A 144179-nucleotide genomic window follows, 5' to 3' on the forward strand; every position below is an offset into this window, starting at 1 on the left:
TTTTAAAATACATCACATCTGTATTCTATTCTATGGCTTCTTTATTTTGAACAGTTGGGGTTTTTTCGGAGGGGGTGAATAGTGTTTATAAACAATTCTTGACTACTGGTGGCTCTTGGGACTAATAATGGCGTGAAAACATGAAGTCCACAGGATGATGTTCCCCAGTGATTCCAACCAACAGAACCTGTTATAAGCATCATTCTCACTTGCAAGCGCTCTGCCCTGTCCCAGCCGCTGACGAAGGTGCGGGGAGGCTGAGCATTGGCCACTGTTCCAGGCAGGGGGCTGGGCAGCAAGAGAGCGGGAAGCAGTCTGCCCTGGGGGTTGGTGATGAGTTTACAGTTGCCACTGAAGCCTAGGTGCCTCTTCAGCCTTTCACATGAAAATCAATCAGAATTTCAAATACGGGGGGGGGGGGGGTGTTGGGGGAATTGTTGTATTGGAGATATAGCAAATAGTTACTTGGGAATTATAAAAAGCAAATATCTAGTATAAATAGGAGGCCTATGTTACTTTATAAATTATCTAGAGAGCTTCTCAAAACCAATCAAAATAATGCTGAAATCTTAGTCACTGTCACCCAAAGATTTCCTCCCCCTACTGCAAGAAAGTTCCTGCCTCAAGTCAGGAACGCCTGCTAACAGACTAAAAAGGATAATGCACAGTTGTTTATGCTCTGAATAATAAAAGTAGTACACAGCCCTCTTTTTTTTTTTTTTTTTTTTTTTGTAGCCTCTACGGCATTTCCCCGCTAATGCTACTCCAGCTGCAGCGTCCCTCTGTTTCAGTAATGTTGCAACTCTCAGCACTTCTGAGTGCTGGGTTCTCCGGAGAGATAGAAACAGCTCCCGCAAGCAATGGCTGACTACAGCAGGAGGACCTCAGGCTCTGTTCGGAACCTTCTGTTGGTTATGGTAGCTGACACCACCAATGCCCTCCAGGATATTCATGGGCAGAGGAAACACGATGGTGGAATTCTTCTCCGTGGCCACGGTGGTTAGGGTTTGCAGGTAACGCAGCTGCAGGGCTATGGGAGACTCGGCCAGCACCATGGAGGCTGACTTCAGAGATTTGGAAGCATTCATTTCTCCTTCCGCTGCAAGGACCTGAAACGGCAGAAATAAAAGAGCTCAGAAAGAAAAGCTTACAACGGTGACTAAGGATCTCTTTTTTCTGGCTGCGTCCCGATGCCTGCCTGCCTGTGGGTTTCATGGAGTTACTGCGTTGACGAGGGTGAGAGTTTCACATCCTAATGTGATTAGGGGAATTTGAGGAAGTTGAAGGAGGCGGGGAGATATTTTTACAAATTACGAGTCCCTAGATTTCCTTTGCAAACAAAATAAAAGCACCGTCTTTAACCCCAACAAATCCTGGGCGGTCTGTGCCCTAGTGATGCTGGCTGATCACCCCGGAACCTCCCCATCCCCTGAGTTAGCTTTCACAGAAGTTTGAAATTCAAGGCCTCCGCTTGGCTTCTCTCTGTTGTCCTTACTTATCCTAGGAGATGTTTTTTTCCTTTTATTCTGTTGCCAGTTTAGCCTCATCCTTACAATGTAAGGACTATTTCAAGTTCTCTCTGCTCTTGATTACCAGGAGCAGCAAGTGCGGGTCTGAGAACACCCATTGGAAGGCTCTCTTAAGTGCTGGCTCCCTGTCTAGTTCTCTCCTGCCCAAGACGGATTTGCACCTCGATTGCCCCAGCCGTGGGCACTCACTGTCTCTGTGCCAAAGTGCCCTCCAAGTCCACTGCCGAGAAGCTGCTGGAGCTTCACAAATAAACCAGAGATGGGGAAGGGAGGAGGGCAGGAAGACTCATCGATTCTTCAGGAAGATCCTGAGTTGGGTACGCAAAAGGCTTCTCATCTTCCTTCGTTTCTGATACTCCAGGAAACCCATCCCCGCAGACATGGCTATAGGTCCTGCAGAAGGCTGTAGGTCCAACAGACTCAAGAACATTCGAGACCAGCGTATGTTTACGGTTTGTCATTCTAACCTGGATTGTGAATCCAGCACACTTAACACATGCAACAGTAATGTTCAAAAGATGGGCACCGTTTGGCTACCGCCGAATCACCAGCTTTCAGAGGGTGACTACACCCACTGTGATGAGTACTGAGCAATGTACAGCACTGAGGAATGTACAGGATTGTCAGAGCAATATTTTGTATACCTGAAACTAACCTAGCATTGTCGGTCAGTTATACTCCAATAATTAAAAAAAAAAAAAAAAGCAGAATTACTAGCTTTATACAAATGTAGATTCCTGAGCCACAAGAGACTCAGCTTCACCGAGTATGAGGTGAGGCCTGAGAATTAGTGTTTGCTATGTTGAGTTATCTCTAGGGGACTGAAATGCAGCCAGACCTGGGATCCACCTTGCTAAGTCACTGGGCATGTTGCTGAGCAGCCCCTGTCCCAAGACCTGTTGCCCTACTTCCTCAAAGTACATTAAGCTGCCCATTGCCTTTTAATTCAGGAGGAAATTCTCAGTAAAAACTGTGAAAAAGAGGGCGCCTGAGTGGCTCAGATGGTTAAGCGTCTGCCTTCGGCTCAGGTCATGATCCCAGGGTCCTGGGATCGAGTCCCGCATCGGGCTCCCTGCTCCTTGGGAGCCTGCTTCTCCCTCTGCTTCTCTCTCTCTCTCTCCCCCTCTGTCTCTCATGAATAAATAAATAAAATCTTTAAAAAAATTTTAAAAAAACTGTGAAAAAGAAACCCTTTTCTTATCAAAATCATTGAGAAGGCCTGATCTTCCATTTAAGGTCTATTTTTGTCTGCTTCAAAGCTAGGCATCTTGCCTTCCAGTGTAGACAGAGTGTTTCTTACCCTAGCCCTGGCTTCCCGGGTGGCCTCAGCCTCCGCTGCCATGGACCGCTGTAGCTGCACCGGAATCCGGACATCTTTGATTTCCACCCGGGCCACCCGGATCCCCCACAGCTCGGTAGCATCATCAAGTAAGGTCTGTTTCCAGATCAAAAGAAAAGGCATCGGTCAGAAGACAGAGGATGTAAGGTTCTGATGTGCTTTATATCTGCAAGATAAATTCCTCTTCCTCTTCTCCTTTTGTATTCACAGCATTTGGAGTGAGACAACTGGAGAAAGGAAAGGGAGTTCTTACTGATCACTCCCAGGAATTGAAGGGAATCCCGGGAAGGATTCAGAAGGAGAACCTGGGGGCGCCTGGGTGGCTCAGTCGTTAAGCGTCTGCCTTCGGCTCGGGTCATGATCCCGGGGTCGTGGGATTGAGCCCCACATCAGGCTCCTTGCTCCTTCGGGGGCCTGCTTCTCCCTCTCCCTCTCCCCCTGCTTGTGTTCCCTCTCTCACTGTGTCTCTCTCTGTCAAATACATAAATAAAATCTTTAAAAAAAAAAAAGAAGGAGAACCTGACAGATCTTTCAGGAGGTATCAGGACTCACCCCCAAACTATTCCTAATGAAGTATATGCCATCCCTCTAGAGTTGAGCAAATACCCCACATTTTCTTGTCATTGACATTAAGCCAGCAGCAATGCATGGGCTTCTCAGATACTCCTGGATTTTGTCCTGGCTCTGCCATTTGCAGCCGTGAATCACTGGGCCAGTTCCTTAACCTCTCTGATTCTTTGTTTTCTCACCTATAAAGGTTTCCTTTCAGGATTTTCATGAGATTTGGAGATAATACACGTAAGAGATCTACCAATGCCTTGCAATAACTCAATAAATATTATCGGGTACTTGTTGAGATACTCTGTGCCTTGCCCTAGTGAACCTCTGTCCTGTGGCCAGTTTTAAACAGGTAGCCAGGCATATTTTTTTTGAGAGCACCATAGCCTAAAATCAAAGATATGCTTGTCCTTTTAAAAACTGAAGACCACTGAGGATGTCCTGTTGGTTATCCTGCAGAGGGAGGGGTGAAAAAGAATGCTTTGCGAAGAGTGAGATCAGACGGCTAGTTCCCTCCGAGGCCTGGGGCAGAGATCCCCACTACCAAATGGCAAGCGATCGCTTGCCTTTCTACGATTTCTAGAGAACTGTGGGAGACGGTGAGACCTCCTGAGAAGCCGGTCACCGGACTGTGGCAGGGGAAACATCTGAGCTGTCAAACTTATGGGGCTCTTACAAATGATATGGAGAGTTACATAGCACCAACACTATCTCAGAAAGCCTTAGGGTCTTTGTGCCACATTAAGCACTGGAAGAGATGCCAAGGACCAAAGCTGAAATTCCCTCCTAACGTACAGCAGGGAGGCTCAGAATCAAAACATTCTTGATTTAGGACCACACAGAAATGTAACTGTCTATAAACTGGGGTGTGCAAGAGTTGAGATGGATGTAACTGTCTATAAACTGGGGTGTGCAAGAGTTGAGATGGATGTAACTGTCTATAAACTGGGGTGTGCAAGAGTTGAGATGGATACCTGCAACATCCTCATCAATATTATGATTACTTTTTTAAAGATTTTATTCATGTATTATGATTACTATCACGATAATTACTGATATAGGTGGCACCATGTCAGATTTTCCAGGGATGGCAGGCCTGCGATGTCTTGGTTGAATCCTGTTCTAATATTCCATTGACATGCAGAAATACACGGGCTGTCTGAGAAATGGTGACCTTTCTTCTCGAGTAACCCGAATTTAAAATGATGCTAACCTCTTCAGAAAAGGCTACTGTGTACAATGCTCACTCATGTGCTGAATTTCAAAGAAAACGGGTGAGCTGTACAATTCCTACAGCTCCCCTTCTCCTGCTCAGATATTTAAATCTATACCTTGTGATTGTAAAGGAATAAAACCACAAACTGAAGCCATGTGTTTATAGCAGCTCTGTGTGTGTGTGTGTGTGTGTGTGTGTGTGTGTGCGCACGCGCGCGCGTGCGTGCATGCACGGGAGAGGGATTCTTTGAACTACTGATATTTGATCATCACCGATAATTAAAATAAATGAACTAAAGACACAGGCTATTTGTTCTCAGCATCTTTACCTGGATGCTATGGGCAATCTCTTCTCGGCCAGCTAAAATTTGGGACAGGGTTTGCGTCCCTAAGACATTTCTTAGAGTAGTCTGAGCCAGCAGAAATGTGGCTTGGTGGACATCGTTGACGTTAGCCACTGCTGAGACAGCGCTATAGATTCTGTAATAGACGACTCCGTCCACTTGAGTAGTCACGGAGTCTCTGGTGAGGATCTGGAGAGCAAAGACAGGGAAAATCGCATGTTTATTATGACTGTCACAGTGACTGACAAAGTGTCAGCCAGCCTAAGAGCCCTCTCCCCAGGAGGAGAGCATTCATGACAGTTCATGCCAGCATCACCCAAACTCTGCCCTGGCTCGAGTATAATGTCATCCTAGGTGGTGACAAAATCCTTATCCAGCCCTGCAACTTCATCTTAGGCAAGTCTTAGACCCCACAGGCAGAGGCTCTTGATATGCCATGGGGAGCATAAGCACTTCTATTTTAAAATGTGGCAAGTAGAAACTTTGTGGAATTCTACCTTCTACACAGAGATAGAACACTTGTTGCCCTGATACCTGAAATCTTTTTGGTTTTCAGTTTTTATCAGATTTGATGAACAGCAGTGCTTCTTAGAAAACATAGATGTCACCAGAGACCGGGCTCTGTATTCACATAAAGAGAAATCTATTTGCTTTCATCGAGGTTTTGCATTAATCATTCTGAATAACGAGACGAGGTGCTTTGCAGCCACTGAGAGCTCTCTGGCAGGACCGTAGGAGCAGAACCTAGAGCTCCCTTCTCCCATCCAGAATGGTGGACTCTGAGGCCAGAAAAGGCCCATGATAGGTCACTAAGCATCTCCAACTCTCTTACGACACAGGCTGACTCCTAAAGTAAGGACTCCGTAATTCCCACCAGTGACATGGCGAGATGATTGTTGGGTCATGACTGAGTTTCCTGGACCAGAGAGAAGAAAATTAACATCGACTCATAATCCTCTCATCACCTCTGCCCTCCCACATTGTAGGCCCTACTCACATTTCCTTTCATTGTTTTGGTTCTTAGTAACTGTTTCTCTTCCCTATTGTCCTGTTATTGGCCTTGGATATTTAGTTACAATACTTTAAGAACTGAAAAGAATTATTTGAAATCCAAAAGCAGGTGGGCTCTTGTGCTCGTTCCTTACACTCACCCACTGTGTTGCATCCAATCACACACAAAAAAGTGAATGATAGAGATTTTACTAAAAAATCTTCTGGAAAGGTGACAGCAAGGATAATATCCTAACCAAACCCTACCCTCCACCAAATTAAATTCAGCTCCTTTATACAACGACTCAGCTGACTCTCCCAAGCATCTTGGCTGCTGCTCTCCATCCCAGCTTCTCTGCCAACTGCGTCTTTTTCTATCTTCTCTGGGACTTTCCCCTCTGAGTCATTCCAAGTCTTACAGCAAGCCAGCCCTTGCCCTTGGCTTCATTCTTAATGGGAAAAGCAAAACTCAGTAGTTTTAGGACCCACCCAGGGCTCCTCGAGCAGGTCCCTTGAAATTTGAAAACACAATGTAAAACATCAACTGTCCGTGAAACAGGGAAGATAACAGGTTTTATTTCTAACGACATATCTTTAACTGGCATTACCTCTTGTGGAGGAATGTTGCAAGGAACAGTTCGGAGATCAACCTTGACAAATACATCTATGCAGGGCAGGACCAGGATCAGACCTATGAGAGAGAAAATATGAATTTTTTTTAAAAGATTTATTTATTTATGTTGAGAGAGTGAGAATGAGAGAGAGAGAGAGTACACAAGAGGGGGGAGGGTTAGAGGGAGAAGCAGGCTCCTCGCCAAGCAGGGAGCCCGATGCGGGACTCGATCCCGGGACTCCAGGATCGTGACCTGAGCTGAAGGCAGTCGCTTAACCGACTGAGCCACCCAGGTGCCCAGAAAATATGAATTTTACCCTACTTTTACCCTATTGAAACTAACTGCAACAAATTGTCTCCTAACTATATGATACATTACTTTCAAGGGACTACAAATGCTTCTCAGAGGATCCTCAATATGAACACCTCTAACTTTGGGGAAAATTAGTTCCTCCTACTAGTCAGTGACTAAAGAAAAGTGGTTCCCTAGAAATTAAAATCTTGTGGTAAAGAGCTTAAGATCCTTGACATTTAATTTTTAGATTTTATTTTTAAAACACTCAACCTACTTCTATCCAAGTGTTGAATTTGACATTAATTTAAAAGGATATTTTGGAAATCGGTGTCCTTATTAAAGATATTCATACAAAAGATGTAAGTAATAGATTTTTACCCTTAAATATCAATGACTGTCAACATTCTCATTCATCTTCAATAGTACCGAAAAAATAGTGGAAGCAAAATCTTCTCAAGATTTCAGAGTCCCTAAAGGCAATGTATTTCAGAATTTGCTGTTTCTCCAGAGCTGTGTCCTAGTTCAAGTATAATGGCATTCCCCAATTATAAACGCTCTTACTTCTTTTTGAATTGTGAAGTATTTGGGTTTGGGGCTGGGTGGGGGAAGGATGGGGATAAGAAAATTCAGTTGAAGACCCCATGCATGAATCCCTGCCATAAGCTTGGTGAATGCTCTCTACAGCAAGAGTCACCAAGATTAGAACCACAAAGCATGTCAGCAAGATGCGGACACCAATCCATTTCCATTCACCAGAAAGATTTTGTGCTGTTGTTTTTGTTTTCAAAGAGGAAACAGGTTTGTAGGTTGCATACCTTACAAAGGGCTGGTAACATCAAAGGAAAACACTGCTAAGGTGCTTTCTTTCTTTTGGTCTCTCAACTTTCCTGAGACTTGTAGTGAGGATGGCTGCTTAATTTACTTCCTTATTTGGTGTCAGGTCACTGGTTGAGGTCCTGGCCCCTAAAACTAGAGGGTTAAGTCCTAGCCCTCGCCCTTACTAGCTTGTGACCTGGGAACACTCTCATAACTTTCCTGAGCTTCAGTTAGTTAATCTCTAGAAGATGGTAGTGAAGATTAAGCATGATTCAACATGATAATGAAATAAAGTACTAAACACAGTGCCAGGTATGTATTACTTGCTCAAGAAGTGGCACCACTTATTATTAATACTTTCATTATTAAAGAATAATTTACAATTTACAAAAGTGGAGAGGTTTTCCATTAGCAATTTGGCTTGTTTCTCTCTAGCTCTTACGGCTTTCTGAGGTAACTCATTAGCCCCAGAGACATGTATGACGAGAGTAGTTATCCTGGGACATTTAGTGGTGAAATCTTCTGGGAAAATTCATTTAAAAGAGATCCACTTTTCTCTAGAGCCCTCCAAGTTATGGCTAGTCTACTTCTCTCAAATCCAGTTTTACTCTAATTTAGAAGCTTGGCCCCACCAGATGCAACATGACCTGGAAGGGGTCAACCTTGGTCTGTTGTACCTCAGTTGGATCAGTCTAACACTTCTATTTGGATGAACTCATAAGAGTATCCATAATAAGTCATTCTTGCACTCTTTCCCCTCAGGTCCTTTATGAAATTAGACAAGTAGGGTTATACTACTTGAAACGACCAAGCCTCTTTAACAAGCTTCTGCTTTTGAAATTTCTCATATATATTTTTTTTTTAATGCAACAGATATCTAAGTGCCTACCATAGTGCATGGCCAAGTGTAGAACACATGCAGGATCACAGTGACTAAGAAAGTCCTTGCCCTGCAGAGAGCTTATAGTCCAGTTGGAGAGAGAATGTGTTTACTCAAATACATCATAATAGAGGGCAGAAAACAAATGTTATTAAAGAACTATTGCAGATAACCATTCTTTCTCATGTATCTTGTAAGATGCTATTTTTGATGGCCTCTGCTTCTAAAATATTAGAATTTATCGTATGAAATTGTCATACTTGCAAATCAAAAAAAATATTAGCAATTTCATATTGTTCAACTACATATACACCAAGAGAAGTTATGAGAATTAAATCAATACCTAACGTCTAGAGTTTTAGTACCTAACACCTTCCCATGTCCACTCCCCACCCCCCAAAATCCCATCCTCTTATAACATGAAGAATTTGGAACAGTCTTCATTCTAAGGTAGAGAAAGCATGGAAAGAAACACTACATTTGACCAAAGGAGTTGTGCGATAGATTCTAGCTCTCTATTTCCATTAGTCTACTTGCCAGGAGAAGAAACTACCTTTTACTTTTCCATTAGCTCTTTTCAAAGGGTGAGAATCAAAAACCAGCTCCCGGAATACTCTCTCTGAGTAACTTAATCGTCTACCTTGGCCATTTACTCCCTCCCTTCATTCTTCAGTCATTCTTCTAGTGGTCTTGATAATAAGGGACGTCCGGCCAATGTAACAGAGCTGCGCTTTGCTCCCATTCACTGACTCTCTCAGGGGGAATGCTAGGAAACAGGGCTGGATTTCCAGCCTCTCAACTAGAGGTCTAGCGGTGACTCCTGTTCACTTGCCTAACAGAACAACATCTTTCTTTCCATTGTACAGACAGGTAAGGGCTCCAGCTTCCTGTGACTTTTCTTTGCTTCTCAAAAGTGGCTGCCGGGGAAAATTTCTCAGCGGCAACAGTTAAGTATTAGGTGGCCATGATCCTTGTCAGGGACAGCTACAGTGTCTTACCTGGCCCTCTGGCTTTGTCAGCTTGGATGCATCCCAGTCGGAATACAACAGCACGTTCATACTCCTTAATGATCTAAGAGATTAAGGGAGAGCATTTAGTCCTAATGGTTCATCAGCTCACAGAGAGAGCCCAATTTATTTCCCAGGGTGTTACCTTCAAGCACATCCATATGGAGATGGGGAAGGTAAGGATCATCAGCAACAAAGAAAGGGAAAAGAGGATCCAGCCACACACACCGAGCCGTTTACTGCTGATGCCTAAGAAATGAGGAGGAAGCAAGCCTGTAACTTACATGGTTCTTAGAAAAGCCATTCAGCTGCATGAGTAGGGGGCTATTACCCAGTGCGCTGGCCACGCCTGATGTCACTGAGGAGGAGATCGAAACCCATGCACACCAGTAAATGCAGTAAACACACACATACACACACACTGTTCGTTCAGGGTTTTAGATTGAAATTGACCTGTCCCTTCCAAGAAAAGTCTCATAGAATCAAAAATAACAAGTACCATTATATTTAGTAAGAATGACATGGTTTATTATCCTCAAAACACATAAAACACTGTTACCCAGTGTATAATTCATGGACTACCTCCATCAGAATCATTAGGGTACCGTTTCAAAAGACAAATTCTTGGGTGCCCAGGTTGAAATTGAAGACAATCTCTGAGGTAGAGAGGTAGGTACTATTATCCCCAAAGGCAGACAAGATGGCAAGAAAAACATTTTGAAGAGCCTGTAGGTAGGAGTTTCTATGAGAGCTCTCTTACCCACCAGTGTTGTGGCTTTGGGTAAGCCACTCAATCTTTCTGAGCCTCCACTTCTCCATCGATAGTATGGGGATAGAAGTCAACCACCTTGAAGGATTTGACAAGGACTAAATGAGATTTTTTTTATATGGCTCTTGGTCCATACATTAATATCTACATTAGTAAATGCATATTACTACTTTATTCCCATTTTACAGAATTTACAGGGACTTGTCAGACACTGATATTTGACAATTCTGACTTTTCAAGGAATTTTATTACATTGGCTCATTACATAGGTAGTCTTTTTGCTAATCACACATTATGATAACAAGGGCATTTTGGCTTAAAGAATATTGCCCTGCAATGTTGAGTTCAAATCATACTTCAGTCCCCTAAAACTTTGTAGCCTTAGACTTAATCACTTCAGTTACACAATTTCTCAAGTCTTAGAACTCCAGTTTGTAGAACACACAAGTGTGGCTGACCCTTTTATTCTTATTTTATTCTTTTATTCACTATTCAACTTCTTTTAAATCCTCATTCCTTCTTGTTCTCTTCTTGACAACCGCCCCCATCCTCACCCCACACTTCCTCCAACAGATTCATATTCTTCACACAAGCACCCGAATTAACTATATGTACTAGATATCTTCACCCAAATAACTCCACAAACACCTTCTGCTATCCTTAGCTTAATTAATGCCTAACCATCCACGTTATTGTCCACGTTAGAGACGCAGGGTTATCACTGCCCCGCCCCTGTCCAACTGCAGAAGTCACTAGGTCAAACTGGTACCACCTCACATCCATCCTCACTTATGCATTTTATTGCCCCTGACTCACCAGTGCCCACGCCATAAGTTTATGAACATTCAGGACGGTTCTAGGATTTTGCTCTTAAAACAGTGCTGTGATGAGTGCTTTTTAATATGTGTTTTTGTACACTCATGTAGGGTAAATGCCAGGCAGGGAAAGTGTTAGGTCAAAGAGATTAGTATTTCCAATTATTTAGATGATTAAGTGCCCTTCAACGAGTTTGTACCAATCCGCACTCTCGTCAATAGCACACTGTGACGCTGCCTACTTCCCCATGCCTGGTGCCAGTACCCACCAGGTACTTTCTCGATTAGTGCAGTCCCATAGATGGGAACTATCTACGTCTTCGTTACATATTTAGTATTAAAAACGTTTTGTGCAGATGTCCTTTAATGGGCTCTAAATACACATAAAGATATACCCGATAGCAATAAGGACTTGCCTGCATACCCAAAGTTCATATTTTTAAAATACCACCTTCCAAAGCCTTGGACCCTGGTGAGGTGGATTGGACTATCATTATGTAGGATAAAAAAAACATTTTGTGCATTCTTATAGAATCTTTGTTGCATTTTGTTTATTAGTGCTTTTTTTAAATTACTGTAATGACACAGCCTGTATATAAACATTCTCATTGTAAAAAAAGAAAAAAGTCAAGGCAATACAAATAAAACTGAAGTCCTCCGATCATCCTCTCCCCAGTCCACTTTTATCTAGAGAGGTCCCATTGTTATTGATTTGGTGTATTTCGTGATTGACCCATTCCTATGTATTTATACACATATGTCTATCCTCAGAAAACACTTGGCTTAGATTTGTAGATTTGGTGAGCTATGGCACCATTCTAACACCTCTACTGTTTTATTTTATTTATTTATTTTTAAGATTTTATTTATTTATTTGAGAGAGAGAGAGTGCGAGAGAGAGTACAAGCAGCGGGAGTGGCAGAGGGAGAAGCAGACTCCTGCTGAGCAGGGAGCCTGACACAGGGCATGGGGCTCCATCCTGAGACCCTGGGATCATGACCTGAGCCGAAGGCAGCCGCTTAACCAACTGAGCCACCCAGGTGCCCCAACACTTCTATTTTTTTAAAAAACTGAATATATCTAAGAGCTATTTCCATGTCAGTACATGCAGGTCTACCTCCTTCTTCTTCATTGTCACACATGGCTCTATCCTGCACCTGTGTCTCAGTTTATGTAGCCATTGGACATTAAGGTCACTTGTACTTCTGCCCCTACCAACAAGGCTGACATCATGGTGCTCGTACACGCCTCTCTGGGACCAGCTGTAATTTCCTGGAATCTCGGTGAATGAGTTGAGAAGGCAGCACGGTTCCGGCCACCCGGGGTGTATTTCCCCGCTGCTGACACTGCAATCATTGGTATTCAGGAGCCTTGGAGTGTCCCGGGGCTGTGACTTTAGCAGGGCAACCCCCACAAACAGCTGGGACTCCACCAAGATCCCAGTTACACTTTATGCCCCGAGCAAGCACTAGACATTTCCAGAGTAGTTACAGCCTGAACACCCAGCTGCATAAGCAAGTGTTTGTGGCACAACCTGAGGCCTGACCCGTAGGCCTTCCTCCGGAGCCCCACCAAGCCCTTGCATTGCATGACGACCTGTGGGTAAGGCTGTTAGGTACTAACCATGCTGAGACAAGAGATGAGGGCATGAGTCATCTTCCAAGATTTACACTTGAGCTTTAGAATCACCCAGGCCACTGCCGCCGGGAGAATTGAGAATTCTGGAGCCTGGGGGTGTCATTAGCTGCAGTTAAAATGGGGCTGTGAGCCCAGGGGTCAGCTTCCCTGCAGGGCTCAGCCGCCAGCCTTGTGAGCCAGCTGCACAGGCTTCGAGTGGAGGGAATCTTTCAGCCTCCCCTCACGGTGAGCCCAGGAAGCCTTGCGGGGAAGGGGACCCGAGGATCCCAATTCTGACTGAAAAGATATGCAGGGATTGTGTTACAAAGGCTCTTCAGAAACCTCCCATACTGCCTTCACTTCAGCCTCCACAAGGGTGCTTCCAGAGCCTTCCCTGGAGGCTAAGGGGATGGTGGAGGGAAAGGGCCCTACGCCACCTCTGCATTAACCCCGCAAGCCCTTACTTAGCACACCTAACCATCTCCAGCTTTCTCCAAATCCATGGATGTGTATTTTCTGTGAGTAATTGCCATAATACCGTATGGCCATCATCGTCTGCTTACTTTGCAGCAGAGAACTGGATTTTGCCACCCCCAACAGATTGCTCCAGATTTCTCATTCATCCATTTGACAGTATTTTGCCGGTTCTATACCAGGCACTATGCTAGAGCTGAGGATTCAAAGGAGAATAGGGATGGAACTTCCCAACAAGGGTTCACGTCTAGCAGGAGAGAAAGGCAGTAGGGGCGGGTGTAATAATAAGGTCCAGTCTCTGCTGTGCCTCCTTCTAGGAAATAAGTGGGGATTCCCTTCTGTATGTGGCTGGGACAAAGAACAGCAGAATGTTTAGTCAACACATTTCCCTCAGCCTGGAAAGAGAAGGGCAGAGCCGTAATGCACAGAACCTGGGGCCCCACGCTGCTGACACTGGAGAGGCAGACCCTGGGGCTTCAGATGGAAGGACTTGAGGGGTAACCAAGGCCAACCCTTCATTCTGCAGCCAGAAAATCTGGTTCGTGTTGTCATCAGCATCTTAATCTCTCTTTAAGTAAAGTGGGACCCACAAGTTCCACAAACTGCCAGACATTCATGTCTGCCTTTAATGATTTACACAGTGAGGCAAGACCAAGCTTCACTTGTAGAGGCTTGCCTCTGGGGCTTTGTTCCCGGTACTTAGCTACAGCCCATAGCCCCGGACGAACCTTAAATGCCCTCTAGGACTAGGGGTAAACGCTTAAAGCAGGATTGGTAACCTGCGCAAGGCCAGGAAGTAGGGGAGATTATTCCAAATCGCTAGCCCCACATACATGGCACTAGTGGTAGAAATGAATTTTAGTAAATAAAACAAGCTAGGCAACTTGGTTGCTTATTTCTTATTTTGGCTTGGTCAACAGTATTTAAATATGAGATCAATACTACATCTAATCCTTGCCCCCAGATCTGTGTTTCTGTAAAATAGCTATTTCTTCTCTAAGCAGAAATAGCTGTTGAGGTATTATGACATTGTTTCAAAACCCCAAAACAGAAAGATGTATATAACTACAATGAGATCATAATACACAGCTTCCAGAATGGCAAACATAAAAGACGGGACAATATCCCATTCTAGCAAGGTTGTGGAGCAACCTGAGCCCTCATGTATGCAAAATGATACAATCATCTTGAGAAACTATTTGAAAGTATCTACTAAAGCTAAACACATACTTACTCTACGACTCAGTATTCCGCTTCGAAGTAATACCTGAGAGAAATGAGTGGTGACTACAATGAAAACCCATTCAAGAATGGTCCTTGCAGAATTCTTAGTCTCAGGAAATAAACTGAGGGTTGCTGGAGTGCTGGGGGGCGGGAGGGATGGGGTGTCTGGGTGATAGACACTGGGGAGGGTATGTGCTATGGTGAGCGCTGTGAATTGTGTAAGACTGTTGAATCACAGACCTGTACCTCTGAAACAAATAATACATTGTATGTTAAAAAAAAGAGAAGATAGTAGAAAGGGGAAAATGAAGGGGAGGGAATCGGACGGGGAGACGAACCATGAGAGACGATGGACTCTGAGAAACAAACTGAGGGTGGGGGATGGGAGGATGGGTTAGCCCGGTGATGGGTATTAAGGAGGGTACGTACTGCATGGAGCACTGGGTGTTACACGCAAACAATGAATCATGGAACACTACATCAAAAACTAATGATGTAATGTACGGTGAATAATATAACATAAAAAAAAAAGGAATGGTCCTTGCAATTTTATTCATAAAATTCCAGAAATGAAGAGCCACCCAAATCCATCAACAGTAAAGTGAATAAATAAAGTTGCGGTATACTCATCCAAAGGAGGACAACCCAGAAAGAAAAAAGACAAGGCTACCGCCATATGCAAAATGTGGATGAATCTCATAAACAAAATATCAGGCAAAATAAGCCAGACCCAAGAGTGCATACTTTTGATTCCATGTATAAGAATACATACTGTATGATCTCACTAATTTTGTATCATTCCATTCAAGGACGAGCAAAACTAATCTATTATGTTTGAAGTCAGAGTAGTAGCTGTTAGTGGGGTTGTTGGTGGTTGCGTATTATCGGGGAAGGGATCAGGAAGCCTTCTAGGGTGCTGTATATTTTCCTTATCTTGATCAGGGTGGTGATTACACAGACATACACGTATCAAGGCTGTGGAAATAAAGACCGACCAAATGAGAAAAGCAAATGCTCTTTATTTAGAATTTGCTATATGGTGGAAGAGTCAGCATCTGTCCTTTGTGTTTTGGCAAAGATTCAAAGGCAGGCAGAGGAGTGGGAGAGCTTTACAGTGGGAAAAGGGGAAGGCTTCCCCTGATTGGGGAAGCTGTAAGTGGGCTAAGTGAAGGCGGGGCATCCTGTGTGATTGCTTCGGGGTGCATATTTGGCTTTCTTTAGTTGGTCCTAAGTTGGAAGCAGGGACAGAAAATAGAGAAGCTGTCGGTTACTTATCAAGTCCTGGGGACTGATAGTTAGAAAAGTTGTTTAGCTTCCTGAATTGTCACTAGAGATAACAATCTGGCTTCTTGTAAGACTGACTTTCCTGGGCTGTTATTTTAGATAAAGGGGTTGTTTTGGGGGGCAGGCTGCCCAAACTCCCCAATTGAGTTCTGTTTTTATATATGGTCCAGCCATTGTCTGTTTGTATATTCAGTCTCTCTCTCTCTCAAGATAAACACTTAAGATTTGTGCACCTATTTGTACATATCTTATACTTCAATACATAACTCAAATAAAGACCAGATGATATGAGGTCAGGCTAGTATTGAGGATGGAAAACTCACTGTTTGCTCTGCTTTCTCAGAGAGAGGACAGAGGGAATAGAAAACCTTCAGCAAAGCCATCCTGTGGACAGACAGAGACAATGCCCAGCCTGGATGAGACATTGTGGCCCTGAGTCATTCCCCGTACATTCTAACTGAGATGACTTCACTTGAAAGCTAGATGACATCCCACTGGTCACTTACCCTACTTACATCTTAGTTTCCTCCTTTATTAACACAATAATAACTAGTCGTGGGGATTAAGTCAATTATATGTAAAGGATATTAGCCATATCAGGAGGCCCTCTAACCAACCAACGCACTGCCTAGGATTGTCTTAGAGGTGTATTTTGGCCAAGACATTCCTAACATTTCCCTCAGACTGACTAAACATTAAATAGATTCTTCCAGATTCTCAGACCCTGTTCTCCCTTTCTTTAGAGTATTTTCTTTAGAACACTTATTGTAAGTTCTTTCTCTTCCCCTTCAAGACGTAAACCTTTTTTAAAAGCCTCTTGTTAGGATCATTTTGTCAAGGACCTGGGAGCCATTCTTTTGAAATACAATCATCAAAGAAGGTAGCACTCCCCATTTTTGTGGGACGGGGGCGCCTGACTTCAGAGGGCACCTTGCTCCAAGTCGTAAATTTACCACCTATCAGAAAGATATGAGAAGGGCATTAATAAACACAAATGGCCTCTGACCACTGCCCAAGGCCATCCAGTTCTTTTCCAGGAACTCACTCCAAGCCTTAAAAACCCTCTACCCCTTTGTTTCAGCGCTGTTCATTCAGATTGAGTTCTGGCCTCCCTCCTCTATTGCAATAGTCTTCACTAAAGTCTTCAACTTCAGTGCAGTTTTTACTTTGACCATTTACGTAATATTTTTTCTTTTTTTAAAATTGGTTTCTTTTACCAGATAGGATTCTAAGTATCCATGGTGGATATTCTGGTCCATCCAGATGATGGCTCCTCTATATGGGCAAGAACTACATTTTCAAGGAGAATAAAGCCCTGCCCTTGAACGTGTCTACCTCCTTAAAGTAACATAGCCCCTGACTGGAAGTTCTTGCAGATAACTTTTAGAACCTTAACGACAGACAGAGAAAGAGAGAGAGCGAGCAGATCTTTAGTGCAAAACTACTAAATCAGAGCTAGATGCTGATCTCACCATTGCTCCTATGACTACAAAAGTTCACGATCGTAAGAGTTCTCTCAGTGTCATAATTGCATCTCAACTACGGAAGGATGATCTGTGCTTGAGAGTTACGTGAACTTTAGGACACGTGTACAGAGTTCCTTTTTACCATTTGATCTTTTATAGAAACATTGAAAATAAATTTTGAAATAGAATGTTCAAATGTTCAAAAAAGTATAAAAGTAAATGCTTTTAATATCTTATGCTCCCCCTTCAGCTTAAGAATTTAAGCACTACCAATCCAGTTAAAGTCCCACGTCATGACCTCCCCGCAGACACAGCTCGCCCTGCTGTTGCCTCAGGAGGAATTCCAATGAGGCTTCATCCCATCAGTCAACTAACTAACTGCCCAGCAACTCCCAAGCATGCCTTGGGAGACCAGGCTTGACACCTGGGCAAGTCTGTAATTCAGTTTTTCGGGAGGCAGGGCTTTGGTCTCTCACCTCCGGGTCTAGCTGCCTAAGTCGTATGCTAACACATAAACACTGCCCGCAGTAGAGAAAGCACCCTGTCCACATCTTTGTGCCTTTGCAGGAGCTTTCATGTCCCCCCGCCTCCCATTCATATCCCACACTTTTCTCTCCCTCATCTAGCCACACAGCTCAGCTCACACTTCCCCTTCTTTTCTAGGAAGATTCTTCTCTCTCACCCCTACCTTTGGGTGCTCCTCTTCTAAGTTTCTAATACACCCTCTATCCTGGCTTTTCACAGGATGCTGTAATTTTCAGTCACCGTGGGTGTCTTCCCTGTAGATCAGTAGTGCTGTGAGAGCAGGCGTTTTATATTTATGTCTCCATCTCCTGACACACAGTAGATGCTAAACTCATTCATTGCGTGAATGCAGTGAATGGCACACCAAATGCACTGAGTTGTCAAAAATGATGCTCAGCCACATAATACAGCTATTGATCTGTTTGAAGTTTCTTGTCTGGAAATAATGGTTCAGCAGAAGAGATTGTGTTTGCTCTCAAGAGAGTCAATTAAACTGGGAACCATATGTCCTCACATTTTCTCCTTCATGCTACTGCTTCACTGGGGATTATGAGAAGAAAATAGAGAAAATGTTTTCCTTGTGAAGGAGTCCAGAACAAGCCTCCCCAAAATGTTCCACGTTGGCACGTGAATTATTCTGAACTGAAGACCTACAAGACCCAAAAGACTCGAGAAGAGCCTTTTACTTCCCACTTAACTGCCTCTAAGAATTTAGATACAGGGCTTGGTGCAGGAAGAGAGCTAGCACCAGAGATAATTACCAAGAATAAGGTAAGCCAGGGGGAGATGGGCAGGAATGATTTGTTTAAATTCCTCTGTGGGTCCCACTGTTTCTGCCTGGTATGACAAACATTTGTTTACCAAACATTCACTCTTCTCATCTTTCTGTGAATTGTCTTCCTCTTTTTTGAAGCCCCAGACCACTGTCCCATTATTCTTAGCTCAGGATGGCACATAAGCCTCAATTGCCTGACTGTCTTAGAGCCTCTCATTTCTGTTTAGTTTCATGTACGCACAAAATTAAATTCGTTTTTCCCTTGTTAATCTTCCTTCTGTCCATGTCATTAGTAGACCAGCTAAAGAATCTAAAAGGGTAGAGAGAAGATTTTTCTCCCCCTATGCGTGCATCATGCTTGTCCCTCCTCCACCTCTCTTTTCTGTATGAAATAACAGCATTACCAATAGCAACAACAAACACTTGTCCTTAAGATGTGTGTCCAAACAGTCTCATGATAGTGTTATTTATGACAGTGGTAAATAAAAAACACTCTGAAAATACAATGGGGAGATAATTAAGCAAACCATGACATACCTACACAATATCATATCATGAGTATATGTTTTTTAATTGACAAAAACCCAGAAGTTATGATGGTATGATGTTAAAAGAAAAAAGCAGGAGAATGCAAAGTTCTGTGGACAATATGATCCCAATTAGCACAAAACACATGCAAAGAAAAAATACTGGAAGAAATTGACCAAAATGTTATCAGTGGTTAATTCTGAGTGGTGGAAGTATGATTTATACTGAAGGGGTCAGAACAAGTGTCCTCAAAAGTGTGTCATTTTGGTAGGTGACTATTTGGAGCAGAAATCAAGACCCAGTGGGCTCACGAGAAATTTTTGCTCCCCCTTTATCCACCTAGAAGAACTTAAACTGGAGGTTAAACTGGGGAGTTCTTGCCAGAGATGAATTTTATCTAACTGACCCATCTAAATGGCAGAGCAAACTTCTAATTACCCAACACCTGCTCTTCTTATTGCTCTGTGAATCGCCCTCCTCCCCTTTGAACCTCAGGCCCCCAGCCCATTCCTTAGCTCAGGATGGCATATATACCTTATTTTACCTTTCTGTCTTTAGAACCTCTTATGTATGTGGAGTTCCTGTTTGTACAAAGTTAAATTTGATTATCTCCTGTTAATCAGTCTCACGTCAATTTAATTCTGAGGCCAACCAGAAGAATCTTTGAAGGGTAAAGGGAAATTTTTCCTTCCCAACAATACTGTTCTAAGTTTTCTTAGTTTTTGATACCTTTATAATATTAGAGGGAGTTTTAAAATAAAAAAAATTAATCACACCAAGTAAAAAAAGAAAAAAGTCCTTTGTATTTCCAGAGCAGGAAAGATTGGAGGCTTCCCAGGGGAAAAATAAAAGGTGTGTGGAATGAGAACAATCACCTTGCCTGGGCCTGGGGATGTAGTGTTAAAAGTTCTTCCCTCTTTCTATTCACTTCCAATCCTGTGGAGGTAAAGTCAGTAAAGTACAGTCTCAGCAACTTCCTGGTTCTTTCTCCACAGAATCAAGGATTTTAAGTGTCAAACATAGACTCTAAAGAGAAACCCTCCTAGTAAATACTATCTTTTCATCACCTGAAAATCATCTTCCCTCCTGCCTAGTTCTCTGAAATGTGCACACAGCTTGCATGGAGGAACATTTTTCAGGGAAAACACAGAACTGCTAAAAAGAAATACTGTGCTACTCAAACTGTGTCCTCAGCCTGGCAACATCACCAGCTTGCAACTTGGATGCAAAATCTTGAGTCCGTCCCGGAACGAAGAGTACCAGGCCTTCCAGGGATGAGAACCCAAAATCTGTATTTTAAAAAACTCCCTGGACTTTTTTTGCATTTTCACATTGAGAAGAAATTCTAAGATTTGGATGATTAAGATTCCAATTGACTTCACTTTAACTCTTAAAGAAAAAAGAGGAAAAAAAAAAAAAGACTGCAAGAGACGTCAAAGGCTAATGAGTAGTGTTGTCCTACTCATTTACATGAGTAAATGTGTAACAACTGGAGGGGGGAGCCCTAATTTATAGCACTCTATAGATCGGATCTACCCTTGTGATGTCACTGAACTTGGAGTTGGGAAGAGAGGCACACTAGTGGTTTCCAAAAGCTTGTACAAGAAGCCAGCGGCACGGTACTGCTGAAGGCTCCTGCTGGAGTTGATAACAAAGACTCAGTTACTCATTTAATTCTCTCAACATGTGTAAGGGGAAATTTCTGCATAACTTGCAGCACTAGGTAATATTGTCTTGTTAATGTATCCAAGATGGAGGAAGGCAAGGGCAAATCATCCCACAAATCTCTAGAGAATGGCTAATCCTATATCTCTCAGAAATTGCTAAAACCACATGAAATCAGAAGTTGTAACATATAAGTTCCATTTCTGTTTGTACTGTGGTGGTGCAGGTTTTTCTCATTATATTAAAAAGTCAAAACCAAGTAACACTATGGACAGTTTATCTCACTGATAAAGCTCCAGTTAAGCCATTTACCCAGCTGATGTCTTCACTTTTTAAATGGAAGCTAAAATGTCTCATGAAACTTCTTGTTCAAAAAGATAATGGAAGGTACTTTGGAGATAGCTTCCACTTAGATTTCTAAGGGATATTTGCTGCTTCCCACATATCAATTTAAGCAAATATTTCTAAATGTATACTTTCTCTTTTACAAACTGATAGCCAAGTGTGTTCTCTATTTCTATGACTTCTTTGGCAACATAAACTATAGAGAGCATGGGTTAAAACACCCCTCCCCCCACAGACACACACATATACACACACATATCATCATCATCATCATCATCACTTTCTGGAACTTCAACAAGTTTTAAACTCTCCAAGACTCAGTTTTCTCCTTCATAAAATGAGATTATGTGAGAATCTTCCTCAGAATTATTGTAGGATTTAAAAACATAATGCAAGCAAAATGCTTCATAATCTAGACATGCCATTCAAGGTAGTAGTTAGTACTTATGGGCTAAGTTTTATTTTCCTCCACTTTTCTCCAGGTATCAAATGTAATGCAGGTCAAATCAACTTTTCTTTTCAATCATAACATCATCAGATGATACTTGAAAATGGACACATTTCAGCCTGTTCAACATGTCTTTGCTATGTAATGCAAAAAAAAAAAAAAAAGAATGTAAAGATAAATGCAAATACAAATTCTATCTAACACTGAAGAAAAGAGCAAGTTATAGACCGCTGTTCAAGAAGGAAATAAAACCACAAAGAGTGATGAATCCAAAATCCTGGGCTCTAACTGAATTGAAGCCAATCCCAATATGTATTAATCCCCCTCGTGGCTACTTTGTAACTCAGAAATGCCACAATTCTCACTTCCCTTAATATACATAAAACATACTTAGGGCGGAAAAGAGGAACTTACCCACTAAATTCTCTTTATCCTGCTTCTCAGGGGAACTCGCCCCCGGATCCATCTCATTCTTGAGAAGTTTTACACTTGGCCAATTTTCATGGGTTTGGAGCCAGGCCTGGGCTCCAGGTGCTTAGGAGAGGGGAAATGGAGAGAGACGGAATGAGCAAGTGAGAGAAGCTCCTTGCCTTTCATGAGCACCCTAAGGAGCAGTTTCCCTGGTGAAGGAAGCCTGTTAACATAAACAAAAGGATTTCTTTCATGAGTTCAGACTGCCTTTGTTCCTAGAGAAAATTCAAAAGAACATGACCTTCTGATGGCATTGGTTCCTGTAAAATATCTCTAGGCCATTCCCTACATCATTTATATTTTATAACCCACTTTTATGCACCTTGTGTGATCTGTTCACCACAATGAACTGTTGATATACAGGGCAAGTATATCTATCCTTATGTTGCAGATGACAGGATTTCATTCAATTCAATCTACACACTGCAATGCACGATCTTTTAAAACTTTTAAAACTTGAATCTGATCGTGAAACCATCCTGCTTAAAATAATCCCATGACTGCCAGTCATTAGCACGGCAAAGACTAAAATCTTAAGTGTCCCCAAAGATCCTGCTAGTCTGTTCCTCTCTGCCTTTCCAGTCTCACTCACATGGTAAACCCCTCACTCACTTGGCAATTGGCCCACTAGCCTTTTATGAATACCACTGCATCCTTCGTGCCACAGGGCCTTTGCACATGTTAATGCCATAGGCATAATTATTTGGTTAATATTTGTTTCTTCCTCTAGAAAAGGGGTTGGCTAACTACCGCCTGTTAGCCCAACTTGGTCTGCCATCTATCTTTGTAAATGAAGTGTCACTGGAACCCAGCCACATCCATTGTTTCTGTGTTCTCCGTGGTCACTTCTATACCACACCCGCATAGTTGAATATTTGCTATAGAAACCATGCAGCCTGCCTAAAATATTTTTTATCTATCCCTGTACAGAAAACGTTTGCTGAGCCCTGACCTACATGACAACTTCCACAAGGGATATGACTAGTTGTGCAATTTTCGCCATGGCACCTGCAGCGTTAGAACGACGTGGGCACATCGCGGATGCCCAACAGATACTTGTTGAATGAACGAATAAGTGATTTGTCAAAGATAACAGCTCAGAAGAGGCAAAGCTCCTTGTCAAATCTAGATCCCCAGGATTCCGTCCCAGGAGTCCTGCTTTCATCAGACCACTTCCAGTCAATGATAATTTCGCTCTTACTCCACTACAGAAAGAACGAATATTCTACTGGAATGATGGTCATCTTTCTCCTATCACTATTCCAAATAATATTTTGTTTTACTTTGTGTGAAAGCAACGCAACACAAAGCCAACTCGGATCTTTCCCTGGTTATCCTGTCTTTGCCAGTCGTTCTTCCCCCGACCGTCTAGTCACTTTCTTCCCAGCAACTTCGTCTTTTAAAACCTCTCAGATTGTGGGTTACTTTTGCCAACTACTGGATACTCTTAATTGCATTCTTGACAAACTCAGATTACAGTAATAACCAAGGCTGTCATCCACAGTTTGTAATTATAAGAATTAATGTGGAATATTAGAACTTTGGGAAAGGAGGCTGAGGACCAGAAACTCAGATTAAAACGGATGTATGTGCATGCACAGAGTCAGGGACTTGTCTGCTTTAGAATACTTTCCTCCGTGTTCTCCTCATACATCCTTTGTTATGGCCTGATGTGGAAACAGTGCCAGAGGCATAGTGGGCAAGAAAGCAGGTCCTGGGCTCATGTTGCCTGTGTAGACAGAAGTCCCAGCTCTACTATGAACCTCCTATGGGACATCATGTAACGTATTTAATTCTTCTTCATGTTCTGTTTTTTCATCTGTGAAATGGGCATGATAACAGTCTCTATCAGCATTGTCTGTGTGAGCAGTATATGAAAAATTACATGTAAAGTACTCAGAAGGGTGACTGGCGTTGATAAATTGTAACCATGATTACTGTGAATGAGAGCTGGGCTGTGTTTCTCAGCTCTCAGTGATCTTCTTTCTAACATGAGAATGTTGGGTTAATTTTCACTCTATGTCTCTTTTCATCCTTGTGTCAAGCACATGTAAGTAAGATGGATTAGTGATTGGTCCAGTATGTCAAAACATTCATCACCTCTCCTTTGTCTAACACCTCTCCTTTGTCTAACACCTCTCCAGTTTCCTGCAAATTTGCAAACTTGAGGGCCATTCCTGGTTCTGCCCTGTAAGTCCATCGATTCTGTTCTGTTTCTTCCTGCACCGTCTCTACTTGATCACCATGTCATCGTAACTTTGGGACTAACCTCACGTGGAAAAGAGCAACAAGAAAACTTCCTATGTCCGTCATTTCTTGAGACTAGGTCATAAACAGTCCTTGCCTGGAACAGGAAACCCCCCTTTCCCTCCGAATTGGATGACCCTCCATGGTCATGCAGCAAAATGTTTTGGAAGTACTGCTTTAGCTCATTTCTAAATATAATTCCCCTTAATATTAGCCGAATACCACTTACGCCAGTCACGGCATAAGGTTCAAAAACAACAGGAACAATAATTGTTCCCTGGTGGTGGCTGGCAAGAGCCTCCGGGGCACTTGCAGCAAATACCTCCCTACGGAAGATGACTAAGCAACTGTTCTTCTTCTTCCTGCACAATGTCCCAAGCATCTCAGCCTAGAAAGCAAGAATGATTTCAACAAGGAAGGAATGCCTGGAACAGCCAGGGGCTTCAGGAGATGAATGAAACACAAGATCATTCTCAATGTTTCCTCCTCCTTTGTCTAAAATAGAAATCATCGTGGGCCACGTTAATGGAATATTCTCCTCTCTGTCATGGGGGAGGGAGGGTGGGGAAATGAAGCAGATCACCAATTGCTGGAATGTGCTCCCAGCGAAGGTTTCTACATTTTCATCCTATCAGGGACTGAACTAGGGCAAAGTCCTGAAATGAGGACAGCTTTTTTGTTTTTGTTTGTTTGTTTTAGGACAACTATGATTTTAGAAGCCCTAATTCCATTCCCGCTCCTGACGTACAGGATGTTGTCCCTAAATATGCCTAGTTGATTTATCCTTGAGTGTTCATCTTAGAGCAAAAATGCCATCATGAAACAATCCGTTCTAGCCTCAGACCTTTCTCCTTTTCTAAGCTTCTGGTTTCAGGAACCCTCTCCCACCACCTGTCATCCACCATCATTTCATTTCTTGCTAAGATGCACACATATGTTCCAGGACATTTGCTACTCCCTCAGGAAAGCGTTCCCTTTACTTTAAATGATGAAGTTCTCTGATTTCATTAAATTTTCACCAATGTATATCATCCATTCTATTTTTTTATTCTCACTTATCCAATTCTTGAATTTCCACCTCCTTAAATAACAAATTAAGTCCACAGATCCTCATCGATATTTATAGTGATAACTCCCCAAACTGCCAATCTGACCTAGACTTCACTCCAGAATAATAAATATTTTCAACTATCAGCTGATGAAATATCTCTACCTAAATGTACCCCCCACCAATGAAATAATCTGTCCATTAGAAAACATTCTATTAAATAGACACATTTATTATGGAAATTATTATTATTATTATATATTTCCATAATTATTATTATGGAAATATATTATTATATATACAATGCATATATGTATATGATGCGTGTTTATTGAATAAAATGAACAATGAATATACGGCCCAACCTCAGAACTAGAATATAACCAACACCATTAAAGCTATTTGAGTATTCTTCATAAGCCTTATTCTCACCTCCCCATAACAACAGTCCATAATTATGCTGATTATTCTCTTGCTTTTTAAACAGTTTTTATTGTATATGTATATATCTTTTAAGAATTATTTTATTTATTTTTAAAGATTTTACATATTTATTTGAGAGAGAGACAGAGCATGAATGGGGGGAGGAGGCAGAGGGAGAGGGAGAAGCAGGCTCTTCACTGAACAAGGAGCCCGACCTGCGGGGCTCCATCCCAGGATCCTGGGATCATGATCTGAGCCAAAGGCAGATGCTTAACCGACTGAGCCCCCCAGGTGCCCCCATCATGTATGTATACATCTTGAAACAATGTATTACTTAGCTTTATTTGCTTTTGACCCGGGTGAAAATACACATGTAGTCTCCTGTGATTGCTTTTGTGGTTCCATATTGTTTTTAAGGTTCATCCACCTTGTTGCTTGCAGCTACTGTTTGCTCATTTTCAGTGTACCTCACTATTGGCAGGCCCCCATTCACTGACTTATTTAGAATATTTAAAAGTCTTTGCTATTACAAATAATGCTACCATGAATATTGTTGTACATGTCTCCTGGTGCATATATATGCAAGAGTTGTTCCAGTACTGAAAATCAAGGTGTGCACATCCAGAAATGGAATTGCTGGAATTTATGTTCAACTTTATAAGATTGTTGTAAACAAGATTTTGATTGTTTTCAAGGGGTTTGTTATCAACTGGATCTTCTACTAGCAGTGTACTGCTCTCAAGAATTCCCTTTGTTCCACATCATTGAAGCCACTTGATATTGTTGGAGCTTAGTTACTATTTGACAACTTAGTGGGTGTAAAATAGTATTTCATTATAATCTGAATTTAGATTTCCCTGAATTTCAATAAGGCTGAACAATTTTCACAGGGCTATTTACAATGCATGTTCTTTTTCCCTGTATTGTACTTAATGTCTTTTCCACTTTTTCATTTTTTCCATTTTCTTACTGATTTGTATAGTCTTTATATATACACTACCATGTTTTTAATATGCATACATACTTTCTATATACATATATATGTATATATATATAGAGAGAGATGCTTAACAGCTACATGAGGGGCAAATATAATTCTCTCTGTTGTGCCTTATCTTTTCACCTTTTTAATGATGCCTTTGATACCAAATATAGGAAGCTTCAATATACTTAGTGTCTGGTATGTCTTGTTTAAAAAAATCCTTCCTTTTCTATGGAAGACAGGATATCCTTAAGACAGGATAGTCGCCTATATTTTCTTTGAAAGCTTTTAGAGTTATTTGCTCTTTTGACTTAAAATCTTAAATCCACCCAGAGTTGCTTTTTGTGCATGGTGTAGTGTAGGAATCCATTTTAATTTTCTTTTATATAAATACCCAATTATCAGAGCACTTTATAACAAATCGTCCAATATCTTAACTCATCTGCCATGCCAGCTGTTATAAATTGGTCTCATCAGAGTGAGCGCTCCTCTCCGCTATCAATTTGGTTATCTCCAATGAATACTTCATTGTTTTAGTTTCTATGGTTTTATTAGTCTTGGTATTTGGTAGAGCAGGTTCCTCATTGTCTTTAGAAGAGTATCTATTATTTGTAACCATGATAGTTGTGTATCCCCCATTTAAATAGGTTTTCTTTAATGACTGTCATAAAGTTAAAAAAAAATTCTCCATAACTCCTAAGTCATATGTCACTGTTTTCTTTCTAAAGACTTAAATTTTTTTAGAGCAGTTATATGTTCACAGCAAAATTGAGAGGAAGGTACAAACACTTCCCATAATATACCTCTTAGTCCCACACGTGCCTAGGCTCCCACATTATCAAAATCCTCCACTAGAGTGGTATATTTGTTGCAATTGATGAGTTTACATTAACACATCATTATCACCCAGAGTCCATAGTTTGGATTAGGATTCACTCTTGGTGTTGTACATGCTATGGGCTTGCACAAATGTATAATGTCATGATAATGTTATGATGATGTCATCCATCACTATATCATAGAATATTTTCACTGCTCTGGAAACTCTCTGTGCTCCACCTATTCATCCTTCTCTGCCCCTCCCCCCAACCCCTAGCAACCACTGATCTTCTATGTCCATGGTTTTACCTTTTCCAGAATGTCATTTAGTTGGAATCATATGGAAACTTTTCCAGATTGGCTTCTTTCACCTAGCAATATGCATTTAAGGTTACACCATGTCTTTTCATAGCTTGGTAGCTCCTTTTTTTAGTGCCAAATAGTATTCCATTGCCTGGTGTTTCCTTTTGTTGAATGAAGTTTTTTGCTGTTGCTCATATTTGAAAATGCAACTGACTTTTGAATATATTCGTAAATCTCACTAAGCTTTACATCTTCCTTTTTAATTATACCTTTTACCGTTTTAGACCTTGCCATTAGCCAGACTGTGTAGTACCATGCTGAACTACATTTTACTTGACCAGCCTGATTTTAAAGGGCTACTTCTTAAAATTCCATAGTTAAGAATAATGTGTGCTATACTTTTATAGATTAACTTTACCTAATAAAGCTTCATTCTTTTCATAGTTTGCTAAATGTGTGTTTTTTAACCATTATGGTGATTGTTATCAACCATTTTTTATGGACTGAGAAGATGGTTTTTCTCCATGTGATGACTGCCCTTTTGGATTTACTTTTATCCTTGCCTTACTATTAATCTATCCTTTACTCCCGACAGAAACCCAACTTGGTTATGGTGTACTGTTTTTTAGAATAATCTTGTCTTGCTAATATTTTGTTTCACTATTTTTCTTGGGTAAGGTTGACTTGCATTTTTTCTCCTACTACGCTTGTCTGAGTTGTGGTATCAAGGTTAAATTGGTCTATAAGAATGAGTTGATGAGTGTTTCCTCCTTCTATTCTCTTGGAAGAGTGTGTGCAGTAGAATGAGCCTGAAAAGACTTCCGAGGCTACTGCTTCCTTTCCATTTACAAGTGTTGTGATACCAACATGCTGGCAAGTAAGACTTCTTACTGTATGCTTATTTCTTCCACTTTTCTGTGCCTTCTCTGTGTTTTTTTCTTATTCCATTTGCCCTCTCCACCAATTAGGAATTAAAAACACTAATGACTTCGAAGATTTATTTATTTGAGAGAGAGAGAGAGAGAGAGAGAGTGCTTGTGGGAGCAGGGGGAGGGGCAGAGGAAGAGGGAGAGAAGCCTCAAGCAGACGCCCCGTTGAGCGTGGAGCAAGAGACAGGGCTCAATCTCATGACCCTGAGATCGGACCTGAGCCGAGATCATGACCTGAGTGGAAATCACGAGTTGGACGCTTAACTGACAGAGCCACCCAGGAGCCCCAAACACCAAAGACTTTGAACTCTTACTGTAAAACTTTTACCAGAAGTAAATTAGGAATTTCGAAATTTAGTATCAAAATGCCCCTCCTGAATACAAGGACCTGGGGATACTTTAATTTTGATCGCCCTTCCCAACTGACTTGCCAGTGTTGCCCAATATTTTATCACTTAACTGACCCAAATGAGACATTGTTTACTAGTGTTGTGTCCCCCTTTAGAAACAACAAAGGCTCACTAAATTTGATTTGGAGTGAAGTCTTTTTTTTAAGTCAATAAATTTATATTTGAGGAATTTCACATGTGATTTCTCCTACTACCAATCACCTTAGTTCCTTCGAAGTCTGTCATAATCTTCCAGGTAGCCCTTTTTAAAAAGAATTTTTGCTCAATTCACAGTTGTCTCTGTCAGTCAGTCCACAATTCTTTCAGTTGGGCTTCTTTTCTTTTTTTGAGTCGGGGGCAGAGGGAGAGAATCTTAAGCAGGATCCACGCCTAAGTGCAGAGCCCGACGCATGGCTCGATCTTGGGACCTGAGCCGAAATCAAGAGTCTGAAGCTTGACCAACTGAGGCACCCAGATTCCCCTCAGCTGGATTTCTTTGATCTCCACTTGGATACGGACATACTTCAAAACTTCCCCACCTATAATCTTTGGAATCCAATTTCTTCAAACAATTGATTTTAGGGCCCTAGAAGTTAAAACTGTAGAAAGTTCACTGATTGCTATTTTGTCAAGTGATTTAAAAATATATTATTCCTTAATTGTTTCTAATACTGAAAAGTCTTGTTCCATCCACTTTTAACAAGAAATGTTACAGGTCTCATTGTCGCCCCTGCAATAACCAAAGCATAACCTGTGTCTCAATGTCACCACATTAACCATCTGTGGACATCACAGACAACCATGCCCATTTTCATCTAGAATGAGGCTTAGAGTAAATGAAGTCCTTTCTAAAATTCTGTGACACTAACTATATTTCATAAGTGAAGACTAAACTCACCTAGCAAATCAATTGGTAAGGCTTAAAATTAAGGTTCATCAATTACATGAATTAACAGTGTTTGCAAATCCTATATAACTATAGGGCTTTATGGGAAGAGAATGCAGAGGTACATTTCTAATCCCTTTCCATAATGCAGATCCTCACCATCTTCATTTTTAGATTTCTGCAAAAACCATCCAGTGTACTACCTCTAATTCAACCTCCATGCTATAGCCTATGTGACTTTTGCAAAGTGCTTTCTATTTCAAACTGCTGACCAGAAACAGACACCCGAGTCCTCCGCATGGCTTACAAGGTCTTTTGCAATCAGGTCCCTTGATTTTAGAGTTCCCCAAACTACAGACTTCATTCAAACCCCACCCAGTTATGGGATTATATTGCTGTGCTGGTCTGTCACACTTGGTGCCTCTCTGAAGGATGTTATTTCTTACTAATCCTAAGACTTTAATGTCACCGAGAAGGCTTTCTGGACTCCCTCAGGCAGAAAGGTACTCACGTTCTGTCTTGCCTATTTTCAAAGCACTATGAAGTAGTAGTAAAAAGTAGTAAAAGTAGCCTGGTATTGGTATTAAATGTTTGGTTTAAATTTACCACTTACTATGTTGTGGGACTTACATCTTGACTTATCTATCTGGTTAATTAAGTTGCTAGTACTTATCTCTAGGGTTATGAGATACATAAAACCCGTCCGCAGTAATTACTGCAAGCACTCCAAAAATGTTCTCATTTTTATATAAACCTTTATGTGCCCGATACACACAAGATGCCAGGAATACAACTAAAAGATGAACAGGACATAGTTCCTTTGCTATGATGACAGGGGCTCATAGAACAGTAAAACTAAACCTTGTAGCAGTATCACTAGAGAAAGATTACTCATTAATTTGTCTTGAGTGAATGGTCAACATATATAAACAACACAATCTTTAAAAGGTTTTATAAGTGTAGACTTAAAAAAGAACAAATGACAACTTCCAGCAACTGGCATTGGATTAACTATGCAGTTACATTCTGTGTTTGCAGATAATTAAAGGCATAAATAGTCTGTTTCAAGTGTTCGTTATAAGTTTCATGTAAGATAATATATAAAGGAATGAGCAATTGAGTTTCAACTGAATTTGGACAAACAAAAATGTTCTATGTATTAGCATATGTGAAAAATTAAAAAGCCTCTCGAAGCACTTAATAAAACACTTGTAAGATATTTGTCATATCCATAAAGTTTATTTTAAAAAATTGTTAAAAACTAACCATACAGGAATATTTATTAATATACTTAAAAAGTTTGTTCCCCGTGTTGAAGGAAAATACATTAGCAACATCTTCCAGACACCATCTTTATAAAAGTAAAACTTCTAGATGCTGAAATGTACTACAGTAGATTCTATAGTTTACACTTTTCATCACAGGATTGAAAATCATTCTCCCTACTCCCCGTCCCCCCGAATGTGGCAGTTCTTAAGACTTAATTAATGACATTCAATCATGTTATATACTACCACAGATCCTTAAATAGAGTACACACTGCATGGTTACTAACGGAGCAAGTCTTCTCTATTTGTTGTCATGTCATTCTTTCAGATAAGCGTTGGGCTTTAAGTACAAATAGAAACACTACATCCCATGATTGTAAACATTCACCAAGAGCTTCCAGAGTACAATGAGTAATAGAGGTGGCCCAAGAGTCAGTCAAATGTTCCTCACCCATTTGGATACTGCTGAGATTAAGAAATGAGTTTTGAAGGCAAATTATCACAAGCCTTACTTTCATTTCTGTAAGAAAGTCATTTTGGATATATTTTTAGTCGAAAACACCTGAAAGTCATCCTAAAGACTATATTAAGCACCATTTTCACTTACCTGAACTATATTAAGTTAAATTCAGCAGTATATGTATGAGCATAAATGTCAGAAATTAGAAAGAACTGTGGGTCTCAAGCTCCCTTCTGTGGATACGTACGGAGTATTGAGTTCCAAGGATACTAATAGGAACCACTCGTGCACACCAAGGGCAGTCATGCCCCCAGGGCCAAATGCAACCCAGAAGTCTGAGGCACAACTACTACTTCGGTCAGTGGATGCTATACAAGTAGATTTAAGGCTGTATTCGGCTATAAAGAGTTCAACCTCCTCTTTAGTATTCTTCCTACAGAGATCACATACACGACTCAAAATTTCATGGGTGGAAGGTGAAAAGTCCCCGAACACCTTTTTAATACTATTCTCCGTACAATTCATTATCAGCCTATTTACACAGGGGGGTGTTCATACTTAAAACCATTACAAATGCAATCGCCATGTTTTAAACTCTTATCCTAATTTCCCCAGGATTATCCTCATTCTCATTTTCTGACTTTTAGCCAACTTCACATTAGTCAGATTGTTCACGGCAGTCCTTAGGCATTTTTGATGTTGCTCCAAAGGAGAATACAAATTAAAATCTATTCACTGCCACCCACTTTGAGACAAGCCTGGTTGCAACGAAAACGGTGTTCCTGGTGTTGAAGGGTAACTAGGAAACCCATCTGGCTGAGCTGAATAGCTTTCCAGAGCCGAAGCTGAGTGGACCTGATAGAAAGAAGAACGTGCAGGTTAGCAGAGGGCCAAATTCAATCAAGTTGGTACTTGTTTTTGCCTGTACCACACTACAGATATTTAGAATAGGAAAGAAAAGAGAAAATGTTGGGGCAAGATAAGTCTGCATAGTCTTCTGAAATTTTTAAGAAACATTCAAAATTCTTCAGATGGTGGAGGCCAAGAGAAAGGCCATTAAAATACTTAATATTCTTTCAAAAAAGGTTAATGGGTTTTCTAGAGAAAACATGACTTAATTAAAGTCCATTATGTTAGCTTAAATTACAAAAAAAACCCAGCTCAAATATAACTGCCATGTGTAAAGATTCCATTTGTAAAATCTCCAAACTAAGATTTGAAAGTCTGTAAGCAGGAAAAGCAATTCATATAGATGAATATATTCCACCACCTTTGTTAGCTTTCTGAAGGAAAACAAGCATAATCTGCAGATTTGGGGAGATTAACCCTAAACTCTCCGGACACTCTTCTCAGAGAAGATTTTTGCCAATGTTGGCATATCATCACTGGCATTACACGGTTGTCAGGACAGAAGCTATGCGTGTATGTTTCCATTTAATTTCTGCCCGACCTTGCCTGCTTACCTGCTGTAACAAGGCCGACTGTGCAGCGGCATTATGCTGTAATTCTTGCAAGGAGGACTGTGAAGGGTTCTGGGAGAACCCTGGAATACCGGGGAGGGACAGAAGGCCTGGAAAAACAGAACTGCCTGCAGCTTGAAGGCCAGATGATAAGCTAAAACAATAGACAGAACAGGTCAAAATGCAAGTAACACAAAACCTACTACCTCTGTATTTGTCAAAAACCACCTTATTGAGATATAAAACAAACTTTAAACTTCCGCATTGGAAGGAACCATAAAAGTCAGCCATTCACCAACATAAAATTTACTTTCTATTATAAAGTATATTATCCTGAAGGTAATAAAGTCTGTTTTGCCTGTAACACTTCCTGCTGCTTTATAATAAGGAGAAATTACCGAATACTAAAATAACCTGAGCAGATATTAGTATTAGATATACTTAACACGGCTGAAGAGCTACACGTGTTTTTTGAGTATTGAAGTTTCAGCCCAGAAAAATATAATTTAGCACCACCCAACGATCAGATTAGACTCACCGGAATGACTTAAGACTAGGGACTACAAGGTAGGTCAGGAATGACCATATCCCATCTCCAAAGTATCCACATACCCGGCTTGTGCAACGAGAGCAGAGTTGAAATTGGAGCTGAAGGCGGACGCGAATCCCGGGAGGACGGGAGCTGGCGACGGGGTCGTGGCCACGACGGGCAGCGCTGGGACCGCCGCCACCGTGGCCGGCGGCTGCAGCCCCGGGAACGAGGGCAGGGCGGGGGCGACGCTGGGGGTGTTGGAGACGGAAAAGCCGGGGTAGGAGGGGTTTGAAGAGGGCAGGGGTCCCTGCGTGACGGAGAAGAGGGAGGGGACGGCGGTGGACAGGTTGAGGGGGAAAGGCGCCGTGGAGCCGGAGACCGGTGCGGAGGCCGAGAGCCCCGAGAGCACGGCCGCGGTGGAACTCGGAGGGGGGACGGGTGCGGACGTGACCGCGGCAGATGAGGTGGCTGCTATTAACGACCCTGGCAGAGCCGCTGACGGGTTAAGAGGCGGGTTGCCGCTTAAAGGGAAATTATTGGTCAAAGACGTGAAAGGAGGCAGAGCAGTGAACACCGGAGTGATGGGGGCGGAGGAAGCGTGCGGCGGCAGGGCGATGGAGGAAAGGGGGTTCGACACATTCAGGGGAGTCGTCAGACTGGAGAGGCCGGACAGCGCAGGATTAAGGCAAGTCGACAAAGTGATGGGCACCGAAGCGGACGTGTACGCGCGGCCCAACGTCCCTGACAGACCTAAAGCGCCAGGAGAGGGATTCGCGGAAGGAGCGGGGCCTTTGAAGGCGGAGGGGGTGGGGCTCGTGGGCTCAGTTTTGATCAGCACAGGGCCGGCTGTGACGGCGGGCGCGGACGCGATGTGCAGCTCCGAGTTAGTCGCGTGGGGGCCGTGCAGGAGGGCGGCGGACGAGCCACAGCTGACCGGCACTGCAGCGGCACACGACGCAGGCGTCACCAGCGGAGAAGGTGCGGGCAAAGTCGATGGGGTGGAAACGGAGTTCGCCACGGTGGAGGGCAGGCTCGGGAACATGGCCAGCCCGGACGTGGAAGATCTCGGCGGGCCGGGAATGGCCGGCAGAGCATAGCACTTGTTAGAGCCCGAGGCCGGCGAATCAGAGCTCTGATTAGTAAGAGAAGACAGTGAAGCCAGCCCGCTTGTAACAGCAGAGGACAGAGCAGATGAGCTGATTAAGCTGGTATCATTTGATGTCAGAAAGCCTTTTAAAGCAGACAGAAGAGGATTATTGACACCGAGTGGACAGGCCACACTGGGAGCGGAGCCCCCGGCAATGACAGAGGGAGCCGGGTTGGTCACACCTTGGGATGACGGCGTTAAGGGCAAGGGCAGACCTGCAAACACTGACGACAGTGAAGCAGAATTGGCATTGTTGGCAGCAGCAGCAGTAGAGGTGGCAGAAAAGGGGAGGCCAGTGAAAGCGGCGGAGGTCGAAGCAAATGTTTCATTGGAAGCAGGAGTAGCCCGAGGTGTGGATGTCGCCTGAGGGGCTGGGACAGGAGGAGCGGAAGGACCTGGCAGGGGAACCAGGCCAGAAAAAACCGACGGGACAGGGGCTGATGTTGTACTGTGGGCAGAAGTAACAGGCGCGGCAGGCAAGGAAGGGGTTCTGATAACCGTTGGATTTGGCGTTGATGGCTGAGGCGTATGTATGGCCGAGGAGACCTGCCCTGGGAAGACCGGAAGGACAGTATTCGCCATGTTCAGCCCGGAAATGGTAGCAGTTACTGATGCAGAGGGATGGTTTACTGCCTTGACTGGGGATGCGGTAGGGACGGGCGTGACAGCAGGTGTTGAAGGATTGGAACCATGAGGAGAGAAGAGCTGACTTGCTGGAGTAGAAAACGCTATGGGGGGGAGGGGTTGGGAGAGAAAGGCAAGAATATCACCACGCTGAAATGTCAAAGTTTAATCCAAAAGGAATGAGTCCACATTTTTGTAACATTTGACAAACATGAAGAAAATCAGCAACAGGTATAATAGGCTACTGCAGTGTACACGTTGCTAGATTCCATGACCCTGATTTTCCCTATGGAGCCTCAGGTAGAGCCAGTTGTCTTCTAGACTCTGCTTAGAAGAGCCCTCCAATGCACAGTGAGGAAGCCTTGAGAAGTTAGCAAACTTTACTTTTGTATTTTCCTAATTCTTAAAAATTAAAAATTTAATTGTGATTAGTGTTGGTGTACCGACTTTAGCTTTCATTCTCTCAAACCACTTCCCTAGAATAATAAAACAAGTCGTTTCCCCCTCTTAAGAGCTTTCAGGACATCACTTTCCTCTTTGGTCACAGTGGGCCTCCCAGGATTCATGCCTATTTCTCCAGTATTACGGCCACTCTGTGAGGTGAACTTGATATTCCAGTTTATAGTCTATAGAGCTTTTTTTCCCATTTTCTCATACTGCCTCAACACAATCTCGACCTCAAATGCTACTTGCCTTGTCCGAGGAGTTCCCTTAGGGGAAAAAGCCATGTCTAATTCCTCTTTAGAGCCTTAGCACCTAGCACTGTGCATGGCACCTGTGTATTTAATGAGTGTTTGCCCCACTGGATGTATCAGCATGACCTCAACTATAGTTACCAAACCCATCCAAGGACTTATTGTCAAGAATTCCACTAGAGTTTGCTACAGTATTTTTTATTCTCATAAACTCTCTGAATAATTACTTTAAGTATTTGGGGGGATGATTTGTGTTTCCTCTGAATCACTTTAGTGCCAATGTTAGCCTTTGATGAAAATCTTGTTGGTGTCAAATGGAAAGCATGACTTAGGTACCTAAAGTCACAATGAAAACTATCATCTGCCGCCATATTCATATCAAAGTATTTCACTTGTAAACAGAGAATGTTCCTTTTGCAGTGATAATCATGTGAAAGTTATTTTCATGGGCTAAGACTTAAGTTTCTAAACTTATGCATAATAAAGACTTTGCATAAGGAAGCTGACACGATCAATGAAGCAATGCACAGTGTTAATCATGGTGGGGAAGGGACCACAGGAAAATGGAAGAAAACAGCATATACATCATCTATTTGTACTAAGAGATGCCCAAAAGGTGCTATACTGGGCTGAACAAATTTTATGGTAGTTTAGAAAAGAAAGATGGCAGAATTGACAAACCGTAATATAGAAATACATGAACTTCAAACTCAAAAGGCCTGAAGTCTAATATTCATGTCATTAGCAGTAATTTAGTTTCAAGAAAATAAAACTAGATTTTTAAATTTAGATAACATATGAAAATGGATTTGTACTTTTGTTTGCATTTGTTTAACAAGAACTAGAAGCACAAGTGATATATACCTAGTTTTGTGTTCGTAAATAATGTACTAAAAATTTATTAGGGTCAACACTGGTTGGGAAATATTTGCGAATTCACTATCTTATGTAACTACATGCTGAAGACCGTGTAGTGAATGACAAGTCACAAGGTCAGACCAGGCTGTCCCATAGCATTCTTTACAAGCAGTCTCTGTTGAAGATCTTCTTATATAATAAAGCAAAAGCCATGCACTGTTAACCATACACAGGGCCTACAGTTAAGATGCAATAAAACAACAACAAATCGAAAAAACCCAAAACATACCATGATAAATATGACTTTCCTGCCATGTAATTTGGTTGATAACCATAAAACATTATCTGTCAGATGCTGGGCTAAGTACTTTATGCCTATCATTTCATTTGTCCCCAGGTAACCCTCTGGGTTAGGTACAAACAACCCCATAAATATTAAATCTAAAACTTAAAAATAATTAACTCTAAAACTAGTATTTGAAATAGCATTTAGGAAAAAGGATCTTATGTGTTTATATGTGGTTAAAGCAACTTGTTAGAAGATCATCCAGCTATTCAGTGGCATTCAAAGGGTATCAAGTTTCAGTTATGCAAGGTAAATAAGTTCCAGAGATCTGCTGTATGACACCATATCTACAGTTAACAATTCTATATTGTGTACTTAAAAATTTAAGAAGGTAGATCTCATTAAGTGAGGTCTTGTCACAGTAATAATTTTAAAAAAGGTCAACCAAAATTTGAACCCTGGTCTGACAGACCCATATCCTTAACCACTATACTAGTTTATCTTTTTGTTTCTTGATATGGTTCAAAAGGAAAATAAAATCTTAATCATGCTAACATAACACAGCATAGGAAAACAAAGTATGCTATTCCTAATGATGGTTCTTATGACACTTAACCTGTTACTCCCTTCAGAAACAGATTAATGAAGCTGAGCATAAAGGCTCAAGCTTCCTCAACCTCCTTTCCATAGAAGTTAAATGACATGGTCACAAAGCTAGGCAGGGTAAGCAAATGATGTCCTGACATCTCAGTGTTTTTTTCCAGCCCATTATACTACGTCCTTTAGAAACCACCAGCAAAAAATCACTGTTAGGCACCCTGCTCAGGGAACAGAATCCCCACTAAGACTCCTAACTATGCACTGTAATGATGTGCTACTTTGCTACACAAGAACTGAGCTCAGGCTTTGTCTCCTATCAGCACACAGCTCCTTCCTGACCACAAAGATCCTCAACTGGAAGAAAAATAAAATGTTGCAGCACTGCTGCCATCTGCAGGCATTAGGAACATCACCTCCTTTCATCTTCCTGTCCTCCCTCCCTCTCTCCCTCCCCCTCCCTTCTTGTTTTTATTTTTTTATTTATTTTTTTTTTTTAAAGATTTTATTTATTTATTTGAGAGAGCGAGAATGAGAGAGAGAGAGAGCACATGAGAGGGGGGAGGGTCAAAGGGAGAAGCAGACTCCCTGCTGAGCAGGGAGCCCCATGTGGGACTCGATCCCGGGACTCCAGGATCATGACCTGAGCCGAAAGCAGTCGCTTAACCAACTGAGCCACCCAGGCGCCCACCCCTTCTTGTTTTTAAAGTAGGCTCCACGCCCAGCATGGAGCCCAGCATGGAGCCCAGCATGGAGCCCAGCACGGGGCTTGAACTCAAGCCCCTAAGATCAAGCCCTGAGGTGAAACTGAGAGACGCTTAACTGACTGAGCCACCCAGGCTCCCCTCATCTTCCTTTTTCAATTCCACTTTCTGCTTAGGCACCCCTTATTTTTTTTTTCTACATTAAGCTATGCTACTCCCAATACTTATGAAAATAATTAACTCTAAAACTAGTACTTGAAACAGCATTTAGGAAAAAGGATCTTACGTGTTTATATCAAAATAAAAATGAGGCTTCTAATATCACATAATGTAAAGTGAATGTGGATGTAATGCCACATAGCACTTGGATTATATTGCAAGTTTTTCATATAAAACACAAAGGCAAATGGCTAATTTTAAATTCAGTTAATATGTGCATTTCATTCTGTGTATACATAATGTACCACTATCAAGCCACTTTTAGCAAGTATTGATTAAATTCTGTAACTAGGAACTTTCCCCAAAGCATAGATTCCAAATACACTCAATTCAAATTGTTCTCAGTGAATAACAGAGCAGACAACCAGGACAGACTTCAGCTATATCTGCAGCAAAGTGGACACTTACTTTGATTCTGTGTAGGTTTTGACTGATTGGAAAGGTCTTCATTTTCTATATGAAAATAAATAAATAAAAGTTTGATTTCAAGTTTTATTCAAATTAATCATCACCATAATAACCAAAGATTGGTGTCAAAAAAAAAAGAAAAACTCAGGATATGTATGCACGCTATGTTAGGGAAAACAGTGTATGCCTATGGAAACAAAAAGGAAATAAATAAAGATACCAGTAGTCACTATATGAAGATTGACAGCATTACAAGCCACTGATTCCCACACCCCCTTCTCTTTAACTTACCAGGTTTTATTTTACTCTATTTTTTTAAAGATTTTATTTACATATTTTAGAGACTGCAAGGCAGGGAAGGGGCAGAGGAAGAGGGAGAAGAAGGAAGCAGATGCTAGCCCTCGACGGGATGGGGCTCGATCCCACGAGTCATGAGATTATGACCTGAGCCAAAACCAAGAGTCAGATGCTCAACCAACTAAGCCACAACTTAGGAGGTTTTAAATAAGCATTGTTATTTTACAGATATATTTAGGAACACTTTCTGGAAAGGATGGCCTGAGTGTGCCACCTAGGACAAAGTGTAGCCTACAGCTGGAATGCAGAGAAGGAGCACCGTTACTGGCTAAACTGACAGTCACTTCAACAGCAGGGAGACTTGGAGGTGGGAGGCGGATGTTGAGTGCAGAATCCACTGCCACCCGAGGAACCAATCTCGCAGGCCATGCGATGATCCAAGCAAACAAAGAAAGGGGCCCTGACTTCCTGTTGCAGTCATTTCTGGAAAAGATCCTTTGCTAGGAGCTGCTGAGAACAACGCCAGTGGAGGCTGACTCGAAGCCTGTGACACCGACACCAAAAGCACACTCCTCCCTACCCTCCATGGAAGGACCTAACTAGACCATCAGGCAAAGATACAAAGGGAAAAAAATTACCTCTCATGCCTTGACAATAACTGCCCAAGAAACCAACAATGGGACAGGTATGAGGTGCATAAAGAATCTACAAGCCCTGACACAGTGAGCAAAGAAAGATCATAGCTTGGGCGCCTGGGTGGCTCAGATGGTTGAGCGTCTGACTTCAGCTCAGGTCATGATCCCGGAGTCCTGAGATCGGGTCCCGCATTGGGCTCCCTGCTCCTTGGGAGCCTGCTTCTCCCTCTGCCTCTCTCTCTCTCTCTCTCTGTCTCTCATGAATAAACAAAAAGTCTTATAAAAGAAAAAAAAAAGAAAGATCATAGCTTGTCTAAGGAATTTGGTGCAAATAAACAACCAAAACATATGGTGTCTATCAACAAAGATTCAATGAAAGAAAAAGAAGTGTAAAACCTTGTAATGCAAATTAAGAACACATACACACATAATATGCAAAAAAATACAAGCAGAGAAGATGAAGACTTCAGATATAAAAACCTGACTCCAAATACATAAATGCAAAGAATGGTAAAGATTAGAGATAATACTATGAAAGCTAAATTACTGAGCTGAAAATAAGAAAAACAATAAAATCACATTTAAAATGGCAAAAATACAAAAAAAAAAAATAGAGGATTCCATACATGAATAGGTAAGAGACTTAGAAGGCAAATATAGTGCAAAATAAGAGTACCAGAGGTAGAAAAAAAGACCAGATAAAAAGCAATAACTGAGTTTTCATATCCAAAGAGCTTACAGAATTTCATGAAAGATTAATGCTAACATCCACATCTGGACATCCTGGTGAAATAGCCAAACTCCAGGATTAAAAACATTTCTGAACTCTAAAGATAGGGAGTATTTTCTTTGTAAGCTTATAGGAAGAGACCAAGGTTCTAATAAAGAAAAGAAAATTAACCGGAATTGGGTTTCTCATCTACAACTCTGTACATGTGCCCTTTTGAAAAAACTGCTTAAAGAAATTTTCTACTAAAAGAAAAGCAGAATGAGCGTATCAGGACAGGGTATCAAAGAACAGAGGAAAAAGTAAGAAGCCAGAAGTTCAGAGGTGCAGAAGAAAACATGTATGGTATTCCGACAAAACACACAAATCAACAAAAAAGAAGAGTGAGAATGGAAGTCAGTGGAGTACGGAGCAGCTTTTTTTAGTTTTTGTGTACCGACAACCATTAAGAATATGATGGTAAAAAAAAAAAAAAAAAAAAATATATATATATATATATATATGAAGGATAATATATATATATATGAAGGCAATCCTTAGCAGTATTAAAAATAACATTTCTAAGTTGGAGTGGGGCAAGGAGGAAGAGTTGTTAAAAATAAAATAGCAATTTGACTAATACAAGTAAACAAAAGTAAGGAAAATGAAAAACTGGGATAAGCGAATAATGAATACAGAAATAAAATGGACAGACTAAGAACAAATACGCTATTTTTATGATGACTGAAAATTCCTATTAAGTCTCTCCCTGCCCCGGCCCACTGGTTTAAAACTCAGAATCCAACTATATATATAATCTATAAACCAACTAACCCACCAAATAAATAAAACTCAAATAAAAACTGAAAGTAAAGATAAAAGCAAAATACTTATATAAAATGAAAACAAAAAGGTTAGGACAGTATTAACACCCAGTAAGGCCAGGCAAAAAAGAAATATAGTAAAGTACAACACAGCTCATTTTTTTATACCTAGAAAACTTAAGAGACTAAAAAAAAAGTAGAATAAGTAATTAGTAACAAGCACCTAGAAATGAAATATTCCATTTGTAATTCTGATGAAAAATACCTCTAAAGTCCCTAGAGATAATCCCATGGCAAAGAACCCACATAAAGAAAACCATAACATCTTCTTGAAACAGATAAAACAAGTCCTGGGGGAAAATCACTACCACCTGACATAATATAAAGCAGACACATGATTGAAGAGTAAGACTTAATATCATAAGAATGTCACATCTCCCCAAATTAATACATATAACTACACATATTACATATTATAATTATATATTAGTGTAATAACGTAACTAATATATAATATGTAACTATATATATATATACATACATAAATTCAGCTGTTCTTACCTACATAATCTTAAAAGTTCAGATGGAAAAAAAAATTTCCAAATATAGTAAGAAAAATAGAAACTATAGTTTAAGAGAAAAAGCTAGCCTTACTAGATATCAGAACACACTATAAATCTGCTAGTCAAATCAATATATCATCATAACATGAAATAACTAGATTGGAACAGAGTAAAGAACCCAGAATTAGAACCATGTGTGTATATGAAAACTTAAGACAAATGTGGCCCTTTAGACCAGTGGGGAAAACAGATGAGTTAATAAATGGTGCTGGCCTGACAGGCTACCATCTGGAAAAAAATTAAGATGAACCTCTATTCACCCCTATATGAAAATAGATTCCAGACACAGTAAGGGCCTTACAAGACCCAGGTTACCAGGACTCCCTAGGGTTAAGAGTTAAGATCTAAAACAAGATAAAACAGTTCCAGCTTTTCTTTCATAGCCTCTCTTTCTCTACGCAAAAACGTGAAAGTCGAAGGGCTAAAGGTACCATAAACAAGGGTTAAGAAATAAAACAGTAATTTTGGGGAAAACTGTTTAGCAACTCTCATCGGAGTACCCAGCTTCAAACAACAGAACCACTCTGGCTAGTAAGGATTTGTTAATAATGGCTATCAAGTAACCGAGTCTCTGGGAAGGGCAGAAAAAAAAAATTAAGTTCTATCCCTACCCTACACATATCTAGAAATAGATGGTGAGTGGATTAAAAGCTATACATTAAAAAAAAAAAAATCCCCATAAAAGTAATTAGAGGATACAGATGACATTTTCATCCTGTCGGGATGGGGAAGGGTTTCCTAGGCAAGACCTAAAACTCAGAAGAGTCAAATAAACAATACCTAACTGAAATAAAAATTAAATTTTTGTAAAAGACACACAAATGAAAAAGTAAGCTAAATCCCATGTTCCCAACAGACCCAAAGAATGCTGAACTGAAGCATGCAGGGGTAAGCTTAAGCCCCTGTGAGCATAGGCCTTTCCTCCGACAGTAGGAGTAATCTGTCCTAATGGTAATACTCATCAAGTCAGTTGTACTTTTCCATAGCCTATCCAAGTTTCCTGCTCATGAGAAATGGTTCCTCTGCCTACAAGCTGCTCATGTTCACACAGGTGGGCCAAGGCCGTTCTAGTGGAGCCTGTATATCACACTCAGATCCATCGTCAGGCTCTGGAGTTCCTTTCCCCACTAGGACACACCATATCAAACAACTGTCCCCTCTAAGTGTACGTCTGTAAGTTTTTACTTTTAGCATTCCATAACAACATGATTTTACCTGTTCCTACTGGATTAGGAGTATATGGAGGTGGAGGGGGTACACCCGGAGCTATGACGTTGGCTAATGGTACGAGACCTGCATTGTTATAAGCACCTAAAATAAAATTATAGAGAAAAAAAATTTAGTACCATTCTATGGCCAAGAGTTCAAACCATATTAACAGAGCTATCTAATTTTTAAAACTGCTAATATGATAGAGTTGCATTTTACACAGAGGTTTGGGTCTAGTGTAAGGACAAAGCTGAGATCAAGTGAGACAGCTGAAGATTCTGACTTCCCACTGCATGCTCATTCCAGACATCAGCTCGCTGAATGGCAGGGCAGGGAGACCCTGCAATACTTCAATTATCTGCCTTTTCTGTCAATCACATACAGTTGACCTTTTTAAGTGAGATGTACTGAGGATACCTTTGAACCCCAACTACTGAAATGGGATTCATGATGATTTACTAAAGCAAAAACGCATAATAATGATTAAAAAGAATCTATAATGAATTTATCAAAAGGCAAATACCCTAAACTAAACTCTGCCTCCTGCACTGCTGTAGACCAGGAGACTGTGTAGCCCACCATGGGCAAAATTAAACTCAGCAGAGCAAATTTCACAAGTGCTCCAATTTTCCCAAGTAGATATAGCAACATTTACCTTCAACTTAATAAAGAGCAAAAAGAAAAAAAGTAGAACACGAATGAACTGCTTACTTGGTGCAATGGTTGCATGTGGCCGGCATGGAGGTATTGGGTAAGGAACAGGCTTATGTGGATTGTACGTTGAAGGAGGCTAGATGAGGGGGAAGTGGAGCAGTTAGAAGAAAACTAAGTCAGCAATCTCCCTGCAAACAAAATACAACTTGTCTTTTGAAATATTTAGTCGTTAGAGGCTAAAAATGCTCCAGCATATCAAATGCTACTGGCCTAATACATGGCACAAGTGAGGGAAATGTCTTTGCTTTAATAAATGTGGTTCCTATAAATTCCAAAGGCAGATCCTGCCAAAGACTGCTGTGGAGGGGTTTATTTTTAATTTCAGTATTAAATCATCTCCAACGAAGGGTCAGACCTTATCCTAAATAGCAAACTCCTCTCTCACTGAGCCAAAGTTAATCTAAGAATTTTTACCTCCTCTTTTGTAACACAAGAAATCTGCGAGGTTTAGGAACCCTGACTACCCAAGAACTTCCAACAGCCTCCAAAATTCATCAGAGATTCATCCTACCATTCTTACCCTCTTTTCTCCTTGGAAGAACAAAGTCCTATATTCAGCATTCAGCACTCTGACAACTTGAGTAGAATGCAGACTGGGATTATGAATTCAGTATCTTAGTCTTTTTGCCTTTGAAATCCACAAATCTTTTATTTTGTAGTTGACAGAACTATGTAAGTAACAAAAGCATCCCAAGAATTGGTCTCTAGAGAACCAGAGGTCTCTGAAGTTAAGCCAGATGCTGTACTTCTAAGGGGCTGCAAGGCGGCTGTGACAGGCCTCTCCCACTTCAGCTCGAACAATGTTTCAACCTACAGGGCTGTCTTTGGGTTCAGCTGATATCCTAACCAATCATGATCACTCCCTTCAAAATACTCTCAACCTCCGGGCTCCACTCTTGATTCACTACTATTAATACTAATTTGGCCAAACCACAACCTTAAAGAGAACTCTCCATACTCCATACCTTCAAGGGAACAGCTGAACAGGGATGGGGAAAAACAAAACGGAACAAAACAATTGGACTGGTCTCACTTTAAGATAAAACATGAAACCTCAGAAGGGCCATGGACACTGTTAACTAATTATGCAATAGGTCCCTAGACTATTCACTTTACTCGAGTTTCTAGTATACCTCAAATTTCACAACAGGAAAACAGAACTGATGCTGTGTGCTGTGAACAGACAGAAAACTACATGTACGAGTTAAGGGCCGTGTCATCATTTATTCTTTAAACATACCGGTTTAGACGGTCCAAGAATCCGTGCAGCTATTCCTTTGCCTTCATTAGTACATTCTTCACCATCTTTTTTCAAGGGGGTTCCCTATTTAAATAAATAAATAAATAAAAAGAAAGAAAGATAATTGAGACTTAAAAAAAACAAACCCAGAGGAGAAACAAAACAAAACCCTCACTGTATTACAATGAAGAAAAGGACTTAACTTGGTAAGAGTTAAAGGATCTGGATTCTAGATCCAGTCCTGTCTTGGCTGTAAGACCCTGCTAAGGTCCTCAACCTTCCTCTGCCAGAGAACCCTCACAACATGTACAGAGGAACTCAGAAAAAAGTACACCACACATATGGGGATGACAGAAGAGCAGGATAATGTAGGTTTTAATTTTTTCCCCTGCACCATAGGAGCGACCAGAAACAGACTTCCAATGCACCAGTATGTATAATGGTCAAAGAATCAAAAAGAGTACCTATATTACAGTTAAAAATAGATGACCAAAAAAATGTTTTCTATAAGCATTAAATGAGATAGTTCATATTATATGAGAATAAATGAGACCTCATTCAAGACTATTATTAAGAGATCAGAATAAGTGGACAGACCACTACAATGTGTCCTCCTAAGAGCATGTGCCTAAATAGTACATACTAGTAGGGAAGCCAACTTCCAAGATGGCCCCCAGACATCCTCACCTCCTACATGCCCTTGTGAAGACCCCTTCCAGAAAGAACAGTGCTAACCTGCATAATAAATAGGATATTCCAGAAATGATGGCATTTGACTTCCAAGACTAAGTCACAAGAGACAACACAGCTTGCACTTGCCTTCTCCTGGACTATTTGCTCTGGTGGAAGTCAGCTGCATGTCCTGAGGTATTCAAGCAGCACTATGGGCAGGGCCTTACTGTGAGGAACAAAGACCCCCTGCCCACCACCAACACTAACTTGCCTGGCATGTACCTGAGCCCCCTTGGGAGTATAGTCTCAAGCTCTACTCAAGCCCCCAGATGACTGCAGTCTCATAAGAAACACTGAGCCAAATCCAACCTAAGCCACTCCCAGGTTCCAGATTCATAGAAACTGTGTAAGATAATGTTTAGTTTTAATCCACTGAGTTTTAGGGTTACTTGTTACACTGCAATAAAAATATGGCACTCTTTGCAAAGATAATTTTACAAAGACGTTTGTGGATGGTATAGAAACAGGTTTCTTTCCTTCAGGACTTTTCAGAACCTTTATCATGCAATGTGACTGTCCAAGAAGGAAACACTGCACACGATTTCTCAAACATATTCAACTGTGAAACCGTCTGAGGAACACTGAGAGTTTGAGAAACGCTCCTTTACTAAGTGCAAAGCAGTGCTTCTAAAATACCTGGAAAAACAAACAAAATCATCCTCTTTTCTATTTGTCTTGTTCTTCTGTACATCTTACACAAATACTTTAATGTAGTTTATACATGAACTTTTGATCAGTGTTGAACCCATGAATTAAGCTGCTGACATAATAAAATTCCTTTCCCTGGAAGAAGCATCATCAACTGGCATTTTCTTTAAATATCATAACTATGCTAAATTTCATAGTAAGCCATAAGAAGTTTCTCATAGCCACAAACATATGCTTACTGGGAAAATGCCATTTATGCGACTAGGTTTTCCTTTGGGATATGGATTTCCTGGGATCGTTCCACAAGAAGATATCATAGCATGAGGAGCTTTGCAGCCCCCCTTGAAAGCCTGTAACAAAAAACAAGAGGGTGGTAATAAATAAATAAATATATAAAAAATAAAAAAAACTCACAGGTTAAGTATTCTGGATATTTGGAGGCCCTGTTAAAAATATGAATCAAGAACAGCATCACATTAATCTGTTCATGAATTCATTAGCACTTACAGTAGTGAACATGACCAAAATTCATAAGTAAAATCACTTTATTTAAATGGAATTATTAAAGTGGTAACATAATGTTTTTAATTAGTTTTCTGTTAGCCACAACTAATAGACTCCTATACAAAGATATCTCCACAGCAGATTTTGCAAATTGTGTGCAAACAAGTTCATTTACTATTTCGTATGTCCCATTTCTCCAAACCAAGAAATAATGTCGTCCAACTGTATAAACACCAAACTCATGTTACAGGCAAGACAAGGAGAGCAACAGATGAAAGATACAGGGACTCTGATTTGAAGAAGTTTAGAACTTAGTGGAGAAAAACAAACAAATAACATGGGACACTGGGTATCCAAAGAGCTGTACTGTTGAAAAAGCAAGAGTTATTTAGGTATACTGTATTCAACATAGCATTACATAAGTATGAGACATGTTGAGGGATGTTCTAGCTTATTTATTATTGCATTCTCAGCTTCTACAATGGTACACTAACAAATATTGAGTTCATACTCAATAAATATTGAATGAAAAACACTACATTAGGTGACGTATATTCCAACAGATCTATATTATGCTATAGGGATATGAAGCTATACATAGCTATATTTTAGAAGTATGCAGGATGTCATGTATTTTATTGTAGAGATATATTGGTTTTATAAATTCATTCACGTTTGTTATAGAGATATATTGGTTTTATAAATTCATTCAAACACACATAATTAGCTATATAATCCAGTCACCTACTAAACACCCAAACCTAAAAATTATCTCAATTTTTGGTTATTATAAATAGTACCAGAGTAAATACCCTTACATACAAATTAGTATATTTCTATTTCTTTCCTTAGAATAAATTCCTAGAAATAGAATTTTCTGGATCAAAAGACATGAACATTTTAAGGCTCTTCAAGTTTACCTTCCACAAAAGTTGTACTAAGTTACACTGACCAGAGATCCTATTCCACAGAATACTCAGGACCACATTATTTCTGAGAAGGAAAATACTCAGGACCAAATTATTTCTGACATGATCCGAATGCTTCATAAGGAAGAAAACAACAGCAGTAAATGCATGGTGCCCTAAAAAATTTAGTCAAGAAAACCAATGGAGAACTTACTAAAGTAAAGAAATGTGGGCTCAGATCTTGCTTCTGCTACAACAGACCTCATGAGTAAGCCAAGTTCTCTGCTACCCCTGAGCTTAGCAGACAGTGCAAGGATTAAATGCGCTTAGGCTGCAAGGCCCCAGGAGAGCAGTATGAATCCTCCTCAAGCAGGTTTCTAATCATTAATTCTGTTTCCAGCCATCACAATCCTAAGAAATAACTACCTTAAATGACAACTCAAGTCAAACAAGTTTAGGTAAATACTACTCCTCCCACTCTTAGAGATTTTGAATTAGTAGACTGGAATTTTGCTTTATTATCCATCTCTTACAAATCTGACTAACGTAGTAAGACTGATGACAAAACAAAATAAAAAAAATTTTTTTTCCGTCACGTTCCTAAATACATAGGATTAAAGGCAAAAACTTGGAGCCATGGCAAAGCTACCAAGGGCCCGAGAATAAACACCCACTGAGGCTGAAGCTGAGGAGCCAACTGGCGTCTCACTCTCAAGCCATTTCCTCATCCCCCAGAAGCCCCCTCGCCCAGCTCCTGTCCTCCATGGACCGCAGGGATGCCATCCTGACCCATCGCACAAGAGCTGTCAGGTTATTCATCACAGTTAACACAGAAGTGAGACTGGTACTTCTCTTCCTTCATCAACATTCAGAAAAACCTAATGTTCTACTTATATAGCAATCTTGAGAAAATTACCTGTTCAAGTACTCTCTTGCACCGTTTCTTCTCAGACATATTTATCCTGAATAAATCTTCGATGGGACGAGAATTCTGTGCATCAACAATGTTTCTACCAAGAAAATGCAATTTAGCTTTTGATTTAAGAACCTGGACATACATACAAATGCCAACAACCTTTACCAAACAACCATACCTGAGTAACCTTTCCCCCAATGACAAATGGAGAAAAGTGATTTAGTTTTAATTGCTGAATGTAAACCATATTTTTATAAAAATGATAAATATAACTGAACTGAGGTTCATCTGGTTACCTAAAAGTAGTGAAGTAGTTCTATGAATAAAAATCACTATTTTGAGATTCTTGAAAATATACCCTCTCAATGAGTAGTAAGAGATCTAGGGCAATAGAAAAAAAGCCATGTGCCAAACGCATAAAAATAATGGTTAATCTAAAAATGAAGTTTTACCGTATGCTTTAACTTTGTATTTTTGCAGACATCTATAGACATATAAAGGACTTAAAAATGCATGTGCTCTCAATAAACAGCAATCTACAGACTCTTCCATAACACAGAAGAGCAGGCCCTTTTTCTCTTTGAGCTTACATTCATTATGATCATTTATTAAGTGCTATGCTTAAGTGTTTTCACAGATCTTCTAGAATTTAAAGTTCACGTATGTGGGGTGCCTGGGAGGCTCAGTCATTAAGCGTCTGCCTTCGGCTCAGGTCATGATCCCAGGGTCCTGGGATGGTGCCCCGCATCGGGCTCCCTGCTCCGTGGGAAGACTGCTTCTCCCTCTTCCATTTCCCCTGCTTGTGTTCCCGTTCTTGCTGTGTCTCTCTCTGTCAAATAAATAAAATCTTAAAAAATAAATAAATAAAACTCATATCTGCTATTAAGTAGGTGAGATCCTTAACTTTATAACCGAGGAAAATAAGGTCCAGAAAGAGTAAGTACATGTATCAGAACCTAACTATAAAACCAATGGCTTTCTCAATGAGCCTTTCAAACTACTGAGAGTCGGAAAGCAATGGAAGTCACTGAAATGAAGACAAATCAAATAAATAATCTCAGTATGCCTGGTTATTTTTAAGTTGTAACCATTTGTAATAAGTACACTACATATCTATCTATTTATTTATTTTTCCCTTAGAGAGAGCATGTGCAAGTGGGGGGGGGGTGGAGAGGGGGAGAGGGAGAGAGAAAATCTTTAAGCAGGCTCTACACCCAGAGTGGAGCCCCAGGCGGGGCTCGATCTCATGACCCTGAGATCATGACCTGAGCCGAAATCAAGAGCTGGACGCCCAACCAAGCCGCCCAGATGCCCCTAGATATTTAGATATAATAATTCAGTCTACCCTTTCACAGATTTTATTAGAGTTCCATTTACTAATATAATTCTGAGACATTAATACACACTGAGTTAAGAAACATTTAAAAAGTCTTCCAAACTTTCTCCAATAAAGTAAAAAGAAATACTCACGAAGCTAACAGTTCAAGAGCAACTAGCTTGTCTTTACTGAAGGTGAAACAATTGAGTATATTGACCACTTCTGCTGGGTGAACAGCCACCATTTTCTATTAATATAAAAAATAATTTTATTTTCAACATGAGAAATTTTCATGCCAGAGATTGCTATTTTGGGGGAAACATAGTTAAATGTTCTTAATATTTAAGTATTTGAAGTGAAACTGCTTATTCAAAAACAAGGCCTAACAACCATGTGAATTAACCTTAGACTTTTTCAATGTAACTATTTCAGTTGAAGATCTAAGTTCCCCTATGTGCTTTTTTTATCAATGTCTCTCAATGTATTTATTTATAGAAGAAAAATATTTACATGTACTGCTTTCCTCAGAAAGGTTCTAGAAAAGGGGTATTTGTAAATATGGGAGATACATTGCTCAAAAAGTTAGAAAAAATTACATTCCTTAGAGTGCTAAGCATTCGGTAGTCAGGGCTTCCTAAAGTGAGGTCTATGGTGAATAGTGTTACTAAAAAGGGTACTACAGTCACCTCAGGTAGGGAAAAGATGGGTTAAACAACATTCTTTACTGTAGAACTTTCTTAAAAGTCTTATTATATTAACATGAACTGTGACACTGGAAGATTGTGTGCAATGTTCTATAATTTGACTAGGGTACTTCTGGTTTTGAAGATAAGGTTCTGCCAATTTACAGATTTATGTTAATAGCGGAGGAAATTCAAAAGCAAAGTCAATGGAAGAAGGTCATTTAGAATCAATACCCAATAGACTCCTAAAACTTAGAGCAATGCTGTTCAGACAATTTTATTCAGGTAGCACCAAAAGAATTGGTAAAACTACACACCCCTCTGCAAGTTTTTAAATTTACATCTAAAAACTGTACCACAAGTTTAAATACTTACAAAAAATTGATTTATATTCCGTTTATTATATATTTGTAAAAACTTTGGAACTACTCATTTATCTCACTTATGAAAATGTCTACTGCATAACCTAATTGTCGAGGTTAGTCTTCAGTGTGAAAACCACCAAATCAGACTTAGTTTGTCACCAAAGGTTGACTTATAAGTTGTGCTCATGCTAACCTTTTCACTTCTGAATTTTAATTCTAAAGTAGGTGGACAAGCAAGCAGGCCTCAGAGCTTTGTCATGAGTTTGCTGTCTTGATAAAATAAAGAGAGGTCCCCATCAGTATTTTTTACAGAAGTTCTCTGCTTTGCCCTCCCTCTCAGGAGATTACATGGTCTCTTTGGTCCTTGGGAAAAGAGTGATGGGTGGGTGGGTAAGATAACCTTTTTTTTGTAGAGTTGAAAAAAACGAATTGCTAAAGAGGCGAAGCACTAACAGATCCAGCCACTTTCTTCGGCAAATTAGTTTAGGAAGCTAAGGATCTGTAGATTCCCTTAAGGTTATCCATCCCTGATAATCCAAGGAAAATCCTATGTAGACAGATACTGTTTGACTTAAATGTCTCTGTTAATTTAGGCTGTGCTAATAGTAGCCACTAGGCACATGTGCCTGTTTAAATTAAAATTAAATAAAATTAAAAATACAGTTCCACAGGCAGACTAGACACATTTAAATGCTCAAAAGCTATGTGTAGCTAGTGGTTACCATATTGGATAGCAGATATAAAACATTTCTATCATTGCTAAAAGTTCATTTGGACAGTGCTGGTCTAAAAAACATAAATATAAACTCATTTGACTATTGTTCTAAGACTAAACACAAGAGGATAAAGATATAAAAAAATAGAAGTACATAAAAACACTTAAGAATTCAAATTCTATGCTCTCCCTCCCTATAAATATTTTCTCTTCCAATCTGCCAATTAGGATCCTATGGTGTACAATTTAGCAGTACAATACATACAATTTAAATCAGTTTGGGAACTCTTAATTTTTTAGTAATTATTTGATTAATCAAAGTATAATAAAATTTAGGATCAGTTTTTCTAATGCAAACAAATTACAACTTGAGATCAATTATAGAAAACAAGGGGAGAATTCAAAATACTTAAATTCTACACTATAAAAAAAAATAAGTTACTTACATGCTGTAATGCTTTCATTGCCTTTAACTGAGGCTCAGCCCAGGAGAAGTATCTCAGTAAATCAACCACCTGAAAGCAAAGAATTACTTTAGCTCTAACGAAATGTGTTTGCAAACATTTCCACAAGATTTGTTTCAGGACTTTGAAATACTACTCAGTTCCTTACTGGCACAAACCACAGTTTAAATGCTCAATAGCTGTAAGAAGTAGATAGCTACTACAATGGATAGTGCAGAAAGAGAACATTTCCATCATCACAGAGTCTGGGGCAGCGCTGGTATAGAAATAAATGGAAAGTATAAGGTACAGGAAAAACAAAGTACCTAAAGAAAAGGAAGATCGAGAAAGTATTAGATAGAGATAAAATGTCAGTTTAGAAACATAAAGTTATATTACAAATGGAAAACTTTAAAAATTTAGCAGAGAGCGACACTTGTAATAAATCACAAAAGGGTGTTCAGTGGTGTGGATTAGTGTAGGTCCACTATCTCCTACTCTTTTCCTTGAGTCTGAAGGGCACAGTACTCGTATTTACACTACAGATCTCCTCCCTAAAAATTTAAGAATCACCATGACTTACTCCAGCAGCTTCTAAACAGTAAGTAGGTCATTTTGAGAGCACAGTTAGCCAGGCTCTCCCACCACCACCAGCGAACTTCAAATGAATGAGGGAGATCCTGTGAAATCGCTAGTGAGAGGTAAGGAGGGCATCAAGGTCATAGCAGTTAAGTCCCTGCGTAGTCACCACCACCCTGTTCACTGCCTCCAAAGGAACTCCAAAAGGAAAAAAAAGAATGACTCAAAGAAGAGAGGGTAAGGAAATCTGGGTTAATGAATTCTTTTACTGTAACTTCCTGAAAATGTGTTAAGGTTTCAATTATTCTACAAAGCAAAATTAATGCTAGAGACTAGAATAGTATACAAAGAAGAGTAAAAATAGTTTTTACTCCTTATACAGTGATGCATAAATTACAAATGGGTATTACGTGTACTTGCCTCGTTTTCATGAGAATAATGGTTTTCCTTACAGTAAATGCTACCTGCTACTTTACCAACCAAAAAAAGTTACCAACTCTATGTCTGATATAGGAAGAAAAACCTTCCATACAGTAAGTAGGCTTAGCAGGTCACACTTAGAAAGAAGCTTTGAGTTTAGCAAGTGGAATAACCACTAAGGGAAGTTTTCTACAAAATTTCACACACACACACACACACACACACAAAAGAAGGAAAGGGAAGTTGTTACCTATGAGACATTATAAATCTTTTCAAAACATATAAATTAAGCATAAGGTGATTTTGAAAAGTAACGGGACAGCCGAAAAACACTAATTAAATAGGCAGCAAGACATACAAATCATGAAGTAGCTTTTAAGGATTTAGCAGTCAGAACTTTCTACAGGCTTAAAGTTATTATTCAAAGTTCAAGTTTGAAAAGTCTTGAGAAAAAGTTGGAGCATTTACTAACTCCACCTACAGATTCATCCACTGTCTACCCTCTCCACATTCCTACCCTTCCCCAGAACTCTTCTCCAGATACACGTTTCTCTTTCCGCCCTATTTCTCTATCGAGTATTTTCTAAATATTCCTCAGAAATCTAGTCTGTATGTTGTATGTACGCATGCTTATGCATACATATTGTTTTTAATTAGCTAATTCCCCCTGAAGTTGGGTGAGTTTTCACTAAACTTTAAAACATTACTCTTCTGGCAGCGACAGAAACTACTTATTAGACACTATATTTTCTTTTCTTATGGCTAAAATTTTTACGTAGCAGCTTCATATAAGAACCATACTGCACCATTTGTTCAAGTTTTCTTTTTAATGTGTAGTGAATTTTGTTATTACTGATTTATAAATTCTGTACAAATTTGGGTATGTTTACCATTAGAAGTTTATAAATTTATGATTTGTGCCCAGAATGATAAATATGCTTTTCTTGGACACTGCATTTTAAAATCATATTAACAAATGATATTGCAGTGAAAGTAGCTATGTTTATAAAACACTTGAACTATAAATTCTGCAAAGTTTTCTATCAATATCAAAAGCTTCTAACGTTTCTGAATAAATATAGCAACAAAGTAAAAGCAATTCTGAACCTGACCAGCAGGTAAATAGACTTTAACTAGAACATCAGAGTTAAAAAAAGGTTTTGCTTAAATAGAACAAATACCTGTTCACTAGAGAAATATCCATGCACATACTCAATTGCTTTTAATTTGTACTCTGTCAGAACAGCCTAAAAAAACACAGAAAAAGAGCATTAATATATGTAAGCAACAGTAATATGCATATTATCAAAACTACCTAAGCAATTCAACATGGCAGACCTTCCTCAGCCCCAGCACACAGAGGCAGCTAAAGTCACTATGGTGACATGACATTCTACCTTTCCAGGTTCCATGCTGTAAGGGATACACTGAGACAGCAGGAAAACCTCCGGGCCTCCCTACTCACTCCTACAAGAAAAGGAACAGAACTGTAATAGACAAGATTTGAGGTTACTAGAAATCACAAATAGAATTCCTGTAAATGTAATTAGTTTCAGTACATCCCAATTTCAAGCAAATTGTCATTTTTAAGAAGACTAATTATATCAGGCATGACTCATCCATCAATTACTGAGCAGCTTTTATGTGCATTATAATAGAGAAACGTGAATGATAAGTATTTCCACTGGGATATAAGAACCCAAGGAGCCAAAGAGGGCCCTCAATTCAATCTGTGTGCCGGCAGTGTGGTCTCTGAAAGGCATTTTAACTACCCTGAGAAGCTTTTTACCCATAAAAGGTGAACACCATTCACTACCCACCTTAAGATTAAAATAGTCAAGAGTTGACATAACAGTAGTAGTACTCAGTAAATTATGGTTTCTTTCCTTACATGGCCCCTATCAATGGGAAGTTCAGAGAGAAGTACGGCGGCGGCCTTGACCCAGCACTATCTGGAGCCAGATGAAATCACATATGCTTTCCTTAGAACTGCTTGCAGAGCTTAGAGATGGAAACAATCATAATTTGATAACTACTAATCATTAAAAATCAACTAATCCCTTTGGTTTTACTACAAAACAATTATTTGTACTTGGCATATACATCACTTTGCTAGGAAAAAATATGACCGGTTAACTGAGAAATACATCCAAGTTGCCTGTTATTTTAAGTTTAATTTTCACTGAAAAGGGAGGTGAGGGGGAGAGAATGGCATTTTGGATAATGTACTTTAGAGAATGTACTGTTGAGATGTAACCCTCAGGGAGTGATTACCTGGTTTAAACCAACTTACATTTACAAAGTCTGAGAGCAATTTTTTAAAAAACCAGTAATTCTCACTTAGATACACCTACATTTTAATCCCATTTTAACAGACTAAGACAATGCTAATGTATCTAATTATTTGGCACAGAAAGCAAAAGACATATTTTGCCTGCAGACCAGAAATAAGGACTTATAAGCATGTAAGTTGCTATCTCATGTATGATTTTCATCTCTGGAAAACATCCTACATCCCTCACTAGTATTTACTATGTGATCTTTTCATAACAACAAGGGAGAGCATATACAATTGCATCCTATAGCTTCCAAAAGTAGAAATCTACTGGTCTATTTGGACACACAAATTATTTCCTCATAAACAGTAATTAAATATCAGCTCATGAACAAATTGTTACAAATTTTAAACATATAGTTGGCAAGCTGACACTTTATTGCAAATCTTAATTGCACAAATTGGATTTGCAAAAGCAGAAATTTTGTTCAAAAAGAACAGCCAATATCATCAAATACGTAAATATAACCTATGAATTTGAAAAAAAGTCTTATGAAGGATGAAGAAAAACATTTTGCTTTATAGACAATGCAGAAAAACGGCATGTACACAGGCAATTTTTTTGAAGTTTTTTTTTTTAGGATTTTACTTATTTGAGAGAGAGAGAGAGAGAGAGCGCGATCACAAGCAGAGGGGAAGCATAGAGGGAGAAGACTCCCCGCTGAGCAGGGAGCCAGGTGCAGGACCCAATCCGAGGACCTCGGGATCACGACCTGAGCTGCAGACAGACGCTTTAACCAACTGAGCCACCTAGGGGCCCCCACAGGCAATTTTATTAATAATTTCATAAGCTGAAGCCTAAAGTAACAAATCCTTCCCTGTCAATCAAGGGTCTTAAAGGTTTGGAAATGGCAAGATAATCACCCTGAAATTCTAAGCAAAGCACCCTGTATTAGCATAAGAATGATACAGAAAGTCCTTCCAGTTCTAATTAGGTAAACCTCTTATTTTTGTGCTTTAGGTATTTATTAGGCTCAAGACTACGTCCCAAATTTTTTTGCTGTCTGGTTCATTCTGGAAGGCAGGTTACATACAATGGCCTCGAAACGAAGCAAAAATTTGGAAAGCAGGAAGAAAAAGTTTTGAAATTCAAGTTATTGAAGCCCACTCCTGAAAACATGAGGCCTTTTGGACATTAATTTTGTCCGTCCAGGCAACACATAGTGTGCCTATCTTCAGATTTGAAAAACTTGCCATAATAACTACCATTAAAGAAATTTTATACGTATTACCTCCAGTTTTCAGTCTTTAGGTTACTGAAGGATGAGGTGATCAGTTCAGAAATATTAAATCACTTCTCCACAAGTACAGAGCTTTTAAAGATTTGTACAGCCGGCTTGGGAATGAGAACTCTTTGAATATAATTTCCACAATACTGCACTGATAGTCAAGTTAAGCATTAACATAACTTAATTTCTATTTGTATAGTGAAGCGTATCAAACTACAAGTTCCCATACTGTGTGTGTACGTTAAAATTCCAATCAATTTCGCAATCCTAAAACCCACATTTTGCAGTCTGCACGCAGTCCCTCAAAGAGAATTAACTACGAGAATTCGTAGCTCATAGATTGGTTTAAGAAATTAAGTGCAATTACCTTTCTAATTTCATCCAACACCGTTTCAAAGGACTTTTTGTCCATCTTGACTATTGTCTCAATGTGGTTTTAACAGTTACACTTTCAATTACAAAACGTTCATCCCTGGTCTGCTTCAATAGTAGAAATGTTTATAGCTGAGGAGGAAAGACTCCAGGGGCAAGAAAAAGGATGCGAAGAGGTAGAAAGTACTTCAAAATCTGCAAAAATTTCTAAAAATGCACACTTATAAAAACTTTTTGTTAAAAGCAAAAACCGTCGGGTTTCCTCAGCTTCTTCACACAAAGCTTCAGGACACCTAGGGGAAGAGCCCGGTGCTCTGAGTCCTGCAGAGAAATCCAGAGTTTGGTAGCCGGGGCTGAGCTTCGATCTCCTGCAGCTGAAGGCCAGGCGCCGCCGGCGAAAGGTCGTGAAGCCGCTCTCCCGTGTGGGAGATGAGAGGCACCTGCACCCTGGCTCCCGCGGGCGGCGAGGAAGGAGGCGCCGGCCTCTCGGCCCGCACCAGCGCCTCAGCCGCCGGCCGTCACCCCTCACCGCCGCGAACCTGGACTCATGGCCCGACTTGCGCTCAACCCAACAGTTGCGACGGCTCCTGGGTTCCACAGCCCGGGCTGCGGCGGCCTGGCAGACTCTTTGTTATCAGCCGCCACGGCTTCCGGGAGCGGGCCGGCGGCTGGAGAGCACCAGGAGCCCGGCGAAGGGGGGCACGCTCCCCGGTAGGGGGACTCCCGAACACCGCGGCGCCCACAGCGTCTAGAGCCCTTCCTGGTTACCCCTACAGCTCCCCCCGGCTCCCGGGGGCCTTTAACGAACCACGTCGCGCCCCAGTAAACTCAACTCTGCGCCGACAGCTTAGGCCTCTCTTTCCCGAAAGCCAAGGGCGGGGGGGGGGGGGAGGGGTGGTCCTGGTGTGGGAACGTAGGTGTTCATAGCGAATGCCTGGATGCCTCGGAATCGGATGCAGCTTAAATCTTTCTCAGAGCCTGAAAGTCATCTTTTAAGGATCACATCTCTATGTTTTGGGTTTGAGTGTGCTTGACTCTGATTTTTCAATCCGAATTTTTAAAAAAATGAACGTCGAGTGGTTGAGGCATATCTATGGATGCCCTTATTTTTGGCGGACGGGAGAAGTCAGCCGCCTGGACCGCCCCAAGGGGCGAAAAGGGGCGGTCAGTGGGTCAGCCCGAGCCACGTGACCTGGGGGCGTGGACCCGGGAATGTTCCGGGAAACCGCTACCCGAGTTCTGATTTTTTTTTCACCCGAGTCCGGTTCTCAAACCCTGCACGTCCAGGGAGACTGAACTGGAGATAGGAACTTCGGCTCCGAGGTGGGGCCGACGCCGTGTACAGCGACGAACCGCGTGGAGCTGAGGCTGTCTGGTGGCCCCCAGCCGCCTGCGGACCCTACCGTTTCGTCATGGGAAGATTCTGGGTCTGCCTGGCCGGCGCTGGCTTCCTTCTTGCATTACTGGTTTTGCATTCGCGTTTTTGTGCCTCCCCGGTGAGTTGAGCAGGGGAGAAATGTCTGTTGGGTGTGTGGATAGCACTGTTGAGAGGCGACCGGCTGTCTTGGGATGGAGGTGGCGGGCCCTGGCGCCCGCACTAGCTTGTCTTTGCAAAAGCTGCACGGGGAGCGGAACTGCCGACGTCCTGTTTTGTTTCTTGGTGTTAAAAAGTTTGTATATGATACATCGCCATTTTCCTGTTTTCTTTCTTTCTCCAGATCCCACTACATCTTCAAATAATTTGCAGATTTGTATTGTGATCACTTTGGTCTTTAGACTTATAAACCCATTTCTTCCGAATCATTTCTGTCCAGCAGTCTCAACACCTCTGTGTCAGCTGTCAGGGCATGCTTGAAAAATAAGCCCTTTTTTTTCCTTTGTTTTCTTAACGTAGAGGGTAAACGGAATCTTAATCTTCTGATTATTTTTTTAAAGGTTTTAAGGAAATTTGCTTTTCAAATTTCCTGGAGAACCAAGGAAATTCCTTACCGGCTGGATGTGGGTTGGCCTAAGCACTCAGAATACTTTACTGGAGCAACATTTTGTGTTGCAATTGACTCCCTCAGTGGATTGGTTTACATAGCCCAGGTTAGTAAAATTGGGATTAAAAAAAAAATTATGAACACGAAAGAAACAATTTCTTCTTCTTTTGCTGTACTAAGTAACCATATATGTTTATATTATGCTGTTTGTGAAGTTTTTTTGAGTTGGTTTTAAGTAAATACTTTGGTTTTGAACGTAGTAGATATTGATATTGTTAGGTTTTGAATCTCGTTTTTTAAACATTAAATTTCTCGATTAACCTTTAATTTTTGTTTCTCTCTACCAAAATAAAGATTACTTTCTAAAAACTGATCCTATCTAAGCAGTTATTTTTATATACCTTCAGAGAGGGGATAACATCCCAAAAGTATTAGTGTTCACAGAGGATGGATATTTCCTACGATCCTGGAATTATACAGTTGACACACCTCATGGTATATTTGCAGCCAGTACACTACATGAGCAGTCTGTCTGGATCACGGATGTAGGAAGTGGTATGTGTAGTAATATCTATTAAATTTTCTTGCTAGAAATCATATTTTTGCCCATGTTCTTGCTTGTATGCTTTAAAATCAAGAGTTGCTAAATCGTAATTTCTTTAATTGTTTTTGAAATCACTTGTTTCTAAAAACCTCTATATTGTGCTTCTGTAGAGTCAAGATATTTAACAAGGAGGCTATAATTATTATGGTTTTTCCTTTAACTTGTCAAGGGACTTTTCCTCTTTAAAGCATCAGTTGTGAGACCATACTTTCAGGGATCATTTCTATGATTTGTTAACGCATCAGTTGCTCTTCACAGCAATTTTAAACCTCTTCTATGAAGCCCAAAAAATAGCAATCTCTGTAAGTTAATGAAGGGAGTCCTTGTCTTATTTTCCTTTACCAGTTCACTTTCAAAAGAAATTGTGCTAAGAAACCAGAACTGCTTTGTTGCCCAAAATGCAAGATTTGCAGAGACAGCTGGTGTTAAATGTTTCTGAAATCCTACCTACTGCAGCATGTCTGAAATCTTCTTTCCACCAAATACTTTTAGTAGAATGTGTTGCAAATCAAAGTAGGGACAGTTGGATTTATAGCTCTGGGTGTTTTCAGAGATAGCTGTTTGCATGTTCTTGTGGCTTAAGACAGTACCAGAGATAACCTGGCATTATTATCGCAGGATCTCAGGAATGAATGTGATCATAAAGACAGTCTTTGGCCCAGTTACAGTCTTGGCTTGAAGGACATCCTGTTTCTTCATTTCTGGCAAATTCAGATACCATTTTGGAATTAATGAACTCTCAGTTTTTGTTAGAAGTGCCATTACCGTTTGTTCTCAGAACCCAAAAGATTTCTGAGCCTCAGCTAATTTCATTGCTTTCAAAATGTATTTTGGATGATAAAATTCTGGTTAAACAAAAAATCGAGACTACTTCTGAGTACCTTGTAATGCTATAATGAAATATGACTATTTTGACTTCTTTTTTTCCCCCCAGAACTCCCTGTTAAAGGCCTTTACTCTTTAATTTATTCCATTCATGTGATCATTTTTTATAAAATACTTCATTGATTCCCAGAAATAAAAAAAAACACAGATGACCTCTTTTTTCCATTAAAGGGTTTTTTTTTTCATGCACGGATCTGAAGACACTCTTTATATTCCTTCCCATTTTTTGAAGAAATACATTCCCTTTAATAAAAATGTGGCTGTAAATGAGCCTTAAAAAACAAAACAAAACGATGTTATATACTGGTGTTCTATGTCTTTTGCCAGTTCTTTAGAAACTTTGAAGGTTGCTTTCTTTAATAATATTTTGTTCTCTTGTTGCTACAAATTACCTCAAGCATTCAAATCAGGTATAACAATAAAAACGTTTTTTAAGATAGAATTGTAATGCAAATTGATTCACTTTATTGCCAGTGAGTTCAGTGTATCCAGTTCATCTTTTGCATGCCTACCAGTTAGTTTGGTCTTGGTATGCCTTCAAGTTGATTTCTGTTAACCACATTATGTTTTTTTCCTAATTATTAATACTGTACTTTATGTTTTCGTTTGTAAGATAATTTTAATTCAAAGAAGTCTTGATATAAGTGAGAAAATAAGGTACTAGTGATTTAGAAAGATTTATTCTCTTAGGAAAAATGTTAATGGGTTGAGTTTTGCACTTGTTTCTACTATGAGAAAGTGTAGTTTTAAAAAAATATGTATTATAGTGAACTTTTTTGTTGACCTACTAAAATTTGAGATTTGCACATGACTGACTGAAATAATGATTTTCAAACATAAGTTCCTTTCCAGTTCCTTCTTGATTTCTTTTTGCAAGGAATGTTTATTCAAAGTTGTACTGTCATACTTATGATTACAAAAGAAAATGATGTGCCTATAATTTAACATCATGAGCCTTCTGTATAAGGAGCCAGTTTTGTTGGTCTTATTTATTTGAATTTAAAATCTACTTATTTTGGAGTACCTGAATTTTAATTCATGACAGATTTGGTTGTAACTAATGAAGAAGCTCTGTTGCTTGTGAACTATAGCATTTAATTATCTGAGCCTATTAACTTTTTATTACTGTCAAATTCTATTAAATTCTTGCTCTCTGCTTACTTGAAAAACATGAATGTTTGGACAGTGGTTATATTTGTAACGTGTGCATGTTTTTCTTTATAGGATCCTATGGTCATACTATTAAAAAATACAATTCCTTTGGTGATCTTGTTCAAGTCTTGGGTACCCCAGGCAAAAAAGGCACTGGTTTGAATCCCCTGCAATTTGATAATCCCGCAGAATTATTTGTAGATGACACAGGAGATATTTACATTGTGGATGGAGATGGAGGATTGAATAACAGATTGATCAAACTGTCCCAAGGTACATGGCTTGCATGGTATCATAAGAATCCTTTTTAATAAGTTGGTTGTATTTAATTTTTCAATACTTGGTTTAATATTATAACTAGTGTGTGTGTGTGTGTGTGTGTGTGTCTGTGTGTGTGTATTTTTTTTAAGAGAGAGAGAATACGATCTGAGGGTGGGGGCCAGGGGGAGAGGGAGAGAGACAATCTTCAGCAGACTCCACACCCAGCGAGAAGCCTGACATAGGGCTCCATCTCACGACCCTTGAGATCATGACCTGAGCTGAAATGTAGTTGGACTTAACTCACTTGACTGAGCCACCCAGGCACCCCTACAACTATTGTATATTGTATTATATATGAAGCTGTGTGTAAGGGGCTCGAGTGGGATGTGTGGGATGGCCAATAATAAATGATTCTGATAATATGCTTGCTTATTCCTTTGAATTAAATTGGAGGCAGTTTGGGAATTTATAGCGGGCTGAAGAAATAAGTGTTTGTCCTATCCAATTAAGAAAGAGAAGGTTAGGAACCTGGCATCCCAGAGCTGAGAGACCCTTCAGTTTGATTGATCAGCTAAAGTTTCATTGTATTGATTGCTGTATGTCCTCAGTAGTATTCTAGGTGCAGGTCTATTTCAGATGAAACTGCTAAATGCTATTCTGTGGTATTGATTGTTAAAGTAAAATAAGATTTGGAGAAGGAGAAATTACTGTTGACTGGATAAGGAGGGCAAGCATTCATAAAGCAAGTGGTTCTTGAACTAAACTGGTTTTGGTGGGAGGAGAAGATGGATGGGAGGAACATTCACAAGGCTCTATCACACAAGGTCTACAGGTAATTAGCAAGTCTTCTAGGAAGGGAGCTTAGGATGTAATTTTGGAAGAGTTAGAAAAAAAGATTTGAGATGTTCTTGAAGGCTTATCTAAGAATTTTGAAGCCATAATTTTGCTTTTAAAATGTCTGAGGTTTTTTTAGTAGGAAAGTGATGTTATAGAAGCAGAGTTTTTATAAGACACAATACTGTATCAGGATGTATTTGCAGTAAGCTCTGTCATTTGGACAGAGCATAAACTCCTACATGAAGGTTATACGGTTAAGTTATTACCCAGTAACTAAGTTTGGTGGTGATAGTTAAAGGGAGGTGGTGCAGATAAAGCAAGAATCAAAAAAATGCTGCGAAAGAAACAACCAAACTCAGGAGACAGATTGATACAGGTATCTTGGTTTCTTGTGGCTGCTATAAAAAATTGCCACAGACTGAATAGCTTAAACAGAAATTTATTCTCTCATGGTTTTGGAATCCAGAAGTCTGAAATCTATAAGGCCAGCCCTGCTCCCTCTAATGGCACTAGGGGAGAATCCCTCTTTGCCTCTTCCAGCTTCCCATGGTTCTAGACATTCTTGGCTTGTGGCAGCATATCTCCAGTCTCTGCCACTGTCTTCAGATGGCTGCCTTCTGTGTGTCTCTGTGTCTCAAATCTCCCTCTCCCTTCTCTTACAAGAACACTAGTCATTGGATTTAGGGTCCACCTAAATTTAGGATCTATCTCATCACAAGATCCCTAACTTCATACATCTGCAAAAGTCTATGACCAATAAAGTCACATTCACAAGTAGAGAAGTACCTGTGACTTGGTTATATCTTTTGGGGTAGAGGTAAAATTCAGCCTAGAACAGGGGTAATAAGGGAGACAGACTATAAAAACATAATGTGAATTTTTAAGCTCACAGGAATTGTAATACCAAATAACAGAATAGTTGGGAAGGGAGACACTGACATGAATCACACAGTGGTTTTGAGTGATGAAAAACTCAAGTGGAGATAGTAAAGAAGTTGATTAATTGCTTGAAACAAAAGGAATTTCGGGGGGGGGGTAAAGCATAACAATTAGGCAAACTGGTATATACACAGAAAGCCAAGAAATCCTGATCAGTTGGGGGTATAATTGAATAGTTTATTTGCAACTTAAGCCATAAGATATAGCACGCAGATATATAAGGTAGTTTATATGTTGCTCTGACCAACGATGTTTGCCATTGTCAGATTTCATGATGCTTTGGCTGCATGGAGAACGTGGAACGGGGCCTGCTAAGTTCAACATACCTCACAGTGTTACCGTTGATTCATCTGGTCGGGTAAAAATACACTGTCATTGTGTATGGAACTGTGTGTCTGAGTGTGTGTGTGTGTGTGTGTGTGTGTGTGTGTGTGTGTGTGTGTGTGTGTGTGTGTGTGTGTGTAGGCGTATGGACCTCTATATGGATCTTGGTGCACATGTGTGTCTGGATATCTGAATATGTATGAATGTTCGTGGTTATGTGTATCTGGGTGTGTCTGGGCAATTCCTCTGGGGCTAGATATACCCACATATTCTTATAAATGTTCATGTCCTATAATGAAGAGAGTTCCCCAGATATTTAGAAATGAATAAGATAGATTACCTGTGTCACTTAAAGGTGGAAGGAACAAATAATGGAATAGAACTTAAGTTACCTGAAAAAGGAAAGAGTTGCCCTCCTACTAAGAAAACTACTAGGAGTGTTTGAATATATTTTTAATTTTAGAATTAAATTAATTCTAGAATATGTTGATCAAGAGGGAGATGGGAGAGATTAATCTTGGATGCTTGAAAATAAGAGCCACTCAGGCAACTTTGTTCTCACTAGCTCCACTCTGGGGAATGGAAAACTTTAACTGAAGCATTTCTTTCTTTTTCTTTTTTTTTTTTTTAAGATTTTATTTATTTATTTGAGAGAGAGAGAGAGAGAGCATAAGAGGGGAGAGGCTCAGAGGGAGAAGCAGGCTCCCTGCTGAGCCAGGAGCTTGATGCGGGGTTCAATCCCGGGACTCCAGGATCACGGCCTGAGCCGAAGGCAGTTGCCCAACCAACCGGGCTACCCAGGCACCCTTAACTGATGCTTTTCAACCCATTTCTTTTTCCCTACCCTATCCACTGCTACCTCTTCTGCTTTTATCCACCTTTAAGCATATATATCACTTCCTTGGGGTTACTTTCCTATGACCAAACCCCCACCGAAAATGTTTTATATTAATTTCTCCTTCTGTTTTCCTGTAGTAGCCTGTACTTTGCCGTTATAGTAATTATCACTCTATAATATGATCAGTCGTCTCCCTTAACAGAATGTAGGCTGTATGAGGGCATATACTGAATCTCTTTTGCTTTATTATATCTCAGTGCCTGACACACAGTAGTCATCTTATGAGTAACTGTTAAGTGACTAAATGTCTTGCAGGATGGATGCATCAAACTATCTTGGCTTCATACTGTTAGAAATTTAATCCATTTCTACTTCTGATTCTGTGTTCAGTAAACGAACTTTGGATTGTGATTTGGCTTCCTATGTAGACAAAGTGAGAATGTTTTGATCATAAAATCTTCAAGTATTTTCCATTGTAGATAGGAAGATAACTGAACCTGTGAGTTTTGTTTGTAAATGGGAAGCTAGAAAGTTGGAATTCTGGCTTTAAACACATTACCCTCCTGAGCCCGGTTAACTACTTCCTTCATTGAATAAGAATAAGATCAAGTTTCTGAGCAGGCAAGACCTAGATCCAGGTGAATTCTCCATAGTGATAAGTGCCCTTTTGAGAAAGCTTGGAGAACATTTGATGGGGATACTCTGGCATTACAGAATGATGAAAACTGAGGGTGTTCATTTCCGCACACTTGTGTTTTAACAACAGTCAATGCCATCCAGAGCATTTTACATGATTAACTCATTTAGCCATCACCTCAACCCTATAGGAATAGTTAATTAGCTCCAGAGCTGAACTTGCTGCTGGTTTTTTGTTTTTTTGTTTTTAAGATTTATTTATTTGAGAGAGAGAGAGACTGAGAGAGAAAGTGCATGCACGTGCACATATGCAGGTTGGGGTAGGGAGAGAGGGAGAGGGAGAGAGAGAATCTCAAGCAGACTCCCTACTGAACGCAGAGCCTGATCCGGGGTTCAGTCTCACAACCCTGTGGATCAAAAAAAAAAAAAACAACCCTGTGGATCATGACCTGAGCTGAAATCTCAAGTCGGGGGCTTAACCAAACGGGCCACCCAGGCGCCCCTGCTATTGCTTCTTAAACAAGATTTCTCATAATCAAGATTTGTTCAGTAGGAAAGATAATGCTAACAATCTAAAATATTCAATCCTGGGGTCTAAACTATATTTCTTCCTTAGTCACTCCTCTAAGGCAGTAATCCCAAAATCTTCATCCTTACTAAAGAATCAGGAATCAGGAAAGGAGCTTGAGAAATTATCTTACTTAGGGATCAACAACCTTTCTAAAATGATACAATGAGTCTGTATTTGTTTCTTATTATAGATGAATTTAGTGGCTACTAAAACTCACAGGCATTGACAGATAACATTGTCAGGGTTACCCTGAGGAAATAGTGCTGGAATCCACAAACCCAAGAAATCCAGTGATCCTGAAAGGAGGAGGTAGAGGTCAGCAGGGCTGGCCCACACTTCCAGTCCATTCTTACATACCCCTCTACAATCCTAGCCTCATATCATAAAATCATTTCACTGTATGTATGCCGTAGGTTGCATACATTAAAAATACAGTACATGAAATGTCATTTAGAGTGAATCTGTTTTCCTGTTTTATAACAATAGTTTCCTTAATAACTCATTCCAGCCTATAGCAAAATTAAATTAAACCTGTTGTTAGCTTACTGTCATTCTTGAGATGCTACTAAAGTCTTCTAAGCATCCTCTTTCGGTGGTTTGGCACTTTGGACATTCTTTGGTAACTAGCAGGTAGATGTTTAGTGATACTGCAATAGGAATGAATACGTGGCTCCCCCCTAGCCTGAGCTCCTGAGGAACTAGGCTGCATTTCTTTGTCTTTGTCTTCTAACCTAACCCAGGGACTGACAGGTTAGCAGAACTCAGCGGGACAGAGAATGCCTGTTGGAGGAATGAATGAATTCTCTTGCTTCTCAGTACTGTGCTAATCCTCTGCATCACAACAGAAGACCAGTTTTTTTAGTTACTCAAATGTTTAGTAGAACAGATCATTATGTATGGGCTTTGGGTTAAGACAGGTGGCCATAAGTGGCTCTCCCACTGTAAGCTCACTTCGAACTTTAATTTTGTGTCTGAAGATAGGGCTTTTAATAACTTCTTCTTTGGGGTCCTCTAAGTACTAAATGAGGTGATGTATGTGAAACTAATGGAAATAAAACATTTACACCTCCCCTCTCCCCTTCTGTTTTCTTTCTCGTTATGATGTGGATCTTTTCCTAGAAACACTTTTTTGGTTTCTCAGGTGTGGGTTGCTGACCGAGGAAATAAAAGAATTCAAGTATTTGATAAAGACACCGGGGAGTGGTTAGGAGCATGGAATAATTGTTTCACGGAAGAGGGACCTTCTTCAATCAGGTGATTTTTTTTCTTTTAAAATGCTCGTTTTATTAGGTGGGTGGGGGATGGGCTAAGTGGGTGATGGGCATTAAGGAGGGCACTTGCTGTGATGAGCATTGGGTGTTATGTGCGAGTGATGGATCACTAAATTCTCCCCCAGAAACTAATACTACACTATGTGTTAACTAACTACAATTTAAATAAAATCTTGAAAGAAAAAAAAATGCTTGTTTTATTTGGTTTATGTTCGTTTCTCTGAAGAGCTAGCTGAAAGTTTAAAATATTATTAATTTTCAGCAGGTGAAAAGGGGACAGAACCAAGTATGCCTAGAACACGTAATGGTATTTTAAATCCCAAGCAGAGCGAAAGCAGTTAAACTCCCCGTGCACTGTGGGATCCAGGTCTCAGAGATAACATATGCTGGACCTCCTACAGCCTTCACCCTCGGGATACATGTGATGAATTTCTAAACACAGAATGAAAATAGAAATCTTGAGTCTATGGTGTCAGCCTAGTACCGACTTTCCATTAGTTTCATTTTGTGTGGTACTCGCATATTATTTTTGTTTGTTGAAACTCATCTTTGGCTATGTCTACCATCACAAATCTATTCCCTCATCAACAGACTTAGACAAATTTTAAATTCTCCTTGGCATCCTTCAGCAAGTGGAGATGTCTATTGTTGTTTAGCGTCACAGGAGATAAAAACGTTGAGAAAGTCAACATTTATATTAATTTTGCATACATTCTATAAAATGTCTTTCTCTTTAGATTTACTCCGGACGGGAAGTACGTGGTTGTAGCCCAGCTGAAACTTAGCAGGCTCTTACTGGTGGCAGCGCCCCCAGTGGGAAGCATCAGTAACTGTTCTGTAATCGGCTCGATCCAACTAGCAGATCAAGTTTTACCTCATCTCTTGGATGTCAGTGGGAAGACTGGAGCAATCTATGTAGCAGAAATTGGAGCAAAGCAAGTACAAAAATATGTCCCTATGAATAGCCATTTTCCCTCATTCGGTTCGTAATGTTTCCTTTCGTGGAGGTCTTTCAAGCGGAAGTTCAGATTCTCAAATTCATTGTTAAGCCCTTACAAATAATGTTCAAGCATAAAAAAGTGTTTCTTTATTTTTCCGTGACCTGGTGATGAGAAAAAATTGTTTTTATATCCTGAAGAACCATATGTTTTGTTGCTCTTCTTGTGACTTAGTTTTACTTGTAAGTGCATTAGAATATTTTAATGAAGGAAATGTAATATTTAAAAAAATGGAGTTGGAAAGAGGGACTGAGGTTGTAACCTGGGTATTTGCTCTGGTAGACTAATTTTCCCTGGGAGGAAGAGGGAAAGGAATAAAAATGAGTTTTGCGGGATATCTTGAATTTTATGAGAAGAACTGCAAACCTCCAATTTGTTCACCTTATATAAAATGTACATTCTGCGAGATCAAGTCAGATGGGCTCTTGATTAATGAGTACCCATAGGATGCTAGCTCCTAAAGAATCAGAGATGAAGAAGCAGGTTTATCTTTGTGTGCCTTTTCAGGAGCTTGTAGTCCACTGGGGAGACAAGTGTGCAAACTGATACAACACGGTGACAGCAAGGCTTAAGTGTAGCAGGACTTTTGGAAGTTGGAACATTACTTCTGACTGAGGGAATCCGGGAGATTTTGCCAGGGAAGTCAATTTGAGCTCCAACTTGAGAAACTGAAAGGGGAAAGAAAACAAGGTGGTCCAAGTGGACAAGTGGTAAAAAGTTACAAACTTGCTGGGAGCTTTGGTAGGCTTTCTTTTAAAAGCCCATCTTGGCTTGGGTCCTTTAGCTGTAAAATACTTAATCTCAACCTCTCAGTGTAGGAATAAAACAACAGGCATTTAAGCACTTTACTGAAAGGGATCTTTACAAGTACTAACTACAATGTTTTGTTTTTTTTTTTATTAAAGGTAACATTAAAAATTGGGGCCTCTCTTCAGGGCCTCTTTCCTTTCTTTTTTCTTTTTGTTAAATATGTACTCTTTTCATTCCTAGCATCTGTCTACCTCAAAGAAGTTTTAGAATTATTTATATGGGGATGTGTACTGAATACTTTGCACTATTAAGGTGAATAATTTCTTACCTTTCTAGGCCTCTCTACCCCTTTGGTTTTAATATTTGCTTCTCCTTCTTTTCAGTTTGTTCTAGTTTATTCTGGGTTTTGGTTGAACCTGGCCATATGATGATCTTTCAGATCATTCCTCCCCTTTTCTTGTATCCGTCTCCTCCTTTATTCTAGTCTTGCCCTGCAAATCATGTAGCATGTGAGAAATCCTGAGCTGACTTTTCTCATCACCCATTATGACTGCAGTCTGTTTTGCAGACCTCAGGGAATTCAAACTATTTTAATGCTTGAATCATGTCTTGATGCAGTTAGGAAGGTAAATCAACCAACAGGAAACTTCGTGTTCCAAGGCCTTTGATAAGTGTGTTTGTGCCACTCATCAAGCTGTATGATCTTAAATGAGTTTTTCTTAGTTTTTTCTCTTTAGTAAAAATTCCTTCTCCAGGAATGCTGTTAGGATCAGGTGTATGACAGATACAAATGTACCTTCTGAAATAAATGGTTTGGAGTACTTTAAAGGCAGAAATTCTTAACAAAAATCCTTCTAAATGTGCTATTTACCTGCTATCAACCATCAAGTTTGCTTTAATTGTGCGTTTATTGCTTTTTTCAGAACTTATCCTCATGAACTTTATGCAGCTTAGCCAATACAGTAAATTTATTTGTATAAAAAGAAAGTGATTTGAGGGTTTTGTTTTGTTTTTAAGCCAGGACAAGAAGTGCAAATGTCTCTTAGGGAATGCAGGTTAGGTAAACTGATCTTGTCCTTTTAAAAATGTTATATTCAACTTTACTTTATACCAGATTCTTATAAAACTTGCTGAAAATTTTGTTGCCATATGTCTTGCTAGAAGTGTCTATTAGCATCCCTGTAATCATAGTATTTCACTTTTTTCCTTTGGATTAATTGATTAAATGATTTGAGAAAATGTCTTATTGTCATTTAAAAGATACAAATTAAATTTTTGGAAAGAAAAGACAATATTATCTGGCTCTCTATTTAATGTTTGATTTTATTGTTATAAAAACAGTTTATAACTTCTTACTCCACTGAAGAATTTCAGCAATCCTGAAATCACAGGTTGGCGCTGTGAGAATATCCTCCTTCATTCGCATGTGAAGTGTAAGCTGAAGCACATTTTGTTAGAGATCGCTCAGAAGTCCAAAAGAAAACAGCCTGGCTGAGATGGGGTGTGGGTACAAATAATAGTGATACTAGCTAACTCCATATATTTGTGCATTGGAAATGGAACCTCTTTATGCCCCTACTTTCTAGGTCTATTAGGGGGTGTGTGTGGTGGGGTGGGGGTGGGGTGGCTTCTAAATTGGAAAACCAAAGGAAGGCTGGAGCTATCTTCCCTAACCTCCACCGTGACATCAGGTCTCTGCAATGGAATGTTTGTGTCCTCAGAGAAAACCTGTGCTCAATCTGATGGTAAACTAAGAAGACCCATATAATTTGTGCTTAGATCACTTAACAGATTAAAAGATTGCTTCAAGCATTGTGGCTGTCAGGCTAAATAAAGGCACTCAAGTCCCAACTTTTGTTCACCTTTGTTGGTTTTAAACACTGGATTTGAAAGCAGGATAGATTGGAGAGCCCACAGGACAACTGGAAACTGTCAGATTTTTGCTCCTTTGACTCACCAAATCCGTTAGAATCATTAAAAACAAAAAAACAAAAAACTTGAATGTATGACTTTATTTTACTCTTGACTCTAAAATTTCAGCAATAATCAAATAAAAAAACTTTTTAGAAAAGTCAGAGTAAGATTCATTTATTCAACAAAAACATGAAACAACAAATGTGTGAAGGCACTTAGACAAGTGTTCTCTGCCTTGGTAGCTGACCATCCATCTGGACAAAGAAGCCCAGAAAACCATTTCCTTTCACTTCATCCTGGGGGGTTGCCTTATTTGGCACTTAGGTTGCATTATATTCTTGATACAAAAGAGGGCAGTAGAGTCTTGCTTATGAGCATTTCTTGAACCCAGCTGTGGGCCTTCCTTATACTTCTATTTTTTTAAAAAATTGAAGTTAACCATACTTTTAATTTTTCTTCTTTTTCTATAGCTTATATATCTTGAGGAAATTAGCTTATAGGTGACATATTTTCCAAGGGTTATTGGAAATTTTTATTGTTTAATTGGACATTTCCATGTTTAAGAAAAACAACTTTTCAATAAAAGCCAAACCAACAGCCAGAAGTGAATAATTCATTTTAAACTATAACTTGAATATGAGTTTAGTACAATAGAAAATGCATCCGTATTAACAGAGAATTATTCCTTTTTTCCTTACTAGATTTTTGTTTGTTTGTTTTAAACAATTTTGCCTTGTGGTTGCTGACCATCTTATAAATAAAATTTGATTATTTATGGAGAGGCCAAGTAATTTTTCCATCAGACACTTAGCCATAGAATCCATGAGTTTATGGGGTAAGTTAATCCTTTAGACATTTAATGACATGTAGATAGTACCTTTGTATGTAAGAACTGAGTGGAATTTAAGCAATGAAAAATAGCACTTTTTGAAACTTTCATTTCTTCCATTGTAAACAATGAAAGGATATTGTTACGATTTAATTCTGCTTGTATGTAATTTATGCCAAAGTGGCCTATCTTGGGGCAGCCTGTTTTTAACCCCTACAATAGTCTTATGACCCTGGTAAACAGATTTGTGGTGTAGTTTCTTTTTGGATGCTACCTTTAAGAGAGAATCCTACAAATAGACTCTAATCCAAAAACAGTTGACCAAAATAACATGGTGTTTGGAAATAATTCTGAGACCTTCAAAGGGTGATCATATAGTAGCATGAACAGACTTATTGAGCTTTCCTCCAGAATGAAGATAACGAGTAGAAATAACAGTGTGGCCAGTTTGTCCAGCTTATGGAAAGAACATTCTAGCAAAGAGCTGTGTAGCAGTGGAACAGACTGTGTTCATATTCAAAGTGGTAAAGTTCAGTGAGTCAGAACTTGAAATCTAGAGTTAGGTTGACTGGGGTTCCGATCCAGGCCCTGCCACTTACTTGCTGTGTTGTTTTGAGACTGCCTCATTTTTCTCTTTTGTGAAACGGAAATGATAGTATTTTCCTCATGGGATCATTGTGAATAGAAATGAAATCATGCATGTAAAACATTACACCTAGGCCCTGACACACAGTAAGCACTCACCACACCTTTTTTGTGCTATGTAAGCCAGATATGGGCAGCCGTGCCACCTTTGGGCTGAAATTCTTACTCTGGGAAGATGGTGAGACCAGATGACCTTCCCTGTTGTATGATTCTGTTTAGTCCCACTATTGAGAACTAAAGATATAGTTGTGATACATTAAGTCGTCTATCATCTAGAAATGGCCACTTTTAAAAAGCAGAGATATTTTCAGTTCTCACTAAAGCTATTTTTAGTCATCCAACAGATGACTACATGTTAGATACCAGGAATATGGTGGTGAGCAAGGTGAAGACTCCTTTTCTGGAATATACATTCTACTTCGGAATACAGAACAGTTTGAATGAAAAAAGTGAGATTCTGACTAGAATTTGTGGTAAATATTAACACTTGGTTGGCTAAATAAACACCCATTCAACTTTCTTATCTTGTATACCACCTTGAAGACTGGAAGAGTGAGGTGCTTGCTTTCTCAGCTTAACTGGCATCTAGGGGTAGTCACATGATATGATTCTGGCCAATGCAATGTAAATGGAAGTCTACTGGGAGATTTCTGGAGAATCATTTGCTTTTTTAATTAAAAAAAAAAAAAGTAGGTATACTTAGCACCACTGCCTTCTCCCTTCTTGCCTGACTTGAACTTGAGTGTGATGCCTGGAGTTGCAGCAGTCATCATGGTACTATAAAGCAACAAACCCAACATTCTTAAAGAAGGCAGAAAGATAGAAGGAGGCTGGGTTTTTATGATTGGGGAACCACTGTACTGACCTGGTAATCCCTTTCTCCAGATATTTTATGCAAGATAGTTGAATGTTTTAGTTATTTAAGCCACTGTTTTTGTTGGGTGTCTTCTTACAGATAAAAAACATTCCTAAGAAATTCAATATTAAATTCATCTGCATTAGTTTGGGATGGATATTTTTTATAGTTTTAAGAGTCTATATCCAGGAAAATAAGTTACTCTGCTTTTATGTCTTATTTTATGTCCTTTGTTAAGATTTTATTGTTTTTTTTTTTCAATTTAGATTCTGTGCATTTCTTTTGAGACACATTTAGGTTCCTGTGTCAGATTTATCCTTTGCATTTATTAATTGTAGCTATTAGGGTAGGATTCCCCTGCCCCCCTTTTTGAGAGAGAGAGAGAGAGCACGGAATGGAGTAGGGGGTGGGTAGGAAGAGGGAGAGATGCTCTGCAGAGCCTAACTTGGGGCTCAACCTCATGACCCTGGAATCATGGTCTGAGCCAAAATCAAGAGTCGGATGCTTAACTGACTGAGCCACCCAGGTGCCCCTTTTTCCCCATTTCAAATTACTTTTTGGTGGCATAGAGAAAAGGTATCAGTTCTTTTTATGTATGTGATTTCTATTCACCTTAATAAACTCTTACTAATTTTAATTATCTATTATAGATACTCAGATTTTCTAGGTATACCACTCTGAAAATAAAGGTAACTATACATCTTCCAATTATCTATTGCTCGTTTGATTTTTAAAATTTTAATGCATTAGCTACCTTGTTCAAAACAATGTTAAATGATAGTAGTGATATCAAGTATCTTTATCTTATTTCTGATTTTAATGGAAATAATTGGTACTTTGCCAATTAATACGATATTTGCTATTGAGTTTTGATAATTTTCATATTTAAGTAGTTTTTTTAAGATTTATTTATTTGAGAGAGAGAATGAGATAGAGAGAGAGAACATGAGAGGGGGGAGGGTCAGAGGGAGAAGCAGACTCCCTGCCGAGCAGGGAGCCCGATGCGGGACTCGATCCCGGAACTCCAGGATCATGACCTGAGCTGAAGGCAGTCGCTTAACCAACTGAGCCACCAAGGCGCCCTTTAAGTAGTTTCTTTAATCTCAGGATTTTATTAAGAATCACTACTTAATTTTATGATGGCTTTTAGCATTGATGTGTACAATATGTTGATTAATTACAGGTTTTTTTTCTTATGGTTATTGTTGGAAAACTTGGTAATAATTTCTTGCTTGGAACTTTTATTCTTAAAAGAAAGAGGGCAGTAGAGTGTCATGATGTAGAATTTATCAATTAATTATGTTCCACCCATCTCCAAAAGGAATTTGAGCCTCTTTACAATAAAATTTCTAAAATACATTAAAATAGAGTAATGTCAAAAATTGCATAGAGCAGTGTGAAAATACATTTATTCAAAACCTGGATTAATAGTTATGGCAATTAAGCATTAACTGACTTCTGAGATTTCTTGTAGCCATAGCAAAGAAGGAAATGTGCATATTTAATTTTCATCTGATAAAATGAAATAGATGCATGGATCTTTATAGGTGAAATGAAACAATATACCTTCAACAACAACAAAAAAAAAACAAAAAACTTTTTAAAATGTAATCAAGGAAGGTGTGAGAAAGGGATAGGGTTTTTAAGCCAGTAGCTCAATAAATACTAAGTATTCTTATTTGGTGTATATACCACTGATTGGATGCACAGTCTTTGTCAGGGTTTGATAGAAATGATGGTGGTAATGTTCTGAATTTCTGCTGTCCAGCATGGGCCATTGAGCACTTGAAATGTAGGTTGTGTGTCTAAGGAACTGAATTTTCAGCTTCATTTTTAATTAATTAAATTTAAATTGTTACATGTGGCTATTGGCTACTGTATTAGACAACACAGCAGGTGACTAGGTTTTCATAATAATGACCAACAATTTGTTTTTACTCCATTTCTTTGTTCATTTGTATAATTTGCTTTCTTTGTGGTGTGACCTTTTGGCAGTGTTTCTAATAATTCCACCTAACTTGGAGATTAAAAATTATCATGCACATCGAAATATTAAATTGTTGAATCTTTTGTTAAATATTTTCCAAATGAAAGTGAAGTTAGTCTGTGAAGAACGAAGGAAAATGATTCTTACAGAGCTTTAAGTATTTATGTATGTGTGTACTTATTTATTTTATCAGTTCATCTCTGGGAACATATCTGCTTTTCTGTCATTTTTTTTTCCTTAAGAGAAACCATTTTCACATGCAGCAGCTCATGTTTCAATGCAAACTTGTCTCGTAGATTTTTTATGCGTCCCACAGAGGTATTCACAGTAATTGTTTCAGACATCCTAAAAATCAGGTTGGAAGGCAATAAAATGTAATCACAGCTTCATTACTGGTAATGTTGAATTATTACATCTTTACTAATGACTGCATTAGTTTCCATCTTTATTTGTATTTTAAATCTTAGATAATAAAATTCAAATAATTCTATCTCCATTTTTTTGAACTTTATATAATGAAATATTTCAACAATTATCAACTTGTAGACAATGTCATCTTATTGATATCCCTGTATACTTACCCTCTGCCCTTTGATTATTTTATATTGTCTCCAACATCATATTATTTCTTTGACTAAGCATGTTTTCTGTAATGATAATTTTTTTGAACATAATGTTACCACCTTTAACATTAGTAGTTCCTTGGTACCATTAAATATTGTCCTTGTTCTGATTTTACCTCAATATCTCATGTATTTTTAAAATTTCCGGGGTTGAAATAAATTCCATTTTTTTTTTTTACTTGTTCCTTAAATTTAATCTGTAGTTTCTTCCTCTTCCTCTTCTTTTTCTTGCTTTCTGTGGCTCCAGCTCTGGGTCTCACTTTCTCTTCCTTTATAATGTATTTGTTGAAAAAAGCAGTTATCAGTTCCAATTTCCCAGAGTCTGGATTTTGTTGATTTACATCCTTGTGGATTCGTTTAACATGTTACTCTGTCTTCTGTAGTTCCTGTAAATCGGTAGTTAGTTCTAGAGGCTTTGTCAGATTAGAATTTGGTTATTTTGCTGGCAAGACTTCCGTAGGTGGTGGTATGTACCTTTGTCATGCCCAAATTAACACCTCTGATTCAAACTACTGTTCTGTGCTAGGGACTTGCATAGCCAATTGCTTCCTTGACATTTCCACTTGGACATGTAACAGTTATTTCAGACTTAATAGATCCAAAATAGATACTTGCTTCCTTTCTCCCACTCTCAAATGAGATACCACTATTTATTTATTGAGCTACTCTCCCATCAACCTGGAATACACTTACTCCAGATCTTTATTTGGCTTAATCTGTATATTCTTTCAGATTCTGCTCAAATACAACCTCTTTAAAGAGGTGCATTCTGAATGTTTGTTCTAAATAAGCATCCACTATCATTCTCTATTCTCTTACACTATTTATTTTCTTTATAGCTTTTGTAATTCTCTGATACTGCTCATTTAATTTTTCACTTATGTATCAACCTGTTTCCCTCACTGGAATATAAGCTTTAATACAAGGCTGGGATGACTTTGCTTTTTCATTACCAAAGTGCCTGGCACACAGTAGGTGGTCAAATACTTGTCAAGTATTGACAGAATGAATGGCTCTCATTACCTTGTATTAATAGTTTAGTATATCATTAACTGACTTAAGCTTCTCAAGTGAAATGATCTTTTATTTTATCTACTTGGATTTCATTTCAGGCAAGTGTAGGATTCTTCCAGCAGCCTGCACTTGCCCTCATCTATTTTCTTGAGACCTATTTCCTCTCATATTTCCTTTTTGCTTGGCTTTATTCATTTGTCTCTGTTTCACCATCTCCCCCTTATCCCCCAATTCTGGGTTTATTTCCTTTTTCAGAATTCAGGGCCTCATTGGAATATCCTGACTCATATGGTGACTTTAAGCATTGCCATTTTTATTGCTTATTCTTCTCTGCAGAGATATGACTTTTACACCTTCTCCCACTTCTTCCCCATCCAATTATACACAAGAATCTTTTGTCTTTTACTAGGTATTGAAATACTGTATTTTAACACTGTTTGAATTTTCAAAGAAACTTCAAAAATATTCTGTATTCTATATTACATTTTACACAGGTATCTCCAACCTGCTCTCCTATTGTTTCTCCCCATAAATTCACTTTTGAAAGTTATTTTCTCACAACTGCTGAATTTTGTATGTCCAACTGACGTTCAGTGAAGCTGGGATGATACTTCATGTGAAAAAATAGGTGGTTTGAATCATGCCACCCGCCCCTCACCATCCCCAACATATCCAGGTCCTGATCTCTAGAACTTGTGAATGTTACCTTATATACAAAAAACAAAGACATTGCAGATGTGACTACATTTAGGATTTTGAGATATGGTTATCCTAGATTATCTGGGTAGGCCCTAATATACTCATATGTTTCCTTGTAAGAGGGAGGCAGAGGGAGATTTGACTTACAGAAGGGAAGACAGTGTGACCATGAAGGCAGAGCTTGGAGTGATGCTGCCACAAGCCATGGAATGCCAACAGCCACCAGAAGCTGGAAGAGGCAAGGAGTGGATTCCTCTCTAGCACTTCCAGTGGGGACATGGCCCTGCTTGGATCTTGATTTTGGCCTAGTGTTACTGATTTTGGCCTTCAGTATTATGAAAGAATGTGAATTTCTGTTGTTTAGAGCCACTAAGTTGGTGATAATTTGTTACAGCCACCACAGGAAACATACAGAAAACAGATTGCTAGTAAAAATTTGAATTTTAAAGGTGTCGCTAGTAAAGGCTCAGAAGGAAATGAGGAACATGTTTTTAGAAACTGGAGGAGAGGGGTTATTTATTATATACTGGGAACAAGCATAAGAATGGCTACAAATCATAAAACAATGGAATATCTTTACATTGCTGAAAAATAATAAGGTCAATCTAGAATTCTATGTCCAACAAATGTTTCTTTGAAAACTGAAGAAAAGTAAAGATATTTCAAGCAAACAAAAGCTGGAATATTCTTTGCCATCAAATCTATACTGTAAGAAATATTAAATGAAGATTGTTAGTCTGAAAGAAAATGATACCATTTGAAAACTTGGATCTACACAAAGGAATAAAAAGGGCCTGAATTGGAAAATTTGTGGCTAAATATAAAGGACATTTTTTTTCTTTTAGAAAAATTTCTTTTAAAGAAAACTCTTTAAAGCAAAACTAATAACATGCATTGATGAATTTATATAACATGTAGAAGTAAAAAGATGATAAAAATATAAAGGATGAGATGAGGAAAAGAAAACATACTATCCTAAGAATATGAGAAATGATACAATATCATTTGAAAGTAGATTCTGACAATGTAAAGAGCAGTATTGTAACTTCTAGTGTAACCAAAAGTGAAACAAACGTGTAATAGCCAATAAAAAAAAGTAAAATGCTATACAAATAGTCAATTCTAAAAGAAGCCTGAAGAATAGGGAAATGGAACAAAACAAATGGGACAAATAGCAGCATAATTGCAGATTTAAGCCCTGTCATAATTAAATACTACATTAAATGTAAATGGCTTAAATACTCCAGTTAATATTCAGTGATAGACTGAATAAAAAATATACAAGAGATAAACTTTATATATAAAGACAAGATAATTAAAAGTGAAAGGATGAAAAAAGATATTCCATTATAAACAGTAATTATAATAAAGCTGAAGTAGCTCTATTACTCTCAAAGTAGCCTTCAGAATAAGATATATTACCGGAGATAAAGAAAGCTTATAACAGGATCTGTTTTTGTCAGGATGAGCTAAAAGTCAAAATGTATATATGATTAATAGCAATATTTTGGAAATAGATTGACAATAAAACAGAAATAGACAAATCCACCATCAAAGTTGAAAATTTTAAAACCCATCTCTCAGCAACTGATAGAACAACTAGACACACAAAAAAATATCTAGATATCTGAATAACACTATCAAGTTTACCAAATGGATATTTATAGAACACTATGTACGACAACTGCAGGATACACATTCCTTTTAAGTGCACAAGAAACAGACACTAAGAAAGACCACATGCTAGGCCATAAACCAAGTCTTAATAAATTTAATCATTTTGGAATCATAACATATTTTCTCCTTTTAGAATTAAATTAGAAATAAAAAATAATATACCTGAAAAATCATCAAATATTTGAAAATTAAATATTACATTTATAAATAACTTATGTCACAGAAAAAAATCACAGAAGGAATAAGAAAATACTAAGTAAAAATACAGGTCAAAATATATGAAATGTATTTAAAGCAGTGCTTAGAAATATACTTATAATTTTAAATAGGAGGAAAGAAGAAAATCTAAAATTAATGGTCTGTGATTCCACCTTAGAAAGAAATAGAAAAGCAAATTAAACCAAAGATTAGTGAAGAAAATAAATAAATGGAAATCAATCAAGCAGAAAACAGACATTACTGAAATAAAAAGCTAGACTTTAGAAATGATCAATGAAATTTATAAACCTCTAGCTATACTGATCAAGAAAAAAACCCAAATTACCAATATTAGGACTGAAAATAGTTTTATTACTACAGATCCTATAGACATTAAAAGAATAATAAAGAAATACAAAAAACTTCATAATATAACATTTGACCACTTAGATCAAGAGTTGGCAAACTTTTCCTGTGAAGGGCCAGACAATAAATATTTTAGGCTTTATGGGCCATGTGGTCTTTTCAAATACTCAACTGTAACACTGTAGCATGAAAACAGACATGGCCAATGTGTAAATGAATGGGTGTTGATGTGTTTAAACAAAACTTTATAAAAATAATACAATCATGGATGTGGATGAATCTGAAAAAGATCATGCTGAGCACAAAAAGGAAGAAATAAAAATACACCCTGTATGATTTCATTTATCTGAAATGCTAGAAAAGGCAAAAGTAATCTATAGTGACAGAAAACAGATCAGTGTTTGTCTGAAGCCACGACGGGTGTTGGTGATTAACTATGAGTGGTATGAGGCAACTTTTTTCAAATAATGTAAAAACTCTATATCTGCATTTTGGTGATAGTTTCATGGGTATTGTATATCTGTCAAAATTCCGCAAACTGTACACTTAGAATGGATGTGTTGTATTGAATGTAAATTAAACCTTGATAGATTTGATTTAAAAAACAAAACAGAAGATTAGAGAATGCAAACAGAACGAAAATAAGATGGGAAAATGGAGAATGAAAACAACAAAAAAGAGACTTTCAGGTGGAGGAATGGTACATGAGAGAATACCTGTTTGATAACCTTGACCCACCAGTGCATTTGTAGAGTGAGAGAAAGTGATTAGGTGTAAGAGGAAGTTAAAAAGAATGTGAACAGCTGTTGAATAGCAGATGCCAGGAAACACAAAATGAGCGAATTCACTGCCAACTAAAACCAGAGAGCAAGAATATTGAATGTCAGGTGTTCTCATTTCCTTTAGTTTCTTTAGGCATGATTTGCAGCCTAGAGAAAGCGAGTAGGCATTATTAAGGATTAGGGATTGTAGAGCACATTTGGCTAGTAAGTGCACAGTGTTAAGAAAAGCAATGTAAATAGGGCTACATAGTTTAAGGGGTAGGAGTGGTAAACCTTGGTTAGTGAAGAAGAGGTTGAGCATGTATGAAAGATAGGAAAGGTGAAAGGTAAGAATGATTTGGACTAAGAAAAATTACTTTCTATGATTAGTTGATACATAATGCAACCATGAGCTTTCCAAAGTAGTATAATGGCAGGCAGCTAAGGCTTTTGAAAATATAAAACACTTCTATCAGGCAGACTTAGAAAAAGTCCCTCCCCTTTCTGTAGGGAATAATTTCAGTGGATATCAAGCTTATCAACTTGTAGCTTTGACAGTAAAGTACTTCACATTCTCCTTAATTAATGTATGGCTCTCAATGACATATTTTTTCAAGAGTTACTCTATGCCCAGTCTCTCAATGTGTTGTGGGCCTTACAGTCTTATTGCAGGGCATGCTCTAAGTTATAACTCCCAAAGGCAGAAGACAAGTTCACTATAGACAGTGAATGGACTAAAATGTCTTTAGCCTCCCAGGGCCTTAATAGGGCTGATGATGGATGATTTCTACCAAAGAAAATAGGACAAAGAGATTTCAGCTCATCAATAAAGCATCTGACTCCTCAAGAAATGGCTGGAGATTAAAGTCAATCTTAAATTAATTTGAAAAATTCACACAAAGATTATTACCTGAACCAATTGGATATGTCAGACCTGTAAGTATCTATGTAGAAACAACAGCTTATAGTTAATAATAATAATAATAATAATTAATAATAATAATAAAAACCACTACTTTTCCTGGCTAGGAACATAGGAAAGGCAAGTTTGAAACAAATGAGTTGTCAAAAGGGACATTTGACATGACATCAGCTATCAAGATCATGACTATAATTTTTAATAGCTTTTGAAATTTTGAAATTTTTGATATTAGCCCAGTGCTATGCACATAATAAATGCTCAATTAATACAATCGCACCTGGATTCTAAGATCCCTCAGTGGTGGAGAACAGGAGAGCTGTAGGGCAGGATTTCGAGTATCAGAGTTGAGTCAAGAACAGCAATGGCATATCAAAGGAGAGTCTCTCACAGTGGTTGGCACAAACACAGGAAGGAGGAAGGGCTCTTCCTCCAAAACCTAAGGAGCCACTTGTTAGGCCCAAAGGAGCCCTCTGTTGCCAAGTCAGAAACAAAGCATTAAAGAGATTAACATTTTTTCTCCTATGTGAATATACAAGGGTAAAAAAACCCTTAACCTTTCTCATTATGAGAAAATTGAAAATTGACAATAGCATGAGCTGTTCTCCTGTATTCTCCTCTCCTGCATCAGTGGACCTCCAGAACCTGGAATGCCACCATCTAATACAGTGACTCATGGGGTACAGTGGTGAAGTGAGGAACTGGAAATTCTTCCTAGACGTAGTGTCCTACTGGGTGTGTCATCTGCCTCCCTCCAAGTTGTTCCTCTGTACCTTTGGATCTCATAATGTCAATGCATGTTGAATAAACTTCTAGTCTATACACAGATATAGAGCAAGAAACGCCCCAAAGGGGGGGCGCCTGGGTGGTTCAGTTGGTTAAGTGTCTGACTCTTGGTTTCAGCTCAGATCATGGTCTCAGGGTCGTGGGATTGAGCTCTGCAACAGGCTCTACACTCAGCAGGGAGTCTGTGGGAGATTCTCTCCCACTTCTCCCTCTGCCCCTCCCCCTGCTCACGCACACGGGCATGCTCTCTCTTACTCTCTCTCTCTCTCTCAATCTCTTAAATAAATAAATAAATCTTAAAAAAAAAAAACAAATAAAGAAAAGGAAATGCCCCAAAGGCACTTCTAAATGAGAAGAATCCTTTGGAAATGGATACCTCCGTATTTGGGGATTATACTGAAGTAAACATTTTCATTTTAACAATGCACATCCACAGAATAGTCAAATTACCTCTGGGTAGGAATCAGCAACATGGTCTCAGAGAGTCCTTCACCTTCAAAGGAAAGAATTTGGAAAAGCCTCTAGTTGCAGTGTGATCTCAGGCAAGTCACTCAAGCTCTCCGGACCCATCTCCTCCTCTAAAATGGGATCATGACAATGGTGCCTGCTTCATAAGATTGTCATGAGGATTCATTGAAATACTGCACATGAAGAACTTGGAACAGTGTGTGGCACATAAAGACAGTCCAATAAATACTAGCTATTATTATTGTTATTGAAAGAAATTCAACAGATACAGCTATTGGGATAGTAGGAACTTTGTAGGACTCAAAAACTTTGTAACTTCCTCAAATTCAAGTCAATTGTAGGACCTTGAAAGAACCACAGGCCTCTTATTTGGAAGACCCCAACACACATCATCTTTTTTTTTTTTTTTTAAGATTTTATTTATTTGAGCGAGGGAGAGAGAGAACAAGCTTGGGGGAAGGGCAGAAGGAGAGGGAGAAACAGACTCCCTGCTGAGCAGGGAGCCCGATGGGGGCTTGAACCCAGGACCCTAAGATCATGACCTGAGCCTAAATAGACACTTAACCAACTGAGCCACCCGGGCGCCCCAACACACATCACCTTAAGCAAAATAAATTGTAGTCGTATTCTCAAATAAATGGAATTGTTATAACATTTTTGAAAATATGTGTAATCTTACTATTGACATCTTTTCTTATTTTGAACACTTTTCTTTTTTAGGTCTGAAACATTTTTTAAATAATTGCTGCTATGTATTGAGTGCTTAATACCCACCAGATACTGTCCTAAGAGCATTACATGCCTTAACTTATTTAATCGTCACAATAACCACAAGATAGGTACCTCTATTGCCTCCATTTTACAGGTGAGAAAAACCAAGGTACAGAGATCTTAAGCAACTTCCCATGATGGCATAGCTAAGAAGAAGCAGAGCTCACATAACATCCCAACATGACATGACCAGTGATGATAGAACTTGAGCGATTGCCCAAGATGGCACAACTATTAAGGACAGAGCTCAAGTTACTTGATGAAGAGGGCAACTTCTAGGAAGGAGTAGAGCTAAAGGAACTTGTCTAATATGGCACAACTGATAGCTAGCAGACCTCACCTAACTTCCCAAGATGGTACAGCTACTAAGGGACAGGGATTAAGTACCTTCCCCAGTCACATAGCCTGTGAGGGCTGGAGAACACAGGTGGTCTAGCACCACGCTTCACGCTTTCTACTGTAGTACCTGCCAGGCTTAATTGGTATGAGGCTCTGTGCGGTAACTCCTGACATAAAATGGCCTTCTCCATTTTACAAGTGTTTTCTCCCTCATTTCTTCAAAGTGGGTCATAAGATAAAAGTCTCTTTTCTTGCCTTTGGGAGGCAAGGAAAGGGGAGCATTGAAAAGCCTGCCTCTCGGGCGCCTGGGTGGCTCAGTTGGTTAAGCGACTGCCTTCGGCTCAGGTCATGATCCTGGAGTCCCGGGATCGAGCCCCACATCGGGCTTCCTGCTCAGCAGGGAGTCTGCTTCTCCCTCTGACCCTCTTCCCTCTCGTGCTTTCTATCTCTCATTCTCTCTCTCTCTCAAATAAATAAATAAAATCTTTAAAAAAAAAAAAAAAAGAAAAGCCTGCCTCTCACTGCACCGCCAGTCTAGAATTAAGGAGCCCTAAGGCTAGAATGTTGGCTTTTGGCCAACGCTTTTGAGAGGACTGGAAATGCTGCTGAGACCTGAAGCTGGAGAGAAAGAAGAGGTGGGTTTAGAATTAGGACAAGGCAAGAGAGCCACTTGGCTTGGATATAAAATTTAAGGTTCACCAAAATACTCAGGAATTAAGATAAATAATATTTTAATAAAATATTTTTAAAAATTAAAAGAGGCAGAAAAAGAAGCCTATGAAGAAGAAAATATCAAACTTTTAAATAAAGACAGGATCTGACACGGACGGTATTAGGTGAAGCAATTGAGACCAAGTCACGCAAGATGAGTGTTAGAAATACTGCATTTACCTATTTCTTTATCTTGATTATTGCGCTTTTGGAAACCCCTTAAATTTTATGCCTGAGATGAGTGCCTCACTCACCTCATCCTAATCCCGATTTTGGGAAGAAGAGTAGGGCTGGGAAACCAGTTGGAGCCTGAGGAATAATCCTGGGGTCACACATGAAAAAAAGAGGACACAAAGCCTCACTAAGAACATCCCATACCAAGTTACTTTTCCTACGTTCTTTACTCCTGACAGCTACTTTTCAAGGCAGCTGTTAGCGTTATTACTTATATAACAAAGCTGAATGCCAAAGTTATAAGGATAGAAAGGTTTCAAGATCTACCTGCCTCCAGAGCCTGGCTGTTCCCACTACTGGCCAGTATGTGCTTAATAAGCAGAATTTTTGACATTTTCTTCATCTTTTAGGTCACAAGCTCTACCACATGAAGACAGAAATCACAATGAGAAATTTCACTGACTTGACTCCTCTTGAAGCTGCCTGAAATCTTAAACCATAACTTTTCTCTCCTGGTACTCTTCAAAAAATTACAGTTCCTCCTGAGTTACTCATATATTACATCTACCAAGAAGCTTCAGACATAAGAGTGTTGATGGAACGCACCCCTCTCATATTGGGGCACCGTTTTCTGGGCCACAGCATATTTGGAACAGAAACGTTCAGTTAAGTGAATTCAGTGACAATTTACACTTGTGTTGTAAATCCAGCCCATTATTTATGGTAATCCAATTTTGGGTGAAGCAGAAAGAGAGTGGGCTTGGAGTCTGAAATGAAATCGACTGCCAGTATGTTACTTTGAATCATTTATTGAAATCTCTCTGGGGTTTCAGTTTCCTTTTGTATAAAATAATAGGGTTTTTTTTTCATGAAAATAAGATTATATGAAGTCCTGCCTTCCTTAAAGTCGACATGACCCAGTGATGAAGAACCTGCATTGTGATTTCTACTTGCACATCAGGAATCCAGGGTCAGTCAATACTTTTACCCATTGCCAAATATAATTAAGGCATAGGGCTCTCCTTGATCTAAAAAATAATTAAGCCTATTAGTAAACAACTACACGTAGGTCTGGCTCCACTGGTTACTTCATCATTTCCGTCTGCTGTAGCCACTTTTGGCATCTAACACAGCTTGGGCTCCCGTCCATAAATAGACAGCTATTACAAATGCATTATTGTCATCTTGTTTGTACAAGTTCTGTTGTGAACAATAACCATTTATTATCTAAAAAAAATCACCTTTTGTCTTCCATAAACTAATATTCTATGAATCCATACACTGAACATAGTCTTTCAGGCAGAAATTAATCAAATACATTTTTGTGCCCCATTAGATTTTGGGCATAACTCCACTGTGTTTAATCTTTGTACGCTCAATGGCAGGTACAATGGTTGGCTTGTTATAGGGTTCTCAAGAGACAATAGTTGATGCTTGATAGAAATCACAAACAAACTTTTTGTTTGTTTCATCTTTGGATAAATAAATACTCTAAACACTAAGCTCTCCAGAGTCTGCTATATCCCTTAGCAAATGACCCATGAATCAGAGCATCGGATAGAAAAGTAAAGATTAGGGACTAAAAGATCCTGGTGAATGATATTGTCAAGCTTTTCACTTATTGGAACTAATTTAGATCAAAGGCTAATTCTTGCCAGTTAGCTTCATTTTCTAATATTTGGGCATTTGATACTTTAGAAAGACCGTCTTTGAAGGAATTCATTCATTCAACAAGTATATGTAGATTAGGTATTGTTTTGGGTACCAATGACTCAAAAATGTCTAAGATATGTCTCTGTCTTTAAGGATATCACAGCTAATGGATAGCCTGGGTATATAAGCAAAAAGTTAAATGCAATGTAAATGCAATGATGGAAATATGTCCAAGAAAGAATATGGGCATAAATGGGAAGTGATTTGCTCTGATTTTCTGAGTCTAGAAATATTTAACAATGAAGCTTAAAAATAGTCTAAAAGATGAGTAGGAGTTTTCTGGGTAGAAGAGGAGGAGAAAGACATTCTGAGGAAAAAGCAAAGAACTAGGGAAAGCATCTGCACATATATAGAGATACAAAATATCATGAAAGCCTCAGGAAGCTATAAATAGCTTGGTGTTGTTGGAACAAAGGTTCTTGGGGAGGGTAGGTGATTGCACAGAGAATTAAGTCAGGGGCCAGGTTATACGGAATGCTCTGTACCAGGTGAGTTTTGACTTGATTCTATCTCAACAGTCCTGAGAGATACAGGGTACCACTTGGCTCATGTTCCCATTAGTATGAGTGGCTCATCCAAAATGATTGATCTCCTTTTGCCCATGCAATTTTGGGTTGGCTTCTTCCTCTGAGAATTTCAAACTTGGCTGTGCATTAGAGTACTCTGGTGGTAGCTTTTAAAAAATACATACTTCTCGGGCCACCTGGGTGGCTCAGTTGGTTGCGCGTCTGGCTCTGGATTTAAACTTAGGTCATGATCTTAGAGTCCTGAGGTCAAGCCCCGCATCAGGCTCTGTGCTCAGCGCAGATTTTGCTTGAGATTCTCTCTCTCCCTCTGCCCCTCCCCCTGCTCACGTTCTCTCTCTCTCTCAAATAAATAAATAAATAAATAAATAAATAAATAAATAAAATCTTTTTAAAAAACATATTTCTCCTTCTCTTCCATGCTATCCCTCAAATTAATTTAATGAATACAGCACAACAGTGATCTCTGAACCCATGTATAGGGACCATTGACATGGGAAGACATTGCAACAGAAGTATCATCAAGGTAAAATTTCCTGTTTTGGGAAGGTCACAGTAGTTACCTTGGGGAGGATATTTGGGAAGGAAGATAAAGGGCACAGATGACCAATGGCAGGGATTCTCCTAGTCATTGAAGTAATAGAGGTCAGATATGAAGAGAATCTAAGGCAATCGGAGTTGGTTCACAACCTTAGAAGTCCTCAGTATAATCTGAAACGCCCCTGTACGTGGAAGGCAAGGAGAGACCAAAGAAAGAGACCACTCCATATTGGTACATAGCAGTTTTAATAAGCAAGGGAAATGACGTATGAGGCTTGTCTTGGGTGGATGCAAAATGAGTAGATCTCTGTAACTGCCCCTTAATCTTAAAGAAAGTATATAGAGGACTTAATGGGGTTCAGTCCTGTGTACAGCCCAGCTGGCCTCAATAACACAGTACTCTCTCAAGGCAGCATCCCTGCGGCAGCTCCCTGTATGAGAATGGTAGGCAGAATGTACATTCCAAGGATGGGAGAGGAAGTGAGGAGCCTCCAGTTGCCCAGGTTAAGCTCAAGGGTCCAGCATGTGGCCATGTCCTCTCGATGAACTCCTCCAACAGTCTGGTATAAAGGAGGAAATAGAAATGAGTAATCATATGACCCTAGAGGCTATGGCCCTGGCATTCCCTGGAACTAGATGAGGAGAGCGAGGGGCACTACGGAGTTAAGAATGACTCCAGATTTCTGGCTTGGGGTTTTTGGAAAAGGAAACTAAAGAATCTCAACAGATTCTGAGGAAAAAGCCAAGAACTTAATTTGGGACATGGTTTGAAGTTGAGATGCTTGTGGTATATTTAACATTAGATTTCTTACAGGCAGTTGGATATCCCAGCCTGGAGCTCTGGAAAACGGTCTGGGCTGAGATGGGGATTTGGGAGACATCTTTGCTTAGGCAGAAGTGGAAACTAAGCCAACAGGTGAGACCACTCAGAGTGGAAAGAATAATAGAAGACTGAGAATTAAAGTCTCAAGCCAACAAGTTTTAAGAGGAGAGTAAGAGAGAAGAGTTAGCAAAGGACACTGAGAAGAAGCACCAGAAGAATGGGAGGAAATCCAGGGGAGAATAATGTGCCAGAAGTTATAGCAGCAGGGCACCTGGGTGGCTCAGTTGGTTAAGCGACTGCCTTCGGCTCAGGTCATGATCCTGGAGTCCCGGGATCGAGTCCCGCATCGGGCTCCCTGCTCAGCGGGGAGTCTGCTTCTCCCTCTGACCCTCCCCCCTCTCATGCTCTCTCTATCTCATTCTCTCTCTCAAATAAATAAATAAAATCTTAAAAAAAAAGAAGTTATAGCAGCAGAAGAATAGTTTTAAGAAGAGGATGTGGTCAGCACTTAAAACATGTTAGAGACAGGTCAAACAATGACATGACCATTGGGTTGAGCCCAGAGGAGGTTCTCAGTAACTGGTAACAGCAATTTCAGTTAAGCAATTAGGAAAAATTGGAACCAATTTGCTGTGGGTTGAGAAATCAATTGGAGGTGAAGAAGGAGAGATAAAGAGTGTAATTTTTCCAGAAGCTTGCCTGAGAAGAGAAGGGGAGAAATATAATGGTAGCTAACTAGGAAGGATTCAGGATTTAATACATTTATGTGTCTGGTTTTAAGATTGGAGAGAACCATAAATATTTGCAGAGGGGAGACTAGAATTTAACAACTGGAAAGAAGGGATAGTTGACACAGGAAGGGATGGGAGATAACAGAATGGGCAGTGGGGTTTGCCCTAGTTTTTCTTATGCTTTGAGCTCCTTCCACCAAATTGGGAAAGTAAGAGAGAGCATACCATAAAGGAAGGAGAAAGCATTCATTTCTCCCCTGCCTCCCTACCCATAACTTCCCACCGTATTCTCTACAATGAGCCCATACCCCTTGCACTACCTCAAGATTTTGAAGAAATGAACATTTATAGGCACAGAGATTTTGTGGCAGAAAAAATGTTATAAGTAAAAAGTATAGGGGCACCTGGGTGGCTCAGTTGGTTAAGCATCTGCTTTTGGCTCAGGTCATGATCTCAGGGTCCTGGGAAGGAGCCCAGCATCAGGCTCCCTGCTCCACAGGAAGCCTGCTTCTCCCTCTCCCTCTGCTCCTCCCCCCCCACTCATGCTCTCTCTCTCAAATAAATAAACAAACAAATCTTAAAAATATATATATAGTGATGATTAGTATAAATCTCTCATTCACACCACACAAAACTGCACTGACTTGATCTCGAACATGGGGTAGAATTGAAGCTATTGATAACTCAGTTATATTAAAGTGCGTCCTTAGGATTCTTGTTGTATTACAGAATTGGTGATGCTCAGTTCCCAAGACATTATAGCTCTTCTTGTGATCCCTGTGAGTATTAAATTTGGTACTTCAGAAGGTGGGGGGGGGGAGCGGGGAGTCTATCCCTGTACTGTCAGTTTATTAGTCAAGTGGGGCTGAAAAGATTAATATTTGGTCCAATTCTTCATCTTTCTCTCATTTTTTAGTGAAGAGACAGATTACTATGGAAAAATTGTGCTCTCACTGTGCTGAAGTTTTATTATTTGTGCCTGGAGAGCCTGATGAGGCACTATGCATTTAGAGTTTCATAAACAATTAAATAACACCCTTCCTTAGTGTAAAATTATTCAGAAACACCTCTATTGGTATCATTTTGGAGGTTGTAAAGGCAGTCACACAAAGCATGGAAAACATAAATAGTGCATGAAAATAGAAACTGTGCATCACAGGAAGTCAAAATGTAACCTCAAAGGGAGTTACAGGAAAGGAGGGTATTTGGACCCAACAGACCTAGATTGAGATTGTAACTGTGATATCTGCTAACCGTGTCCCTTAGCTCTGTAAACCTCCCCTGTTAAATGATGCGATGCCCCTTTGGTTGGACAGGAATTTCTACAGAAACTATATTATGTTGGTTTTATAGCCAGATCCTGAGCTCTCATCAGAAACGCAGAGTGAAAGAAAAATCTGTTTTTCTCAGATCTCCCAAACTGCCAGGATTAAGCTGCCCATCACTTTATATCCTAAAGATTAGTCCAGAGATAGATTTGGAGAAAAGTAACTTCTTATTGGCTATAAAAGTATTAGCCAGTGGGCGCCAACACCACCAGGCTGACGGTGCAAGAGAGAACCATGTTGGGGAGAGTTTTCTCGCCTTGAGCTGCTGTTTGAATAGTTCAGTCTATCTTTTCCTACAACCCTGTCGACTGAAGAGATGGACAGATTCCACAAGCAAAAGCCTGTATTGACCAGAAGGTGAACTTATGCCTGAGAAATAGAATATTCAACTTTGAAGACCAAAATATTGCAGAGAGTGAACCAAAAGCTGAAACCCAGAGGGACTAAAATAGGCCCTTCTTAATACCTGCTTGACCATAAACTTGCATTGTTTTTTTTTTCTTTAATATCTGCTATACTCCTGCTATACTCATTTTTTTCCATTCCTAATCTTGCTTATCTGCACTTTCCTTCTTTTTTGAAAAAAATCCATATTGCTGAACTTACCCATTTTTCTTTCCAAAGAACCCGAGTTTGCCTTTGTTGATTTTTTTCTGTAATACCTTGATTTTCTCTTTTGCTCCTTATTCTTTCTTTCTGTTCTCTTTGGGTTTATTCTGTTCTTTTTCTAACTTCTTAAGTGTATGCTTGGCTCATTATTTTAAATCTTTCTTCTATGATGCTATGGTTTTTCCCACTAAATGCCACTTTTGTTGGGCCATTTAAGTTCTCGTATGTAGGATCTTCATTATAATTCTATTCCAAGTACTTTCTTATTTCCATAATGATTCTTTTTTGAAGTCTGTTTTTAAGTTTACAATTATGGGGAATTTTATTCATCTTTGTGCTACTGATTTTGAACTTAATTGCATAATTGACAGAGAAAGCAATATGTGTGATATAGATGATCTTGAATATTGAGACTTGAATTGTAGCTAAGTATACAGTCAACCTTGTAAAAGCTCCATTTATTCTTGAAAAGAAATGAGTATTCTCAGGGCGCCTGGGTGGCTCAGTTGGTTGAGCGACTGCCTTTGGCTCAGGTCATGATCCTGGAGTCCCAGGATCGAGTCCCACATCCGGCTCCCTGCTCAGCAGGGAGTCTGCTTCTCCCTCTGACCCTCTGACCCTCTGACCCTCTTCCCTCTCGTGCTCTCTATCTCTCACTCTCTCTCTCTTAAATAAATAAAATCTTTAAAAAAAATAAAAGAAATGAGTATTCTCTAACTGTTGTCATTAGATAAAGCTTGCTGTTTGTATTATCTGTAGTAGACATTTCTTTTTGATCTCCTTGAGCTCTTGAGACAAATGAATTTGTTAATTTTCCTGGAAGCTTTATCAGTTTTTGCTTGATATTTTCTTATATTCTTGTTTGAATACCACGACAAAACCTCAGGGCCATTGAAGAGCATAAGACTTGGAGTAATTGATTTATATTCATTGGATGTATCATTAGGTGGATTTGATTAACTTGAATATCTTCGCCCTCTCTCACTTTTCCAGCCTCTTAAATCTGAGATTTGTTTAAAGCCTTGTTACTTTTATGGCTCCATTAAAGTTTCAGTGCCCAGGGCAAAGTTTTATTAAAGGAGGAAGGAGCTGCTTCCAGGAAATTTCAAGCCACTTCAAATGTTGATGGTGCCTGCTTGTCTGATAGCTTCCTTTTGAGGTTTACATTTCCATTTAATGGGTGACTTCAGCACTGTCCACACACCTTCTGACACAGTCTATAGTAGTCAAAGAAAGGAAGAAAGTAAGAAAGAAAGAAAGAAAGAAAGAAAGAAAGAAAGAAAGAAAGAAAGAAAGAAAGAAAGAAAGAAAGAAAGAGAAAGAAAGAAAGAAAGAGAAAAAGAGAGCGAGAGAGAGAGAAAAGACCCTGCCAGCCCATGGTGAGTGAATTTAATAAATTCTTCTAGTCATGATGTACTGGTCCTTTTGTTTTTCCTGTTTCACCTTCTTTCTTGATCCTCTTTATCACCACAATGGGGTCACTGGGTCACTGGTACCTGTTTTAGTAATTAATATTTTGGAAATAATTTTAGCTTTAAAGAATTGCAAAAACAGTATAGACTTCCCATACACCTGTCACCCTTGTATTAGCATCTTCCCTAACCAAAGGATATTGATCAAAACAAAGAAATAAACCTTGTTACAATACTATTGACTAAAGTTAGTAAAATAAAGTTGAACATTTCTCAACTTTCACCAGGTTTCCAATTCATGTCTTTTTTCTATTCCAGGATCTAATGCAGGACCTCACACCACATGGACCTGACTCCCTTGTCTCCTCCATCTGCGACAGTGCCCCATTCCTTCTTGTCTCTCATGACCCTGATACTTTCCAAGAGTAGTGCTCCATTATTTTGTAGAATGTCCCTCACTTTGGGTTTGTTTGATGTTTTTTCATGATTATGCTGAAGTCCTGCATCACTGGGAAAGATACCGCAGAAGTGCTATGACTTCCCAAATGCAGGCTACCAGGGAGTACATGATGTCAATATAGAGGCATCACTCCTGATGTTGACCGCGATCACTTGGCTAAGATGATGTCTGCCAGGAATCGCCACTGTAAATTTACTATTTTCCCTTTGTAATTATTACATATTTGGGGATAGATACTCTGAAACTATGCCAATATCCTATTTGGACTTGAACTTTTGTGTCAGGCTGCCCAAGACCTCGTCATCAGTGGGCATGAGACTGAAGCCCCTTAGGTCACTGAAACTTGCACCTTCCTCAAAACAGAGGTCTTCCTTATAGGCTTAACTCACAGGTTTGCAATTTCCTTTTCATTTTTGCCCCACAGGGATTGTTCTGTCTTACAAGCTCAATGAATACCCTTAAAAGAATGCTTGTTACATTTTATCTAGCATTTCATGGTGTTTTGTAATGGAAGACTGTTTTTTTAGGTTAACTGTGATAACATGTTGCTGAAAATGACTGTTGCTTCCACCCACCTGCGGACGTTGACATCTACATACATCTATATTCTGAAGGCCGTCCTATGATGCCTGTATTTTCTGAGTCCTAAGTAAAGACTCCAATTCTGAAAAAAAGACTTTTCTTGATTTGTGATTTTTTTTGTATGTGAAGAGATCTACAATTGTGTAAAAGTCAAATTATGTTGTGTTTAGTCAAACTTTGAATCATATATTTTGGGAAGAATAAAACTACATAAAATTGAGACAAGCACAGAAAATCCCGGACATATGTTTTCTGCACCTATGGCTCATTAATCATGTTGCTCAGCTTCTCCCTTTTGGTTCAGGGCATATGATCTCCTACAACACAGTTGCATCTGTGGAACACTGAGCTCCATTGTTTCCCTGTATTTGATGATGATGATATAAGGAAATAACTACTATTTCTAAACTATGGATAGATATACAGGTATACTTAACAAAATAGTTCTTCACTTTTTTTGAGAAATTTGTTCTATCATCTTGCATTGCCATCTTATTACATTGCCCATGTCTGACTTCTATGCTGATACATTTTCACCAGCATGTTTCTTTCTATAGTTTTTTTTTTTTTTAATTTTTTGACTGCTGCCATCTGTCATTATAACTCATCTTCTACACTGAGTGACTTTGCATGTGATGATTACCGGTTTCCTAGCCACTTGGACCTCCCAGTTCTCCACGAAAAAGGAGGATCTCACGATGTCGATACCTGACTCATCTAAGTTGCCCGCTGAGATTAAAACCTGACATGGAAAGTCAATTAAATGGTTTCTGTTGAGGCTGGGGTGGAGGTTGAGCTATGCACACGTGTGTGTGTGTGTGTGTGTGTGTGGTGCTCATTTGGAGAGGACAGGCTAAGTCTCATCGTTCAATAAAGCAAAGAACAGATGGCACTGTCAGTTCGAGGCACAGCACAATCACACGCCATGTGAGCATCCCTAAACGGTGCTGCATATGCAAACCCACGCTGCCAGCAATCCCTCTGGTATTTAAATTCCCAGAGCTCCAAGAGAGCATATTGCACCGCATTCCTCTGAACAATAAAAATTGCTTAACTTTCTGCCTTCCCTCCACATTCCTTCCCACTCCCTCCTCCCTGGGGCAAGCTGGAGATGAGCTTCAAACCTAAGTTTTATGAAGTCAAGTCTTTAGTCATTTGTGCTCTAGGGCAAGGAGATAGTGACACATGGTGGTGTTGGGAATAAATGAGTGAGACTCAGCCCAATAAATGTGAAAATTATTTATTCACTGTATGAGTATATGAAAATCTCCCTTTATGGGCAAAAACCTATATGGGATAGATAATGATAGTGAAAAAAGAAAAGAAAAAAGGTACAGTCTCTGCCCTCAAGCCAGCTCAAGCTGGTAATAAATCAGAGGAGATAAAATACACAATGTGTCCAAAATACAAGTTGGGACTTAGAGAACGTAAAGTGGGAAAGTTTATATGAATGACATCACTGCTAACTGAAAGGATAAACTTGATGGAGTCAGTAGTAGCATTTGAGTTGGACTTTGAGAAGGTGAGTTTTAAGTTGGAAGATAAGAGGGTTGTAATTCACTGGTGATAACAATGAAAATTATCTATATAGTACTCCAGTAATTCCTATTTCTATCACTAATCTTTTAGCCCATCAAAAATTAAAATGAGAAAAAATATTTAGTCTTGGGATTTGGCCATTTTCTTCTTGTTGAAGAATTCCCTTTGCAGCAATTTCCCCTCTTGAAAATTTTCAGTTTAATTGGAACTCGCACACTGCTTCTTGATGTAAAGTGGTCTACCACTTTGGAAAAGTAAAGCTAACTGTGGGCCATAGCTTATGATCCAATAATCCACTCCCAAAATGCACTTTTTAGAATTTTTATAGCAGCACTATCAAGTCCCAAACTGGGAAGTTATCCAAATGCCCACTGATACCAATATTGATAACTGTATCATGGAATATTCCCTCAATGGAATTCAGTCTCTTAACCAACTGAGCCACCCAGGCTCCCTAGAACTTTCTTTTCTTTAGCTCCAAAGACTGTAATGTTGTTTCCACTTGGATGTATCACAGGCCCTTTAAATGGAACATGTACAAAATAGAGCTTGATACCTCCCCACCAAAAAATCCCTTTCCCTCCTATATTCTCCCCATCATGGTGAAAGCTCCCTGCTGTCCACCGAGCAGTCCCATTCACTGGTTGGTCATCCTAGACTTTCTTGTCCTTCTTCTTCCTCACTTAATCCACAGGCTCTGTCATTTCTACCTGCTAAAGAGCTCTTAAATCTTTATCTTTTTTTAGTTCCAAGCCCACCCCAAAAAACTTGTGGAATAAATGAATCTCTGTAGTCACCAAACCCCATGTTTCTCAGCTAGCCACTTCCCACCCATCCGTTCCTTCTAGTCTTTATATAAAGAGTAAGTCTACTCTACCCGTTCTCAGCCCAAAAATCTTTGAGTCATCTTTGACTCTTCTTTCACACAACCAATTGGATAGCTCTAGCTTCAAAATGTATTCAGAATAAAATCCAGGCTATTTCTTACCACCTCTTTCCCATCCTTACCACCTGGATTCTGCAAGCCATTCTCCAACCCGCATAAACCATTTGTGCACCTGTTCTTGTGCTCCACCCACACTGTTGGGTTTACTCTACCTCAGCATATCATCCCATTGTGTGTGCACACTCTCTTCCGCCTACTAGGGATGCTCGTTCCCCTCTTGCCAACCTGGATAATTCTTCCTCATCTAAGGTGAGCATATACCATCATTTTCTCTAGGATATCTTTCCTGGATCTTTCAGGCTGAGCCAGTACTCTATGTTTTTATGTATCTTTATATTCTGAGTGCCAAGCACATTGTCTGGCATGTAGTTGGTTCTCAATAAATTCAGAGACACATGATGAACTAACCTATTGCACTGTAATAAAGCCCTGCCATAATGCCTTTTGCAAACATTTATTATAATAATTACCACATCCTATTGCAATTCTTGATTTCCATTCTAGCTTCCTCACCAGGTTAAAAGCTACTCAAGGTCAGGAAATGTGTGTCTTAATCATGTTTACATCCTTTATATGCCCACAGTAGTGTTCAAGAATAATTGCTAAATGAATAAGAGCACACATGAGTTGGGAGGGCATTTATAAGTCTGTGTTTCTTGCTAACTGCTGTGGACTGAATTGTGTTCCCCGAAAATTCATATGGTGATGATGTGATGGTATTTGGAGATAAGGCCTTTAGGAACTAATTAGGTTTAGATGAGGGTGGGGCCCTCATCATAGGATTAGTGCCCTTATGAGAAGAGACATCAGAAAAAAAAAAAAGAAGAAAGAAAGAAGAGACATCAGAGAGTGAGCCCTCTAATCTCTCCTTCTCCGTGTGTTCCTTTCCCTTCAATGTGAGGACACAGCTAGAATGCAACTTTCTGCATAGGAGGAAGAGAGCTCCCACCAGAATCTGGCCATCCTGGCACTCTGATCTTGGACTTCAAGCCTCCCGAACTATGAGAAAATAAATTTCCATTGTTTAAGCCATGCAGTCTGTGGTATTCTGTTATGGCAGCCCCAGCAGAGTAATATACTGTCCTATCTGAATTAGCTACTCTGGCTATTGTCAAGAGCCAGGATTGGGAAACTTCTTGAAAATACACATTACACTCTTCCTACAAACTACTGCTTTGTCTTGACTGTACATTTCAACTGTTTCCAGATGGCACTAATAAGGCCAAGATCAATCAGCTTGTTGTAATACAAAGTCACAAATTACATCCTTAGTCACAACCAGTCATCTCAGGAAAGTGAAACTGAATAACCCCATTGCTGGGAAATCAATCCAAAGCCCATTTCCTCCTAAGCAGTGGTCTCTAAGTGCTGTGCTTATAAATTAAGAGCAAAATATTGTCATGATATACTTTCCATTACTTTCCTGTAATAGGCTTTTGGTAACTAATTTTTCCCTCTTTATTTGACTCACAGGAAAATGAATGGCTCTTCAATAATGTCATCATGGATACTTAATTTTTATGAGTTAGGTTTTTAAGACTCCAAACCTATTTACTTTGTGTGTTTTTAAGAAGAATGGGAAATTCCCATAGGAGTATTTACTTCCTCCACTTATAAATTTCTCTCCAAAGGGAATTCACTTGGCTCAGTTGATACTGATGATGGAACAACAGGTGATATACTTATTTATAATTAGAGCTTTTGGTTTAATATCTTCAAGTCCAGCCTATATCTGTGTCAGAATACACTGGGCAGCTGTAGTCACACGCTTTTCTTGAACTGTTGCCAATGGCTAGGTTGCAGTAAATTTTAAGTTTGAAACCAGAAAGGCCCAAGTCAATTTATAACCTCCTGATTATCTGATTTCTTAATTTGGAGAGTCAATTTAATATTCAAAAAGAAGGAGAAGATGCTCCGAGGACTGATCTAAAACAGACCAGGTAGGACGTAATTGTCTAACCCTTCCCCATCAAGCTGCTCACAAGGAATCCCAGTCTAATTCTGTGTGTCTTATCTTCTTTGTTTCTGCATTGGTTTATTCCCAAATGAAAACTAAGAAAGAGACTGGTATGTCAGTGATTGTGGCTCATGCTACCAAAACATAGCTGTGGTGTGATTATAGAATGATGACTATTCTCCTCAAAAAGAAAAAAAAAAAGCGAACAGCAGCAAACCCCAAGAAGGAAAGGTTGATTCCACAGATTTCAGAGTCATATAATCGGACACTATTATAGTGAAATGGATCAAAATTCACACCAGGGTCAGGGCGTCTGACTCTTGATCTCACTTCAGGTCTTGATCTCAGGGTCATGAGTTCAAGCCCCATGTTAGGCTCCACATGCAGTGAAAAAAAAAATTCACACTGGGGTACAGGCTCACGAAACAGTACTCTGCCCTCAAGCTCTCACTGTTTCATACCTCCTATGTGTGCCTCCTTTACTGCTTTCCTGGGAGTCTCAGCTTCTTGCTTTTAGAAGCTCTTTTTTATTTGAGGGAGAAGCCATTTTTCCAGGGCTAGGTGGTGAGGTACCAAGCTGTTCATTACCAGAGTGGTAAAATATTTACTGCATTGAACTGACAGTATCACAGATTTTCTCTAAGCAAACTCCCTACAGGGTCCTCAGCAAGAAAGAAGGCTATAAGGTGCAATGCGCTCTCCCAGTGGCAGTGCATCATGAATCTGACCCTTCAAAATGTTAACTGGGGCATTTCTCCTAGCTCCTCTGGGAAGGAAACTGCCTTGGTGCTGGAAGGTCTAAAGGAAACGTATGGTCTGGTTGTGCTTGGCAAGTGCTCACTAGGATGTCGAGCATACTGGCAAGGGAGAACCAATAGAATCCAAAACTGTTTGGGTTAAATCTGCAGCTCAGTCCAGGCAGATGATGGTTCACACCTCACCCCTGCTTCTTTCAGACCAGTCAGCTCACCATCGAGGGACCAGCCAAGCAGGGAGGCCAAGGGGACTGCCTCCAGGGAGGCTTGTATTCCCTAAAGATCAGCGGGGGAATTTGCAACTGAAGCTCATCTTTTAGCAGACCTAGGGCTTTTAAAACATTTCTTCCCCCTTTCACTGTACGTGATCTTGAAAACATTAAACTAAAAACTCATGAGTGGAGGGGACTATATCCAGTCTTCAAGAACCTCATTTAAGACAGCTTGTCTCTCTTTTGACCTGAAGTTAGCATCCATCCATAGTTATGATTTGCTTTGAACTCTGTGATATGCAGCATGTTTTCCAGCTAAAATCTGATGATCAACATATTTTGCTCAATTCAAAGGGAGCACAATGTGCGTAAGTTCAAAATTAAAAAAAAAACTATTAAAATGAGAAAATGGCTGTAATTTTTTCTTAAAGAGGGTGGTCAGTGTACGTCTGAGCACTGGCTGGTGATTACATTAGTCATCAGCGAGAGTTCTATAGCAAGCAGATCCTGGCACCACTTTCATTTCCATCTCTCAGAATTTCTCTCTCTCTCTCTCTCTTTTTTTTTTCCCAAAAAGAGGGGTTTAAGTGTATTAAAACTCATATGCCCAAGTAAAATGTAATAGAGAGCGGCTGAGTACTCATACCTCTGCTCGGGCTCTCTCTGTTATCTTCCCCAGGTAAGGATGCCATGGAGGAGACAGTTGATCAGTTCTCAGGAGGCACAACAAGAACCCCAAGGAAAGTCAGGTTCAAGTTGTCCTGATGTAATTACTGACGCCTTTAATTAAATCCTGTACAGAGGCATTAAATGTTTCAGCAAGGTCTGTTTTAAGTTGTTTTACGTCTTGAAAGACACTAATAGGGAATGATTTTCTCAGGTAAATGAAATTTAGCTGTGTTGGTGAGCATAGCAGACACAGCAGCTGCAGTTTTAATTAAACGTTTGCCTAACCATATAAAAAGACAGTGATGTATCTTCATAGCATCTGGCAGCTTCACCATCCTCCAGTCGTTCTTTAATTAGCATGCTGGTGAATTTAATAGAAAATGGCTTTAACTCAGGAGCAGATGGCTCTTCTGAGTGACAAGGGGAATGACAATTTCTGTCATGTTTACCTCGTATGCAGCTTTCTAGTCCGGAAGATCCCTTCAGAGCGCAGGCCTGATGAGATCAGAGGTCGGGTTTAATATCTTCTGAAAGCAACCAATTCTGAATCTTGTTCAATTAAAAACGTCTCACTCGCAAGCTTCCCAAGATGGTTTTCCTTTGTCTTGCCACGTTCACCTCTCATAGTCTACGATGAGACTCACCTTTCGGCTATTAAAAGCAAGGTTTTATAAAAATTTATGTAGTTTCTCTGAGGCAGATAAAACTACATCAGATCCAATGCAGTCTTGAATGACAATCTGCATCAGACTTTTCAAAGTCAGGAACCATGAACCCCAGCTCCCTCTTAGCTGGCAATTGGCTTGAAAGAAGAAGAGAGGAAAAGATCTTTGGTTTTCATAGATGGTGGTTTTGAAACGAAAGAAGTTGTTAAGAGAATTGTAAGGAAGAAGAAAAATAAGAATGTTCAAGTCGTGGTGTGCTTTGGTTCTTACGGGGGCCTGTTTTTAGAACTTTTCTTTATATGTAAATGCTTTTCCTGTGGGCCTCTGGTCACTATGCTAGTTCCTGTGGGATGCCCACATTGCACCTGCGAAAATTCATTTTTATTTTTTTTAGAGATTTTATTTGTTTATTTGAGAGAGAGAGAGAGAGAGAGCGTGAGCGAGCACGAGTGGAGGGTCAGAGAGAGAGAAAGCAGCAGACTCACTGCTGAGCAGGGAGCCCCACACAGAGCTCGATCCCAGGACCTGAGCAGAAGGCAGATGCTTACCCGACTGAGCCACCCAGGCGCCCTACACCTGGGAAATTTTAAAATAATGCCTTTAGTTCATTTTACATAGTTAAGATTGACCGAATCAAAAATGGAAATTTCATCTGTTTGGATGAAGAGTGGTATTTCTCCATTTATTTTCAGGATTTCAAGAATGATCATAAACAAACTAGTCCAAACCAATCATTGACAGCGGGCATGAGTTCCTAGCTGCCAGCTGCCATACTGGGCACTTTATTTAAATTATCTGATTTAATTCTCACAATAAGCCCATAGGCCTGTAACCTGTTTGACAAATGAAGAGATGATCTCAAGAGGTTACCTGAATGAGATTACCTGGGCCAGTTTTGGGTGCTGGTCTGTCAGACCACAATATTGTTCTGTCTTCCTGGTATGACACTGTTTTTAGACCCAGAGACCACTGACTGCTTATTCACAGAAAAAAACATGTATCACATCTAACCTGTGCCAGACAGGTGCTGGGGATCCGAAGACACATAGATCCTTGACCTTGAGGAACTCTCCACCTCGAGGGGTAGAGAACTGTATCATCATAAGCACAATAAATGCTGTGAGAATTGTAGTAAAGACACAGGCAACTACTTTGTGAGCCAGAGGCAGGAACAGAAAATGTTTCCAGGTATCAGGCATAAATTGACATTGAATTTGGTTTCTTTTTTGCCGCCCTGCCCCAACTTTACTGAGGTATAACTGACAAATTGTATACATTCATGGTATACAACGTGATGTTTTAATGGACATATACATTGTGAAATGATTATCATAATCAAGCTATTAACACTGCCATCACCTCACAGAGTTACCATTTGTGTGGGGGTGTGTGGTGAGAACACTTAAGCTCTAGTCTCTTAGCAAATTACACATGTATGATACGGTATTATTAACTCGAGTAACCATGCTGTATATTACATCTACAGAACTTGTCCTGCAAAACTAAAACTTTGTACCTTTTGACCAATAGCTCCCCATTTCCCTCATCCCCGGAACTTGGCCACCACCATTCTACTCTGCTTCTGTGGATTTGATTTTTTTTTTTTTTTGGATTCTACATATAAGTGATATCACATAATATTCATCTTTCTGTGCCTGGCTTATTGCACTTAACATGATGTCCCCCACGTCCATCCACGTCATCACAAATATTAGGATTTCTTTCTTTTCTAAAAGCTGAATAATACTCTATTGTATATATTTATACCACATTTTCTTTATCCGTTCATCCGTCAACAGACACTTAGGTTGTGCCCATATCTTGGTTATCGTGAGTAATGCTAAAATGCACATAGGAGTGCAGGTATCTCTTTGAGATACTGGTTTTGTTTCCTTTGGATATACACCGAGAAGTGGGATGACTGTATCATACGGTAGTTCCATTTTTAGTTTTTTGAGGAACCTCCATACTATTTTCCATGATGTCTATACGAATTCACATCCCGACCAACAGTGTACAAGGGTTCCCTTTTCTCTACATCCCTACCAACATTTGTTATCTTTTATGTTTTTGATGATAGTCATTTCAACAGGTATGAAATGATATATCACTGTGGTTTTGATGTCCATCCCTCTGATGCTTTGTGATGTTAAATACCATTTAATTACCTGTTGCCCATTTATATATCTCCTTTTGAGACATGTCTCTATGCTTTGCTCATTTTCAAATTGGGTTGCTTTGTTTTTTGCCATTGAATTATTTGAGTTCCTTATGTATTTTGGATATTAACCACTTATCAGATGTATGACTTGCAAATATTTTCTCTGTCTAGTCACTCAGTTGATTGTTTCCTTTGCTGTGCAGAAGTTTTGTTTTATAGAGTTCCACGTGCCTATTTTTCTTTCCTTGCTTGTGTTTTGGGGATCATATCCAAAAAATCATTACTAAGACAAATGTCAGGAAGCTTTTCCCTTACGTTTTCTTCTGGTAGTTTTACAGCTTCAAGACGTGTTTAAATCTTTAATCTCTTTTGAGTTGATTTTTGTATGTGGTGAGAGAGAAGAGTCCAATTTCATTTTTCTTCATGTGGATATCCAGTTTTCCCACCATTTATTGAAGAGACTATCCTTTCCCCCTTAAGTATTCTCAGCACCCTCACTGAAGATGAGTTGAACGTAAATGCCTAAACGTACTTTTGGGCTCTCTTCTTTTCCATTGGTCTCTCTCTCTGTTTTAATGCCAGGACCAGAATGTCTCGACTGTTGTAACTTCATAACATAGTTTGAAATCAGGAAGTGTGATGCCTCTAGCTTTGTTGTTCTTGCTCAAGATTGCTTTGGCTATTCAGGATCATCTTCCATATGGATTATAACTAGTGAGGAATATTGATTCAGCATTGCCAGATCTCTCTCTCTCTCTCTCTTTTAAAGGAGTCAGACATTCAGAGTTTTAAAAAAAATCTTGCAGTCCCGTTCTAGGCACTTAACATGGAATTACACTTCTGCCATGTGAAGCAACATTTGCATTCATTACATACATTCATCACAACGTGGTTGAAAGAAAATATTGGAGACAAATGTAGACCTATTCAAGGAGAAATTCCTTGATAAATTTTCTGAGCTTCTAAATACATGCAACTGATTCAAACTTAAAGACAACAGAACATGTCTGCAAGGTGTATTCGTCTCATAAACTGCCAGCTTGCAACCCATTGGGTCTTCGAGAACTGCTAGCTTTCTACTTGCTACTCCCTTCTATTTCCATTCCTATCAAACACGGTTCCTGCTGGCAGTTTTGGGAAAATGGATTATCATTTAAGGATGAGCAATCCACCTTGGAAATTAATGTTCACGTTAAAGTTTAGTTTTCTTTGGAGTTAGCACCTTGGAGGCAGATTTAACTTGAAATGCATTCACTTGGCACCTTTGAACAGCTATTTATACTTGCTAGTGTTAATAAAAGAAAGCATTTGGCTCTAGGAGGGAAAAGGCACAGACTTGTGTTTATTCAGTCAGCACAAAGAAAACTTCAGAAAACCTGGAGGATAGAGAGTCAGTGAAAAGAGGGATAAGAAGAAAGAAAACCCTACTGTAGCCACTAGAAGGGTGCCAGGTCAGGAATGCGGATGCCCGACAAAGCATCTCTTCTACCTGACGGTTTTCTCAATTCTGTTGTAAAATCTAGACTCTCTTCAGGACATATTTTATCAAAGAGAATTTCTCAGTATATATTATCTTGCCAATCAAATATGGGTTAATAAAAATGAAATATAAGTACGATGAAATAAAGGATATGTGTACTCTGAATTCCACAAAGGAATGGCTATTCTTATTGAAAAATGATTACATTCATCTTGGAGACCTAGTCTTTTTCTAAGAGCAGTTTACCTTGGTCCACAACAAGAGACGTTTACACCATAAAAACCTTCTCGGCATTTCACTGGAGAAAATATATAAATGGTCCTTTATATAAAGAGATACTCTATTTCACTCCTAATAGGAGAAACACAAATTAAAACTACACTAAGGTATCATTTCTTACCGATCAGTTTGGCAAAAATTCAAATGCTTAGCAACACCCTCATCATGGGGTTATGGGAAAACAGGCACTCCTCACACATTATAGGTAGCAATGCAAAATGGTATAACCACTGTATTAGCCTGGGTTCCCCAGAGAAACAGACCCAATAGGATGTATGTGTGTATATGTGTATGTATGTAGATGGGTATCTATGTTTTTTAAGGGATTGGCTCATGCAATTATGGAGACTGGCAAGTCCAAAATCTGCAGGGTGGGCCAGCAGGCTGGAGAGCCAGGAAAAGCTGATGCTTCAGTTCAAGTCCAAAGGCCGTTTGCTGGCAGAACTGCCCTCCTGCTCAGGAGAAGTCCGTCTTTTGCTCTATATAGGTCTTCAACTTACTGGATGTGGCTCACCCACATTCTGGAAGACAATCTTCTTTACTCAAAGCCCACCAATGTAAATGTTAATCCCATCCAAGCACACCCTTACAGAAACACCCAGAACAATGTTTGACCACATACCTGGGCACCAATTAAGTTGGCATATAAAATTAACTATCACACCTGTGATGTAAGAGAATTTAGCAGTATCTAGTAACACTACATATACATTTACCTTATGATCCAGCAACCCCCCCTTCTGGGAATGTATTGTGAAGGTACACGTTCACAACATGAATCAACATGAAACAACATTTGCACAAGGTTACTAATTACAGCATTGTTTGAAATAATAAAATATCAGAGAAAAACTAGGGTTCATTTGAAAAGAACTGGCTGAATAAACTATAATAATAAGATAGTCATATAAGAGGTTATTAGTTAGTAAAGACAAATACTAAGGTAGATCTCTGGACAGGTATAGCCTTATTTCCCAAATAGACTCACAAGTAAAAAAAAAAAAAAAAGCAAAATGCAAGTGAATATATAGTATGCTCCCTTGTATAACAAATATGGGGAAATTATATATGTAACATATATATGTGAATGTAAGTATATATACACATACACATTTATGCATGAATACATATATACACACATATACACATGCATATATACATACATATACATTTAAACACACACACATACACACACATGCTTAGATTTTTAAAAAAGAAATCTGGGTGGTTCATTCGGTTAAGTGTCCGACTCTTGGTTTTGGCTCAGGTCATATCTCAGGGTCATGAGATCGAACCCCGTCAGGCTCCGTGCTGGGTGTGGAGCCTACTTAAGATTCTCTCTCTCCCTCTCCCTCTCCTCCCACCTTCCTGCTTGCATGAGTACTCTTTCTCTCTCTCTCTGAAAACAAAGAAACAAACAAAACAAAGCAAAACCTGGGAAGGATAAACCAGAAGCACACAAAATGATGAGTTATTGAAAGTGTGTTAAAAATCTTTCTGGGATCCAAATCCAGATACTATTATTTTCCTGGATCCTTCCCTGGGCCAACTACTTTATAGTTGGGCATCTATGCCTACTCTGGAACCTCCTAAAATTTCAATGCAAGTGATTGTTTGCTTTTCCTTGAGAAAACCAGAAGTATTTAGGGACTGCCATGAGCCAGGGACTCAGGAAACTCTATCAATTTTCACAAATGCTTAATTAAGATCTCAAGTACCTTGAGTTGCCTTGTCATTTTACCCTCATCCAAAATGTGGATGAGCTTTTGTATTCCTGAGCTCCGCTGAATAACAAGTCTCCAAAATAGATTCTATTCACCTTTTGTTCTTTTTTTTTGGTCCCAAAAGGACACCACATGTCAAAGGAAAATGCAAAATTGTCAGCTAAAGTTTCATTATTTGGCGTCCAATCTATCTGAGGGTGTCTCTCTCTTACCCCTGATTGATTACAAGCCATCCAAAACTTCTGTGTGTCAGTTACCAAAAGAAAACACAGAAGAAACTCTAGTCTCACTGGCATTTTTAGGGGCATAGAGAGGGAAGAGATTCAAGGTCGGGAGACCATTAGAATGCTGAGGCAATAATACAGCAAAGGTTTCTAAGAGTTTAAACTAAGACCATGGCAGCAGAGAAAAAAGAGAAAAGGAGGGATAGATTTTAGAGATGTCTAGGTGTCTAGCTCAAGTGCGTAGGTGGATGGTTAACTTATACTTTAGTATCCCCCTTCGCAGAAGGTGACCATCTTGAGTTATGTAGGAAATACTAAAGCCAGAAAGAACAACACAATAATAAAGATGACTTTAATAAAAGAGAGAGAGAAAGATATTATGCACCATTTTGATTAACTGGTTCTTTATAAAGTAATTCACAGGTAAAAGAAATTACAGAATTTTCCTTCCATGCTAGGATGAAATATAAAACTTGGCTTTTGTGACAGGAAAGGGGTGGTGGGGGTTGGATGAATTCTGAGTTCAGCAGTATCAATTTTGACGTCCAAGTACTTGGGAATTCACTGTTGCAGAGCAACAAAGGAAAATGGGGTCCCCATAAACATCATGGCTCCCTTACACAATCATTTCACTTTATTTGGAAATTTAGTAATATATCGAATTGCTTTTCCACGGAAAACACTGATGCTTGGAAAGCAGAGCAGTGTTGTTAGTATTAGGGAGAAAATTACAAGCTTTATAGCATTGCTTGTCTTGTCCTATAAGCATGTTCTTGTCCTATAAGAACGATGGGTGCATCCCACTTGAGGAGGTGCGTGATTACTTGCAGATCCACATGAACACACAAACACACCCTGTGCTTTGAAGATTCAAGATACAGCATAATTCCAGTCAATCAGAAAAAGATGTGGCACAGGTTGAAGTCAACCAAAGATAATGGTGGTGAGCCTGGAGCAGAGGTTGATTTAATGGGAGGTAAAGGGGACGCTTGGGTGGCTCAGTTGGTTAAACATCTGACTCTTGATTTCGGCTCAGGTCATGATATCAGGGTGGTGAGATCAAGCCCCAAGCCAGGCTCCGCACTCAGCGCAGAGTCTGCTTGTCCCTCTCTCTTCCCCTTTGCCCCTCGCCCTGCTCCTCCTCCCCTTCCCCCTTGCATGTGTGCTCCCCAACCCCTCTCTCTCCCCCGCCAAAAAAAAGGGAGGTAAGGAAGCATAAGTTTCAAAGACCCTCATGTGCATGTGCCCTTTTGAGGACCCCATGAGGAGCTCCCAGTGAGTTCTCACAGTACTTTGTGTTCTTTTACTTGAAAAGGACACCCCATAATGTATAAATCTCAGGTCCCACAAAATTTGAATCTGCCCTTGTTGTACACATTAAGTGGGGACGGAGGTGGTGGTGTGGATCCTGCTAGGAGCATACAGAACTCCCAGGATGCCCACTCAGACCTGCTGCTAGATAATAATCCGCCATCTCAAAGCCAGTGGTGGATTGCATTATTGTTCTCCACTCTTCACCCCTGCCTTTCTTCACTACCATAGTCATGGGATTTTACAGTTCATCTCACAAGGAACAGAATTTACTTCCTTGCCTCACTGATGTTAGATTCAACTATAGAGCTTGCTTTGGCCAATCGAATGTTCTGGATGTAATGAGAATAAAGACTTTAAAATAATGCCTATGGGCTAGGGTTTTGCCTTTATGCTCTTTCCTTTTTTTTTTTTTAAGATTTTATTTATTTATTTGAGAGAGAGAGAGCACGAGAGAGAGAACATGAGTGGAGGTGAGGGGCAGACGGAGAGGGAGGAGCAGACCCCCCACTGAGCAGGGAGCCTGTTGCAGGGCTCGATCCCAGGACCCTGGGATCATGACCTGAGCTGAAGGCAGCCACTTAACCAAGTGACCTACCCAGGCGCCCCACTTGGTAGGTTCTTAAAAAATATTTATTGAACACATGAATGAAAGAACGATTCATGTATTCTGATATTTTCATTCTAAATGCATATTGAGAGAGAAAATAATTTGAAATGCAATGTGTTTACTAAAGTGGAGCTGGAAAGTACCTTGGAGATCAACCAACCTTCTTACTTTATAAATTGGGAAACCAGGGCCCAGGAATTTAAGTGATTTGCTTGAGGTCACCTGTGGAATCAAAATTCAAATATATCAGTTAGGATGTGTTCAATTATAACACTAAGCCCAACTTAAGTGATAATTACTTTAAATAATAGTGTGGTTCTTGCTTTGTTCTGTTCTAAGGGATTTCCCAGTATTAACTCACTTAGTGTTCATGGCAACTCTATCTATGATGAACGTGTTAGTAGCCTGATGGTTATGCATGGGGACACTGAGGGACAGCACCTGTGAGTAACTGCCAAGATGACACAGTGAGTTGCAAAACTGGGCTTTAGACTCAGGCAGCCTGGTCCTAAAGCCCCTGGTCTTATCTGACTCAGACTGGCCAACTAAAGGGAATTCATTGGCTTAAGTAAGTGATACAACTGATGAGGCTTGATCCAGTGGTTTAGCCCTGTCACCAGATTTCCTTTGCTTTCTGCACTCTGTATTCCAGTGTTTGCTTTATCCTAAGATTGGCTTCCCTTGAGTTCCCACAACAGTGGCCAGCAGCAACCCAGATTATACGTGTTCATCTTTACATCCAGTAGGGAGAAAACATGCTGGCAGTATTCCTGAAGTTATCTTGTTTCTAGCCTTAAGTCACATGCCCTATCCCCAAATCCAGTCCTGGTTATTTTATTTAGCTTGGGTCATGGACTTCTGTCCTGGACCCACATAACCCCTTGGGAAGGGAAAAGGGGGTTGGGGAAAGGCATTTTCGTGAACTTACCTAAGTCAGTTTGACTGTGTGCCAAATGTGCTCTTTGGTAAATATTGGAAACCTCCAATATTTAAGAGTATTGACCTGGTCCTCCAACATTGCTTCCAGGTAGAATGCTACAGTGACAGTGAGTCTCCAACAAAATCTCATCCAACATATATTTAGCAGGCAAGCACAAAGAAACAGTCACATTGCCGGGTTGTAGCTCAGGGAAGTCCCAGTGTTTGTCACATGCCAGTGGTTTCTGTCCTGGCTGCACATTAGAATCATCTGGGAAACAGAGATGGTGTGCCTGACCATTTAATGCCTGAATATTGACATCAGAATCTCTGGAGAGGGGCTCAACCAACACTCAAACAGTGTTTTTATTTTTAATTTTGTTATTTGAGTGTAGTTGACACACAATGTTACGTTAGTTTCAGGTGTACAGCATAGTGATTCAACACATTTATGCATAATGCTATATGCTCACTACAAGTGAAGCTACCATCTGTCACTATACAATGTTATTACAATATCATTGCGTATGTTCCTTATGCTATGCGTTTTAGTCCCGTGACTTGTTCATTCCATGAACCATCAGTATTTTTAAAAGGTCCCAAGGTAATTCTACAGGGTAACCAGAGTTAAACATCACTCCCCTGGGCACTTACAACTAGGACATGTATGAAAGTCCCAGCAATATTCTGAAGGTAGGACTAGTCAGCCTGACAGAGCAAGGCATGGGTCTTCCATGATGTGCTGCCTCCAGGCCCCTGAACGGCAATCTTCAGTGTTTTTATAATACTGAACTGTATCAATTTAAATAAAAAATGAAGCTTCCACATTTGAAAAATGATATGTAAAATTTTTTTTCTTCCTAAGCTTTAGTCATTGCTAAGGACTTAATTTCTGGGATATTGAAAATATTGGCATTTAAAAATAAATGGTTACATTATTTTTCAAAACGTAATCTATGGAATGTACATACCGTGAATTTATAACATCATCAGCCATTAAAAAAAACACAGGCATAACTTCTTTAATAGTATGAAATTTTATATTATTCATCTTTCTCTTTGAATTTGGGTTTTCCACTTTACTTATAGACTTTCATTTTAATTATATTTTATGCTTGAAAAGGTTTTTATTAATCAACATATCAATTGTATCTAAAACAGGTAGATACAATTAAATTTTAATTCATAAAAGTTTTTATGACCTCAAATCTCAAGAATTTTTTTCTTTCTGGACTCAGTTGTCATTGTAATTATTACATTAAAACCAATAAAAATATCATAACACATTACATGTATTTTGTTGGAAAATTATCAAACAGAAAACAAAATTTTATTACAATTATATCTTTTAATAAGATAGGAGATTTAAAACAAATTTTTTCATATATATCTACATATGTTCATGTATATTTATTAACTAAAATGGGACAGGATTCAACACCGATTTTATGCCTATTTATCATTTTTATAGACCAAATTTCAAAGAAGACCTATTGATATAAATGAATCGATGGGAATCAAAGAAGCTTTGTTATAGGTACTTCTTTGAACTCCTTCTCAGTTATATGTCAAAAATCATGTAGTGATCTATCATCAAAATTAATTTTATCTTTCATCTGACAACTTGATTCTATCCCCTTTCCGTTTTGTTGAGAACAATAAATTATAAACGACCTGACCTATAAAAGCTCTTTATTTACTTGCTCCATACCAATTCCAATATGTGGAATTTTTTTTGTCATCTGTTGCCTAGTGCCTTCACACTATCACCCCTCCACCAAAGAATGTGCCATAATAAGGTGTGATAAGGCTGAGAGCAGGTGGGTGTCATGGGTGCTGGCACAGGACCCCCAGCTCAGAAGGGTCCCACACCAGGTTTAATGTTCTGCTGTCAACATCTTGATAATCTTAATAATTTTGGAACAAGTGGTCCCACATTTTTGTTTGCACTGAGCCCCACAGATTATGTCCCTTGTCCTGGGTAAGATGTCTGCTTTTCTTTTGAATAGAAGAGCATTGCAGGAATGGCGATGGAAGGGAGTGGTGGCCACGGGAGGCACATTCCCAGGAAAACCAGTTTTAGAAAAGTGTACACCAGAAATGTAAGGATCTGGAGGTAGATTTCCTTAACACCCTTGGAAAAATTTTCATATACCCGCAAGGGTGCATGTGGCCCAATTTGAAGACCACTGCTCCTGTCTTCCAAGAGACATGGGGCATGCCCACTGGGCCTGCTGGATTTTTACACTTCACTCCTGAAAGAGACTGCAATATTCCCAATCCACATCACCCAATCTGAGCATTACTCACTTCACCATTAACAATTAGTAATGTCCTATATGCTAGTCCATAAACCCCGCAGTGTATATTTTGGTAAGGATATTTTTAAGGGAATAACCACCTCTAAAGTGGGGCGGGGAGTCTTGCTTGATTAAGGAACTTCAAAATGCTAAGTAACTATACTGTAGATGAAGATGAATTTGTACGCAATCATCTCACTGTTTTTATACTATTTTAAATTGTCACATACACAATACTAGAGCAGCTGACAGATGCCCACTATATCAAGCTCAGGCTTTCTGACCAAATGTAATGTTGTTCTTTATATACTGTGCTTGTAATCCCGAGAGAGCATGGCTCCCCAGGAGAGCATAAGGGAGAAGGGACTGCGTCACAGTCCCAGACTGGACTATCTAACAGAGATGTAGGCCGGGGGGCGGGGGGGGGGGGGCATCCGCCCAGTTCTGAGAACCTTCTTGATTCACAGCACCCTGGTTTTCATTCCAGGATTTGTATATGGTTTGTATCATTTCAAAAATATATTATTTAGTTGATTAATTCTGCTTTAGATAAAAATATCATGTACTAAGATATCACGTTCAATACGTCTGAACAAATACCCAAACATATTTTAGGATAAATGTTTAGGACATTAGAGATGAAATGAAGCAACAGAGCTCTGAACGATAGAAGAGAAAAAGAAGTACTGTTCCTGGTAGTGGTGAGAAAAAGTGAAACAACTGGGTTACACTGGCTCTCAGTGACAGGAAGATAATCAGAGTGAAAGCTATTGACATTTAAGCAGGAAGTGAAATTAACACCACCTGTTCTTTCATGCACCTAAGGCTTACTGAAGATGACTGTACTTGAAATAAGATGAGCTGGGTTTTAATCTTAGATCTACAATTTTCTGAATCATTGAACTTCTTCTGAGACATAATTTTTGCTTCTATCAGATAGTTCTAAATACTACCTTCCTGGTGTCACTTGCAGGAGTGTTGTAAATTCACAGGAGAAAACAATCATTCCACTATTTTGCTACTAAACATGCAAATGGTATGACTTTCTCGGGATACTAACACAAAAATATCATAGGTATATAAAATATATATAAATTAATACATAATTTCATATAATTATCATAGTTATTAATAATAAATATGTATAATTTATTTCAAGCCCATACTGTGTATAGGGAAATTTAATCTAGTTAATTGTAAGCAAATACCATCCTTTTAAGGATTAAATTCAGTCAATAAAAAAATCCCGTCCCCCTTCATCTTCTTTCCAGAAAAGCATGAAATATCCAAGAGGATTTACTTCACATAAGAATTTTATTTTGATTATTCATAGTCTTTCTTTTTAAACGATTTTATTTATTAAAGAGAGAGAGAGAGAGCACGTGAGGTGAGGGGGAAAGGTGGAGGGAGAGGGAGAGGGAGAATCTTAAGCAGACTCCACGCTGAATGCGGAGCCCGACATGGGGCTCGATCTCAGCACCCTGAGATCATGACCTGAGCTGAAATCAAGAGCCGGCTACTTAACTGACTGAGCCACCCAGGTGCCCCCGGCCATTATGTCTTTGAGTACTTTTTCAGCCCCATCTCCTTTCTCTTCTCCTCCAGGAAGGCTGATGACACAAACATTACCTCTTATATTATAGCTCCATAGGTCCTTGAGGCTCTATTCTTATTCTTTTTAAAATATTATTTTCCCTTTTATTCAGATTAGGTAGTTTCTATTTTTCAATTTTTCAATCTTACTCATTTTTTCCTTTGTCTTCTTCATTTAACAGTTGAACCCATCCACATTTTTGGTTTTTTTAATTTTGATTATTTTGTTTTACAGTTCTAAAATTTCCATTAGGTTCTTCCTTATATCTTCCATTCCTTTGCTGAGACCTCCTATTGTTTTCATTTGTTTCAAGTCTGCTCATAATTGCTAGTTGAAGTATTTTTATGATGGCTGCTTTAAAATCATTGTCAGACAATTCTAACATCTCTGTCATCCAAATACTGGCAGCTTTTCTTTTCTTTTTTTCATTTAGTTCTGAGGAATATATATTTCATTCCCGGTTCTTGCTGTGACTGTGATTTTCTATTGACACCTAGACATTTTGGATTTTATGAGGCTCTGGATCTTATTTAAACTTTCTGTTTAAGTGATTCCCTGACAGCTCTCCAGGAGGGGAAGGAGGAGAGGTGCCACCTTGTTACTGCAGACCGGGGTAGAAGTCTAGGTTCCCCAGACAGTCTCCATTGACGCCAGAAGGATCCCTGATGACTGCTGGGTGGGCTTGGGTGTTCTGGCTCCCCACCAGGCCTCCAATGATACTTCTGTGGACGGAAATGGTAGAAGTGTCTCTTTGTTGCTCCACCAATACCAACATGTTGGGGGAAGTGGTCTCACTGCCCCTAGATATTGGTCAAAGTCCTGACTGTTCACTTGTTCTGTTCTGATAGCACCCCAGTGGAGAGGGGTAGGACATCTCATTACAGTCCCAGCCTGCTACCTGTCTTCTTCTGACACCATTTGGATGACTGTGTGAGGGGTATTGGGGAGCCCTCAATACAGTCTGGTGAGGGGGGGAAGCTCTAGGCTTCCCACTCTGCTTTTGCTGGCATGGGTGAGGGTAGGGCCACAGTTTTCTCTGTGGGGTTTGGCTGGAGCAGAAAAATTATTGTCTAAAAATGTTGTCATACTAGTCTGCCCCTTACCTGGGTCTTCGGCTAGACAGAGCAGGTGTTTGTTGTTGTTGTTCTTGTTGTTTTGACTAAGCCCATTGGGATTTTTGAGTTGCCAGTTTCTCCAAGTACCCAGTCCAGGTTATAGATGAGGCAGAAGAGAAACCCAAGGAACTCACCACCATGTCATTTCTCCAGGCTGAAAGCCTCCGGTCAGTCTGACTCTTTCTCTCTACCTTTCAGATTCCGCTTTGATTTCTTTATCTATAACATCCAAGGATTTTAGCTTGTGTAGGAGGAGGAATAAGAAAAAGTATGTCTGTCCCATCTTCCTGGACCATTTATTTTTTAGGAGCTTCTGTGAATCTGCACCATAAAATGCTTGCTGTCTCTGACTTCTTCAGTGAGGGATGGCTTCATCCTGTCTCATGCTTCTCATGGCTTTCTAACCTGTCTTTTATAATTTCTGTAATTTTTTCCCAGTAGTTCATGTAAAACATGTGATTTATAATTTTTACTCTACACATAGGGGCAATGGTTTTACAACGGATGTGCTCTAATCAGGAGTGTAGATCCTAGGAAAGATTCATAAACATTTGAAAGATTCTTAATCAAAGGTCTACTTTTTTTTAGTATTATCAGTATTTTATTTATCAACCACTTACCCAGCATACATTTTTTTCTTTTTTTTAATTAACATATAATGTATTTTGTTTCAGAGGTACAGGTCTGTGATTCATCAGTCTTACACAATTCACAGCATTCACCATAGCACATACCCTCCCCATTGTCCATCACCCAGCCACCCCATCCCTCCACCCCCCTCCACTCCAGCAACCCTCAGTTCGTTTCCTGAGATTAAGAGTCTCTTATGGTTTGTCTCCCTCTCTGGTTTTGTCTTGTTTCATTTTTTCCTCCCTTCCCCTATGATCCTGTCTTGTTTCTCAAGTTCCACATATCAGTGAGATCATATGATAATTCTCTCAAAGGTCTACATTAGAGAGGCTGTCATAAGAACCACCACTATCTTTAATGGTTATCAAAGACTTTATCTGTAGTCAATATTAGCATAATGGATGTTAGAAATAATTTTTCATTGGTGAAATGAGTGGCACCGAAGGTATGTGGATTGCCCAAAAGTGGTCAGACAAGGTAGCATGAGAATCCAGCAAGCTTGGGAGCCCAAACCCTTCAGAAAGGCAACCTTGGTTTAGGAGTCTAACCTGTCTCATGCGTGGCTACAGAGACAGGATTTCATCTCTTGTATTTTTGCCCTGAGTGAGTCTTTCAGACGTGATATTGATTGGAGTGCCTAAAAAGATCTAAAAAGATAGGGAGCTGCTACTTTACTGAGCTTACAGAATAGGCTGTGATTGGTTTTGTGCCTGCTTGCCAAGGCTTGTCTCCAACTGGGTTGGAGAGTTGCTCTCAGTATATCATTTATTAGCGATGCTGTGAGTGAGAAGATCTATTCAAGTTTCTTACTTCTAACTAGTGAAAACTAATCGATATCTCCAAATAGAACCTAGTAATTGTTAACTACTAAAGAGCCTTGAGTCAACTGCAACCTCAGAGCACTTAGTATTATGTGTGTGCTCCTTTCATGCTGCATTGGAGAAATTTGGGCTTACTTCTTGGTATGCTGAGGGCCATGATGAGATTCTGCTCTCTTTGACTATAAAAGTTAGTCTCTGATTGGTCTCTGAAGTGAAACTGGGAGGCTCTGGAGCAGCCCATGATGTTTCTTGTACAATCCCAAGAAACAGGCCCTTGACAGGAGGAGTTGAGGGACTTTAACTCATTCATACCCATTATCCTATAGACTACCTTCTTTCTATCACCTAGAAACATCTGATCTTCTATAGTGCACAGTGAAAGACAAGGTAAATGGTGGAAGAAGAGGAGCAAATGGCTTTTTAAGTGTTACCCCCAATAATTTCAATATATGTGCATCTAAAAATGCCTAGAAAATAAAGTGGAAATGATCTTTTCAATAATTTTTAAGAAAAAGATGACATACATAAGAATCTTTTTCTTTTTATTCTTGGCCAGACATTACTCTTCAAACCAATCACCGACCCTATTCAGAGATCTAACCTGGTAAACTGAGCAAGGAATACTCTTATCCTAAATAGAGCAGGCAATATTGGGCTGGAAATATTTTTAACAGTTGGAAAATCTTTTTTTTCCCCAAGTACAATGTTACCGATGATTCTAATGTGAAAAAGGGATGTAAGTAATCACCAGGTTCTTCAGTCATTGTAAATATGCATCATTGTTTCCAGAACCTCAAAGCTCCTTGTTAGAAGTCACCATTTGAAGACAGACATTCGCATGTGGCCCTTTTCCTGTCACAGGCTAAAACTGATTTTCGAGGCTCTTTGAATTGAAACTGTTGCTGCCAGAAGCTTGTGTCAAAAGCTAGTTTTGAGGAAGTTTTTCTCCCTGTTGTCAGAACTGCATGTCTGGAAAGCAGTGTGGGCCTGGCCAGCTGGAGGCACGGCGGGCCATCAGATATTCTGACTCCTACAGCCCATTCATGCCCCATGAGCAGTTGAAATTGGAAAGCTTGGTATAAACTGGATTGGCATCTTATCAATTTTGGCAATGGCAGACAAAATAGCTCTACTCTGTCTTGTAGAACTGTGTCCTCAGGCCGGCCCTAATAAATACCATAGAGTCTATGGATAAAGCCTTCTTGCTCCTGAAATTGGCAGTGATAAAGCGGAACTACCTCACTGGGGTCTCAGCCAGGGGTGGGCCTAATGCAGGAATAGCTTCTCTTCCCGTGTGATTGGAGCAGTACCAGCAAGTCTTATCTGCTCCCAGATATTCACCCAATCAAGCACCTGAAATTACACCATTAGAGATTAGTTTCTCTGGATTAGGGATGAAGCCTGAAGTGCAGGGCTGAGTATCTAGCAGGCCTTGCACAGCATCAATACAGCTCTTCTTACTATTATAAGCATGATCATCTCTGGTTGTGGATCTTAATCCACAGTGTTTGGAGATGTGTGGGAACACTTTGGGGTTGTCACAGTGCAGTAGGACGGAGGCAGGAATAGCAGATGTGAGGCAGGCAGGGTTACTGAATATCCTGCAAAGGGAGGGACTGTCTTATATAAGGAAGAATTATTTTGCCCCAAACATAGGAAGACAAAAAATCAGATTCATCACTATCTCCTTGGTGAGCATTTATCTGATTTGTTTTACTTCCAACCTAAGAAAACTTACAGACAGTGCAAAATCTGTGCGCCCATGGGGATGGAGAAGAACCAAAACCTAAGCTGCACTAACTTAGAAACACAAACAGGTTAGGGGCAGGTGGGGACTAGGTGAGAATTGAATTAAATCAGTGAGGGTTTCAAAAGTCAGCCTGTTCTTTTCTGCACTCCCAGCCCTTCACACGTTTCTGTATAGGTATAACTTCAGAATCCTAGAAAATAAACAGAATTGCAGAAGCTGGGTGATCCTTAAAACAGGGCAGTACAAGCAAGGGGATTTTGCCTTGGACGTGAGAATGGAAAAAGTGGCAGGTGGGCCACTTGATGCCATGGGCATTTCAGGGTACAGGAACCAGATGGAGTTTATCCACTCAATAGTGTGCATTGAGCCGATTCCAGACAATGGCATTGATCTCGTTCTGCCTAGTGGGCTGTGATGAGCCCACAGGCTTCACAGACAACGCTTTACTTCCTATGGGTGGCACTTTCTGAGGCGTGCAGAGAATGCTCCTTTGTTCTTCTCCAGGTTTTTTATTAGCACCTGCCTGGGTCTGTGTGTTTCCCTGCACCTGCTGAGTTAGCAATCCTGCAGTGTAAGTCATGTCTGCCAAGGACAGTGCTGGACAAGAGAGCTCCGGTGAAACACAGCTTTTCCCTGGAGTTCTGGCAAGAACAGGTCTTGAGAACAGACCTGCACCACGCTCTTCTCAAAGACAGCTTGGTGACGGTTTATACATAAATGTGTGGATGGGTTTTTTTTTTTAATATATGGAAAAAATAAAACCCCTATAAAGAGTCAGTGTGTTTGGGAAGATGTTTAGCAGCCTTTTATAAAGAACATGCTATACACTAGGGATTTAGGGTATATTTTGATCTGTTAGAAGAAACTGTATCCCAAAATTTGAAAGAGAGAACAACATATATATATATATATATACCAAAAATAAGGTTAACTACTATGAAGGGATAGAATATGACTCTAAAAATGAAAAATAAAAAAGGTTTTTTAAAAAAAGGATTGATAAGATGACAACGGCATGGATGGACCTGGAGGGTGTTATGCTGAGTGAAATAAGTCAATCAGAGAAAGACATGTATCATATGACCTCACTGATATGAGGAATTCTTAATCTCAGGAAACAAACTGAGGGTTGCTGGAGTGGTGGGGGGTGGGAGGGATGGGGTGGCTGGGTGATAGACATTGGGGAGGGTATGTGCTACAGTGAGCGCTGTGAATTGTGCAAGATTGTTGAATCACAGACCTGTACCTCTGAAACAAGTAATACATTATATGTTAAAAAAAAAAGAAGAAGATAGCAGGAGCAGAAGAATGAAGGGGTGGAAATCAGAGGGGGAGACGAACCATGAGAGACTATGGACTCTGAGAAACAAACTGAGGGTTCTAGAGGGGAGGGGGTGGGGGGATGGGTTAGCCTGGTGATGGGTATTAAAGAGGGCACGTTCTGCATGGAGCACTGGGTGTTATGCACAAACAATGAATCATGGAGCACTACATCAAAAACTAATGATGTAAAGCATGGTGACTAACATAACAACAACAACAAAAGAACATGCTAAAATCAACTTTAAGCAAATGCAAATGTGTCTTACCAGGAATGTGAAGATACTTAAAATATGTCTGGGAGTCTAAGCATTCAAGATTGTGGGGATTCAATAAGTATTTTTAAAACTGGTATGAGTTAAGTTTTATTTCGATGTGACATTTCCTGAGCTTAGATCCAAAATGGGCTCTCTGTAGAATAATGTGATAATTGCCTAATCATTTCCGATCGTAATTGCTAGATTGTGAGGCCTGAACTGTGTGCTGATAACACTAGGACGAACTATGAATTATGGCCTCACCTAAAAGATAAAAGAATCTAACTGTGGACACTGGAAGTAAGACTTGCCCTGTCTTTCTCACTTCCTCATCCACACCCATGTGGCATCACACTAATAACAAGGGAAAGGTGGGGCACTGACCTTTCCAGTGACTGTTCCAGGTCAAGACCCTGGGGGAAGGGAGAAAAGAGACAGCAGAACACAGATTTTACCTGGGTGGGGGTCATGCTCCTGAACAGCAGGTCTCCTACAGATGAGGTCTCTCCAGCAGAAAAGTCTGAAGCCCTCCTCAGTAACAACTCAGGTCCAGCCACAGTTCTGGCCCCATGACCCCTACTGCAGACCACTGGAAGGGCAGGGTCCTTGTTCAGGAGCAGGAAGGTAATGGCAGTTACTCTTACAGCTAAATAAGATGCACTCCTCACTCCTCACCCTTCTTTTCTTTCTGTTACTAAGCATTTAGCACGAGATTCTAGAAATGCAAGACCGAGCAAGACACAGTTCTAGCTAAGAGAACCTTTCTGTCAGAAACCGTGAACACGGACAGAAATAATTCTATTGTGAGGAGATATGGGGTGAGAGATAGCCAGGAGGTCATTTGTATCCATAATTGTTGACATCAGGAAAAGGTCATCTGAAAAGAACTTAAAAGGTGCTTAACATTTCAGGGTAAATAGTGGAACAAAGGTTGGCTGAGGACTTTATCTACAACAATGGAAAATTAAAAAGTATTTTTTTTTTTTTGAGGGGGGAGAGGAACAGACGGAGAGGGAGAGAGAGAATCTGAAGCAGACTCCCTGTCTGGCAGGGATCCTGCCACAGGGCTCAATCCCACGACCCTGAGATCACAACCTGAGCCAAAATCAGGAGTTGGACGCCCAACTGACTGAGCCATCCAGGTGCCCCAAAAAAGTATTTCTTATAGTTAAAAAATTCGGTAAAAATTGTTTCTACACACGAATCCACATAACAAGTAGAGCTAAAACAAGGATTCATTTCGGGAGTGGTATGAAAATTCTCCTTCAAGTTATATGATGACCTTCCAAGTTGTCTTTCACTACATGTTTGACCTTCTCATCTCAGTCGTTTGGTGGGTCAGCTTGCAGAAATGCCTGAGAGCTTTGTCAGTTTCCTCAAGAGCCTTTCTTAATTTTCTGATATCCAAGGCATTCTCTTTTGGAATGTCACTGAACTGTTTATCCGGAAAAATGAATTTCAATACCCCCAGAAGCCCAGCCAGTGTAAAAGCAGCCCTTAATCGATTCTTGATTTGTTGGCCATGCACTTCACTGCTTCTTCTGTCTCACTGCACATCTGTGTGTTCTGAGTTCCAGAGGTCCTGTGAGGGTAGATCAGACAGACCCTTCCAGTCTTCTACAGGTACTTGAGCTCTTCTCTCTAGGTCTTGCCACTCCTCCTTTGCCTTCCTTCTTCCCAAAATGTGTTGTTTCTCACCCACCGATGACTCTGATTATTTTGATTTACACTTGCCTTTTTGTCTTTACCCATATTTAAATGGAGTCTCGTGAAGGAGGAGAGAACATCACACGAGGCTGGTCTACCATGTTGAATCAGGAGTCTGATTTGGACTCCTATCAGTAGGAGGTGGACATCCAGGCAGAGCCAAGGCAGGAGGAGCAGCTGGGAGGTCGTCTTTCTCTTATTCACAGTGAGCTTCTAGAAAGCACAGTCTGCATTTATTGCCTCTGCTTTTTTCCTTGTGGTCATTCTTTAAACCACTTCTGGGTTCCATCACCATCACTCCAGGTGAATCTCCTTTTGCCAAGTTCTCCAGTAACTTCCTGGTTGCTAAATCTAGTAGACACCCATTAACCTTTATCTTAATTGGTTCACTGCAACCTTTCCTTTAAATTCTCTCCTCTTTTGGTTTCTGTGCTTTCTCTCCAGGTTTTTGATGGTTGTTGTTATTTGATCTCTCACAACTGTGCCCTGTCTCCTCTTCTATCATTAAATGTTGAAGTGATCCGGTCTTTTTTGTTGGACAACTTCTATTTATCACATCCCTACTTAATTACTCTGACAGCTACCTAATTTATTTAACTGTTTCTGTTCTATCTCCGCTCCCATTAATTCTCCATAGTTCGTAATATAATTACATTTTTGGTTATAAAATAAAAGTCTGATCATCTCACTCCTCTTTTGTCTTAGTTATCTCTTGCTGCATAACAAACCATCCTAAAATATGGTGGCCTGAAACAAAAATAACCATTTATTAATATCATTGTTTCTGTGGGTCAGGATTTCAGGCATGGCTCAGCTGGGTGTTTTTATTTCCTGGTCTTTCAAGAGGTTGTGATTAAGATGTTGGCTGGGGCTGCAGTCATCTAGAGACTTGACCGGGGCTGGAAGATCCACATCCAGGATGGCTCACTCTGTGACTGGCAAGGTGAAGTTGGCTCTTGCCTGGAGGCCCCATCTCCTCCCCACAGGGCACTCTCCACAGGTTCTGAGTATCCTCACAATAAGGCCACTGGCTTCCCCACAGTGAATGATCTAGGGGAGAAAGAACCACGCAGAAGCCAACCTTTTTATGACCTAGCCTGAGAAATCGCATAGCATCACTTCGTGTCGCATTCTATTCATCAGAGGAAAAGGGAAGGGAATTAACCTCCATCTTTTGGGGGGATGACTATGAACAAATTCATACATGTATGTTAAGACCATCACACCTTCTGAAAAATCTTTCAATGCATTTTACGATATTCATACCACTTTCTTCATACCCTAATCCTTCAGCTCTGCTAAACTAGTGGCAGCTGAATGAACTCACTGGGATTTCTCTAAGTGCATGCTTTTGTACATGTCATTCCTTTCACCTGTAATACCCATCCTACCTGCTTACTCTCTCATATCTACTTATCTTTCAAAATCCTCATCGGATGTCAACATTATCAAAGTCTCCCTCCTGATGCTGCACCCCCTACCATTTGCCTTTTACCCGGTAGACTTAATACAGGTACACTATTTGCCCCCCCAACCTTGATTTAACTATTTCTCTGGATCTGTAAGTTCAGGCTAGTATCTTTTATCTCTGAATCTTCATTGCTTAGCATAGTTTCTAACTAAGAGTTTATAAGATGAAGATGTGAACCCACTATTAGTAGTGCCTGACCCCCATAAAAGCTCATCAAAAAAACCCAAAAGGAACAAAATAAATTGCTAAGGACTTTAGCCAAGTAATTGGCAGTAACTAAGCGACAGGGGGAAAGGTCTGAGAAAAATGCAGTGACTGAATATAGGAAAGAGAGGAGGAAGAGTGAGGATGATTTAGGAGTGTCTAATTAAGCCATTTGGTGAAAAGAAAATAAGAGTGAATTAGTGGGGAAGGAGGAGAATGAGTTTAGTTCTGAAGATGCGGGTTTCAGGATGTCTGCGATTCTTCTAGAGACTTGCCTCATAGGTCTTAGGAAACAAGTTCTGAACGTTGGGAGAGAGGTTACACCAGAAATAGATGGGAGAGATGTTATCTGTACCTCAAGTTACCTCATTGTTCCCAATACGGGATTCATAAACAATGGGAAAAAATATTGTCACGTAGGAAGAAAGCCAGAAGAGTTGTTACTTTCACTAAGGTCACGAGGGTAGAGAAAAAGCTGCCATAGTTTCCTGCCCATCATTTCCTAGGTGTCACTCACACCCTGGATTCTGGCCAATTCTAGGCTCTGTCCTCATGGCCATCATTCATAAATTACTGTGGGTGAGGCGTTGGCCATTCCCTATGCTAATAACAGTGGTTTAGAGACTTTTACAATGTTCAGCGGGCGTGTCTAGTGTACCAAGCCTCAGGTGAACTTAATTCAGAACTGTACAGTCCCACTTGGAATTGTTGCTGATAAGTCAATCAGTAGGATGCTAAGTGCGTCTTATTATTTATTATGATCTAAAAATTAAAATGTCCCTTCTTTTCTTGGAATATAAAAAATAAACGATTCCCCAGAAGTGATTGAAGTTAGTTTGTCTGTATGTGACCGTCTTCAATTGCCATAAAGATAAGTAGGAGAGAAAATTAGACGTTGTTGAAAATTTGGCTAATTTGGCCTCCATCCCATGAAAAATTTGAGTCATGTATAAACCAGTTTGGGGAGAAAATTGGTTTTGGGGGCAACTCTTTTTTTTCCCCAGTCAATATATATATATTTCTCCAAACCTTGTTTATTTTTAAAGCTTGGAATACATTTTAGAAAGTTTTCAGAGTCTATTTCCCTTTGGAGAACCTCTCTCTAAAAGAGATCTGGCCTCTAATCATCTCAACAACTGTAAAAGAAGTCAGGCCGTGTAAGCCTGGATGAGATATATCAAAGCACCTTTGATCATTGTATTAGCTGCTTCACTCTTTCCAAAGCTGGGACAAGAGGTTATACTGGATCGTGTTACTTTCAATGTATCTTGCTCTTACCTCGTTCCAGCTCAGCTGTCAACAAGCAGATGGCAGCCAGGAGGAGCAAGGTTGTCTCCTTCTTTGAGCGTTCCAAGAGCACACGGGTTTTAGGCTAACAGGGTGTTTATGTCTAAGGAAGACTCTGTCTGACCTCCCCGGTCGGTGCCTCCTCGAAGAAGCCACGCTGCTGTGCAGATTCCCGTGAGTTACGAGTGCTCGTGAAAACATCCTGCAATTCCCAAAGCTATCGGCTCTAAGTCATGGAGCCAAAACACCTGTCAACGGAGTTTTATTTTAACTTGTTAATGACACCGCAAATAGAGGACAATGCCATCATTTCAGGGGACAGTATGACACAGCAGGCCTCTCCCAGCTCCTGCAGAATACTGCAGCATGGCTCTGATCACTAATTAGGGAAGTCCCTCCACAGGCACCATAAATCAGTTGTCATCTGAGAACTGTCCTCCTGTGTGTGCAGGGATGCTCTGCATCTGTCAGCACTGAGGCCAAACCCCATGGCAATTCCCACTGCCCAAGAGTTCCTGGATATGGCTCATTACTCAGCAGATAACTTTATATTTTTCTCATAGCTCTGAGATGACAGAGTGGCATATTAGGCACTGTTTTGCCTATTGTGTTCATAGGCACGACCTCTGGGGCTCAGGGCTCTGAGAGAAGTTTGGAGAACAAGTCACAGAAGAACATGATCCTTCACTGCACCAAATTCCTGAATTCCTTTTGAGAAGTACAGAGCTAGATTTGGAGGTTTCAGCTAAATTCCATCTCACTTAGCAGGCCTCGGCCTTGGCCAGCCTGACCACCCAACACACGATGCCGTGTTGGGCCTGGCCTGCTGGGTGGAGACATTCAGCCCTCTTAATAGCTTCCTTTTTTTTAGGAGTGATCCTCCAGAAGGAATGTCAGCAAGGGACATGATGTAAAGCCCTGCTATGGACTGAACTGTGTCCCTTGCAAAATTCATCTGTTGAAGTTCTTAAACCCCGGTATCTCAGAGCCTAACCATGTTTGGAGACAGGGTCTTTAAAGAAGTGATTAAGTTCAAATGAGACCATTAGGATGGTCCCTAATCCAGTATCACTTGTGTCCTTATAAGAAAAGGAAATTAGGGGGCGCCTGGGTGGCTCAGTCGGTTAAGCGTCCAACTCTTGATTTTGGCTCAGGTCATGATCTCAGGGTTGTGACATAGAGCCCTGCATCAGGCTCCCCGCTCAGTGAGGAGTCTACTTGAGATTCTGTCTGCACCTCCCCCACCCCACTCCTACGGCCCACATCCCCTCTCTGCTCATGGGTGCTCTTTCTCTCTCTCTCTCAAATAAATAAATCTTAGGGGCGCCTGGGTGGCTCAGTCGTTAAGCGCCTGCCTTCAGCTCAGGTCATGATCCCAGGGTCCTGGGATCGAGCCCTGCTTCGGGCTCCCTGCTCAGCGGGAAGCCTGCTTCTCCCTCTCCCACTCCCCCTGCTTGTGTTCCCTCTCTTGCTGTGTCTCTCTCTGTCAAATAAATAAATAAAATCTTTAAAAAATAATTTTAAAAAAATAAATCTTAAAAAAATAGAAGAGGAAATTAGGATACACCTCATTAGGATACAGAGGGAGAAGCATATGAAGACACATCTTGTAGAAGATCACCCTCTACAAGCCAAGGAGGGTGGTCTCAGGAGAAACCAACCTTGCCAGCACTTTGATCTTGGACTCCAGCCTCCAGAACTGTCAGAAAGTAAGTTTCCATTGTTTAAGGCACCAATCTGTGGTTCCTTGGTATGACAGCCCTAGCAAATGAATACAAGCATTTTCTACAATCTCCCATAAAAACATGTTATTTAAATAGATTGTGACCAAGTGATGATCAGCACATTTCTCTAGAGGATTTGAAAGAAACAAGAACAGAATTTTAGACCACACACAAAATTCAGCAATTTTAATTGAATTGGTTACCCAGAAGGTTAGTAACAGTTCAGTGCAATAGATGAGTAGATTTACTTGAGTTTACATAAAGTAGTAAAAGTAACTTTTAAAAAAAGAGAGGAATACTATTTTAAGAATTTAGGAAAAAGTGTTTTTTAGCAGTTTCTTTTTTTTTAAGTTAAATGGTCAAGCTATTTCTTTGGGGTACTGTAGGCAGGACTTCTGAAATAAAAAGTGGGTTATGTCCTCAGAGTTCTGGTAGCTTTTTGTTAGTTCTTTCATTGTCACCCTAGATATTTGCATTTATCTACTCCCTACTACCTTCCTGCCCTCTGAGAGCTCACACCCTTAGTGGGAAGGAACGTACGTAATCCCCACCCCCACCCCACAGCAGCGGGATCACTGTACAAAGCATTCAGGGCATAGAGAAAGGAGAGATCAAGAAATCCACCTGAAAAAGTCAGGGAATACTTCACTGAAACAGAAAAGAAAAGAGTATCACTGGGAAGAACGTTGTGTGACCCAGTGAGAATTATTAAACTTTCAGCTTCTGGTGCCTCTTCTGTAAAATTGGGGAAGAAAATGCATTCCGTATCAAGATTTTAATAAGAGTATCTAGCACATAATTTACACTCAATAGATTTTCTTCCTTCTCTGTAGTTTTGCTTCTCCTCTTTCTCCTTCTTCCTTCCCCACCCCCCTCCTCATTCTTTGCCTGATCCTATAGTCTTCCTCCTGTTTTATCCTGCATCAGGCATCATTCCAGCAAAAAGCAACCTAAGTACCTGCCAATGCACCAGTGAATCAGAGCTATTTAAGCACTTGCCCAAACTAGAGTCATGCCTTCCATTGACTACCTAAATTGACTTCTACTTATCCAGAAAAATAAATAAATAAATAAATGAAGAAGGAGATTCTGTCCGAGGGCTATTGTTAACATCATTTAGTTTTTACTTCAAACATGATTACATGATCTTGGGCCCAGCATGTGCATGTTACCACACTGGTTTCAGCCCTTCACTGGTGGGATTTCCCCTCTTGTTTCAAATGTCCAAGGAGGAATGTACCTCCGAAAGTTTAGGATGCATATATAGATGATCTGACTTAGGACAAAACATTTGTTTCCAGATGGAGAAAATATTTGGACCCATCCTAGAACTTCTCTTGGAATAGAAATGATGGGACAGGCGAAGTCCGATGAACACTTCATTACCTCCTTTAAGGCCAGAGCAGCCCACAGATCCCTCTCTGGACTTTTTTTTAAAGCATTATTAAACAGCAAGCCAGCCTGATTTTTTGCAGCGATTTCTCACAGGAACTTTGCAAGCACGGTCTAATCCATTTGTTGCAATAATAAGAACTTTATGTTTTGTAAGGAATTTATTGTGAGATTTATTTCAGCACAGTAGGCACCAGGCTCCACTTGCTAATCTCCTTTATTTCCCTTAAGAAGAGAAAATTTATTGCCAATCTGGTAAATGTTAAAGGGTTTTAGGTCTGTAAAGGGAAATTTGGCTAAGGATTTCCCAGAAGATAGATGAATCAAAAATGAGACAATTTATACTTTAAAAACTTGCTACATGATATTTCGAAACACTACCAAAATGATCATGATGGAGAAAAAATTAGAATTTTGTTAGACTTTGTTATATGAGTTTTATGTTGTAATACTCTTTTCATTCTGAATTACATATTTTGGGGGAGTGAAGAAGGTTGCAGAAGCAGATCCCACAATCGTACCAGAGATTGGTAAAGGTCTTAATCTGACCATGACTTGAGTCATTATCAAATAGGTAACCCCAAAACTACTTAAAATAATAGCTTTGCTTATAGCAGAAAAGGATACAGTTAAAATACACAGGGAATATGGGAAGAGCAAAGTGGCACATTCAGACTGGCTGTCTGGGGGCAGCAGTTGGGTGTGACCTCATGAGAAAAACAGACACAAAGCAGTGGGCACATTAGAACAGAGACTTCAGAGCAAAAGATGAGAAGCTTGGCTTTAATTATCATGTGTTATGGTGGAAGATTACCGGTGGCCCCAGCAAAAACAACAACAAAAAAAATTGTGATAATCTTGATTACTATTAAGAACAGATCAGAAGAGAATTAAATTAGAAATGAAATTTTCAAAGAAAAGGATAGAATCATGAATGGAAAAGATCAACAGGGGAGCACAAATATTTCCAAAATAGAGACCATCTGTGAAAAGCCCTGTCGCTGGGCTCTGCTTCTATAGCCTATGCCCTGAAATTTCATTTACCAGCACACAGCTGCTGACTGCTTTAAAACTGAAAACTGGAGTCCCTCCATTAATATCACCATGAGGGCTCGAAACATAAAGAAGAAGGCTAATATTTTACAGTGCTTATCATTGTATAGGCACCCTTCTAAATACTTTATATTAATTCATTTAATGTTACCCATATGAGGCAGATACCAACTTGTATTATCCTATTATACAAATGTGGACATTATGGTACAAAGAACAAAAGTCAGGTTTTCCAAGACACACGGCCAGTAAGAAACAGAACTTGTAATGAGACCCAAGCAGTCTGAATTCAGAGTCCAGTTGCTTAACTCCTTAGCTATCCCACCTCTCAGTAGGTGAATGAAAGACACGTGTGGTCCTTGGCGATCATGAGAGTACACCCTAGATTTTCCGGGCCATCCTGTTTTCAAGTATTCTGCTCGTCGCACCCAAATAAATTCCAGTATTCCAGACATTTTCTGTCACAGACAATAAATGTTTGTATATGTGTGCATATGAATGCGAGAGTTCCAATCACCGCATGTTTCAATTTTAAAGTCCCAGTAAAAGCTATTCTGTAGTTTAGATTATCTGTCTTTATGCAAATAAAAGACTTATAATTCATTGGCATGAAAACACCCAACCTCTGTGGACCTCAGTCTCCTCATCTTTAAAATGAAAGTGTCAGACCAGATGAGCTCCCATTGGTCAAGATTTATATTTTACGTCTGTCACTTGCATCCAGGTTCAGTCCCGTTTCTGCTGAAGTAGCATGGTTGTAATAAGCCTTCCAGGAAAGGATTGTGAAAATTCATTCATATGCTCTGATGTCCAACGGAGCACATTCCTAGAGGTAATTGAGTCTGCTCAAATCAATGAGTCATTAACCATCTGTAACTCTCCACAGATTAATTACCAATGCCATTATTAAGACTGTAACCTGTTTTGTTTGTGCCTAGAGAAATGTTTTTGTGCTTTCACTCTTAATTTGGCAGTGGCTGATATTAATTTAGGCCATAGATCATACTCGTTGGTCTTTCACGACTGCCATTTCCCACAGGCAACCTGATTATCCTACCCACAAAAACAGCAGAGAGCACCTACCTTGTAAGATAGCAGATGAACAATATTCAGTGAATGAGCTTTCTGTACTAAATGGGGCGTGAGGTTCATTGCACTCCCTATCACAGTCAAGAGGACTTGCAACAGAGAAGAAATAAGTCATTTAAATAAACTGGAAAAGATCAAAGAAGAGCCCCGTCAGTCAGCCAGTTAAAACCAATTTAACACCGTCATAGAATTTAGCACCTTTCTGCTTAAAGTACTTCGGTGGATTAAATACCCAGAGGACTGGCAGAGAGAAAGGAACCAACACTTCTGGGCATTTGACATGTGCCAATCACCGTGCAGAGTCTTTAGGATGGTACCAACAGCAACAAACCTTTGTTCCATGGGCACAGTTCCAACTGCCCTCTGCATATCCACCCCTCTCATCCTCCCATTAACCCCAAAAGGTAAGCAGTTTTTGGCCCTATGTTCTTGCTTTCAAAATTATAGCCAATTTAAGAGAGCACCAATGTTCCCCTTATTGTTCAGATGAGACACCATGTTTCAGACGACTGTATAATTTGGCTGGGCTCCCATAGCAAACAGATGACTTAAGTCAGAATTCACACTCTTGTCTGTCTCACCCCAAAGCTGTGTTTTTTCCTGCCTAACCATGAATCCTGATACTTTTGGAAAGTTCTGCTTTCTATCTTGTATCTGACAGTTTCCAAGTTGGAAGGGACCTTAATGATTTCAGGCTCATTGTTTTTATTCTGTAGAAAAGCATTGCTTCCTTCAAATGGTTAGCTGGTCTGAAACCCGAGCCTCTGCCTTCTTGGCCTGAGTCATCTCATCTCTACTTGTGTGACTGCTAGTCAGTAGGACTCGCACAATTCTAACACAATGATTCTTAAGTCTGAGAGCTCACCTGTGGAGTTTTTAAAAAAATACAGATTGGCCAGCACCATCATAGACCTAGTGAATCCAGGTTATCTAGCTAGCAAATGTGTGACACTAATGTTACTCTAACATTAGTGTCTAACTCTAACTTCATGCTAATATAGCATATACTAATATAGTATAATTATTTACTGTAAACTCCTAGAAACCAAACTTTGAGCCACCTTATTGCTGTCAGAATTACAATGGACTGGACTTCAAGACACACCAGGACGTCAGCAGACTCAGCAAGTAGAGAACCAGGATCAAAGACTATGGGTTCTGACTTGGCAGTAGACTCGGCTGTAGATCTGGCCCTTGAAAGAAGTGACCGGAAGTTTACGGGTGCATGGTAAACTAAGGAGGCTGTCTTCAGCTGTCCCAGAGGTCTTTAGGCAGTGCAGATGCTTGAAGCCAGGCAGGAGGTAACCCTGTCGTTTCTGCATGATCTGAGTTAGAACGGGTCCATAACCAGAGCAGTGATCAAAGGAGGAGTTGACCCTCTGGGAAAGTGGGATTGGCAAGGTAGAGGGTAGTTGGTAAGGCTTCAATCACATAACCGAGGCTTTGGGGAAGACTCTCAGCCCCACAAAGAGTTTTTAGCACTAGAAAGGAACCAAACCAGATTCTCAAAAATAAATAAATAAGATGTTTTTTTAAAAAAAACCCATCTTCATGTAAGCATCCATTTCTTGTATTGATCACTTCTTAGGCCAGGCACTAGATAGAGTAGGTGGCTTGCATATTCTATCATAGTAGTGCAGATTATTTGTTCTTTCTTGGCCATCCAGCACATTTGAACCTTCTTCCCTTATTTAAAATTTCCCCTCCCTTATGGTTCTGGAGACACACAGAAGCTAGATACACTATTTCTAGCTTCCCTGGCTAACCTAGGAGCCAGGTTACAGGTTGTGGTCTACAGCCTGTCCATCAAAGACCAACCAGGGCCCCAGGCCCTCTGCTCAGCACTAGAGATTCAAAGAGCAAGAAGACCTCATATACTGGGCTTAGTCCACACTCACCTCAGTGGTATGGTTCCTGCTGATATATGGACCACCTTGATCAGAACTGCCTGAGAGGCTATGCAAGGTTGAGTCTGTGCATGCTTAGCGCTGGTGTCTATAGCTGCCCAGGGAGGGGAGGCACTGACCACAGTGAAGAAGACTCATCATCTGCTATCTCCTGTATCCACCCTAGTGTAGTTGTCACCATCAGCAAAATATACCCAATGAGTGAAAGATGGAAAAAGGGAGAGTGAAGGGATGCACCTTTTAATACACAAACTAGAAGCTCCGCATGTCACCTCTGGGCATATCCCACTGAGTAGAACACAGCCACACCTCACTGTGAGGGGGCCTGCAAGCTTAAGCTTTAGCTGGGCAGCTACCTGTGTGTTCTTTGTGACAGTGTGCTACTTAGTGAAAAATAAAATTCCAAAATTGATAAGCAATCTGGATGTTAAATCTTGTTTTCCAAAAACAATTTAGTTTAACAAAATTTATGGCATGCTTCTAACAAAAGTCTATAGGTTCTTATGTTATATATCTTGTATATTAATTATACCAGACCCTGACCGTTCTTTTAGGTGATCTGCATCTGAATTTCATTATATTTTAGGAATCCCTTACCTCTTTTCTGATTGGATCTAAGTGAGCAAGAGGCAGTAATTTTTCTAGACATGCTGATAAGACATTTGCATGTCCAAGAGTGGGAAATAAATCTGGCAAGAATTCAGGGCCCCGACATCCCAGAGAAATTTCTAGGGGGCCCAGGGATGTAGAGCATGTCCAGATATCCCTTCTGAGGTAAAGGATAATTTGTTGCATCTGGCTCTTAAAAGATATTAGACCCGAATACCTGGAATCTGTGAATTTTACTTATAAGGTCATGTTTTTGCAGAAGTTAAGAAAATTCAGAATCTCCAGGTAAGGTGATTACCCTGAATCATCGAGGTGGGCCTTATCTGTCATGCATGTCATTGGAGGAAGGTAGAGGGGGATTTGACAACACACACAGCGAGGGCGGTGTGAAGACAGAGGCTAATTGTGTAGCCACAAGGCAAAGAATGCCAGTACCCACCAGATGCTGGGATGGCAAAGAAGGGACCTACCCCCAAGAGAGGAGAGCGCGGAGCCCTGCTGACATGTTGATTTTGGACTTGGGCCTTCATCACTGTGAGACAGTAAAATCCTGTTGTTTTATGTCACCCAGTTTGTGGTTATTACAACCACCACAGAAAGAGAATACAGATTTTTCTATTAGTAACTGGAAAGAGCAGACACCAGTGGCTCACTTTCCCGGTCTCCCTCGTCTGGAGGGCACAAGCATGTGCTGGTCAGAGGCATCCTGGAACTTGGGTCAGGAATTTCTGATACAAAATGCTGGGACTATGGGCGCCTGGGTGACTCAGTCGGTTAAGTGTCTGCCTTCGGCTCAGGTCATGATCCCAGGGTGCTGGGATCGAGTCCCGCATGGGGCTCCCTGCTCAGTGGGGAGCCTGCTTCTCCCTCTGTCTGCAGCTCCCTCTGCCCCTCCCCCCTGCTCATGCTTCTCTTCTCTCTCTCTCAGAAATAAATAAATAAAAATGTTTTTTAAAAAAACCCAAAAAGCCAAAATGCTGGGACTGTAGAAAACTCTCTCCGGCAGCAATGTGAGGTACAGGGAAGGTGGCTTTTCAGGAGCGGGAGCGCTGGGCTAGTGCAGTGAGGGAGATCTTGGCATTGCTTCGGGCTGCGTGGCCTCTGTCCAGCCCGGTTCACCTGACCGTCCAGTAATTCTGTAGGCTGCTGATGTTCTTTCAATATGTCATCTTCCTGTTTATACTAAACTGAGTTGGTTTGTACAAACTAAAACCCTGACTCATACATGGCTTTGCCATTCGTGTGGGTGATCTCCTAAAACGGTCTCTTTCTCTCCCTTGGTGGAGAGATCAGTAGAGAGAAATTGGTATAGATAGAGCTATACACATACATATACACATACATATACATATACACATACACATGCATATACATATACATATACACATGCATATACATTTGAGTCTCTCACCTTTGAAGAGGACATGTGAACAAAATACCAAGTATGTCTTGTTGTGAGTAAATGCATGAGAGACTGTGTTTTTGTGTACACCAGAGAATTTGTTTATAAGATTTTTTTTGATGTTTATCAAAGACGGAAGATTTGAACCAAAAGCACTGCTTCTCAGAAGGAGGTGGAGCCTCAGGAGGAGACAGCCAAGGAGGAAGGGGTGTCTAGTACAATAGCCAGCCTCGGGGTTCAGATGTCTGGGCAGGTGGCTGATCCTGCCCCAATGGCCAGGCCCAGAAAAGGATGGAGTGCTGTCGACAAGCTGAGTCCTGAATGTAAAATGGAGAACCTGAGTCACAATTTATCCTGTGGCTTTCCCTTGACCGGCACCTTCTGAGGGACACAGCACAGTGAAGTCACACAACAGGAGAGGTCACAAAACAGAATCTAGACAAAGGGAACGCATTTGTATTAAATGTTTGTCATGGGCCTGGATCTTCATTTACAACTTAGCTAAGTTCTTAAAACAGCCTAATGATGCAGGTATTGTCATTAACTTTCTGAAGATGAGATAATATTCTCGAAGGTGCACAAGCACCTTCCTGGAGGTCACAGGGAAAAGGTGGGGGGGATTTCCACACCCACGCCTGCCTTTCTCCAAACCCACATTCTCCCCTCTATGCCAAACCTGCTGCCTTGTGACTAAGGGACACAACGGGGACTCAAGTAACCTCACACAGTTTCTAATCTAGAAAGAACCTTAAGATAAAGAGTTTTTATTTTTTTTAATTTTTTAAAAATATTTTATTTATTTATTTGTCAGAGAGAGAGAGAGCGAGCACAAGCAGAGGGAGCGGCAGGCAGGGGGAGAAGCAGGCTCCCCCCTGAGCAGGGAGCCCGATGCAGAGCTCTATCCCAGGACCGTGGGATCATGACCTGAGCCGAAGGCAGACGCTTAACCTACTGAGCCACCCATGTGTCCCAGGATAAAGATTTTTTAAATCTTTAAAAATATGACCAAAAAGTTCTCTATTTTTATAAGATAACATCCACCTCCCTAAATAGAGAAAAAAAATTAAGGCATGATTTCTTTATTAAAATATCAATTAGTAAATAAGAATATCCAGAACATACCTGTAGCTTAATAAATGATTTTAAATATCAATTGATCTATCTGTTCTAACATAGTTGGCAAAAATTACCTCCAAATATCCATAAGCATATATCTCCAGAACAGATTCTTCTCGGTGGTAGACAGAATTATAAAGGTGGTGCCCAGGGTCTCTGTCTCTTGGTTATTTAATCAAACAATAAGGTAGTGCTGCTGTGAAGGGATTTTGCATACGTAATTAAAATGCCAAGTCAGTTGATCTTAAGATACGTAATTATCCGAAGGCCTTGACTCAATCAAGTCAGCCCTTAAAATGCTGAGTTTTCTTCCGCCAGTGAGAGACAGAGAGTCCCAGAGATCCAAAGCATGAGAAGGACTCCACCGGCCCTTGTTGATTTAAAGGAATGCAGGCAGCTTCTAGGAGCTGAGAGTAGCCATGGCTAAGCTGACAGCCAGTCAGGAGATGGTGACCTCAGACCCTCAGCCACAAGGAACTAGATTCTGCTAACCACCTAAATGAACTTGGAAACAAATTCTTCCCCAGTGCTTCTAGATTAGAGCCTAGCCTGAACAGCACCCCGATTCCAGCATTGTGAGGCTCCACATGGAGAACCCTGCAGAGCCCACCGGGGCTTCGCACCTATAGGACTGTGAGCTAATAACTGGGTGTGCTTTAAGCTACTCGGTGTATGGTGATTTGTGACACAGCAGTAGAAAACTAACACATTCTCCTAAGCTCTAGATCTACACACAGGACTTCTTATTCTTCCTACAAGTATTTATTGAACACAAGCTTATGTTCTGCCACTTAGGATACATCCATAAACAAAAAAGACATGGCCCTGCCCTGTGGACCTTCTATTCCATTAGAAAAGATAGACAATAGTGACTCCCAACTCAACCCTATCTCCCCTTCTTTCTGTGTGCCCTTTCTCAGGGACATCATGGTGGCATCCACTCAGATGTCAAGGTCGAAACCTTAGTGTCATCTTTTGTCTTCCTCCACCACCATGTCCAATCAGCCAACCAGTACTATTTATTCTATTTACCTAATATCTTTCAAATATGCTATCTCACTTCCAAACACAGGTCCTCCCTTGGTTCAAGCCATCCTTGAATTACACGGATTACTGCAGCCCCCTCTTCAATGGCCCCCTCCACTGCTGACTTCATTCCTAACCCCTTGTTTGTTGACCCTGAAGCCAGAGTAATACTCTTTTTAGCACAGATCTAGCCATGTTACTCCCCAAATCCCGCTGCTTTCAACTCTAACCTCACCTTAGCCCCATGAGTTACAGGACACTAATCACACAATGACTTTACAGTTCCTTTTCTCCTTATCTTTCCAATACCTTGTCACTTATACACCCCTTCCCCTTGTAGCTACTGTACTCTCCAGCCATAGTGAACCACCCGGACGTCATGTCCTCTCTGCCTTCCAGGGCTTTTCCCTCCACATGAGACAGATCTCCACCCCCACCTCCAACTTTTTTACCTTACTCCTTGTCTTTATTTTCACTTCTGCAAGGACTTAATGCTCTTCCATGGGCTGCCTTGTATGGTACACCTGACCCCTCTTAGTACTTACCACTCAGAGTCTGTTGAATGGATAGTTGATTGTATTAAGCAACATTCTGAATAGTAAAATTGATTAACTCAAGCATTGCTGACAGTTGCTTTAAATCATGAGCTAAAGTGATTCGATTTATCTCAAAACCACTTCATTTTTTGAGTGTATTTGTTGTATCCATTAAATTGATCATAAAAGGCTTTCTGAAAAAATCCTTTCTTTCCATGCCTGTTCATTATAAAGCTTGGCTTGAAATAAAGCTGTACTGAGTGCTTTAAAAATATCAGTGTATGAATAATATGTCTGAGAGAGAATTTCTGAGTCTGTTTGCAAAACTGCCATCAATCTGTCACCTTAAAATATTTTCACTAGCTGTTCCCACATTTACCAATGTTATTGCCATAAGACACACACAGCGATTTTGTTGAATGAATGAATGTTCATAAGCATATGAGTATGCTTATCAGAAACCTGAAGATCCACTGGGAAGAAGGGAGAACTGAAGGCATCAGCGTGAAGATGAGTGGATCTCATTAAGACTTGCAAATTGGGACCAATTGACAATACACTACGGGCAGGGATGTGGCAGAATAAGGAGATTGCAAGAGGGTGGGGTAGGGAAAACACTGAGAAACGAAGAAGGAAACCAAATTTCTGCACAAGATGAGTAGATAGCAAGATGAGAATGGCAATTTTTAGTGGTCATTTTTCTAGTTATTTTATCTCCCTCACTGAGGTTGTTATACTTGAGCTTTTGCAGAGAATAGGGCAAGGGAATATCAAGCAGAAAGATGGCTTATAATGCCAAACAGTCTTCTGTTAACCATGTTGGCCAGAGTTCTTTGTTACAAGCAAACGGTATCTACTCTGATTGATTCACACTTAAATGCAATTTATTAAAAAGACACTGAGTAGTTCACAGAATAGCAACAAGGCTAGAGAATGTGGCTTGGAGGTTACTCGGCCACATACACACAGTCCCCAAAGCATACATCTAAGCTTGTTGCTAGCATATGCAGCTTATACACTCAATGGTGTTGGCCCTGAAACTTGGCCAGTGACCAAAGGACACCATTATTGAGTACTTTTCCCTTGCCACCCTGCAAACTTCATGTATACTAATTGTTACCACTGTGTGAGACAGAACCCTTTGCCTCTCTGAATCTCTTCTTCCCAAGTTAAAGTCAAGGGCAGGTGTGTTAGATGCTGTAAAGCCAGAAATAATGACAAATAACTGCCAAAACCAAACGCATGAATTGATGGAATATATTGGATAAATTCAACTACATCATAATTGGGGATTCTGTTCATCAAAAGACATCATCAAGAGATTTCAAAATAAGTCATAAACTAAAAGAAGATATTTGCTTCATGTATATTCAACAGAGGGCTATTATTTGGAATACATAATAAATTCTTATGAATCAGTAAGAAAAAAATAGAAAAATGAGCAAACATATGAGCAAAAATTTCACAGAAACATAAAAAGCTCATAAATATGACAATATCTTTAATGTCATATGCATTCAGTAACATGGAAATTAAAAAAAATTAGATACAATTTGGTGTTCACCAAATTAGCAAAAATTAGAGTCTGACAAGAGCAAGTGTTCATAAGAATGTAGAAACAAAGATTTCTCACACATGTTGGTGTTAGTCTCAGCAAAAATAAATCTTTTAGAAAAGTTTGGCATTGCCTGGTAAAATTCAACAATTATGTATATTCTGAGCTAGACATTCTATTCCTAGGACTATAACACCAGGAAACTCTTCTTTATGGGGATAAGACCTAGTAAGTACATAGTGACATTGTGATATAAATTGGACATGTCCAAATGTTTATTAATAGTAGGAGAGATAAATGCTTTTGTTTATATTTATTTATTGGAATACTCTACATTAGTGAAAAAAAATCAATGAACTACAGTTACACATATCATCATTCATGGCCCTCAAACACATGACATTGGATAAAAGTAGTAATTCCAGAAGAAAACCTACAATACACTTCATTTATATAAAGTTAAAAAACTCAACAATATATTGTTGAAAGATAATTAGACTAATTAAACTACAAAGAACAAGAGCACAGAGATTAACTAAACATCAGAACAGTGATTGAATGGTGCGGGGTGGGGCGGGGGTGGCGAGGGAAGGAACTCATGAGGGCCACAGCAATGGCAGCCCAAGTGCTGGCTATGTTTTGTTTTTTAAGTTGGCTAGAGAGTACATGGATATTCATTTTACTGTCACTCTTTAACCTACACCTACATGTTTATTCATTCTTTGGAATGTATCCTCAATTTCACAATTAAAAAATAGTAAGTTTTACTTAGACAATGGGAGTGGTGGTGGTGGTATTGGAAAGGAGGGCTGTAGTTTTGAGCCTTGTCTTAGTCCCACAAGGAGTATTTGTAGATGCCCTTGTGGAGCTGTTGTGCTGGGAACAGCTTAGCTTCTCACATACGTTTCCCCAGGAGAATACCAGTGACCTTCGTGAGGGTTCAGCAGCTCTTTATTAACAGGGTTGGGGGAGGGGTAAATGAGTGGTGGGTCCACGTAGAGAGAATATGGGTTTTGTGCCCCTGGTCTGGTTACCAGTTACCTTGTGGCACAGCTACAGTGTTTACTGTCTAGGTTTTTTGCCAAGAGTCCCATGCGATGCTCCCAGATCTCCTGCCTGCAACTCCCCCCCGTGGACTTCTCTCATTTCCTACTCCCTGATCCTTTACCTTCTTGTTCCTTATTCTCTGATTCCTTACCTTCTCCTAGCTTTCTTTTTCATCTTGTAAAGCTCCCTTTAACTTTGTTTCCCATTCTGGGTCCCTATTTCGTCCATCTCTGTGTCCCCAGCCTCTAAAGCCCGGGTCTCTCTGATTCAACTCTCGCTTCTGTACTTAACACAATTTGCCACCTACAGTGTTAAGTTACGGTTATGTTTCTCTTCCTTCCAATGACTGCTTCTGCAGAAAGAGGTGTGGGTAGTTTCTGGCTGGATGTGCCTTCTCATCCCTGGGAAAAATAGGAAAATGAGTTTTAGTCTTCCGGGGGTAGGGAGCCTACAGGCTGCACAAAGAAGGCTTTCCCACAGGCTGCAGCTGTTCCTTTCCCACAATATCCAAGTCAAACTCATCTCACCACTGTGCAGATTGATTTCCTCCTAAAAATGTAATGTATTGTGCAGGAAAATGCATATTCTGCCAGTAACATAACTTTGAACCCTCCTTTTTTTTTTTCCTAGCCAATATTGAATCCTCGGGACTTCATACATTAAGAAATGTTGGCCCTGTTTTTGCAACGAGTCGTATTACAAAATGCTCTCCATTGACTGACAGGATGGTAAGAAGCAGGATAATAAGGGCTGATTGTCCTTTCAGAATTAGGTTGTCTGGGTTTGAAGGGCTGCTTCACACTTTCCTGCTGGCTAACCTTGGACAAGTGACCTAACCACCCTGGATCAACTTTCTCCATCATATGGAAATAGCAACAGTTCTACCCCCATCGGTTAAATAAAATGGTCTATGTAAAGTATGTGGCACACAGCCAAGGTTCACTGTTGGTTATTATCATGTCATGCACAAACCACATCTGTCTAATTATAGGGTTTTCCCTTGTGGATGATAAGGTGGGTGGCTAGGGTAGGGCACAGCAAGGCAAGGGAGAGAGAAGTCCTTGCCTTAGCATTGGGTATTTTCTATCCCAGGTGGTAGGGACTTTAGAAACAGCATTCATTTCTCTGGTGGGACAGGTTGGTGGATGTAAAAACAGCATGGGACAATGACCAGTATAAAAATAAAACTATTTCTTGGACTTAAACAGACCACTTTTTTTTTTTTTTTGAGAGAGAGAGAGAGTGTGAGTGTGAGGGGGGCAGTGTGGGGAGAGGCAGAGAGAGAATCTTAAGCAGCTCCACACCCAGCGTGGAGTCTGAGGCAGGGCTCGATCTCACGACCCTGAGATCAGGACCAGAGCCAAAATCAAGACTGGGTCGCCCAAATGACTGAGCCACCCAGGCGCCCTCCCTAAACAGAACACTTTCAAAAAACAATCAAACCTTTTACTTGCTTTTTAAAAATGTATGCCAGAAAGCCATCTGAACATGTCTGCTTTTAGGAACAAGCCTATAAATCTGTCTCCATTCTAAATTTTCCTCTGAGGAGGAGAAACATGGCAAATGAATATAAATAGTTAAGGGTTTCTTATTCTTTTTCTTTTTTTTTCCCTGTCAGATGACAAGGCTGACACTTGCTAAATTTCCAATTGGATTTGGAACATAGACTTTGGAAGAAATGTACCTTGGATTCTGTCAGCTCTCAGAAGTTTAAGAGAACACTGGAAGGCAAATGTGAGTTAGATGAAGGGGCATGCCAAAGCTGGCCAGGCCAACCAATGGCTGCAGATTTGATTTTCCTCTGCCCTGCCAACATTTGGGGAAAAGGAGCTGGCTGCTCCTTTAGGCAGAAATAAACTCTAGAAGCTGACAGGAAGCTGGAGGAAGGCAAAACCCATGTGTTTAATGGGCGAGCGGTGGGATATAAGGCTCCATCCCAGAATTAGCAGGCTAGACCTCCCAGCTTCTTCTAGAACTTCAAATTTTAAAAAGGTATTTTAATATGTTGTTTGGAAAATAATTCTCAAGCCAGTACTCACACGTTACATCCCAGCAGTGATTCTACCTATCGATAGTAGTTTGAGCATTGTAGGGTGATTTTAAGGCTATTTTATTAATGAGCAGGGATCAATAGTGCGTGACAGACACGGGCAAACACAGCTCTCAGAAGAGACTATCCAAATGCCATCAAGCATAGGAAAAAAATGTGTACCTTCTTTAGTCGGCAGGGGAATACAGAATGATCTCTGCACAAACATCGGAATGGCAACAGTTTAAAAGTCTAACGATTCCAAGTGTGAGCAGGGACGTGAAGAAAGGGAATGCTCATATACTGCCAGCTAGAACGTCCAAAGCACAGGCACTGTGGAAAACTGACAATTTCTGCTAACGCCGACAAGGCCGACTGTATGATCCAGCAATTCACACCAAGAGCTAGGGGTATGTATGTCCATAAAAAAACGTGCATGACAATATTCAGAGCAGTTTTGGGCGCCTGGGTGGCTCAGTTGGTTAAGCAACTGCCTTCAGCTCAGGTCGTGATCCTGGAGTCCCGGGATCGAGTCCCGCCATCGGGCTCCCTGCTCAGCAGGGAGTCTGCTTCTCCCTCTGATCCTCTTCCCTCTCATGCTCTCTATCTCTCATCCTCTCTCTCTCAAATAAATAAATAAAATCTTTATTAAAAAAGATAGAATATTCAGAGCAGTTTTCTACATAATAGCCTCAAATGTTCAGACACAGCAAACATCCCGTATGATTGCAACGATGATAAAAATTCAGAAGAGCAGTTCTCTGTGGACACGGGAGATGGATATAGAGTGGGAAGGGACATGAGGGGCACTTATGGGGTGCCAGGAAGGGTCTATATCTTGATCTACCTGGTGATTATGGGAATATATGCATGCGGAAAAAATCATCAAATTGTATACTTATTATTGGGGGTTCACTGAATGCACTATGTTTATCCCTATATGAAATGGGAAGACCAGGTTGGGTATAGAAATGAAGATAGGGAGGGCCGTGTGCCTTGGATCTATAAGGGGCAAGGAACGGTGCGGGGCGGGAGGGCTGGAGATATTGCATTGAACCAAACAAAACCACCCCAGAGTCTGCAAACAACACAGTGAACTCATTTATTTCTCTCTAGCATTTCATTCTGACTGAGGGATAAAGTTTAGAGTTGTCATAAGGCTAGTTCCCTGGGAATCAGGCTCTGAGTTAGAGATTTCTGTGCAGGAGTTTTATTAGGGAGTGTGTTTACGGGAACATCACCAGTAAGAAAGTGAGGGAAGCAGGGCTGGGCAGGCAGAGAAGTTCAAGGTGCTGCTATTTTACCAGACTGGGCCAGTTCTACAGGGAGCTCTTTCACTCAGAGGGTCCTTCAGAGTTGTTACAAATTGTGACAACGAGGCCAAGACTTTGCACCCTGTAGCAATCATTCATTAGTGTGGCTGCCCTGGTGAGAGGGCATAAACTTGGGTAAGGTGCTCCCTTTGGTGGATAACAACCCCCAGAGAGGGCTCCAACTCTGAAGCATTAGCAGTTAACACTCCCAGCAGCTGGAAGAACGACTGTGTTAGTCTGAAGGGCGCGATCCGGACAATGCACCACCGAATATACCCTTTGCACCATTTACCTCTTAAAAGGTCACTCCCACCTGGGACCAGCTTCCCTAGGATTCGGATTGGTCTCATTTCCTAGGTAAAGCCACAAGAGGAAGGTGAGTGGGATGAGTTACAGACCCCATCAGTCTAACTGGCTTTGAGGTCACAACTGATTCTCATCATCTCTTTTTCTACTGCCTGTTCTATATTCTTTTCACCCGTGGCTAGCTGCTCTGTTGGTCTGGGTGGCTTTTTGTATGGTGTGATATTTACCCTCATCCCTGAGGATTTTGGACTCCTAATCACTGTGCCTTTCTCACAGTGTGACTGCTGAACTTGTCCATTTACTGTTACAATTAGGAGTGTTTCAAGACATGCCCCCGAGAGCAAAGCTATCCTTCCCTGACTGCCTGGAACATTGGAAGTACACAATCCCAAAGGAGGCATGTTGGTAAGCAAGGCCACTACTACTTCTATCCCCTTGGGTCTTGGACCTATACATTACACCTGTTGAAGACACAGCACCGTATAATGGTCTTTTAACTTTGTGTATAATCTTCTTCCTGAAGGCTAGCACCCTATTCTTGCAGGGCTTTGGCTTCAAATTGGTGCTTTAACTTTATCTTTAAAAGGGCATTTCATCATTCTTACCCACTTCAACTTGGCAGATTCTGGGTGATGTGGTATGTGATAGGATCAGTGGATCCCATGTGCCCTCAACTGCGTCTCTTTTGGTGGAAAGTAGGTCTCTTGGTCTGAAATGCTGCTATGCATTAACCTGTGTCAGTGGATCAAACATTTTGTAAGTTTTCAGTTAATCATGGTGACTGGGGTCCTGGGAGCAGGAAAGGCAAACTTAAATATGTTACCATTCCAGTCAAAATCAACAGCTGCCCCTCCTAGGATGGAAGCTTGCCAATGTAGTCAATTTGCCAAATGGCTGATTTATTCCTTCTAAGGATAGTTCCTTCTAGGAATAGGACATTAGGCACTCAGTGTTGATCTATGTTGCTGGCAGTTTGGTCATTCGGAGAGGCAGAAACAAATCAACCTTATAGGAGAGCTCATACTCTCATTTCCTAGGTATGACTATGTTGGGCCAGAACTGGGATTGCTGATGACAGGCACTGGCTGACATCAACCAACTGAGCCATTCTGTCTACTTGGTTGTCTGGTTCCTCTTCTATGGTGGATCTTCTCATTTGGGTGTTAACTTGAGAAGCACAGTGTTGGTTCACGACCCTTTTGGGAGCTTCCTGGGTGTAATCTGAAGTTGGCTCTCCGTATGTGGAGGGTAGGGAGAGACTGAAGAAAGAGGCAGGCCACTCCCAGTTGGGAGGTGGCTGTTTGAATAAGCAAAAGGAACTTATATACGAGGCTGTCTTGGGCAGCCTTGGAATCCCCACACCCACCCTTCAAATCTTAAAAGCTTATAAAGAAGCCCTAACTGGGCTCAGTCACATATACCACATAGGTGTTCTCAACACCACATCACCATCTGAAGGCTGTGTCTTTGGAGCAGCCCTGGAGAGTGGGAAAGGTAAGTGGAACCCACATTCCAAAAGTAGGGGAGGGGGTGAGGAGCCTCCGAGTGCCTGGGTCCAGCTTACGAGTTAACTGGCAGTCACGTCTTTTGGATGACCTTCCCCAACACACAGGTCTTCACACTTTGTGCCTGCATCCACAGGTACATCCACATGCTTCTTCCCAAACTTCTTTCTGTCTGTCTCCTTCCAGATTCCTGATGAAAAGCCAAACCATTCACTAATTTTTTTAAGATTTTATTTATTTATTTGACAGAGAGGGATTGAGCACACAAGCAAGGGGAGTGGCAGGCAGAAGGAGAGGGAGAAGCAGGCTCCCTGCCGAGCAGAGAGCCTGATGTTGGGCTCGATCCCAGGGCCTTGGGATCCTGACTTGAGCCAAAGGCAGACGCTTAACCGACTGAGCCACCCAGGCGCTCCTGAACCATTCACTATTGCATATATTTTTCTGTTAGCCTTTATGCCAGACTACT

The 144179-nt window shown here is 40.1% G+C and overlaps 3 protein-coding genes and 1 non-coding gene across 4 annotated transcripts; 1 reads left to right on the top strand and 3 right to left on the bottom strand.

Moving 5' to 3' along the window:
- Positions 1 to 521: 521 nt before the first annotated feature.
- On the bottom strand, positions 522 to 21987 carry STOML3 (stomatin like 3). Its single transcript, XM_088022201.1, has 7 exons — positions 21936 to 21987; positions 9732 to 9835; positions 9578 to 9650; positions 6584 to 6666; positions 4971 to 5174; positions 2830 to 2964; positions 522 to 1109 (listed from the first exon to the last, which is right to left on the bottom strand). The coding sequence occupies exons 1-7, from the start codon at positions 21985 to 21987 to the stop codon at positions 885 to 887; spliced, it is 876 nt and encodes a 291-aa protein (XP_087878327.1). The 3' UTR covers positions 522 to 884.
- A 7849-nt stretch (positions 21988 to 29836) lies between these two features.
- LOC114212990 (small nucleolar RNA SNORA1) lies at positions 29837 to 29960 on the bottom strand. The gene has a single exon (XR_003610096.1). It is a non-coding gene; the product is annotated as a small nucleolar RNA SNORA1 (small nucleolar RNA).
- A 1275-nt stretch (positions 29961 to 31235) lies between these two features.
- PROSER1 (proline and serine rich 1) lies at positions 31236 to 58548 on the bottom strand. The gene is made up of 13 exons (XM_028105484.2): positions 57687 to 58548; positions 54937 to 55002; positions 52760 to 52828; positions 50703 to 50797; positions 49233 to 49326; positions 47144 to 47254; positions 45525 to 45608; positions 44282 to 44360; positions 43577 to 43672; positions 39277 to 39321; positions 33819 to 35613; positions 33210 to 33360; positions 31236 to 32601 (listed from the first exon to the last, which is right to left on the bottom strand). The coding sequence occupies exons 1-13, from the start codon at positions 57729 to 57731 to the stop codon at positions 32479 to 32481; spliced, it is 2853 nt and encodes a 950-aa protein (XP_027961285.1). The 5' UTR covers positions 57732 to 58548; the 3' UTR covers positions 31236 to 32478.
- A 341-nt stretch (positions 58549 to 58889) lies between these two features.
- Positions 58890 to 71330, top strand: NHLRC3 (NHL repeat containing 3). The gene is made up of 7 exons (XM_028106295.2): positions 58890 to 59187; positions 59627 to 59779; positions 60081 to 60228; positions 62387 to 62587; positions 64618 to 64709; positions 67862 to 67974; positions 68729 to 71330. The coding sequence occupies exons 1-7, from the start codon at positions 59104 to 59106 to the stop codon at positions 68979 to 68981; spliced, it is 1044 nt and encodes a 347-aa protein (XP_027962096.1). The 5' UTR covers positions 58890 to 59103; the 3' UTR covers positions 68982 to 71330.
- The last annotated feature ends 72849 nt before the right edge of the window (positions 71331 to 144179 follow it).

The sequence above is a fragment of the Eumetopias jubatus genome, unplaced genomic scaffold (assembly GCF_037043125.1).
Source record: "Eumetopias jubatus isolate StellerSeaLion01/CBP00866 unplaced genomic scaffold, mEumJub1_p1.0 scaffold_3, whole genome shotgun sequence".
Lineage (NCBI taxonomy): Eukaryota > Metazoa > Chordata > Mammalia > Carnivora > Otariidae > Eumetopias > Eumetopias jubatus.

Coding starts and splice junctions, on each gene's coding strand:
- STOML3 (XM_088022201.1), bottom strand. CDS start 21,987: ATGGATCCGGGGGCGAGTTCCCCTGAGAAGCAGGATAAAGAGAATTTA. Junction 9,836..21,935: donor GGATAAAGAGAATTTAGTGG/GTAAGTTCCTCT, acceptor CTCATTTCTTAG/GCATCAGCAGTAAACGGCTC. Junction 2,965..4,970: donor AGATTGCCCATAGCATCCAG/GTAAAGATGCTG, acceptor ATCTGGAAACAG/ACCTTACTTGATGATGCTAC.
- PROSER1 (XM_028105484.2), bottom strand. CDS start 57,731: ATGGACAAAAAGTCCTTTGAAACGGTGTTGGATGAAATTAGAAAG. Junction 55,003..57,686: donor TGTTGGATGAAATTAGAAAG/GTAATTGCACTT, acceptor GTGTTTTTTTAG/GCTGTTCTGACAGAGTACAA. Junction 47,255..49,232: donor GCAAGAGAGTACTTGAACAG/GTAATTTTCTCA, acceptor TTTTTGTTACAG/GCTTTCAAGGGGGGCTGCAA.
- NHLRC3 (XM_028106295.2), top strand. CDS start 59,104: ATGGGAAGATTCTGGGTCTGCCTGGCCGGCGCTGGCTTCCTTCTTGCA. Junction 59,780..60,080: donor GATTGGTTTACATAGCCCAG/GTTAGTAAAATT, acceptor ATATACCTTCAG/AGAGGGGATAACATCCCAAA. Junction 60,229..62,386: donor GATCACGGATGTAGGAAGTG/GTATGTGTAGTA, acceptor TTTTCTTTATAG/GATCCTATGGTCATACTATT.